Raw genomic sequence first — 144,179 nt, 5'->3', positions numbered from 1 at the left:
GGCTTTCATCACAAGGCCAAACTTGACGCACCAACAAGGTAAAGTTACTCATTAGAATTTTGGAGCAGGTCAGGCTCCATTCAAACCAACCTGCTTGGGGGGGACGGGACTGCTTTGATAAATCAAAATTGTAGCCTTCCCTTTTGCCTGTGGCCTGATGCCATCAGTCCTGGAGTTATTGACCTGGGTGATGCTTTCCTAATAGGCACTCAGCATCACGTACACAAGTGCATGAGCATGTTTCCCTGAATGCCTCAAAATAAAAAAAAGCTATCAGGCAACAAGGCAATAAGTGGACTATCAAGGCTGGTCCACTTATTGATTATTTTCAGGCAACTGATTATAAAGATTATAAAGACAACTGGAATGCTTGTTTTATAAACAATGTATTCCATTTGTCATATGCCCATACTACCTATGTGAGCAATCAGTTCCACTAGGTCACTTTCGCTTTATACTCATGTACATTTAAATTACTCTAAAAAGCTTTTAACTATCAGAGGAAAAGGTTTGTGTCTCTCTTTACCAATAAGAGCGGTTTTAAATCAACATTCCACCAGGGACCCAAAGAAGACACAAAGAGGTCGCTTTGGAGGGAATAGCGGCAGTTCTTTCATGACAGGACTGTTGATGAGCAACACAAAAAATGCAGGTATGTTGCCTCCTGTAGGATGCTTTCACATGTCACATTTATTTCATATATACTAGCAAACTGGTGCCATTAATGGTGCAGATTTGAGAACAGTTCCTCTTTCTCAGCCTTACCTACCTGTAGGTAATACTTCTTTACAGATATTGTCTTTCTGTGGAGAATTTTCTAGATAGGTTGGAGTGTTTCCCAACAAAACTGGGAGGTAATGTAGAGCCCAATCCTATCCTTCCCTCTTGCCAAAGCAGCCATGCCAAAAATGAGTCAGCTGTATCAGGCAGTGGGAGGTGGGGATGGAGAGCAGATTGGGAGGCTTTGGAGGGGAAAGGGGAATTATTTCCTATGTTTTGTAGCCTGGAGGTTGTAGTATGAGACTGTAGTTTGAGAAAACTTTAGATTCAGCTTCAGCATTTCAATCGGTGTCAGGCAAAGACTGAAGCTTAGAGTCAGTACTTCATAGAAAAGGTGCAATTTGAAAAAAAGGAGGGGTGGCACCACATAGATTTTCTGGGAGGGAGTTGTAGATTTTCACTATTTGAACTTTACAGCATTCCTAAGGTGTTGAGTAACAAAACAATTACAAGCACTGAAGACCCACAGCCCTGTTGTATCCTGTAAGTTAGGTACAGGTGCCCATTTTTCCATCACCATCTCCTCTAAATGAAGAACAAATGGCAAATTGAAGAAGCACTGCAACGGCAAACCCAGCAATATGAGTGCTGTAGAATGCGCAGTTCTGTGGCTAATGAGTGATGTGCTGGTGATCTGAAACACTCCAGCCTGGGCTCCTGCTTTTTATCATCTTGCCAGAAAGCTGAGAAAAGAACGTCAAAAGCAAGATTCCATTATAGCTGAGAGCTTGTTGCTAGAAAGTGAAATGTGTGCAATTACTTTCCTTCCCTACCGCAAAGTTCTACTAATGAGACATACATACACACAGCAGAGGGAAGAGAGGGAGAACAGCTCCCCTGAGCAATGTTTGTAAAGATAAACAAACCAACCTGTACATTGTTCCCATTTCAACATGTCTGCTTTGGACTGAGATCCATTTTCTAGCCATACATCACACAGACTTCCATCCCCTCTGTCAAGTGCCAAACACAAGTCAAGTGATGTTAGACCACTGATGTTTTTGTTGTGGTTTTTTTAAGCATGTAATTCTTTTCACAATGGAACATGCCAAATCTTTTCACCGTAATACATTTTCTAAAACTGTGCTGGATAAACCCAGTTATGGTAGCAATTAGAAACAAATAAGTGCATATAATACGGTAGGTCACCTGTGCGCATAAAACTTCGCAAGATGCAGCTCAGAGTACCTATTTATTTGCCTTTGGGCAGTGCTTTTTTTGTTAAAAAAAAAAAAAGGTGCAAGAACTCACAACTTGTTGATCTTTTATTTATTTATTTATTTATTTTTATATTACCAGAATTTTATAATACCAGAATATAATCTATTTTACAACTCATCTTGAACCAATAGAGGGTGTGTGACCACATGATTTTTGATTCATAATTTCATAACTTAATCAATCCATTAACCCATCTTTTGTGGTTTCCTCCCCCTCTCCCCTGTGTACTATATCCCATTATTATTCCGATCAATCTATTAAAATCATTGGGCTTAGGGGTGCATAACTATGGGTTTGGTTGTAGGCTCAACATACAATCTACTGAGTCTACTCACAATTCCATATAGTGCATGTCTACTCAAAATTAAGTACACTGAGTTCAATGGGCCTTGCTCTGGACTAAGCATGTGTAGGACTACACTTTTAAGCTTTTAGAACCCAGGCATTCTTAATGATGACTTTAGCAAACATCTTTGAATTTCTTATCTGCCAGATAATGGGTTTGCCATATATTGGATTTTGGTTAGAAAATGCATCTGGAACCTCACTGTGCAAAGAGAGGAGGGGTGAGAATCAATGTCTTAAGAGAAAAATGTTTTAATAGTACCGTATTTATCGGCGTATAACACGCACTTTTTCCCCCTGAAAATAGGGGGCAAATGATGTATGCGTGTTATACGCCGATGTCCAGGGAACGGAATCCTCTTTAAGGGATCCCGTTCCCAATAGTGCCTAGCGGCGGCGCAGCGTCGTGACGTGATGTCAGCGCTGCGCCCGCCGCATATTATCACAGCCGCTGGCAGCTGATGAATATGGTAAGTGGAGACCCTTTCTTTGGGGAGGGGAGGGGGAGGGATTGAGGTGAGGTGGCATAAGTAATGCTTTGGATGGTGAAGAAGATGAGCTGATTTATGAAGATAGTAGCAGTGAAAGCAGCAGTGTTCATTGCGATTTTGAAGATAGCAGTGAAGATGAAGAGTTTCTTGGTTTCCCAGATAGTGATTTCTGAGTAAACTTTTGTAAAAACAAAATATCCAAGTTTCTTTTGTTAAAACAGTTGCTTTTACTGTCCTTTTACATTATTTACCTTATATGTGGTAATAATATTAATAAAAAAAAGTTCTGAGCTACCCTTATTTTTTTCCTGAAATTTCCCTCTTAAAATGAAGATGCGTGTTATACGCCTGTGCGTGTTATACGCCGATAAATACGGTAGTTCTTGAAATAAATTTGCACCTTTGCCAAGACAACATCCCTCCCTCCTGCTCTTCTTCAGTTTCTCTGACTTGCCAGATGCACACCAGGTCTCACACTTCCTAAAACGGGATACATTGCTCAGTCCAGGCATAAGATTAGTCCCTCTGTTAGCAAGCATATGGCTACTCTAGGCACCACACATGAACTCATGTAGCTGCCTGGCCGTCACCTGATGTCTTAACTAGAGCCGAAACTAGCCTCTCTCTCTCTCTCTCTCTCTCTCTCTGATGGCACAAGCCATTTTACATATTGTTTTGCAGACCCCTTTGCAGACCCCTGCAGAGTTCTTCTCATTGATCTGGTGCATCACATCAATTTAAACTTAATAGAGGAAAGAAAATAACGGTGTGGGGAGGGGAATGAGATGGTTCTTTGGTTCTCAGCACAATCTCATTATTGCTCCCTTATTGAGGGGCAAGACTGGGAGAGATGGTGGTGTGTCTATGGACTTTGTATTGGAATCACGGAAGATTTGGAGAGGAGGTAGATGTGGTGTCAGCAGTGGCCCCTTTAAGGGTCAGGCCTGGGCATCCAGCAGAGTGTGCTGCACAGCTGCAGCCACTTGAAGGCAATAGGGCCCTCAGGGATATAAGGAGCACCTGAGGCAGGAAGGGTTTGTGGGTTGTAGAAGGAGTGCAGGTTGGAGGCAGGATGGACTTTGCACTGGATACTCTGGCTGACTTTGTGACTAACGGAGTGCTGGAACAGACTGTTGGAGACACTGGAGTTTGGTGTGTGGCTGCTGTGCCCAAGACCTGCTGAGGACCAAGGGTCTGAACTGAATGCTTTCCACATGTGCTGCCTCTGATGCATTCTTGGCATCACCTGGCAGGACAAAGTTCCAAACAACACAGTCCTGGAATGTGCTGGAATCCCTAGCATGTATGCACTGCTGGAACAGAGATGCCTGTGTTGGCTCGGTCATGTTGTGAGAATGGATGATGGCTGGATCCCAAAGGATCTCTTCTATGGAGAACTCTTGCAAGGAAAGCGCCCTACAGGTAGACCACAGCTGTGATACAAGGACATCTGCAAGAGGGCTCTGAAGGCCTTAGGAGTGGACCTCAACAAGTGGGAAACCCTGGCCTCTGAGCGGCCTGCTTGGAGGCAGGCTGTGCAGCATGGCCTTTCCCAGTTTGAAGAGACACTTGGCCAGCAGCCTGAGGCTAAGAGGCAAAGAAGGAAGGCCCATAGCCAGGGAGACAGGCCAGGGACAGACTGTACTTGCTCCCAGTGTGGAAGAGATTGTCACTCCCGAATTGGCCTTTTCAGCCACACTAGATGCTGTTCCAGAACCACCTTTCAGAGCGAAATACCATAACCTTTTGAGACTGAAGGTTGCCAACCTAGTGGTGGGAGGCTGCTGCCAGGAGAGAGGACCTCTGCAGGTTGAACAGGTGAGCTACCCTGGAGGTGGGGTCCAGCAGGACTGCAGGGCAGAACCAGGGTCATTTGTTAGGGAAAGAAGGGGAGCTAATTTGCTTAAAGTGGGCATAATTCTCCAGGCAGAGCTTGGATTGGGATTTGGCAGAATAGATGTCTGCTGTAGTTCAGTCTTCTAATGACTATACTACATGGACTGTCAGCTGCTGGGGAATTGAAGTGAAAAAGGAGGAAGTGGGCTGGGAAGCAGATGGGGAAGATGCATGGGCATGATCCATGATCTGAGAGGGCACATGATGAGGCAGGCACCTTGCTGAAGCTGAGCAGGCAGGTCTAGGTAAGTGTCTGGCTGGATGCCCTCCTGGAGACCTCATGGGCTCATAGATGCCTCCTTGGGTTCCATAATGGAACACAATCTCTCAAGCTCTTGGGGGGGTAGAGAGACTTGCCCACTAGTCAGAATCGTCATTCCTGTCAACGGGATTGTCTCCAGTGCAGACGGTGGCAGTCTGCACCTATGCATGTTTACTCCAAAGTAAGCCCCACGGTGTGCCTTAGAATCTGTCCCAAGTTTGGATAGGACTGCAGCATCCTTTCCTCCTTTTTTTAAACAGCAAAGGAAGGAAGCATCTCATCCTCCTCTCTGATGTTTTGATCTTATCCACACTTTCCTGGGAGTAAGCCCCATTGAACACAATGGGGCTTACCTCTGAGTAGACACGCATAGGCTTGTGCTGCCAATCAGAAGGCAAAGGAAGCATCCCATGCTCCTCTCTGAGGCTGCCCTCCTGGCAGCTTATCCACACTTTCCTGGGAGTAAGCCCCATTGAACACAATGGAACTTACCTCTGGGTAGGCACTGAGCACAATCCTAACCAGGTCTACTCAGAAGTAACTCCCATTTTGTCCAATGGGGCTTACTCTCAGGAAAGTGTGGTTAGGATTGTAGCCACTGTCAATCAGAAGGCGAAGGAAGGAAGCATGTCATCCTCCTCTCTGAGTTTGCCACACTTTCCTGGGAGTAAGCCCCATTGAATACAGTGGAACTTACCTCTGAGTAGACACTGTCAATCAGAAGGCGAAGAAGGAAGCATCTCATCCTCCTCACTGAGGCTGCAATCCTATCCATACTTTCCTGGGAGTAAGCCCATTGAACACAATGGGGCTTACTTCTGAGTAGACATGCCTAGCATTGCATTGTCAGTCTGGAGGAGAATGAAATGCAGCCCTGGGACCTCCAAGGGGCACCTCCTCCTTCCAGCTCCAAACTGCAGAAGTTTTTGGAGCTCCCCCTCCACCTTTGATCCAGGCAAGTGGGTCAGTCTCCCAGTGTCTCACCCCACCGGTGGCTCTCCCCAGAAGACTTTTTGCCCCTAAGGGAGATCAACCCCCCCATCTCTCACACAGGAAGGGACTGAAGATCACTTACGTCTCCCCGAACACTTCTCCAGCTTGGGTGGGCTCGAAGGGCTCGAGGTCCCCAGTGAGAGGAGCCAAGAGAAGACTTGCCTTCCCCTGTGAAGTGCAGGGGCAGCTCTGCAGCTGCGCGCCTCCTACTGCTGCCACTCTGGGATGAGCCTTTGGAGAGCCTCTGGGTAGCAGCAGGGCACAGCGGGCAGCAGGAGGCGGGAGGGGTGCATAAAAAATGTGCCGGAACACATTGTGTTCCGGTGCGTTCCTTTAGAAAAAATCCCTGCCTTTGGGGATGTTTATGTAGTGGGGAAATCTCAGTTAATTGACCTAGCTGAGGAGCAGGCATTCGAGAACAGAACTGAAGAAAGAACCAAAGGGTAGGGGCCTGCTTATTTCTCACCCCAAGACAAGACAGGTGAAGTTTGCCATAACAGGGGAATAGAAAAGCGACAGCGCCAAGCTGTAGGCAGTGAGCATGCAGGGGAGAGGAGCAGGTGGAATTAGCACCAGAGGTGGCCGCACACTGAAGTAGATCCACAGGAGGATCAATCCAGGGACAGGTTCACATGCAAACTAGAATCTGAGCTGAGAAGTCCAGAAGAGAACTGAACAAGTGTACAGAAAGGAAGCAAGGAGAAAGGGAGGTAGGTGTTTGTCTTGATCACGCTCAATATTTTTATACAAAACTGCCACAGCAATCCTATGCATGCTTACTCAGGAGTCAGCCCCACTGTGTTCAGCAGGGCTTACTCTCAGATAAGTGTGTGTCAGATTGCAACCTTAATCTCCCAGACCCAGTTCTAAAACTTTCCCACTCACATAATTTGTGCAGTTCACATTAATACATGCCCAGGAGACAGGACTGTCTCTCTACTTCAATTGTCATTCTGAATGGGGCTTGGCAGCAGCAGGAAATATTAAAATCCCTGGTGCTTTTTTGTGCTTTTTTCATGAGGGACCATCGCTTCCAGCAATCCCTCCCCCCCAAATATCTTCCAAAGAAAAAGCCTAGGGAAAAACTCTCACTCATCATATGTTTCAGACTAGGCACTTAAGACAGCTTATGCCAGCGTATCATCAGATCTTAAAACCATATTTGCATAATTAAACATCCCTTCACCTCCTATATATCTGTCATTCCTTTCTATGAGAGATGCCAATCAATCCTATATTTGTGGTCTGGACTCGTATTTTAGCAACAGTGCTCATCTAAGGATAACTGATCTCATGGAATTACATTTATTTAGCTCCATTTGATAAACGAAGGAAGAAATGGATGGGAATTAGAGTGCACAGGCAGGGACATACAAGGTAACAAAATGTGTGTGTGCATGTTTATGTAGACATACAAAATATTCCCTACCTGTCCCATTACCTTCCCCTGACCTCCTCACTTAGCTCAAGCTAAGAAATTACTGCTCTAGTTAAAACTGGGCTCTCCATGGAAATTGAGCAATAGAGACCTCAGATGACAGGAGCAGAGAGGAGGTGGCATCTGAGGTACAGGCAGAAGTGGTAGCTTCTAGGAGCTGCTGCAGACAAACCAGGAAATGAGTGACAAGTTTACCAAGTCCCTTAACCACCTCTGGGACAGAGATGGCAGTGTGGGGTTCATGTCTGGAGAGGGTAGAGACCAGCCAGGAACAAGTCTTGGACAATGTGACCTCCAGGCTTGAGGCACTGAGGCAGCCAAGGTTCCAGAACATTAGATGCACTTGTTGAAGTGCTTCCGCACATGATGAGTCCCTCCACAGAGAGCAAGACCATTGTGGTGGAGGCTTACCTGTGAGATATGAACCTCCACAAGCTGGGGGGAGGGGAAATCACTCAAAGTGCTGCATGATCCTTCTTTCTGTGGACCCAGTGGCCAGCATTTGTGTTTTCTGCATTTCTAAGTAGTTTTAGTTGTGATTACCTGCTGGAATCCCACCTGTTGGAGGAACACAGCACTTGATTTGTATGCATGTGTGTTGTTGCACTGGAATGTGGAATGTATTTTGTGTGCATTTGTAATTACTTATTCTTGCATTGGAACACAGTAAACAAATGATTTACCATTTATTTTGGAATGTCTATTAACAATTAGGCAACACATACCAGTTAGCTATTTTAAAAATAAAGCCTTGCTTGTTCCAAAAGACCCCAACTCATCTCTTTACTTGAGCCACTGATTTATCTAACTCCTCACTGCTCCTTTAGTGCAGAGACTGTTCCTGACATTTTTGGAAGAGAGTGAGTGGATCCAGCAGCACCACCTATCCTGCCGGTCCCACCAGCTCCCTTCCTTGTTTCCGTCCAGGGTTGGCCATCATATGTGACCCCCAACCAACGGGTTTGGGGGGGGCCCTGCTTTCTTGACCAAAGAATAGAACATGAGAAAACTTCCCTATTAAACTTGGAATGGCCAAGCACAACCACGTGTTATGTCGGCAGGCATGTCTGCTACTTGTTTAAGTGAAGCCAGGCAATGGTAGTAGTTTCCAGCCAATGACACAATGGTTGCCGGGGAGGACATTACCCACCCAGGAGTTAGTCACCCAATAAGATATTTTAATCACTGGATTATAAAAATGTTTTTTGCAAGGCATCTTGGGGCATAGCTCTTCCTTCGAATCATTAATTTTTTTAAGTCTCAAACGTGGAATGTGCACTGCTTTCCCCATATTCCTTCCTTTGCCTGAGATCACAGGAAGTCTGTCAAAGGATGATTGTTAGTGTGGGACTGGCAAAGCTTTTGCCCTGAAGAAACCCCCAGATTGCAATGAACATGCGATCGCAAATCCCATTTGGGTTAACACACAAGGACATGACTCAAGGTTGCATTTTGCCAGGGAATAACTTCTGGACCTAAGATTACAGTGTGGAATTTCTGTATTTCTTATGACTTTAAAATATTTGTCTTATGGGCAAGCTTTTTACCACAACTTGATTACAATTTGGCAGGGCCACTAGGGACCAAACATTGCTCCAAAGGCAAAACATAGCCTATGCGCTACCTGGTAGCCATCTGGCTCTGGTCTCTGAGCCACAACACACAGACTTGCACCTGCTGTTGTGGATAACTTCTCCAATTGCTGATGAAAATCCAGTGTGAAACTTTACACGTAAGGAATATGTTCTATCTAATCAACTCTGTTAATTTCATTCCAGCCCATGCAAATTATTTTTGACATATACATGAGGTGCTCTAGGGAGTGCACCAAAACCCTCTCTGTTAAGTGGATCAGATGACAAGAACAAAACAGCATAGCTTTCAGGGACATCTGGCAGCCTGCTACCAAATCAGGCAAGAGGTTTCCTGAGGCTCCTGTCCCCCATACCGGAGACTATTTATCATTTTCATTTGAATATAGGAACAACAAAGCATACATATGTCAATTATTCACAACCAGTTTGTTCTCCCCCCCCCCTCCGCCCCCGGTTATTTTGAAATGTTTTGTCACAGGATAGTCCAAACTTCTCCTTTGGGAAGGGGCCCAGAAGAAACTTTGTACCCCCCTATGACTGAATAACAGCCTTCATTCCACTTGAGGCTGCCTCTGAACTTTAAGGTAGCCCTTTTTCCCAGTCCCAGGCTTCAGAGAGACCAGGCCATCACTTTCCATTATTGCCGCCTTTGACACTTTAGCTTCCTTTGCTCACCTTCCTTTCGTTCAGCTCACTGCGCTCCCCCCTCCCCCACTATCACCTTTTGCTTCTCTCTGATGCTAACGTTCTCTATCGCCTTCGCTCTACTTTGGTTCTTCTTCTAAAACACTCCTTCAGGCCTAAACATTTCTCTTATTTCACTTTCTTTAATGTTTTTCTGGGAATTTTTTCCCTATAAATTCAAGAAGTGTGAACAAACAAAGCTTCCTTCAGCTTTACCATGGATTACAACTGACATATTTTTTGCATATTATTTCCCTTTCTGTTCTTCTCACCTCCTTTCATGAATATCTTCCTAATATTCTTAAGTCTTTAGCTAATCATCGCCATCATTTCAAAAATAGACCAATCTGCCAGGCTGCATAGCTCACAGGATTGCCAAACATTTCTCGAGTATAAGAAGCTATGACATTGGGCAGCTCAGCTGCCCGTTGCACCGGGACTGCCACAGCATCCTGGACACAACAGGGCAGGCACTAGCAGCTCCTCGGGGGAATGGGACATTCGCCCCCTTCCCCCAGGTAAAGCAAGTAGCCCCACAATGGGGCTGCTAGATTCTGCAGCATCCCGTGGGCTGCATAGAATCAAGAGCTTCCATGTCAGGACTAGGGCTCAACACGCAGGCTCTGGATGCGGAGGAGCAGAGGTTCTCTGGTCCCACCTCCCTCCCGCCCCACTCCCTCCCCCTTGCACACCTCCTCCCCACCCTGGAATGCCTCTTCTCCGCTTCTCCCCATGCCCCTACCTACCTCTCCGCTGCCTGGCAGTTCAGGCAACTGCAGATTGGCAGAGCAGTGGTAGTCTACTGGTGCTAGTCCAACAGCAACTGGTGCTGAGGACTGCAGATGTGCCTTACGGCACATTTGCGACACTCAGAGCCGGCACTGAGCTCCGTTTTGGGCTCCTAGTCTGCAATCTCAATAGTACAAAAGAAAGATACTGATCAAGAAAAGAGGACAAAAGAAGGGGTCATGCAAGGAGAGGCACAAAGTGAACTAGATTTGGCAGTCTTGATTAGTTTTAACAAAAAGTTTGTTTTATTGCAGTATGGTTTCCAATTGACTGAAAAATGGGAATATATATGTAGTTAAAGGATTAAGACTGACAGTGCAATTCAACTGATTTAAGTCCAAGCACTCTAATTTTACTAGGTTGTTGTTTGAGCAGAGAGTAGTTAAGATTGCTACAAAACAGTAAATAAGCAAAGTGTAAAAAACAATGACATGAAACCACATGCAGAATCAGCAGCTGGTCCAATAAAGCACATTATGCTTTCTATTTTACAAATGTCTTGTATGCCACATGTCTACCAACATACTGGATGAGAAGTGGAAGTTTTGCTTGGGAGCGTAGGCTGCACTTTTTGTTTGGGTCTATGCTGTAAAGGTCAGTGCACATCACACTTCATCTGACAACTAATTATGCCAGTAAAACTGTTTGAACAAATAAATGTCACCATATTTAAATAGCATACAACAAGTACTTGTCCCCAGTGCTAGTGAACCAGACACCCAAAGGCAAAACTAGGCCAGCAGTGTAATTCATCAACTAAGATGATACATATTTACTTTCAATTTTTTGCAATATCCTTGATTTTGAAAGACCATTCTCATTTTTTTTTGTTAATGTTATCTTTGTTCACTACTTTATGGCTAGCTATTTAGGGATTTGCAACCGTGCAATCGATATTTTACACAACAAAAACCGTATTTTGTTTTAAAGGACAGAAAATGTATTTTCTTTAACATGTTCAGAACACTTGTTTTTCACTGTATTTCATGCCCTTGACCAAGAGACAAACACAGAAGGCAGGATAATTGTCTCTTTTCCAGATTTCTGCCCCACATTACTACTATTACTAGTACAATGTTTACCAAGCTCCATCCTCAGGTAGGTTTGTTGTTTCCAGTCTCTGAGAATTCTTGAGAATTCAGCAAAGTAATTTCTATTGCACCTGGAGCCTGGAAAAAGCAGAGTTTAATTGTCTTCATGGCTGATCTTATTGTTATTTTACAGTTGATTTTTGCATTAATAACACAGGCCTACAAAATTGAGGGTCAGAAAAGTTATTCCCAAACTTAATGGTGGTTTGATATGAATTTGGGGTACTGATTCCAAAAATGGCATCCGTTTTGCCCTATCACGTCTAGTTTTGGAGATATAGTATAGCCTCATTAGTGAATGGTTGAAGCAACTTTCTCATGAGGAAGCTGCTTGAACCATTCACTAAAGAGGCTATGCTGTGTCTCCCAAACTAGACGTGATAGGGCAAAACGGATGCCATTTTTGGAATCGGCACCCCAAATATACCCAGGAATTGGTGTAACGTTTAAGGAAGCAAAATGTGCGTTGGCCTGTGTAATTACTATTTTCCAGACTTCTTTTCTTTAAAGTGTTATGAAATCCACCACGAAATCTCATTCAGTTAGACATATTTAAAAATGCACTAAAAAAATCAATACATAATATTTTCATATATTTAATGCTAGTGAATGCCAAACAGAAAACTGAAGTACCAATTCCTGGCTGGGGGAACTATATCCTCATTAGATAAACTAAGGGTCCAGAATTGTTTCTTTCCCTCCTCTATAGTACAAGATTGTCAGAGACTTCAGAGATTGAACATACTATAAGACTGGGATGCAGCCTGGTGATCTAATTGGGACTACATTATGTGGATTTAGGTTTCAGATCCCTCTAGAGGCATAGAAGGAAATAGGGCTATATAAATCAGGCCCTGCAACTGGCAAGCTATCTGAAGCTTCTGGATTTTATAAGGACAAGCATACATAATATTAGGAATCTGACCTTCTGTCCTTGTGCATTCAGCTGACCATTTTAGGTTCCTAAACGTCAGGATACAGCTCAAATCTTCACTTTGAGTCTCCAGCTATAGCTCAAACTCTATAGTTCAAGCCCTATCCAGGAATGGCCCAAGACAATCCATTGCCCAAAATAATGGCAAATTTCGCCGCACCTTGTGACACTTCCTCAAAAGGTGCACCCAGTTCACCTGTCCACTAGAGAACCTGAGAATGATGTTACTTGAGAGAGTTCTAGAACTGGGTGCCCTTACACAAATCCAGTGTAGCATAAGGATGCCCAAGGACTAGGAAGAAGCACTACTGAGCTAGGCTCTAAAATAGACCACAGTGGTGGTGATCCAGCTCAGGCACAAGCAGGCAAGAAGCAGAGTAAGAGGTAGACAGAAGTTGTCCAATACGGAGGACAGTGTTGGGTACCAATTCAGACAGAGAAAAGCAAAGCACTTGATGTGTCTTAATTTGATCACTCAGCAAAGTACCACTTCTAGGCTAGGTATCAGTTAACTGTGCTAAGTCTAGCACTGCAATCTACAAGGTGCCCTTGCACCATGAATTCTTAAGAACATAAGAACAGTCCCGCTGGATCAGGCCATAGGCCCATCTAGTCCAGCTTCCTGTATCTCACAGCGGCCCACCAAATGCCCCAGGGAGCACACCAGATAACAAGAGACCTCATCCTAGTGCCCTCCCTTGCATCTGGCATTCTGACATAGCCCATTTCTAAAATCAGGAGGTTGCACATACACATCATGGCTTGCAACCCGTAATGGATTTTTCCTCCAGAAACTTGTTCAATCTCCTTTTAAAGGCGTCCAGGCCAGATGCCATCACCACATCCTGTGGCAAGGAGTTCCACAGACCAACCACATGCTGAGTAAAGAAATATTTTCTTTTGTCTGTTCTAACTCTCCCAACACTCAATTTTAGTGGATGTCCCCTGGTTCTGGTGTTAAGTGAGAGTGTAAGGAGCATCTCGCTATCCACTCTGTCCATCCCCTGCATAATTTTGTATGTCCCCCCTCAGGCGCCTCTTTTCTAGGCTAAAGAGGCCCAAACGCAGTAGCCTTTCCTCATAAGAAACGTGCCCCAGCCTAGTAATCATCTTAGTCGCTCTCTTTTGCACCTTTTCCATTTCCACTATGCCTTTTTTGAGATGCGGCGACCAGAACTGGACACTATACTCCAGGTGTGGCCTTACCATCGATTTGTACAATGGCATTATAATATTAGCCATTTTGTTCTCAATACCTTTTGTAATGATCCCAAGCGTAGAATTGGCCTTCTTCACTGCCGCTGCACATTGGGTCGACACTTTCATCGACCTGTCCACCACCACCCCAAGATCTCTCTCCTGATCTGTCACAGACAGCTCAGAACCCATCAGCCTATATATAAAGTTTTGATTTTTTGCCCCAATGTGCATGACCTTACACTTACTGACATTGAAGCGCATCTGCCATTTTGCTGCCCATTCTGCCAGTCTGGAGAGATCTTTCTGGAGCTCCTCACAATCATTTCTGGTCTTCAATACTCGGAAAACTTTGGTGTCGTCTGCAAAATTTGCCACCTCACTGCTCACCCCTGTCTTAATCCACCTGGCTTGCAGAACAGCCAGGAAATGGGAGGTGTAGGAAATCAGGTGCCAGAGACTGGCTTCTGGAAGTCCAAGTTCAAGGCACACATGCACACATTCCCCTATCTTACCAACAGGAAGGGTAAAGCTTGACAATTAGTCAAACCTCACAGAGCCAGATCTAGTGAGCATGGGCAAAGCAAATCATGCCTTTGTTTCCTTGGTCTCCAACTGTGTCATAAATAAATGTTTTCGCTCCTGGCACTCAAAGTCACTCCCCAGGTAGATATCCCAGAAGACAAACCCCCTAAACAGCCTCTCCCTCTTGAGGGCAGGACCATAACCAAACCAAGAGAGACAGGGAGAGAAGAACCATCTGAAAGGAGTTAAGCTTCCAGTGAATCTGTTCCATGCAACTCCGTGGCATATACCCAAATTGCCCCAGTTCTTATTATACCGTTTTGAGAGTCACTGAAACTATACTTATCTGTGCTTATCTCACAGATAAGAACATAAGAAGAGCTCCGCTGGATCAGGCTGAAGGCCCATCTACACCAGCTTCCTGTATTGCACAGTGCCCTACCAGATGCCTCAAGGAGCAAGCAAGACAACAAGGCACCTGCATTCTGGTGCCAGTCCCTTGCACTTGGCATTCTGAGGTAGCCTCCTTCTAATTGCCAGAACCTCTACCATCTATCATACAGAAGAAGCTCAAGCACTAAGTTGCTTCCAAGGCAAATGAATAGTAAATGTGATTTATAAGGAAGAAATGGCAACAGATACACAAATCATCAATGGACAGCCTTAGTTACTTTCCTAGCTGGGTGAAGCCAAGGAAACATTTTCCACAAAATAGCAGGAAACTCCTCTAGAAATATCCTCTAGAAATTCCATACATGAGAAGCCAACTTTTAATTCCATAGGCATCTACACCAGGGGTGGCCAAACATGCTCAACATAAGAGCCACAGACAATAAACGTTTGAGAGCCACAATATTTAGGAAGCATTTAAATTCTTCAATATATTTTACTCACCATGAACATTAAACTTATGTTTTGATCCAGTGGACTCTCAGTTTAAACCTGGTAAATAATTATAAAAGCTTGAAAATTTATTACTTACCTTTTAATATAATACCTTTTTGATGCAAAAAGGAGCTTAGCCAACATATTTCAGAGAGCCTCAGCTGCATGTGTCTCACAAGCCATGGTTTGGCCACCGCTGCTCTATGCTTTTCACTCTCATGCCAACCTTCTTGTCCCCATCAGCTTAACTGCCACATCACAGCCCAGTTGAACGGCCTTCTGTGAGGTTTGGCTCATTGTCCAAGGTTGCCCCTGATTGGCCAGAAGGAGCATTCCAATATGGAAGGCTCAGCAAAACAATGACCTAAGAAACAGATGCACTGCTGACCATTAACCTCACCTTGGTGCCAAACTCCAGTCTGGCCTGGATAATTAGCAAAAGCAAAATAAAAAAGCATCAACTTTTTTCATAGCCTGTGATCATCAGGGGCAATAAGAGGTCGGTTCCAGCATCGAGTGAGTTGAACACAGATGGCATTACTTCTGTGGTATCAAGTCAGGCCTTTAAACTGTGCACAGAGAGTTGCAATGGGGTACTTAAAAAGGACAAAAGATGACTTTCATTTGATCTGAGGTCCTTTTCTCAGACACTGGATTATAATGCATAGCTTCAGTATCCGGAGATATATTTACTGTGAAAGATTTTATGTTGGTGCTGTGAGAGTATTTCTCTGTTTTGGTTTAAGGAAAATGCTTTGTTATCCTTGTGCACTTCAAATTTTATTCCTTTTTTCATATTTATGTGGCATGACATTGTATGTCTTATATAACATTATGGCCACATTTTTTTTTTCCAGATAACCTGTTAAGATTATTCAGAATTGTGTTAAATGTACCTCCGTGTAAACCCTTAAAAATGACGTTCATTTAATGCACTCTGAAGGCAGTTCCCTCAGAGATAGAAATGGCCTCACTGGCTTTCCTCAGTGCTTGTCTGCTGGTGAACTTTGCCTTCAGCTCCCAGCCCACATTTTCTAAGAGAGATCTAAAAATGGTAAAAGCATTTAATAGCCACCTGACAAGTCAGGCATAAGATCAGCATTTACTAAGCCCTTATGCGCTGAGGCCAAGAACAACTTGCCCTCCTTAAAGTATTTTGTCTTGACAGGCAGAGACTGAAAAATTGTTCTTAATATTATCCCAGTTAGCTGACACCTGAGCCATCAAGCAGACTGGCTGCTGTTGCATTGATGTCACAATGCACCTTCTGAAGAGGACGCTGTGAAAGAATCTAGAGTGACCTCACACTCCACAGTAACACACAGTGTACTGGTGTAGCAACCAGACCTGACTGACCTATTGTCCAAGGACTTTATTATTTCCGTTTCAGACCCTGCCAGAGACTTACTGAGAGGACATCTCCTGCTGGGTTTCAGTCACACAGGGAAACATGCTCAGAGGGAAACCCAAAAGCCAGAAACAATCTGAAATTCAGAGCTGGATTATGTGGATGCGTGGTGGTGATGAAGTCTTTGGACGTGACTGATTCCCAAGGGGTTGGGCAGTCAAAGAATGTTTGACTACTACTGGTCGAGCCATTCCAATCTTAAGGGTCCTGTCTATGATCCTAGAGCAGGGCTGCCCAACCCCTGACCCCAGGCCACTTGCGGCCCCGTGGAGGGCCCCAATCTGCCCCCCAGGGAGCCCCCCATCTCCAATGGGCACTCGGCCCGCTGGAGACCCGCCGGAGCCCTCGTTGCCCTGACACGACCGCAGCGAGGAAAAGGCTAAACGCTCACAGGAGAGCAGGAGCCCTGCCCATCCGCAACCCTCCCATTAGGTTGGGGAGGCTGCAGGTGAGTGCAGGCGTGGGATGGGGGTGAGAAGTCCTGGGTTTGTTTGTCCTGCTTGAGTTTGGCTTGGGGGGGCAGGCACTGAGGAGGGAGGGGAAACTGTGTATTTGTGCTGCTTGTGTGTGCTGGGGGGCAGGCGCTGCAAGGGAGAAATCGTGGGATGTTTGAATGCAGCTGGAGAACATGTCTACTCAGCAGTAAATCCCATCAGACTCAGTGGGGTTTACTCCCAGGAAAGTGTGAATCCAATTGGGCTGTGAGTTCTTGATTGTGTTCCTTTGCTGCTGCTTGTTGCCAGGATTGGGGCGGGGGGTGGGGGAGAGCCCACTCTGACTCCTCTTAAGTTTGTTCTGTACTTTTCCCTAGGAAGAGGTGTGTTATATGTGTCAGGAATTATTTTAACAACCCCCGTTTTCTGGATCTCATGTGTATTACAAAAAAACTTAGTAAAATGCATTCATTCATATAAGTTCGGTCTCTAATATATTCATTTATGTAAATTTATTCAAATTTGAAATGTAAATTTCCTCCGGCCCCCAACACAGTGTCAGAGAGATGATGTGGCCCTCTTGCCAAAAAGTTTGGACATCCCTGTCCTAGAGGAACAGGACAAGCATAAAGTAGCAGGCCAATGACCATGGGATGTGCCAATGTAATTTGGATGTCACTTGAACGCCAGCACAACTCCATTGGATGTCGGGGCATGGCATGGAAGGAGAGCACAAGGAGGAATCAGCATATGCCGTATCCTAACCCCCCTTCAGACAATGGAAAAGCCACAGGAGCCAGAAAAATGCCATGCCAATGAAAGGGTTAGGCAGGTAGGAGTAACCCCATAAGAAAAAATAGGAAAAGGGAAATAAAATTGCGTCTCCTGTCACCTCCCCTGCCCTGCCCTGCCCACTTTTCTGTGATGGAGTGCTAGATACAGAGCAGCCAATCACAGCACACCAACCCCAGTACTAATGCCCCTGGCTAAATAGACAACAGGTCAGATAAGAAGATGTGCAGCATGGGACTATATACTTCTTGTCTCTTTGTTAGCAAATATGGATCCCTTCTTCCCACACTAGTTGTTCCTTACCTCAGCAGATAATATCCAAATATCATACTTCCATTATGATATTTTAGAATTAATAAGCTTCCTGCACTTCTGGGTAATATGCAACTATTAAAGTTGCAAATACAACCCCAAACACCTGAATCCTAATCCATGATAATGCAAGCAAGAACAAAAGGAAATAATTCTCCACCTGCAGCTCAAATAAAGGCTGAAAGGACCAAAAAATCTTGCCTTTTTCCCCTAATATCTGTGTTATTTTTTTCTGAGCCCACTGAAGATTGCTGTGGGACTCTCTTATTACAACAGATTGCTACACACCTGCTGGGATAAAAGTGTTTGAATCAAATCTCAGCCAGTCAATTACATTAAAGAATGAAAAAAACAGCCTTTCTTACTCTGAATACAGAGCTTTCATCCAGAAATATATAGAACTTAGTTAAAATTTCAAAAAAAATCACAGTGGCATGATTTTACTACATAGATCATCACATGATAGCCTGTGCACTCATCATTTTTTTCCCTTAGAATCCCAGTAGTCATGTTTAAAAATAGAGAGAGCAAGAGACAGGAGCTTTTCATCTTTCATGGTTGTGGAGATGGGCTTTAAAGACAAAGGCAGTTTCTGCAAAAGCAGGCTTGCATACCTGGTGACCCAGAAAACCAGCAATGACCCCCACGCCCACCAAACAGAGAGCTCTATGTACGGCCACATGCTGTGTCCTGCTGGTACTTGACTCATGTTCTCACATTTGCAACCCCAGGCAGGCAGAAAACAAACACACAGTTCAAGCCCCTGGTGGGCTGCCATACATGACTGATGGGCTACGTTAAGCTTGGTGGGTTACCAGCCAAATATGTTTGTGAGAAATGGGAAGAGTTTCCTATGTCAGGGTAAGAGAGCATTGGTATTTCTCAGGATGGCTCAGCTACACAGGCAGAATAGGATAGGCTGCACAATTTAAAGCTATATCCCACAGGCCAAATACTGCATGCAAATCTGCTCTCTTGGCTAGGGTGGAGTCTCTAGGTGGAGTCTCTGGGTAACTCCCAAAACAATGCTGGAGATTTTAACAAGGCTTCCATGACTTAAAGACATTCTCAACATCCTCATTACAACAAAATTCTTCAGGAGCAGCTTCTGCCCTAGCTGAAAAACCTCTCTCTTGCATTGCCCCCCAGCACAATGCAAGTATGAACTCTTCTGTGATGCTGCAGGGTGTTCTGGGGTACCCTGTCAGGTCAAAATAGGGTCCCCTTAGGTCTGCGGTTTTCAAACTCTCAGGGAGTTTGAAACCCGCTGTAAGTCTTTGCAGGGGGTGGGGGGAGGCAGCAGGGGCAGGGGGGAGGCAGGGACTGGGGTGCACCCTCCAGTCCCTGCAGCAGCCGTCTCTGGGTGCGGGGAGCCATGCGCGAACGCCTGCAGGGCTCCCCAGGTCAGGGAAAGTGAGAGTGGAGAGAATGTGCTCCACTTCTGGTTTTGCTGAGCTTCGCTTCTCTCCACTCTCACTTTCCCTGACCTGGGGAGGGTGCACCCCAGTCCCTGCGGCCCCGTCAGAAGGGGAAATGGAGCTATCGCACTCCACTTCCAGTTTAGCGGAGGTGAGGCGCAGTCGCCCCACTCTCACTTTCCCTGACCTGGGGAGCCCTGCTGAACAACAACAACAACAACTTTATTTTTACCCTGCCTTTCTCTGCGAAGGGACTCAAGGCGGCTTACAACAGGTTAAAACAGATTAAAAAACATAATTTAAAAACGGATAAAAGCATATTAACACATCATAAAAACAGTAGTCAGATAAAAAGTAGTCAGGTAAAAAGAGCATAGAGCAGCAAATCATAAAAGAATCAGACCTGTAACCAAGTATTTAAAAAATATTAAAAGATGTTGAAGAGATGTTAAAAAGGCCGAGAACTCAGAAGTCTTGTTTAAACAGAAGGGTCTTCAGGCCTCACCAAAAAGTCTCAAGAGAGGGAGCCATTCTTAAGTCAAGGGGAAGGGAATTCCATAGCGTTGGTGCCACTACTGAGAAGGCCCTATTTCTTGCCGCTGCCCCACGTACCTCCCTAGGCAGCGGCACTTGTAAAAAGGCCTTATCTGATGACCTAAGAGGACGAGCCGGATTGTATGGGAGTAGGCGATCTCTAAGTTACCCTGGGCCACAGCAGTATAGGGCTTTAAAGGTCAAAATCAGCACCTTGAATTGGGCCCGGAAACGAATGGGCAGCCAATGCAGCTGCTGGAGAAGCGGACTGAGAGAGTCGAACCACCTACCTCCAGTAACTACACGGGCCGCCGCATTCTGCACTAGTTGCAGTTTCCGAACCATCTTCAAGAGCAGCCCCACACAGAGCACGTTACAATAATCTAACCTCGATGTCACCATGGCATGGATCACCGTGGCCAGGTCTGCACGATCCAAGTACGGCCGCAGCTGGCGCACCAGCCAAAGCTGAGCGAAGGCCCCCCTAGCCACAGTCTCCACCTAGGAATCCAGGAGCAGCTGCGAGTCCAGGTGGACCCCCAAGCTGTGGACCTGCTCCTTCAGGGGGAGTGCAGCCCCATTCAGCACAAGCCGATAGTCCAGCACCTGCATCGAGGATTTCCGAACCAGGAGAGCCTCTGTCTTATCCAGATTTAATTTCAGCTTGTTAGCCCCCATCCAGATCCTCACTGCCTCCAGACAGCACTCCAGGCCCTCAACCACCGCCCTGGAGTCTGGAGGAAAGGAGAGATAGAGCTGGGTGTCATCGGCATATTGAAGGTTGCACAGGGTCCCTGCACCCCCAGAAGGCTGCAGGAGGCTTGGGCAAGTGTACCCAAGCCCCTGCAGCCCCCGAGCAATGCGATTCTGGGGATTGCGCCGCTGCCTCCTCCCTGCCTCCTGGCTGCCCCGCCCCTTAAGGGGAAAGAGACCAGGACCCTCAGGCTGGGGCATCGTGACACCCCAATTTGAATACCACTGCCTTAGGTGGACTGTCCCACTTAAGCAGCAAAAACACTTGAGACAGTGCTTTGTGAGTGCTTTTTCTCTCTTCTGAACCTCTTGTCCCCTCTTTGGGAAATCCCAAACTTCCTGCCCCTTTTCTCCATCCATAAGTACAGGTTAGGTTCCAGGATCCAGCACTTAAGTCAAAACATACATACTTAAGTTGAAACATCCAGTTCTTGCCAGCCCCGCACTCCTGCACTCCTGCACTCCTGCAGGTCACTCCTGCACCTCCAAAAGTTGTACCGTGTCTGTATGAAAGTGCCAATGCAGCCATCCACAACTCGGATGTCTGTAACTCGGGGAAACAGTGCCATTTCTAAGACTTGCCTGTAAGTATGACTCTTGGGTGTCCACTGGACCAAAGCAATTGCAACACCGATGGGTGCTGTCAAAGGAATGGTCCTTTAGTCTTAATTTTTAGTCACATTTTTCAAAAATTAAATACTAAGATTTAGATTGTAAGATTTTCTTTGAGTTTGTTTTCTAAAGGGAGTAGATGGCAGCTGAGTTGATCAAATTCAGCTTTACCCCTCCCTTCTTTTCTGCTTGGTCGTGGTAAAAGGTGGCTTCCTTTTGTTATTCTGTTGTTGGAGTCACCTCCTTTCAGGACCCACTTTTTTCTCATATACTATTATTGCTCCCCTGGGCCTCATAATAGCTCAGCTCAGCCTGAGCCAAATCAGCCTTGGTCATGCTCACTTCATCCTCTCTCTCCCTTCTCCCTCTGGGATCCCTAGACTGTCAATGTATCCAATTTTTTGGATGCTCAATGTTATTGAGCTGTTTGCTCTGTTGCCACAGCAAGAGGTCACTATTTTCAAAGTTACAGTATTAAGCTGTTCCAATTGCCTCCAGTTGCTCATGTCTTCACAGCTTCATCTGGTTCAAAGCCCCGACTGAGCCTGTTTGCAAGTCAGATGTTCATAATTGTAAGTCAGGAATCTTTTATGTACAGGTCAAAGTATTCAGTGTTTCCTTGTGTAGAATGCTGATGGCCATCTCCCCCCTCAAAAATTGGTTTAATCTGGCAGCTACAGATTAACACCCTGGTCACATTGCACTTTTAAACAGGAAAGAGATTACAAACACTTACATAGCATTTGGTCCTTATGCTCCTTTGGGAAGCAGAAGCAGTGACATGTAGGCAGAGTAGGCAGAACCTCACTTGACTCAACAAGAAAAAAAAGAACCCAATGAGTTTTTTAAAAAAGGACCTCTTGCCTTTCCCAAGCTGCTTCTCTCTATTGCAGCACACAGTTCATTTAAAGCAGGGGTGTCCAAACTTTTTGACAGGAGGGCCACATCATCTCTCTATGTCAGGGGCCGGGGGGGGGGGAATTAATTTACATTTCAAATTCAAATAAATTTACATAAATGAATATATTAGAGATGGAACTTATATGAATGAATGAAGGTCTTGCAATAGCTCAAGGCCTATAAAAGGCCTTGCACAAAGCAAGGCCAACCTTTCCTTCGTTGCTGCTGCTGCATCACAGACATGAAACAGCAAGCAGTGGAGGGAGCCCTCATTCCACAGCTCGCGTGAGGTTGAACAGTTGGCTGAGATCTGAGAACAATTGCATCAGTCCAGCGCAGGCTCCAGCAAGTCTCTAGAGGGCCAGAGGGTCATTGGAGACTGGGGGCTCCCTGAGGGCCGTATTGGGAGGGCTGCAAGTGGCCCCAGGGCCGGGGTTTCGGCACCCCTGATTTAAAGCAACACACACACACAGGGAATAAGGAGAGCTGCCAATCATCTCATTTGCTGCAAGGTAGCTTGCAAGGGACAAAACAGGCAGGAATGCCCGCGCAACCAGGGAGACCTACCTCAGTTTGCCCAATAACAAAAAAGACAGTGCTTGTTTCATCAGTCTCTGGGAAGGCATCAGAACAAGTTGCCTCCAGCAGGTTGGGCTGTATTCATAACTAGCTACAAAAAAAAAAGGGCAGGACAGCTGGCTAGCCAATCAAAAAATAGCAGGATGCCTGTATTAGCAAGCTCTGGGGAGGCAGCTGGAAGAGTTGCTTCTCTTCTGTTTAAAAAGAAACCATCAAAAAGCAGGGAGGAGCCTGCACAATGAACGGGCTTTCTAATGCACGAGGAGCAGCCATTTTCTAGTTGCTCCAGGAAGCCCAACCTTTCCTCAGCTCCAAGTGGGGGAAGAAGAGGTGAGTTAAAAAAAAAATATTGGTGTGGAGGAGAGAGTGTGTGTTGCAGAGACTGTGCTTGGGGGGGGGGGGAGAGTGAGTATGTGTTGCCTCCCCTGGCCTGAATCTCACTGCACATCACTGAGCAGCAGTGTTATTTTCATCGATTCACTGACTTTGCTAGTGAAGATCTGCAAACTTCAAAGACCTATCAGAGGAAGCACACACTTTCCAGAGCATGTGAACTGCACAGCAAAAATGAACGGGTTTAAAACCCACTGATGAGCCATTCCAAAATTCAGCCTATCTGCAGTCACTTTAAACATATCTGAAAAATGGTAAACAAATGCAATTAGCCTTGAGAAGTGTTTAATTCCAAGCAATACATTTAAGTACTTTTCTATGGCATTTTAATTGGTAAACACTCTTCCAATTACATTTATTGCACATTGGAAGCCAAACCTACCAGAATAAAATATTAAAGCATGTCACCTTGGGAACTACTTTCTTGCAATGCCAAAGAGACAAGGATCAGAAATTTTGTCCCCTGCAACCTGTCTGCTAAATGATACAGGTGCCCACCTAACCAAGGGGTTATCTGTGCCTATATCCCCCAACCATTTTCATAATCAAACTTTACATTTGGTATCAATCCATCCAGAAGATCCTGTGATATTTTCCATGTTCCTTTCTATTCCACACACGTTTGCAGTTATCCTGGCTGTTGTTCTGTTCAGCATAAAGAGAGGAGAAACTGGCATGGATTTTAACAAAAGGCCTGCACCTGGTGAGGGGATAGCAGTCAGATGTCTGCATCATTAGATGACTAATGCATCAGCATTTGCAATCATTTTCCCAGGCTTGCTCTTGAATTTAGTGTATTCAGTGTGGTTCTCCAGTGCTGCAGAAAGGGAGATAAAATAGGATGCATCCATTTGTCTGTAGTGAACATCCCACTGTAGCCCATTTGGAGATCAAAGCTACCACCCCATGCAATATCTACATAAAGCCACTGGGAGAGGTAGTCTGAAGATCTTGGCTGCAGTATCATCAGTATGCTGATGACACCAAGCTCTACCTCTGCTTTTACATATGAGTCAAGCAGAGTGGTGAAAGTGCTGAGTCAATGTCTGGAGTGAGGAATGGACTGGATGAGGGCCAACAAACTGAAGGTCAATCACGACAAGGCAGAAGTACTGAGGGTTGCTGGTTCATTTGTTCAGGATGATAGTCCCTTCTGTTCTGGACAGGGTTGCTCTACCCTTAAGGGAGTAAGTTCACAGTTTTGAGGGTGCTCCTAGATCAAGCTTTGTCACTCGAGGCCCATGTGGTGTCAGTGACACCAAGTGCTTTCCACCAACTGTGGCCAGTATGTCTCTTGCAGCCTTTCCTGGACAGAGGTAGCCTGACTGCAATTATCTGCACCCAGGTAACTTCCAGAATTACCCACTGTAGTACACTGTACATGAAGCCTGCCCTTAGAGACTATTTGGAAATTGGAAATACAGGGTAAAATTCCCAAGTCCTGAGTCAGTACCTGAGTTTTTAACATGTGTGACTTGAGTTACCATGAGTCACAAAAAACACACATTTAGGCAACAAGTCCAAGTTGTCCAGGTCGTGGCCCATTCCTGCCACCTTCCAGTAAGGACTCTGTGGGCCCTTTCAAATAAATATTTAGTGGCAACAGATGGTAGCCTTCCAATGTGAATTACTATAGGAGCCTCCACATCTTCGGTCTTGCAAGCAGACTTTGCAGGAGAAGCCAGGCTCAGAATTGGTAAAACAGAAGGAATGTTCAGGCCTAATTTTAAAAAGCAGTTTACTAATGTTTTACTTTGTATCGTTTTGGGTGATGCGTGTATGAAAATAGTAGCGCCACATGAAAAGTTTTGCTGGCTTTAATTTCTCATGAACCATTCTGGGGATAGAGAGACTTCAGGATCAGAGAGTCGTCGTCCCCCCTCCCATTGTTCAAAAGTTGACAGGAATGGGCTGCCTTATCCCTTGGAATGAAATAGTTTTGGGCTCCATTTACTTGTGTCTTAAAGGTTACAAATGGCAATCCTAGTTAGAGCAGAAAATTCCACCAGCTTAATGTTCAAATCCCCAGGTACAACACAGACAGCCAAAGGTAGCATGGCTGAACAGCAGCATATCACCTCTTCAGTAGTATAAAGAGCAGGCTAGCAAATGAATGGCACAGCTCCCTGATATATTTCAGATCATGACATTCCCTTGTCCATTGTGTGTTGATACAAAAGGATGCCTTCCTGTCGACTGGAAATTACACCCTCTTTCTTGTATCCTGATTTTTGCCTGTGCTGTTCTAACAATTGCGTTGTTTCTTCCTTGGGTTTTTGATCAGGCTCCATGCATCAGTCTAGAATATAAATGTCTTCTTTACCATAAGTTACTCCCAGATAACAGTACATAGAATTGCAATCCAGGTCAGTTTCTTTTTTCATAAACTGCACACAACCAAACCACCTCTTGTATTGCTCAGTGCATCAAACATCAAAGTGACTGGATAAGGATTTTGACTGAGAGATTATATTCCAATATTTTTTTACATCTACCCCATAGGTTACATTAGGAACTGACTACATTCAAGAAATACTGTTGACATTGTGTTAGAAGTATAAACATTGACTAAGAGGGAAAGAAAAAAAGGGAGAAACGCTACTGCAGAAATAAGCAATGGCGCCAAAGTCATTTAAATTGGAAACATATTACTCTATTCCTGCCAAGATGACGCCTTTAAAGATGAAAACTGGTTGCCAGGCTAAAAAGAAAGTGCTATGCAGGGATTACAAATTTTGCAATATGCAGGTCCATCAAGAAGAACCAGCCTTTTCCTTAATATTTTATTCCTTACTGCCACCTGCAGGTCTTACAGGAAACTTCCATTTTGGAGTCCACCGCAGGTTTGCCATGGCAATTGTCCACAAAAGCTGAGCAATCAGTCTCCAGTGCATCACCAAATGATTTTTGGTGGGTCACTAGAATGTAGGGCGTGACCCTGCAAAGTGGAAAAGGATCAAATCGATCAGGTGACAAGCAGATCTCAAACAAAGACAAAGGGTACAATTCACTCAGAAGTTCTTCTCCAAAAATCCCTTTGCAAAAAAATCTGCTTCAATGAGGCTTGTGCAGGAAAAGTTCCAGATGGATCTTGCCCACAATTCATACTGAGTTTCTGTGGTGTTAGGCTCCGAAACCATTGTCCCAAGAGACAATGCCTGAACAACCAATCTGATTTTTGCAGCCAGAAACCACTCTCTAATGTGTATGACTATCAACATTCACTTAAAGCACATGGTACTTCCCAAATGTTTTACATCTTTCCTAAAGGTAATAAAACCATTCTCAATTCAACAGTAAATAACCTTCTCCATAACCTAGTTTGTTCTACCATTTTGTTTCTTTCAGTCTGTGCTACAGAGCAGAAAACACATGAAAAATCTCCTGGGCTTGATTGTCATTACATTTCATTTTGCCCTCTAATACTGTCCATTTTCAGAGAAATGGGGCCAGTTCATAGACTACTTCTAACAGCTGTATGTCAATGCCTTGCTTTGACCTTTCCAAAATTATAGAAGGAAAAAAGGAAGGGAAAACAGGAGGAGAAGAGGGAGAAATGGGCAGCCAGCTCTAGTGATCACACTCTTTATTCAGTGTTTTCATTGTAGGCAGATGGTTCACTACACACTGGCTCCAAGTTTCAGAATCTCTCTGCAAACTGCCTTCCATAAACCCCTTCCTACTTGGCCCTCCACATTAAGTTCATGGTAGGACTTGACAGATGGAATGGCAGGGAAGAGTCAACAATGGAGCAATTCTCTTGGGAGTCAGAGTCATACTGTCATTTCACAGAGGCTAGCATTGCTGCCTTCTAGGATTTGGCCTGTAGTCCACAGAAATCAACATCAGTCTCCAGTCAACCACTAAGAGAATCCTGGAGATTTTAACAGGGCCTTCAGGAATTTCCAACATTGCATCATGATGGGGGAAAAGATTTCCAAAAACAGCTTCAGTCAGAGTTTTAAAACCATAGCAAAGGCTATGAACACTCGGATATTAAGAGTGGGCCCTTCCAGGGGCTCTCAGATCTTGCCAACTGCCTTAGGATACTGATCTCTGATGCAGTCCCTGTATGCATCAGGGCAGGGCTGGTTTTAAGCCAACTGAAGAAATTGTTCCCAACTGGGCCCCATGCCTAAGGGGGCTCTGTGCTGCTGTAACAATACAAAGCAAAATTTTATTTTTACTTACAGTCGAATCCTGAGCTGCCTGGCCTGCGGGGCTGTAGTGACACAGAAAATAACTGCCACTGCATCCAGCACGCTTCAGGCAGACTTTCATCCCCTTCGCCCAGATAAGGCAAGTAGCCCCTCAATGGGACTGCTTGATTCTACAGCAACCCAAGGGTTGGCATAGAATTTAGAGCCTCTGAGTCAGGTGGGTGGCCTGACATGGAGACTCAGGAAGTCGTGGAGCAAAGCTCCACCAGTTCCACCTCACTATCTCTCCTGACACACCTCCTGCCTGCCCTCTCCCTGCCTCCACCCACCCTGTAATGCCTCCTCCCCTGGGCTAGCACCGGCGCTCCACCGGCACTGAGGGCCACAAACGTGCCTTATAGCACCTTTCTGACAGCGTGCACTGCATAGGATTGGGCCCTAAGTCACTTTACAGTCGCTAAGATAAGTGGTTTTGTAACCATTTACTTTTCAAAGGCAACTTAAACATTTTGTTTGTTTACTTGTAGGCTTCCATGTATGCAATGTTGTATTAAAATGTGCTTAGATCCATTTGGTCCATTAACTCACATGCACTTTTGAAGCACACATTTCAATTGGTTTCCATTCTAAAATAGAGGTATAGTGTCTAAAATTTTATGTGTATCTCTAAGATTCTAAAGGCCTCAGCTGTGAACTTGGGGCTCTGCAAAAAATGTTTCCAATTGGGCCCTGCAGCTCTTAAGGCCAGCCCTGCACACAAACCCTGCCCGATACATTTCTCATCTGTAGAATCTGAGCATTTGCAAAACTCGAAATGCAACAGCAGCATTAGCATCGGTTTTGCTTGCTGTAATCACAAAACTCAAATCACGGGAATCCAACTCAAGCAGAAGACTTTAAAACAAATCAGCAGTACATTTATATCTCCACAGTGTCAGTTTTGCATGACATGTTCTATCAAGAAAGTTGATTTTGCAAGTGGAAACTAGATCTTTAGATATTTCCTGCCATCTAGAGCCCAGAAATGGGTACTGCACAAAGTACAGTATATTCATTAAAAGATGCTATTTTGATAGATAATTCCCACCCAAGCATTACTATACTTCACGCTCTAATTACTAAGTAAGTAATCAGAACCTTTATTGGCATAATACTAAGCAATTCCAATTCTGACAAAATCATGTCTTTTCAAATCAAAACACTATGTAAGCTTCCTGGCATCCAGTAGGTAGCCTGAGAGTGAAACAATATAGTTTATATTTATAAGGGGGAATATTTATAAGGGGGAATTATGGGCTTCAAAGTGAACAACTATTCATTGAGATATTGAAGAGGATTACTTAATGGTAGCAAAAGCTGTTTTTTGCCCATTTTGCCCAGCCTACAGGTGTACATATTTGGTCCCTTTTGTGTATATGCAACGTTGGGCAGAAATGGCTTACAGTAGAGAGAAGAAAATGGCAGCCACCTTTGTTATGTTATCCAAGTGAAACTGACATTGTGAGGTTCCACAAAGAAGAGTCAGAGAGACAGACAGACACACACGCACACACACACACACAAGAGATTGGACCGGACCAGACCGGACCGGACCGGACCATCAAATCTTCCTTTCCCGTTAAAGGAACAATCTGTTTTAAAACAGATAAACCCACAATATATCATTCTAATTATCTAAAACCAGGAAATTAACCAGAAACATTAAGAGTTGCTTAGCCCTCTGTATTCAGAGAGGACTTCACTGGATTTCAACAGTGATTTTGCTGAAGTTCAGCAGAACATGTTCCATTCACAAATATGAATTCCCCCTGAAGTTCTTCTCTGATTTGGAATGCAATTGGAATGCAATTGGGCCCAAGAAGAGTCAACATTCAGCAGCCAAAGTGCCTTGAAGAAAGTTGCTTTAGAATCACCTGCTCAGAAGTTCTTCAGTATTAACCCCTTACTCTCTACTAAACTTTTGTGGATTGTGATGAACCATACCAGCAGTTTTCAAACTGTGGGTCCAAGTCCCACCAGTGGGTCATGACCCAATTTTTGTTGTTCATGAAACTGACAAGGTAGATTAGGCTATCAAAGGTTAAACAAGCTGCTACTTTGGTGGGGGGGGGGCACTACTGTCCAATCACCTCTTGGTGATTATAACTACACCTCTTGGCATTTATAAATCAGGCAGCAGCTTCCAGGGCTTCTAAAAAGTTTGGGAACCGCTAAACTTTGCAGTAGGTTCACGTCACTAAGCACCCTTTTGTTGGACAAAAACAATACCTGATCTCTTTCGGTCACTTCTCTTGATTTCGCCTTCGGGGAGAAAGGCGGGGTAGAAATAAAGTTATTATTATTATTATTATTATTATTATTATTATTATTATTATTATTATTCAAATGTTCTGTGTGTTTGAGGTTCTCCATCTAGATCTAAAACCTTTGCCTCAAAGCGCATTTATCAAGAGGATTGGGTAGTTGGATTTTCAAACAGTTTTCCCCCAAGGCTGGAGGAGTGTGTTGTAGGGCATATGAAACCAAAAAACAATTCATATGGGGCACTGTGGGAATATGCATGTATACAGTATCATCAGCACACATTCATCATTGCAAACTGGGAGAGAACTCTAAGAAAATTATTCTTTTTTGTTTTCTAATTGATTATTTTATGATGTTTTGATTACATGTTAACAGAATGTGAGTCATCCTGAAGGCTTCTTAGGAGGTGAAAAGGTAAGATAAAAATCCCAGATACATAAAATAACCACTCACCAAGAAGATATGCTAAGCAGATTCTAAATCCCAGAGATGGGAGCTCAACCATCACAAGTTTCCACAATACCACTGTTGCAGTGACCCTTGGGGGAGCAACCAAGCCCCCAGGCTAGGTTGCTGAATAAGTGCAGGAAAGAATCAAGGAGCCAAGGAAGAGACGAGAGACAGACTTTTAGATTCAAAGCAGAGAGAGAAAAGCTGATTCTACTAGCCTCCTCCTGCGTTTTTATTGTACTTGCAACATTGACGGCTACATTCAGTTCTCAGATAAAGCCACATTAGAATCTCATACAGGGGTGAGAACAATGGGTGCTTCTTCACAGAGTGCTGTATCAGCTATTGTCACACTTCAGCCTGGAAACTAGCATTCCTTGTCGGTTTGCCAATAACAAGGGGGGTTTGCCCGCAATTGCCATACCAAGGCTTTCTGTGTGCTTCTGCTTAAGCACTTGAAAATACCACATTGTCCCCCTTTTTATTTTTATTTTTAATTTTGAGATAGCATTTGGCATTGTGGGGTCATTTGACACCATGCAAAATGGACATTGGGATTTCACCATGAATTACATTTACATTATAAGATCATGAGCTATGCAAACATTGGGAAAATTTAAAAACTTGGTTACATACTATGCACTCCCTTAAGGGGGGTGCTAAATGACTATCTTTTAACACAATTATAAAAAGCAAAAACAAACATAAGAACAACAACATTGAACTTTGTATTAGGGGTTCTTGGTTCACTGGATGTCTTCAGGAAACTTTAGTGCCACGCATCTTCACGCACTGTGCTGACACTTAAAACATTTCTGTGAAAATAAACAGAATAGCAGAATCTTGCTGCTAAGTTATTAATGAAGCTTGCCCTTTTACTCTGGGTCCGGCAATTATCTGTAAAAGCACATGGGGGGTAAAAGCACATTATATTTAAGCATTGAGAGAGTGTTAGAGTTAGAAGTGAGAGTGAGTGAAGTTACATCAACATCTTAAGGGATTTATGTCTAAGCATTGAGTATGTGTGTGAGATTTAGAAGTGAGAAGAAGAGAAAAGCTTGTATGTGTGTTATTACAATGTGGGGTTCTCTCTTTGAAACACATACATTTTTTACTGGAAACAATTTTGTTTCATCTTACACATATAATTCACATACTCTCTGCAGTCAGCAAATGGCATTGCACTTTTAATCACAATGACTTCATTTTTCATAACCATTGTATGACTTACTCTGGCCTTTGAAATGCAACATAACTGTTGCTAAACTGCTATCTTTTGCACTCTCTGTGAGAATCTGAACTTTGAACTGGAAATAACTTTGTGTAAACCTTTCTGATATAATTAAACCACTACAACTAATTTAAAATATTACTATCTGCTAGTCACTTATATATGAAAACAAAAAGGCCTTAAGGGCTTGATTAAAACTATAGGATTCTGATGGAACAGGATAGAATCAGTCAAAGCTATGGGAACAGGGAGACTTTTTAAAAGCCTGAATAGCTTTGTTATTACCGTTACATAAACATCTTAATAAAAAGAGGTGTAGCTCTGACTAATGACAGAATAAGGTTTAGTTTGACTTTAAAGCTGTAATAACTGCTGCTGGTGGACAAAATGGCTGATGGTTGCCGTTCTGAAAGGTGTGTGGAATGAGAGACACTGAAAAGTTAGGGAACTACTACAAACTAAACTGAAAGGGAGGGGTGAGTTTAGCTTGTTAGTAGCAGTTTGAGGATCAGAACTGGAGCCAAGCTGTTTAAAGCTCTCTTGTACAATTTGCTCTTGTTATAAAGTGTGGTTTTTTTTCTGACCTTCCCTTTGGTATGTAACTACCCCCCTGGTTGGAAACCCATCAGTGAACACTGTGATTGCTTTAGGGATGGGAGTTGGGCGTCTGACTGCTGCAAGGCTGCTGCAAGGAGACTAGCTTTGTGACTGTGGGTGCCTATATTCTGGCAAGTTCTAATCATGTCTGCCAGAGTTAAGTTCCGGACTGCTGATAAGGGTTGAAGTGCCTTTCTGCAGTCCTCATTGGCATTGTCTATAGCAAGTTTCATTAACAGCTCTTCTGCTGCTTCATTATTGTCCACTTGCTTGCTAATGGCTTCCTGGAGGCGGTTCACAAAATCCACGTAGGATTCTGCCGCCCCCTGCCTAATTGTTGCAAAAGACTTTCCAGGCAGCCCTGTTACAGGGACTTTATGTAAAGCCCGTAGTGCACAATTGGCTGTTTCACTTAAATACTGGTCCCCTAGTTGTACCTGCATGTCTGTAGTGCTGAATTGGCCTTCTCCCGCTAGCTGTTCCCAAATTACGTTGTTTTGTGGATTTTGTGCGCGCAGGCGTGCAGCGTGGATTTCACAAGTTTGGCGAAACTCATTAAGCCACACTGCATTTTGTGCAGGAGTTAAAACCATGCGCATGAGAGATTTCCAATCATAAGGAACTAGACGGTATGCATTGGCAATTCCTTCTAGCAACCCTCTGGAATAGGTGCTTGTGATGCCAAAATCCTTGAGTGCAACCCTTACCTCCTTCAGTGCTGAATAAGGAAGAGTTTGCCACACTCTAGTAACCTGTCCTTGTGCATCGTGACCCTGCACCACAGGACAGAGCAAGGATAGCTCGAGGGATTCTTCTGCTGTTAAATTCTCTGACTTCATGGCCTGGCGAGCCATGGCTTCCATGAAGGAGGGTTGTCTAATGTTTGGTGGTTCTTTTTGCTCTAACAGAGCTGGTGCAGAAGGGGGAGGAGGAAAAATACAAGGGCTTTTAGAAGGAGCATTGTTACTCTCCTGCCCTGGTGGCTCTGACTTTGGAGTGCAGCTTTTGACAGCATTTAAACAAAGATGCCATAAATGAAGAACTTGAATAGAAGCCCGGGGTGCTTTATGTAAAGTTTCTCCTATACGTTCCCAATCGTGTACCCTAAAAGTGCCTGCCTCCGGATACCATGGGCATTGTTCTCCAATTATGCGCACTAAGTCTGTGACCTCCTGTGAGGAAACAGAATGCTGTGCTTTTCGGAGGAGGAACCGTAAGTCATTGCGATGATGCTCTTGTTCAGCCGAAAGGCTGGAACCCATACTCACCTGGGATCCCGAAGGATGATTGACGCGTCTGTAACCTGTGCAAGGCGAGGTGAGCGGGCTGTAGTCTGCGTGGCCCCTGTTTCAGGGTCAGATGAAGCAATGACTGGGAAGCAACCCGAAACAGGCTACTTGATATAGAAAAGAGCAAAGAAGCTTGTTTCCTATACTTAGCTGGCCCCACGTCTGGGCGCCTGGTATAGCTACAATAGCGTTGAGAAGCAACTTGACTTCAGAGACAGGATGCTTATAAGAACAGATGCAGTGAAAAGTCAGAGAGGCAGAATAAACCCGAATGTAGCAACGCAAGGCTGCCTGGGAGACACACAAGACTGTATCTTGTTGCCTGAGGGAGAGTGCTAAAGCAGAAGCACTCTGAGGGTTTGAAAACTGGAGCAACAGAAAGTCAAAGCAATGAATGGGAGGTAGCCAGAGGACAAGCAGCCTGTCTACTGTACCTGATTGTTGCAGAGGGTTCCTGTTCTAGGATTAGAGGTTCCTGTTCTGAGACTAGAAGTCCCTGTTCTAGGATTAGATGTCCCTGCTCGGGCGCCAGATGTTGCAGTGACCCTTGGGGGAGCAACCAAGCCCCCAGGCTAGGTTGCTGAATAAGTGCAGGAAAGAATCAAGGAGCCAAGGAAGAGACGAGAGACAGACTTTTAGATTCAAAGCAGAGAGAGAAAAGCTGATTCTACTAGCCTCCTCCTGCGTTTTTATTGTACTTGCAACATTGACGGCTACATTCAGTTCTCAGATAAAGCCACATTAGAATCTCATACAGGGGTGAGAACAATGGGTGCTTCTTCACAGAGTGCTGTATCAGCTATTGTCACACTTCAGCCTGGAAACTAGCATTCCTTGTCGGTTTGCCAATAACAAGGGGGGTTTGCCCGCAATTGCCATACCAAGGCTTTCTGTGTGCTTCTGCTTAAGCACTTGAAAATACCACAACCACATTTCCAGATTAAAGACCCTCCAACCACTCCTAGTTTACTGGCAGTGAAGGCTTAATTGCTCTTGGTGTAGCCATTGATTCAAATTCAAACCAACACTGCATTACTGAATGTAGATCTGAGTCTGAATTTCAAAAGCAGTGGAAGAATTTTCTCTCAGATGGAGCGGCTTCCCCTGATGGGAAGAGAGAAAAGGGGAATCCAGATGAACTATGATGAAGAGTACAAATCAAAGTGCCTCACATGAAGGAGCCTGCAACTTATTACATCTCTGTGCTGCGCAACAGCTATGGCTGCTAGCAAGGAACTGAGAGTGATGAGAACGTGCACCACCGGTTCATCTTGGAGGAAGAACAAGGCCAAATTCAAAAGAAGGAAACTTTCTAGAGCAAAAGGTAATCTCTCTGGAGGGTTATGGCAGCCTCATCTAGCACTGCATTACCACTAATCGGCTTCAGAACACTGCCATCCCCATATAAACGGCAGGGCAGGGCTGGCCTTGCTGTAGATAGGAGGACCACATTGCTGCACATGAAGAAAACCTCTGGAAAAAGAATGTAGGACATGCTCTAACAGATTCATTCTCCCATCTCATGTTCACTCCATGGCACATATTCGGTGAGCAGAATGGCAGGGCACTATTTAAACTGTTGGATTATTTTTCTCTCTCAGACACCGAGCACTTATACTTGAATTCACACAACTCAATGTATGAATGCAACCTACCTGTACATGCAATTTGAAGCCTGCTAGTGATCAATGAAAAGTTGATAAGAGTTCTGTCACTTTGCAGCATTAATGCTCAGGCAGCATTAACAACCTGGCAGGCCATGGCTCTTATCAAATTTTATTCAAGATGAAAACATTTTTGTTCAGTTTTCTTTGTATGGACAGAAGTAATTAGTCTGCCTGTGTATTTTACTGGTAACTTGTCACTTGAGAGGATCTTTTGGAAATCACATTAATTCCACTTCCTTCTTGGCAAATCACACCACCTGAGCATGTTTGTTCTGTATCTTTGTGATGTCCTTACAACTAGGTGGTGCCAACCTCATGGTACTGCTTGACAGGTCAACTGGTTTGGTTTCAGACTCTAGATGAGTGCCTGGTTGGCCAGTTCTACAGCTACTGCAAAGCTAGCAGAAGCATTCAACGAAACATATAAGCATTGCCAAGGATGACAGCTCTGCTCAGAAAACAGATCTCATGAAGACAATTGCAAATGAAATGCTCCATAGCCCCTTGTCAGCTCTGCTGTCTTGCAAATACTAACATAACAGGAGAACAGAAGTAACTTTCTTGGGAGGTTCAATTGAACTATCAAGTTGCTTAAACAAAAATCACACACTCTCTGTGGCACTCTGCTCTTTAAACTGCATTGCCAACCAAACTATGAGATGAGATTTGAAAACCAAACAGTGCTTAATTTTATTTCACTGACCCCCCCCACCCCAGAACTATCTCCCTATCATGCTAGATTTTCCATAAAGCATGGTTTTTGTTTTTAAATGTGGGAGAGCATTACAGTGTTTTATTCCCTCCACTTGAAGTTTGAACTGTTGCAGCCCAGCAACAGACCCATCACATAGAGCTTCTGTTCCTCTGCTTTCTTTAAATTCTTCATTTCACCAGATTTCTTTGCTTACATTTTATAAACCCAACTTCAAAAAGCCTTAAATTATTAAGCACACTGGTGACAGAGAAACTTCTGCCCCAGTCCTCCATGGGGAGGTTAGGAAGCGAACTCACCCCCAACTACACCTCATCATCAATGCTATCTCTGAGAAGAGATCAGGAACTAGGGTTCACTGCTTCTCCAGCTCTTCACTCAATGGCAGTAGTTTCTTTGGTGGCCATATTTTGTAGACTGATGCACATCACGGAGACGATAGTAGTGCTCCTTTGCTTCTATGCCCCTTTGTGGCCAACCTGCCTCTCAGAAGACAAGCCAGGCAAAAACAAAGGGAAACGGCTTATCCCTGATGTGCAACCCAACCTACATGTGGCGGAGTTGCAGTGGCACACTGAGAGCATCACTAGGGCCCATGGTGTTGTCATATAAGAACTTGAATGAGATGAAATGGCAGTCACCAGGGATTCCCAGGGGATGGAGGGAGCATTGGCATCTGGCATCTGGAGGCACAAAAATTTTTTACACCTCCCCATACAACAAAATCCAGAAACTGCGGTGATGTGAAAACATTACAACTACTTCCAGGTTACAGTATGCTCACCACACTGCTCTGAGTGGCCGACAGCTTTTTTTTTGCCTTTTATTTTTTTAAAGGGGGGGAATACAGTTCACCCAACAAATCAAAAACCAACAAAAAACCAGTGTCCAACTTGATGGCACTTGCACAACTGAATAGGAGTTCTAGTATTAGCTATGATGATGATGATGGTTAAGAATATCTATGGACCGCTTTTCAACAAAAAAAGTTCACAAAGTGGGTTACAGAGAAAATCAAATGGCTCCCTGTCCCAAAAGTGCTCACTATCTAAAAAGATGCAGAAGAACACCAACAAACACCTACGGGAAAAAACACTGTGCTGAGATGAAGAGGGAGTTACTCTTCCCCAGCAACTGTCCAGCAACTCTCCCCCCCCCCAGCAACTCTCCCCCCCTCCCCCAGAGGAGCACTACTTTAAAAAGTGCCTCTTTACCCAGTAAGCAGGGTGAACTGTATTATGATACATGGAAATGAGAGCCGACTCATAACAACACATTATTGGTTCTAGGAACAATCGGTCTCATTCTCATTGGTCAGTTTTGAGTTAAGGAAATCCACTTTTGTTACATAAGGCAGTTTTCCTTTTTTGGTTATTTGGCTATAACATTTGATAAAATACAGATAATTCAATGAGGTTTTTTATTGCACTCTGCATTAAATTACCTGTCAAATGATGTATAACATGATGGCATTATTCATAGATAATAAGATTTCCATAATTTTGGCCACTAGCATCAAGGTCCCCCTACACCCACCCTCAAGGTCTGTACACAGGGCAATGTACCCCCCCTTCCCGCCTTCGCTATGCCACTGGGAAGGAGATATAACCTGGTGCGTCCACCTGACACAACCTTGTCTATCATGAGCCAAGGAAAGAGTGAGGTCAACTCAGCTCTTGCCAGAAGTGTGAATTTATCCCTCCCATGTTACCAGCCTCTCCTTCCTAGCCACCCTGTCAAGATACTGGGCAAGCAGTTTGCATTAAAATCAAGTAGTTGAGAATTTGCCCCAGCTTTGCCAGAGATCTGACAGCACTCTGAAAAAATGATAAGCAGAGATATGATGAAGAATTCATTTTGTCACAGGCCCATTATATAGATCATTTTAATGGAAATTTAAGAGAAAGGAAAATCCATAAATCCATCATACAATGATGCAGACAATTATAATGACAGAGATGACCCATGAGCAGTTATAATGGCGATCGGTCCCTTGAGTGATATCTGCAGTTTCATGGAAGTTATTCATCATTACTGGAGAATCAATCCAGATGGCATAGAGGGCCCTCTTTTCTCTTGGCTCAAGAGTTCCACAAAGGAGTTATTAATGTGCTCGAGATGAGCTGCATTCTTACCATTTCACCTGTCACTCATGTGCCTAATATAAAGTGCTGAGGTTACCGATCTGCATTTTTAGTGCTCACTTGTATTAGGACCAATTACATGTTCAAGCCTTTGTGTGATGCCTGGGTTAGGTAGGAGGTTTTAACTGAGGAGGAAAAGATGAAGAGGAGAAGGCCCAATAAATACAGTGCAGAATCATTCTGCAGCCAGGCACAGCTCATCCAGGCTCCATTTTTGTTCTTCTCTTGTTGCTTCTCTTTAGCCCTCAGCCAACATCTTTTAGAACCCAATCTTAAGGGATGTGGTGCCAGTGCTTGGCACTGGGTGTTACAAATGTGCCGTAAAGCACGTTTACAGCATCTGGAGAGGAGGAAACATTGGCACTGGACCTCAGCGTTGCGAGGATGATAAGGAGCTGCCAATAGTAAGTAGTACTGCCGGGCCGCAGTGTAGCTTTTCAGGGTGGGGGGAAGTGTTCCAGGGTGGGGGCAGGGCAGGGGATTGGACCAGCCCAGGAGGGGGTGGGTCAGGTGGAGGCCTCCTCTGCCAGTTCCTATCCCTTGCGTTGGGGCGCAAAGCCCAACATGGGGCTTGTCTCATCTGCACTGGCAAAATAGCTGGTGTAGACGTATCACAAGAAATGATGATTCGAGAGTTCGGAAGAAAGAACAGCCCTTTTCCCTTTAAGAGAACTTGGTTTGTTAGGGGGATAAGGAGCGGCTCAGTTATATTCCTTTAGCCTGAGTTTGCTGTAAGAATGGGTTCTGTGAGTCAGTTGGGAGTCCTCTGCTTCCTGAGGTTAACTATCCGTCCTTTGGAAAGGAGTCTGGTCTAAGAGGAAGTCAGGTTATGATTAAATGTTTTAAGATAGTGGTGGAATTTTTCCCTGTTAAAACGCACATTACTGGAGCAAATATTTTTGGTTGTATGAGCTTTGGTTATTTAATAACTTCTTGGTCTAGTCTCTGGATTGGGAAGAGTGCTCTGGGAACAACTGGGTTGCTGGTTTCTTAGTTGGTCCATTGGTTTATTTTATTGAGAACGGGGGGGGGGGCCTTTGGATCCAGTCTCTTTCACAGTGATTCCATTGCAGGGCCTGGGGCTTCGCCTGAGGAGACCTCTGCTGGCTCCCTGGATGCAGCAGTAGACGTTTTGGTGCTGTTGTACCCAGTGGAGCGAGGGAGCTTAGGATTGGGCTGCCCAACTGCGGATCTCTTCAACAACCGCCTCCCTAGACCCCTTATCAAACCATGTAGAAGCCGGGGAAACCTCTGCCGTCACTCCCATCATTTACATGAAGGGGGTAGGAGTTCCCCCTCGACTACCCCACAGTGCTAGCCAGCAGTTCTGACTAGGGAACCACTGACCCCCCCCCTGACTATTTTTGTATTCCAGAACTGACCAGCTTTGTGTCTTTTTCCTACCTTCTCTTTGTTACGCTCTATTCCTTTAGCAAGTTCTGTTGTTTTCTACCATGAATGCTGTTCCTCTCTGGCTGCCCAGCTGGGCTGTGGTTGCTTGGTGCTAATGCTGTCCCAACACCACCTTTCTTTAGAAGATGCTAAGCAGGTTTGCTTTCAAAGGATGTTCTGGGACTGCTCCCCTGATGCAAAGTTGCCACCTCCATTTGAAATATTCCTGACATAAATATTACAAGCATTAAAGGGCTTTACTACACTTGACTCCATTTTCTAAAGGGAACAAAAAATGCTATCTGGCAGTCTGCCATGTAACAGTCTGTGCTATGTCTAAAATAAATGTGCTCACAGGTTCATACTGAAAAGCCTTTAAAAATACAGCCAATACTTGTTTTCCATTAGGGTTAGGTTCCTGGGAAACCTAGTAGATACCAGATTAACAGATACTGAATCATTGAGCCTCTGAGGGAAATGGGGTTAGGTTCCAGGGGACCCTTCACCATACACTCTATGAACTTATGTTATGCTGGATCCCAATCCCTGTTCCTGGGAAGAATGGAGTGGCTTCAAGCCGCTCAAGAGGTGGTGCAAGTCCGAGGAGACCAATAGGGGCCAGCAGCCCTTACCGGGAGGTAAGGGGAAATGTTTCCCCTTGCCTCTGGCTGAGCCACTTATGGCCACTATCCTGCGCTGGATACAGCATGAGTCTCTTCGCTTGCCTGGTCCAGCGCAGAATAGGATTGTGCCCTTACTCAGAAATCTTGTTTTCCAAAAACCCAAATGCTGTGCATTTTTGAGGAAAAGAGAGCTTTCCTGTCTGCTGCTAGGCTGAGGGAGGGGATACCTGTATCTAGTGTAACTGTACATCAAAGAGCTGTTGGTCCCTGAGGTAATCCGTGTATCTCCTGCTTGCTCAAACAACTCTGTCTTCTCTCTTACATTTGGAACTGCCTCCTGAAATGCCTGCAGCCTGCTTCCTCACTCACAACAAGTCCCCAACAATTCTCTCCCACCTTTTTCACATGCCTTTATCCTCTCCCCCACCAAAACTAAGCTACATACATGTATCTGAAAGAATCATGTAGGCTTTGCATTTCCCCTGCCTCCATCCCCTTTCCTCCCTCTGTTGCCTCCTTTGCGTTAGCATGAAGACTGTAAGCCCCTCAGGGCAAGGGTCTGTCTTCATAATACTTCAGACCATCCTAAACTGACTCAGCAGATTCTTTCCAATAAGACTGGTGATGAAAGGGAAGCAACTCATTTGCCCATGGAGTTTGCACTGAAAGGAACTGAGGTTGAATCATTAGAATCAAAAATGAATTGTCAAGTAAACAAGTCAGAAGCAATTGCTAAAAGGACAAAAATGAAAGCTCATCCAATTCTGCCAACCTAGCTGAAAAGCTTCAGGCATTCCATTTAAAAATAAAAAACTCATCATTTTAAAAAATGTGTTAATGTTCAAGGACTGGGTTGCTACTTTTTGGTCCAGGAAGATGCTCCCTCCAACTTACACAATATCAAGGTAAGACAGGCTGGAGAAAGAATATGCTCCCCTGAGTAACGGTATACTGAATTTTTGCCTGTAAGATTGTGTTTTCCCCTTTAAAATGATCTTATCCTGCAGGACATTTTCTTCCCAGTGAAAGCAAGGCAGGGCAGAAGTAGGTTTTAGCAAAGCTCAGTGGGCCATAATGCTCTAGATCAGGGGTCTCCAAACCCCGGCCCAGGGACCAGATGCGGCCTGCAGGAAGCCTCTTTCTAGCCTGTGGCCAACCTCTTGTCCCCTGAGAGCCTCTGGCCCACTCAGCCAAACATGACTAAAACTGTGCTCTGATTGTGCCTGGAGGGTGTTCTGAGGGCCAGAGAGGTTGAATGAATGAGCCTATTCATTCATTTATTCACTCATCTAAGTTCCATCTCTAATTTATTTATTTAAATTTTTTTTCCCGGCCCTCCACACCATGCCAGATATTTGATGTGGCCCTCAGGCCAAAAAGTTTGGAGACCCCTGCTCTAGATCAGTGGTTTTAGCGCGGGGACCCACTTTTTAGAATGAGAATCTGTCAGGACCCACCGGAAGTGACATCATCAAGCAGGAATGTTTAACAATTCTAGGTTGAAATCCTACCCACACTTACCCAGGAGTAAGTCCCATTTACTATCATTGTTAAAAGCATATACATAGTAGCCTGTTAAAGTACAGAAATGCAACACTTCCCCAGTAGCAGTCACATAACCATGGTAGCATCCAGTCTAATATATTAAGAACAAAATATTGAAATGAATGGGGATCCACCTGAAACTGGCTCATGACCCACCTAGTGGGTCCCAACCCACAGTTTGAGAAACACCAGTCTAAATAGAACAGAATTACAAAGCACCAGTTTGAAGGTCAGGAGGACTAGACCTGGGGTTAATATAGGTTTCACAAAAATCTATCTTGTATTCCAGTTGCTCTATCTGCCAAATGATGACTGAGGAACAAAGTTCTTTCCTGTTCTTCTATTCCTGCCTCATCATTGCAGGCATGTTTAAATGGATTAATAACACGGGGCAATACAAAACTTTCTTAGATAGAAAGTTTCCAAAGAACCCCAGAAGTCCCTAGAATACAGCTTGCAAACCTCTGCTAACTAATAGGAACTGCAGTTAGAAGGAACAAGTGGAACTTGCATACAGTGTTGACACCAGGTTTTCAGGGGTTCATGTCCTTGAATGTGCATATGCTCATCAGCATGCACACCTCTCTCTAAAATCCTCGTTCTGAGACTTGTTTCTAACTCACACCTCAACATTTCCAATATTTTGGGAAGCCCTGTTTGCTTCCAAGTTGACAAGTAGCTGACCATGTGCATTTGCCATTATTAGAAGGCATCAGCAGCACAGCTGGGCTGGCCAGCCCCCAGCACCTCATGTCATCGCAGCAGGAAAGGCTACATCATTTGCAGCTCTTCAGTCTAGAAAAGAGACGCCTGACGGGGACATGATTGAGACATACAAAATTATGCAGGGGATGGATAGAATGGATAGAGAGGTGCTCTTTTCCCTCTCACATAACACCAGAACCAAGGGACATCCACTAAAATTGAGTGTTGGGAGAGTTAGGACAGACAAAAGAAAATATTTCTTTACCCAGTGTGTAATTAGTCTTTGGAACTCCTTGCCACAGGAAGTGGTGATGGCATCTTGCCTGGATGTCTTTAAAAGGGATTGGACACATTTCTGGAGGAAAAGTCCATCACGGGTTACAAGTCATGATAGGTATGTGCAAGCTCCTGATTTTAGAAGCAGGCTACCTCAGAATCCCAGATGCATGGGAGGGCACCAGGATGCAGGTTGTGTCTTGTCTTGTGTGCTCCCTGAAACATTTGATGGGCCACTGTGAGATACAAGAAGCTGAACTAGATGGACCTTTGGCCTGATCCAGCAGGGCTCTTCTTATGTTCTTATGCTCATCACTCCCCCTACATCAGCACATCTCTCCCTCTCCCTCTCTCTCTCTCTCTCTCTCTCACACACACACTGTCTGGAATGGCTCCAATTTGGAGCCAAATGGACATGGTCAGGAGGGCCCATCTGCACTCTGCTCGGTGCTCAGAGTACTTGGGCAGAAAGCACTGCATGCACCCTCCATGAAGAGCACTGTACATCCCAGTGCAGATAGCATGACCTGTCCCCCCTCACTGGGCTTCCTATGCTACTGGGAGGCATTATGAAGGTGAGGGGCATACTATTGGCAGGTAAGATTAATCCTCCTGGGTCTACCCTTTGCCAACTGCATTTCAGGCTTCAGCTCTCATCCACCAGCACTTGAGCCCCCAAACCTATTCCTAGTTTGGTTTTGGGTACAGCTACCCATAGCCCCATCTTTCTATACACGGCACTCTGAAAGGGAGCACTGAGGGCAAAAATGACCAATTTTTTGAAACCAGAGCAAGACAGAAAAAGTCCAGTCTGCTCTCCTTCCTTCAAAATCTAACAGTCTCATATAAATGGCGAAATACATCATCTCAGGGACATGGACCATTAATTTCACTGTTAGCAAGTTAACTTACAAGGAAACCAGAAGGAGAACTTCGCTTTTACAACCAGCTTCCTCTTACACTTTAATTGGGTAAATTATGTCCTGCACATGATTTACTCCTCCTCCTGGTACTTGTTCTGCAGCCTGCTAGGATTGCCTTCTCAGGGATTAATGTACAATTGTTGCAAGGTATTAAAAAGCAAGACTCAGTACTCAAGGGTGATCGTTTGCAAGCTTTATTTCATTGCCAGCAACGGGCATCTCATGGGACTAATGTCCAAAGCATTGAGAGCCAGTATCAATGTTAACCGGACTCTTTATAACATTCTGGGTTCTTTGTTTGAAGATTTGAACTTCCCATTGGCTGAAGTTTGACATCATAGATGGGGCTAACTCTTAATAGGCTGTAGATAGCCTTAGAGACATTTGATAGGTGAGCTTCAAGTTACAGGTTTCCAAATAAGGTAAAATTAAACAATTAAACATATTGTATTACAAAGTTTTCAAGAACCAGCAGGGGATGCTATAACATTATTTTATCCAGGACTGTCCCTCTTGGCAGAACTTCAAACCCATTTCTTGGCATACATTCCCTTCAGACTCTTGGGATGGCCTTGCTTGAGCCACCTATCTTATCTTTCCTGCATTCCTTCTCCTGTTTTTAGCAAAACACTGTTGGGCCCTCTGCCAACCTCTGCGAGGCAAAGTCCTTTAAACTTCCTTTAACTGTGTCACTAAAATTATTTCTATATGACTATTGTGACCAGTTACCTATTAAGGGGTATAGTGGTGTGCATCTTTGCCGAGAAGTGACCTCTTCCCTTTTAGTGGTTGCCTAGCACCCTCTAAAGTGTAAGGCTTCAGCCAACTTCTTATGATTCTCTTAAACTTTTCAAGTAACTTTGGTTCCCTATGGTTTGCCTCCATTTCTATTGCAATTCAAACAAAGAGACTAAAAGCAGAAGTTTTCTGATTCTCAGGAAGGCTCTTGTTTATCCAATTAAAATGTGTACTGTCGTCTAAATTCATCTCTTGCAGGTGTCTATGGTTAGCTAGCTAGACGCTATATTAGTTTGCCAAGAAGCATTGCCAACTGATAAGCCAGCAGCTAAAACTTACTTCTAATGACTACAATTGTTGCATATATATGTTTTCTCAGTGTTGTGATGTCCTTGGCGAGTCGTGTACTTCTGCCAATGATGAAGCCTATCTATCCTTGCCTTAGATAAGACTCCCTTTTCTAAATTCCAAAGTGTATAGCGCAGGCTTTGAAGCCCCAATGTCTCAGCTTCTGTGAAACTAGCAAAACAGTTTTCTAAAATGAGTCTTTCAAGCAGCTTTTTTTGTGAGACTAACTGATTTTTCTAAATAAAAACAGCCTTTCTATTCTGTATGCCTTTATGCTTTAGCAGTGTGGCCTTTAATCTTTTGCCCCAATGGCATATCACCCTGGTTATTCTGCCACCCTCCATCACAATAACCAAAACAATTCCAAGTCATTTTTCAAGCTATACTATAAGCAGTAAAGTGGTTCCTAGTTACTTAGGGCACAATTCTAACCAACTTTCCAGCACTGCGGTAAGGGCAATGCAGCTCCAACATACGGGAACAAACATTTCCTTAGCTTGAGGAGGCCTCCATGTCTGCCTCCCAACTGCAGGATGCAGCATATGCCCCACTGGCCCAGGTATGCCAGTGCTGGAAAGTGGGTTAGAATTTGGGCCTTAGTAATTACCCTCCTTGCTCCCCTTTCCTAAGCCCTCACTAGGATATTGTCTCTAAAAACAAGCAAAGTCCTTAATATAGTTTTCAAACTGCCTCTTCTTGTTTCTCCACTTTTCTCCTCTCTCAGCTTAATCAGAAAATTCCTGGAGGTCCTTGGAAATTTTTGAGGTCCTCAGTGAGAAGATCATGAATGACATATAGGCACCTGTGGTAAACAGGAGCTCAGCACTCTAATACAAAGGGCACAATCCTAACTCACTTTCCAGCACCAACATAAGGGTAATGCAACTTCGAGGTAAGGGAACAAACATTGCTCTACCTTAAGGAGGTCTCTGTGCCTGCCCCCCAACTGCAGAATGCAGCACATGCCCCATTAGCACAGCTATGCCAGTGCTGGAAAGTTGGTTAGGATTGCACCCAAAGACTCTTTGCCCGTTTGCTAGCTTCCTAGATTGCTCTTCTGATATCCAGTGTGGAGGCTTCCCCAGGCAGGAGGTGGGGTGAGGATGGGCACAACTTTTTTGGTCTTTCCTGGAGGCAACGTCTCCCCTTTCTCAGACAGCTCCTAGCCAGCCAGGCTGTTCCTGAGGATGTGTGGAAAGGCCAGTGGCAAGGACTATGTGCCTTGCTGCACCTATCACCACACAATGGGTCACAGCAACCTCTCTGGATCACCACAGCTTACCTGTAAAACAACTTGCTTGCTGCTCCTGATTTTCCTTCTGTTATGAAGCCATAAAGTATATACCCAGTCAGTTCACACATTGCACCCCAAACTCCTGGCTAGTGCCATGTGAAAACCAAGTGCGCATTCTAGAGCTGGGGTGTCAAACATAAGGCCCGGGGGCCGGATGTGGCCTGCGGAAGCTTTTTATCTGGCCCTCAGGCTCTCCTCTGCTGAGCAGTGCTAAGGTGTTACTTCTGAAAGGGCAGCCCACATGAAAATTGGGCTCTCCCATATTTTGAAATATGATCAAGATTTGCATATTTTCTCTTCTGTCATTTGCAGCTGAGTTCCTAAGTGAGAAAAAGTGCTTATTTTTGGTTATGACCTATTTAATGACATCATTTCCTGCCTAATGACATAACTTCTGGCCCTCAGCAGGCATCATGAATGTTACTCAGCCCTTGGTTTGAAATGAGTTTGACAGCCCTGCTCTAGAGCATGCCCCAAAATGCAAAACAGAGGTATTCTCTGACAGATGTTTAGCTATCCTCTTGGAAGACAAGTCAAAGTGAAAAGATTCCCTAGAGAAAATCTATAAGCTACTGTCTGAAACAATTAAATTCTGCACAGTAGAAGGAAGATAACATACCAACATACAGGAAAGTTTTCTGCCCAAGATGTATGTACTCCCTAAGATGTATGTGCTCAACCTGCCAAGGAAGTCAGGCAGTGGTCATAGGCCTGCACTCACCAGATGGCTCACTTGGCCAGTTAGCCCTTGGTACCAGTACTGTTACCAGCAGTGCATTTTAAACACATGTAACATGCACTCACGGGGGGGGGGGAGGATCATGTGCAGAGACTGAATGTAATGGCCCATGGCACATCTGTGTTATTCATTGGTGCACAGAAGTTTGCTATAGTGCTCAAGAACCAAAAAATGGGTTCAAACTGGGCCTAACTGAAATACAGTAGCTCACATACACTTAATCTAGAGAGAGGGAAAGAATTCTACAACTACCAGTCATAAAAATGCTTCATACACACACACAGGTAACAGTCAATGTGTTAAACAGTCAAAGCAGTCAATGTGACTTGCATGAGACAGTGAGGATTTGGTGGGTCTTTGGTGAGACTCCACTGCAGTTCTGGGTTATCCTGTTTTTGTGAGGCTTGAGCGCTTTGAGCTGCAGGGGTTGTAACAGCAAAGAACCAGCCATGCATTTTCCCTGGGCAGAGAGGGGTCTCAAAGGTGGAAGAAGAGCCATGAAGCAAGCCCTTAAAATGTAATGGGGTGGGGTGACTCAATCAGAAAGTCTCCTGCTGATAGGAGGAGAACCCTGCTGGGTTCTGCCTTTGTTTTGCTAACAATTGTGGGTGTGGTATCTAGTTGGATGGCCCTTGAATCATATTCCTAGATTGATCTTAATCTTGAAGTTGGGAAGGAGTGTTGGAGTTGTGAAACTTTTCCTTTGTTTTATAAGAGTTCTTTTTTCTCCACTTCAGGAGTCCAGGGAAGTGGCTAGGGTCCTATACAATAAAATATACTGTTCCAGCAAACATCATCACGCTGTACAAGAACAAAGGTGACAGGGGTGACTGCAACAACTACCGCGGCATCTCTCTCCTTAGCGTTGTAGGAAAGCTGTTTGCCCGAGTTGTACTAAAGAGGCTCCAGGTACTTGCAGAGAGCGTCTATCCGGAATCGCAGTGTGGATTCCGAGCCAACAGGTCCACCACTGATATGGTATTCTCCCTTAGACAACTGCAGGAGAAATGCAGGGAACAACAACAGCCACTCTTTATAGCCTTCATAGATCTCACAAAGGCTTTCGACCTGGTCAGCAGAGACGGCCTCTTCAAGATTCTCCCCAAGATTGGATGTCCATCCAGGCTCCTCAGCATCATCAGATCTTTCCACAAGGACATGAAGGGCACTGTTGTCTTCGATGGCTCCACATCAGACCCTTTTGACATCCGAAGCGGAGTGAAGCAGGGCTGTGTTCTTGCGCCAACCTTGTTTGGGATTTTCTTCACTGTCCTGCTGAAGCAGGCCTTTGGAACTGCAACAGAAGGCATCTATCTCCGGACCAGATCAGACGGAAAGCTCTTCAACCTCTCCAGACTGAGAGCAAAATCCAAAGTCCAGCTGAAATGTCTGCGTGACTTCCTCTTTGCCGACGATGCAGCTGTCACTACCCACTCTGCCAAAGATCTCCAGCAGCTCATGGATCGTTTTAGCAAGGCCTGCCAAGATTTTGGACTGACAATCAGCCTGAAGAAAACACAGGTCATGGTTCAGGATGTGGACTCACCTCCCTGCATTACAATCTCTGAGCATGAACTGGAGGTTGTCCATGACTTTGTGTACCTTGGCTCAACAATCTCCGACACTCATTCTCTCGATACCGAGCTAAACAAGCGCATCGGTAAAGCAGCTACCACGTTTTCCAGACTCACAAAGAGAGTCTGGTCCAACAAGAAGCTGACGGAACATACCAAGATCCAGGTCTACAGAGCTTGCGTCCTGAGTACACTTCTGTACTGCAGCGAGTCATGGACTCTTCGCTCACAACAGGAGAGGAAACTGAGCGCTTTCCACATGCGCTGCCTCCGACGCATCCTCGGCATCACCTGGCAGGACAAAGTTCCAAACAACACAGTCCTGGAACGTGCTGGAATCCCTAGCATGTATTCACTGCTGAAACAGAGACGCCTGCGTTGGCTTGGTCATGTCGTGAGAATGGATGATGGCCGGATCCCAAAGGATCTCCTCTATGGAGAACTCGTGCAAGGAAAGCGCCCTACAGGTAGACCACAGCTGCGATACAAGGACATCTGCAAGAGGGATCTGAAGGCCTTAGGGATGGACCTCAACAAGTGGGAAACCCTGGCCTCTGAGCGGCCCGCTTGGAGGCAGGCTGTGCAGCATGGCCTTTCCCAGTTTGAAGAGATACTTGGCCAACAGTCTGAGGCTAAGAGGCAAAGAAGGAAGGCCCATAGCCAGAGAGACAGACCAGGGACAGACTGCACTTGCTCCCGGTGTGGAAGGGATTGTCACTCCCGGATTGGCCTTTTCAGCCACACTAGACGCTGTTCCAGAACCACCTTTCAGAGCGCGATACCATAGTCTTTCGAGACTGAAGGTTGCCAATACAATACTGTTCCAGCAGAATTTAGAACTGGATTGTTTCATCTCCATTTTGGAGACATGAGAAGTCTATTAACATTTAAGCAGTTGGCAAGCTCTGTTCAGTTTTGGCGTCTTCGTTCTCATGGAACGGAGAGATTGATTACATGATGCAACAACTAGTGTGGCCTTCCTGATCTGGGAATGGCCTCTTGCCATCAGCCCTACAAAATAAGCACATTACTGGTCAGGCCTTTGCTCTACAGGTAGGCACCTAACACCAAGTATGTGAGTTTGAGGCTGCATTCTTTTTTTACCTAGAAAAAAAGTGGAACTGATGTTTCCAGCATGCTGCTAGCATGGTTCCAGCGCAGTTATTTTAAAAACAGGAAAATGGTGTCCCCTCATTGCAATTTATTGTATGGAGATCACCATGTTGTAACCATACCCTGCACACACTGTTGAGGCTGTCATGTTTTTGAAAGGTTCCTGCATTTGTTTTGATAGAAAAGAGGCAGAAGTGAGGTAGGAATAGTGGTGGCCATCTTCTCTAGCTCCAAGCTCCCTCAGATAAATTCTAGCATGGCTAGAATGCTAGAACCTTTAAAAAAAAAAAACCCAAGTGCAATGGAAATAAAAAAAAAAACAGCTCTCTGGTGCTTCTAAGTGCTAGAAGGTTAAAAAAGATCACAACCCAAGTGTGTCTCCTGCACACCTTCAATTAAAATATTTCAGTAAAAAATACTTCAACAAAATATTTACCATGTAAATTATACAATAGTGTTCTCGCACGCTGTGATTAAAATATCCAAGTGTCAAGTCTATTCCACTTAAAATACTGTGGTCCCTTTTAACATGGTCCCCATGTTTGACTCAGGCCAAGAAAATCCAGATTCAAATTCCCACTGGGCCATGAAAACTGGTTGGTGATCACAGGTTGCCATTTTGTCATATCCCACTTGCATGAGGTCCTTCTGAAGATGGGTGGGGGTGGTGTATGCTTTGCACATCTTTTGGGAGGATTAAAATACAAAAAACATGCAATACGAGTTCTTACCAAATCCAAAAGCTCATATCAACCTTTAAATGGAGGTTTAAACCCCCCAGTTTAAAGTGTTTAACATCACTTGTAGAAATGGGAGCAATATAAAAGTACTGCATGATTTAAAGATATAAAACTGTCTCAAACAGTTGATCACTGCTGTCAGCTTACTGTCAAATTTAGAATGGAATTCAGTTCTCTCAAGTTACCAGCAGCCAATTTACAGCTTTCAGGAAAGAACAGCTTAATCAATTACATATGCAAATTAGCTTCATTGCATTTTCTGAGTTACTATACATCAATTTTCATGCTTTCTGGATTCATCTATTCCAATATTCCAATTTGCAAGTTCTGTAAACTTGATTAACTACAAAAATCCTTGCTTTGATACTGGTGCGTTATTGTAGATAAAAAGGTAGTGCAGCCACTTGGGAGACAATTTTAAAATGATAAATACTTGATGATGTATGGTCTATAAGCTGCAGAAAAGTAATTGCTTATAGTCAGATCTGTTTGTAAACTCAACATTATTTAATCAGATTCTTTGTAATTGAAACATTTGATAGTTTAATATTGTCCTATTAAACTGATTAAGAACACCTGCAACGTATAATTAATTCTTCCAACACCAAACTTAGTGTTAACTCTTAAATACATCCTGCCAATTATATTCTATCCTTCCTGGTTGATTACCAATATTTTTGGTAATCTAAAAGTAAGTTTATAAGGAATTTTATGCACTACAATACAGAAAGCAGAGAAGGAGTTTGTCTTATAGAAATGAACTATCACGTACAGGAAAACCAAAGAGTTTTCTCTTTAAGTAAGTCTGCCACTGGAGATATGGAAAAACAGTGCCATGGGTGAATGAAAACTCAATTTCCCTGGAAGGTGAAATCTTAGTTTTGTCACCCTCTGCAAACCCTGCATATCAAAAGTAGATTCAACAGAGAGAAAAAAATATATATCAACATCATGTTTAGTAGAAGAGTCAGAGTGCTTTTATAACTGCTCTCAAGTTTTCTTCACAAAGATCATTGCCCCCAGAAGTATATATAGTTAATCACTCAAGCAGAATAAAATCTTTGCCCTGAAACCTCAAGACCAGTGATTTTCACCTTTTTTATCTCACAGCACACTGACAAGGTACTAAAATTGTCAAGGCACACCAGCTGTCTTTTGACAATTGACAAGGCATACCATGGTGTCGAAGGGGGGCTCACATCCCCCAATGGCCCTACTAATAAATGACCTTCCCCCAAACTTCCGTGGCACACCTGCAGACCATTCCACACTACAATGGTTGAAAATGGCTGTTCTAGACCAAATACTTTTAGTTCCATAGCAATTAAACTCATTTCCACCAGCTAGCTAGAGCAGTGAGAGACAGCAAGTCACAATGACCATCAGAAAGTTACTTCCTAGTTGTTCTATTCTTGTTCTTTGGGATCACGAAGAGGGCTCATGCAGTATGTCCAACTTCCTGTCAGTAAGACTGACTAGGCTCAGTGGGGCTTAATTCAGAGCACCACAGATACTCAGCTATAAGTCAATATCATAGATAAGTCAAGGCAGGTTTTGAATAAAAAATCATGGAATTTTCTATGATCCTTGGATAAATTGGGAGGGTTAAACTTAGGCAGTGTCTGACTATAGTTTTGTCTAATTTTACCCAAGGCCAGATCCTGAAAAATAACCAGCAGTAATCGTTACCTAAGAACTGTACAGTCTAATATATTAAAAATTTAGTAAAAGATCCTAAGATAAATTTTTGTTCTTTAACTTTTTAAATTCTGGTCTTCACAACCTTTTGGTAAACACTATCAGAGTAAGTGCCTGTAAACAACATACCAGTAGAACAGGGGTGCCCAAACCCCGGCCCTGGGGCCACTTGCAGCCCTCAAGGACTCCCAATCCAGCCCACAGGGAACCCCAGCCTCCAATGAGCTCTGGCCCTCCAGAGACTTGCTGGAGCCTGTGCTGGCCCAATGCAACTGCTCTCAGTGTAAAGGCCAACTGTTCAACCTCTTGTGTGAACTGTGAGATGAGGGCTCCCTCCACTGCTTGTTGTTTCACGTCTGTGATGCAGCAAAGGCCAGCCTTGCTTTGTGCAAGGCCTATTATAGGCCATGAGCTAATGCAAGACCTTCATTCATTCATACAAGTTCCATCTCTAGTGTATTCATTTATGTAAATTGTTTTCAAATTTGAAATGTAAATTAACTCTTTTTCCTGGCCCCCAACACAGTGTCAGAGAGATGATGTGGCCCTCTTGCCAAAAAGTTTGGACACCCCGTAGTAGAACCATGAATCAGATCCTTCTTTAAGGTGACTGGTGTGTTAAGCTAGAGGCTCTACATACAACATATAACACATAACTAGGAGTGTGCAATTCAATTCACAGCAGAGCAACAATCAACAAGGACTGAGCATGAGCTACACATAGTTACAATCTGTTTTACTCAGAAGTAGACACATTGCTTTCCATGGGTGTTATTCTTAAGCAATGGTGTACTGAATTGTAGCCTGGGACTTTGTTTCAGATGGAAATGACGATGACATCCTGTGTTTTAAAAACCAGACCCCTAAACTTAAAGGGGTATGAAATTCTTTAAAAATGAATCGCCAGGAACTGTTCTGAGGCTGCAGGAAAAAGAAAAGAAAAAAAGGAAGCATTTTACCTTCTTCTCCAAACTGGAATGGAGTTGAATATGCTTATGGGACCTTCATAGCCTTTGTGAAGAGCAAGTGTTGCACTTCTGTAGCACCAACCCTCATATAAACTACAATACCCATAACTGCCTTCACTTCACTTCCTGTTTGGAGAAGCTAAAATACCTGCCTCTGAATACCATAATTACTAGAAAAAATTCTCCTTTTTCCCTCCATGCTTGTGTCCTGCCTCTCAGCGCAATCCCACCCACCAGGCAGCTGCTAAGCTTTCCAGAAGCTGCTGCCTCGACCTGTGTATAAGTCAACCCAGGTTTTCAGGCTTTTAGGCATAAATTTTTTTAACTTCTAGGCAAGCATAGATGGTAAGCATGGCCTGAATGACAGACTTGGCTTCCAAAGGCTGGATAGGACCATCCAGATCTGAGCAGGCAGTCTTACCTTTCTCTTGTTGCTTCAGATCTGCCTCCCATTTTTTCCTCTCTATATTTTTCAGTCTCTTTGCCCTCTCTCTATCTTTTTCACGATTAGCCAAGAAAAGCTCTTCCAAATTTGGTTGTAACAGCAAAATTGAAATTGAACATCCTGCCCTGACCCCTTAGTCAGAACTAAGGGATAGCAATGTCCCTGCGGGAATTCAGATTTTCTCTCTGTAACTCTTAGCCTGGGAAAAGTGACTGAGGAAGAAGAGGTGGAGGAGGATAGAGAAACTCCATAGAAGGAGAAGGGGGAGAGCAAAATGGAGGGAAAGGTGGTGGGGGGAGGACATAGGGAGAATAGGTGGGCTTCCCAGAGAAACCTGGGGGAAGGACATGGAGATTTTGCAGTACAGTGGGCCCTCAGTATCTGTGGGGAATCCATTCCTCACTGTCATCCTTTTTTTCTCTGACATGTGTAGCAAATATTGGTGCTTGGCATTGCTGGGGGTATTATTCTGTGGTAGCTGCCACAAGTTCATGCTCCTGTTGTCTCTGTTGGGTCCTGCTGGCATTTGCATCATCTCGGTGATGTGGTGCTAGCATTTGGGCATAGTAGGTGTGCCATTCCTCCTTCCTGGCAGGGCGTTGCTGGCCACTTATCTAGTGGATGTACTGCTGCAGGGCTGTGTGGGTACCCTGGCCTGGGAACTGCAACAAGAAGCAAATCACCGTGGTTAACATCATCATCCCCTTTGAGAACAGAAGCCACGACAAAGGCCAGGGAATGCAAGCACCAGAAGAACACACTCCTGGCAGATGCCCTGAGGCAGAGAGGTACAAGGTCTCCATCCATGCCTTCCTTGTTGGGGCCCTCAGTGGCTGGAGCACCAAGAACAAGCCCATGCTGAGTGTTTATGGTGTGGGTAAATGCTATGCCAAGCTCACGCACAAGCTGATGGTGTCTGACACCATCTGGTAGTCCTAAAACATCTACACTGAACATATCTCAGGCCACTGCCAGTAAGCGTTGTCACAGAAAAGGCAAAATTAGGTAAAAGCAAAGTATAGGCCTCTGCCTGGAGCTATGTTAGCGAGGCACAGCTGTGAGAAAGTTGCTCATTAGGGCATTCCAGAGGAACTAGCTTCTGGGGGAGATGTGGGAGCAGCCAGCCCTCATCTCTAAGGGACAGCAGTTCCCAGAGTGGTTGATTAGCCAAGGACATCTTGATTATGAATCCATTCCAGCTGCAGGTTTCAGGTTGGGAGGGGCAACCCTCCACAAGTGAGTTGCCTGACAGCACCACTAGAACCTTCAGCTGGTTCTGAGTTCCAATTGGCTGTTGAATTCAAGTTTGGTATAAGAGTCACCTGTTAGGAACATCTTTTGTCTTAGTCCTTCTCTGGCCTGTGGGGCCTGAGCTTTGACCACTGTATTCCAAGATGGATGACCCTGACCACAGCAGGGCCAACTATGGACTGAGATTTATTGATGCAAGACTTTTAGTGAGTGATAGTGTTATGAGTTAGTTTTTATTATTTTAATTTTGGTGCATATTGTATGCTCTCTTGAAATTCCTAAATCTATGCCTAAGTAAAGTGCCTGTCTTATGTTATTCTCTGTCCTTTTAATAAATCCTATTTACAGCTGTGTGGATTATTGGAATCACGGAAGGAAGAAACAGGTGGTAAATGGGACTGGGTTCCAGTGACTTGGTCTTGTGCTACCCTGATGCCCATTAAGTATGCCTGACACCCTGTTGCAAGCTGAGTGGGGACTCTGGCTGGGAAGTCAAGGCTTTGGAGGGCAATTAACCTGCCTATATGGTCTGTGAGCTCCTCAAGTTGAGAAAGCAATTGGCAGTAATCAGAAGCCAGTTGGGTAACTGGGTTATTGCCCTGCTAATTGCCTGACTTGTAAAGAGCTTCTTCTCGCATTCCTGTGAGAAGAGGAACCAGTTTGCTCCCTAAACTTGAGAAGGGGGGAACCACAACTAGCCTTTTCCCATATCCCCAGAGGGGAGGGGCCACCAAGCACAATGGAAGGGGGCCACCCACAGTTTGCCCTATGTTCTTGAACATCCTAATTCCAATACCAATGACTCAAATTGGTCAGCAAAACAGCAAAAGTTCAAGGCATACAAAAGCCTCATTCCACAGAATAGAAGTTACCAAACACAGTGTAATACTTCCATGATTCCTCAATTTAGCTGTATTTACTAGTCTTCTTACATTAGTGAAACACATCTTTGTTGTGGCCCGCGATGTAATTCTCCTCTATGCTCACAGGCAACATCTGAGGTAGGACATTAGCCCAATAGACTGCATTTTAGACACAGTTTAAGGATGTCACAGGAGGATCATTTCAGAAATTAAGAAAATACAGCACTACCACATTTAAGATTCAAACAAGCGTTGTTTATTATCCATTTTCTACAATGGGCAAAACAGCCTCAAGGTTATATTAAATATCAGACATGAGAACCATTTCATTTGGCAAATAAGTTCACAGAGAATTATCTTAGCAACTTGCTTTCACATGTGCAGTATTTTTTATAATTTTATGTTGCATTTTTATTACAAAAATATAGTTTTATAAAGTATTCAACAGAAAGGAAAATGTCCAATAAAAATGGTATTCATCTTTTATTTCCCTGCTATTTAAACATGATCTCTAAAGGAAAGTAATGAAGTATCAGATAACACCTAGGAATATTTCTGTCAACTGTTCACAAAAACAGAATACATGAAAGGGCCCTGTAGTTTGTCTAATTGACTACTGCTAAATCAGGATATTAAAATACATTCATTTTAGATATTTTAGCAACAGCTAGAACAGATATTTCAGCTAGAAATCTTGGAGGGGTTGCTATGATTACAGCTTGCTTTTAAAACATGACCTTGAAATCACAGACTGAAAATGTACATCTCTGTCAGCTGAATCTCTGCTAGGCAACAAGTGATTTGACAGGTTGACAGCAATCTGCCTGAATGCTGTAAACTGCAGGTTGGTAGCCTCTAAAAGCAGCATTTTGACAAATACTATTTTAGCCCTCAGGGTTCTGTCTATAAATAACAGGGCCAAATGAAACACCCTTAGCATGGTGATGTCATTTTGTGCAAAGTACTTTTGTCCCCTAGGGATGGATTCAAAGGACCATGAGCAAAAGGAAAATGTTTGCTAGTACAGTTTTGCAAACACTTGTGCAAGAGGTTGCAGAAGAGTTCATGCAGTACTATACAAAGTAGATTCTACAGCAATTCTCACACATTGTAAGAGATTGCAAGAACTCTAGCACAAGTGGGAGAACATTGGATTTTGGATTATGTTTCATTTCTGCAACTTGTGCTAGAGCAGTTAATATATAACAGCCCTTCCATGAGTGGCACACATCTTTCACAAACAGAAAGCTGCTTTCAGATCCAATCCATAACCTTACACAACACTGATTTTACTATCATTCATGACAACAATATCTATTTCAACTAAAACCTATAATTGCATACTTACTTATTTCCTACAGCACATGTGTACTGCAACAAATTTCTTCATACCTCAAATAAAACTATATTATAACAATAGTCAGTAGAAACACCAGCAAAAAGCATCTTTGGTCTTTATAAATATTGTGGAATGTTCAAAAGATGAATATAAAAATATTGGCATCATGCAGCATCTGTAGAAATTACAAAACATAGCACCCCACAACGGTCCCAATCTGGCCTGTTGACTCTATTTAAATAAGTCAACATAGTTGTGTTTCAATTAACCTTTATACTTTGTTTGCTTAGGTGTTGACAGAGATTAAAATCAAAACCTTCAATAATTAAACACTTATATCAAGATATCAACTAAACATTACAGAATTGTTCCTTGCGTTACTACAAAAATTTCAGAGCTGGGTAATTTAAATATGCTAGAATGTTGAAAGTAGGATTTTAAGACATATTTAGCCCCTTCATTTTTCTTCATGACTTTTTACATCTTTTTCATTTTCTTATTTTAAAAAAATTAATCCAGCATATGGAAAACCCCGAAATACTTCTGAGTGTTTCAGTGCAGTAATCTTGATGCCGCCCCATCTTAACAGAAGCACTATTTCAAAAGACACTTCATTTTTCAACCAGGATATGCTTTTTGCAACGTTAACCGTTTTCTTCTAACTGATTTACCTATTAAACAAATGGGAAAAAATTATTAGAATGGTTTAATGACTTATTCATCCAATGACCTATTTCATAGGCTTATGGAAAATAAGGAGTTGATTTTGATCTTGGTTTTTACAAACAACCTGTGAGTAAGTCAAAACTACAACTTCTAATTTCAGACAAGTACAGCTGTTGCCAGTGCTCTTTTAAATGATTTAAGGCTTTTTAGAAGCTATTGGACTGTTTTTGCCACAACTAATAGAGGTAGTTTTCTAACAATTATTATGTCCACTGTCACACTTCTACACTGACCATCTCCTTTAAAAATTATGGCTTACATAATATAATCTTCTACATGCTCTTCACAAAGATGACAGTCTTCACATTCAATTATTTGAGAGAAACTATTGACAGAAGTTCATTTGACACTTGCCTAAATACTCCAAAACATTCTGGGGAAAATTTAAATCATTTACAACGGGTATATAATTACCAAATGCCAGTTTAGAAGGTAAATCTTTTTTTAATTGACCATAATGAATTCGCTGAAACCAATCTATGAAAACCATGGAAAATAGATAGACAAATTAAGCCACTTGACAATTTCAAAAGTTTCATTTGCCATACATCTGCTATAGGAAAGTTTTCCAGATGGCTTCTAACAAAGTTGAATAAGAAATCAGAAACCAAGAGCTTTTTCTAGGATCACAAACAGGGGCAGTCCAAGCTGATCTACTACCCCAAACAGTGACTGATCTGCTGCACCACCACTCTAGCAGTATGTACACACAAACCAGCAGATCTTGATATGCCAGCCAGTAGGTGTACACAAACCACACCAGTATGTACTTCCTGCTCCTCCAAAACAGCTTCTTCTTGGGAGGATCTTGGGAATGGAAACGGAACTTCTCATCTCCCAGCATCCTCCCACCTGGTCACTTTGCAAGAAGCAGTGGGGGAGCTGCAAGAGAAGGTAAATGGCCGCTACCCCTTCTCATATACTCTTTGAGCACATGAGAAGATGGGGGCAGCAGTTGGGCAGATGGTGAGCAGGGCTCAGGTTGCTGGGCATCCCCCATCAGCTTGGCATCTCCCAATGCATCACTCAAAGTGGCCATTTCAAACACCCACATAGCTGGGCTGCCCCTGATAACAAAAAGTTGTATGTCACTAACAGAATTGGGTACATAAAAGCAAATAAGAATGAATGAGATAAGAATGCCACCAAGCACATCTGTGCTCCCTGCTAATACATAAAGATTTGAACATGCTTTCTTTTTAAACACTGACCACAATGACCAAATAAATGTATTTCAGAATGAAGGAAAAAGAACTTTATTGCAAAAAGATTTCAAATGAATGAAAAATCTTTCTTGCACATTAATAGCTACAGAAATTGTTTGTAAAAATAAAAAAATCATTTTTACTCTGCCTTTTTGTTTTTAAGCATTTGATAGACAGGAGTCTGCAGGTCTTCAATTGTCTCTTCAATTGGCTTGTTTAGAGTTTCTGGAAGTAGAAGAGTCAGGAAACCACCCGATAACCCACTGAGTCCAAAGACCACAAATGGTACAGATGGACTAAGAGATTTCTAGAATAACAAAAACAAAACTGTTACTAATTGATAGCCAAACACAAAATAATGCACTACTCAATTCATATACAAGTTCAGTAGTTGGAGGAAAAATGTGTATTTATTTGACTTTGGCCCGCCTTTCTCCCTGAAGGACACCCAAGGCAGCTACAATTAAAATACATAAACTATAAAATAGACATTAAAAACCAGCCTGTGATAAGCAGCAGCAATAAAAACCATCAATTAAAACATTAAATAAATTACCAAAAAGTAGCCATCATACCCTCTTACAGAGTAAGTAACTAAGGGTGCAATCCTAACCCCTTTTGTCAGTGATTTCCAGCACTGGCATAGCGCTGCCAATGGGACGTATGCTGCATCCTGCAGTTGGGTGTCACTCACAGAGGCCTCCTCAAAGTCAGGGAATGTTTGTTCCCTTACCTCGGAGCTGCATTGCCCTTATGTCAGTGCTGGAAAACACTGACATAAGGAGTTGGAATTGCGCCCTAAGTATGGGTAACTGGGGATGTAACTCATTATAGAAATGAGTCCCAAAATGCTTATGCAGGCAAAAAGAGTAAATGCTGAAATGTCTACCTACGAAACCTCCCCCCACCCCAGCAACACACCTGTATATTCTTATTAATTTTCTTCAGCAGCTGCTTCCAAGTGTCTCACCACACCAACCAGCCAGGTGGGGGTGGGGAATATGTGAGTGGATTATTAACAAACGAACAGTGCAATCATATGCTTACCTTCTGCTACTGCAGCAGCTGCTGCGTTAGCCTAGGGTGTTGCAAATGTGCCTTAAAGCATGCTTGTGGCCTCCTGTGAACAGGCTGCGCTGACGGGAAGGCCCACACTATCCTGCCAGCTCCAGATCCAAAGCAGTGTTCGATGGAGCAGGCAGAAGGTGTTCCAAGCAGTGCAGGGACGGGGGTGGATCAAGCCTGGGATTAGTGGTGCTGGCTTACACTGTAGCTGATTCCTTATTCCAAGTCTCTTCCCCCAACACAGGGCTTCTCGGACTTGTGCCAGCAATTTCGCTGGTGCAGATCCAAGTAGCCACACTGGGGCAGGCTGGGGCTCTACCCCTAGGAGACCTAACCTAACCCTTACCCCTAAGAGACCCCCAGTCTGCTCCTAACCAGTGCTGGATACAGTGTGAGCCATGTGGTCCTGCTGCACCGGCAATGGATAGGATTGAGCTGTAAAACTATAAAAGCAGCATTAAAACAAAGGTTCAAACCAGTGACTAAAGAAACAGGGCCCTAGGGCAGTGTTTCTCAACCAGTGGTATGAGGTACCAGCAGTAATACTTGGAGTTGTACTCGCAGGACCCCTAGACACCTGCCACCCAGCAGTGAGACCAGTAACATGACACAAAAAACAGCAGTAGGAGGCTCCAAAGCCTGCTTTTCTGCACTCAGAAAAGCCCTCCCATCCACCCCAAGCCTCTTACTGGTGTTTGTTGCGACGCATCTGGCCTCCCAACCCAGAAGTAACTGGCAATAATGTCACCACCAGCTATGTCCGGTACTTCGAATATGTGGTGCACATGAAGTAGTGCGGTGGAGGACAAACATTAAAAAACACTGTCCTAGGGCATCATCCCTTCTCAAAGGCTAAGCAAAACAGATGTGCTTTAAAACCCATCTGGAAAGTATCTAAAAGGGGGGCTGTTGTAAGATTTTTCTGGAAACTAGTTCCACAGACATGGTGCAACAACAGAGAAGGTGCTGGATCTTGCTGCCATCCCCTTGGCCTCAGATGGCAGCACTGTCCTAAGCAGGGTCCTCCCTGCCGATATTAGGGGCCAGGCAGGATGACGGGGGAGAAGGTGGTCCTTCAGATATCCTAGTCCTTAAAGAAGTGAAACTGGGTATGAAACTCTTTTCCTAGTGCCATTTTCCCCAACTGAAACTTCTGTCTGGGCTGCTACCTCACATCTCCCTCAAATAAGGTTGTGACACCTATTCCAGCTGCTGAACAACAATAGACGAGTTCTGTCTTAGGCCTAGTGCTTCGTTAGCTAAAGAAATATCTATACTAACATAGTTTCTGGACAGTATCCTAAGACACTTGTAGAAGTAAGGTGAAACATTACTTTGCACTCTTCTACATGCAGTTGTGCAAGCACATGTGGAAGAAATTATACAATGAGGTGCTTATAATTCTGTGAGTGACACCTCCTGCAGTATCTTGTGAAACATGCTGCATAACACAGAACAAGCATAAAGCCAAATCAAGAACCATTAAGATTTCTGTGTGCAAGAACTTCACGTTATCACTTCCACAGGTGCAAGCCCCTTTACATGAGCAGAATGATAACTCTCAACATAACCCTATGTGTGTCTCCTTGAAAGAAGCCCCTCCGGGTCCAATGGAACTTTCTTTCAAGTACGTGTGCATAGGATCGCAGAATACAATCTTCTGTCTATACAACGCAAACCACGTTTTGTGAGGATGATCAAATCACATCAAATACGGTCACAAAAAACTATAATTACCTCCTAGAAGCATTTATTTTAAGGTGATGCCACCATTATTTAGATATTAGACCAGTGATTTTCAACCTTTTTCATCTCATAGTACACTGACAAGATGGTAAAATTGTCAAGGCACACCATCAGTTTTTGGACAACTGACAAGGCGCACCACACTGCTGGTAAGGGGCTCATATCCCCCAATGGACCCATTAATACACGACCCTCCCCTAAACGCCCACAGATTACCTGTGAACCATTCACAGCAAACCAGTGTACCATGACATGACTATAACTCATATTAAGTGTGAGGTGTTTTTTTTTTAAGCAAAACAAGAGAAAAACACTTACCAAAGAAGGAACAAATGGAGCAAAAATACCACCAAATCTGCAAATCATTGAACAAACACCTAAGCCGGCATTTCTGTTTTAAAAGGAGACACTGTTTTACATTTTTCCAAATACTCATACAACAGAAAAAAAAGACAGCAATGTATGTTTCACCAAACACACCAATTAGTTTCATTGGAAAATACACCCACTACTAGTTTTCAGTGAATTCAGGCTTTATTCAGAGACTCTACACACAGGCTGCAATCCTATACACCAGTGGTTCTCAAACTCTCAGAGAGTGTTTGAGAGCCACTAAGTCTTTGTGTCAGAAGGCAGGAGGTGGAGGGAAGGCAGAGATGCGATGCGCAGCATCGTGGCTCTGATTGGGGTGCAGGGGCATGCTGCCACTCACCGCCACCTGCAGGAGCCTCCTGGGGGTTGGGGGAGCCCGGCGCCAGCCTCAGCAAGGCTCCCGATGCAACGCAGAGCCCTCCAGGAGGTGATCATGACCACTTCCTGTTTATCTCAAAACCAGAAGTGGTTGCAATCGCTTTCTGGAGGGCTCTGCGCTGTGTGGGGAGCCCTACTGAGGCTGGCGCCAGGCTCCTCCAACCACCACAAGGGTCCTGCAGGTGACGGTGAATGGCAGCCCACCCCCTCACCTGATCAGAGGCATGATGCTGGGCATTGTGCCTCTGCCTTCCCCCTTCCCCTTAAAGGAAAACAGCACAGGCTGGGGTGTTGCAACACCCCAGTTTGAAAAACACTGCTTTACACATTTTCCTAGGAGCAAGCCCCAATGAACTCAGTGGAACTTACTTCCAAGTAGATATGCATAGGATTGGGCTGTCAATCTCATCCCCTGAATTGGATGTCATCTCTACTTCATAATTCATACCATTCATTTGCAGAAAACTGACAATCAGCTATGAGGTTCCAAAGCAGTCAGTGCCAAATCATCACTGGAAACCACTATTCCAAGCTATATTATATGAATGAAATGAAATATATTCTTTGTTTCAGGAGAATCCAATTCGGCCATAAAACAAAACCAACAATAAATTTTGTTACAAATTCTGCCTCTGAACTTCTTGCTTTGGAGGAAAGACTGAATATTAATGTAATAAATAATATAGTTAAGTCTAGTCAATAGTTCCTGCTGAAATTATTTATCCATGGAAAAATGCAATGTAAACTGGAGAAGACATAGAAAATTCTGCAAAACAGCATACCACCACTAGGTGGTGATACAATACTATTCTTAAACTATTCCAAACTTGGTTCTCAATCTTTGCTTCTTTATTAATATTGATGTAGTGCTTTTCTTTTTTCTTTGTTTTGTGCAAAGTTTATTTATTTATTACAGATACAGGTAAGGAAAATGGGTTAAACTTAGGGCTGGGACTACATAGGTTACATATGAGGATATTGGCCATAGATTACAACATGTCTTAATCCAAAAAAGAAATCAACAACGACTGGGGAAAAAAATCATTGATACAAAGATTATCCTATTTGTCATTATACTAATTAATGATTTAACTAAACAATCACTATTGTTTAACTAAAATTATTTATCCAATCATAAAAAGGCTTCAAATTTTGCACATAGAATATTCTTGCTGCTATACTGATATGTACAATGAAATGTTTCTTATATTGGTCTTCAATTTCTGATATCAAATTTAAAAGGAATATTTCCGGTTTAAATGGTACTACACAATTCAATATCTCTTGTAACAATATATATCATTTTCCAATATTTCTTTACTTTCCACATAATCACCACATATAATAAAGAATTCCCTCATTCTCTTTGCATATCTAACAATTATTTGATGATCCAGGGTACATTTTTGCTACTTCCTCTGGCATTAAATATCCTCTATAAATCAATTTATATAAATTCTCTTTAGAAGATACCGCTTTAATTATCTTAATACCACTTTAATTATCTTAATATTTGTGTTCCAACTTTGTTTTCATTTACATCTACTTGATTTGACATAATTAATGGAATACTTTCATTTTCCCAAACTTTATGGTGGTTTGATATGAATTTGGGGTGCCAATTCTAAAAATGCCATCCGTTTTGCCCTATCAGGTCTAATTTTGGAGATACAGTATAGCCTCATTAGTGAATGGTTCAAGCAGCTTCGTCATGAGGAAGCCATGGTGTAGGCTTCCTCATGAGGAAGCTGCTTGAACTATTCACTGAAGAGGCTATACTGTATCTCCAAAACTAGACGTGATAGGGCACAACAGATGCCATTTTTGGAATCAGCACCCCAAATATACCCAGGGATTGGTGTAACGTTTAAGGAAGCAAAATGTGTGTTGGTCTGTGTTATCATTTCAAATGAACTAAACACTAAAATTTAAATCACAATATGGAAAAAAATACCAACACAGTCTTCCTTGAAAAGCAGTATACTGTACAATATTTTTGTTTCCTAAATATTCATTTAAATTTTCAAGCCTTATTTTTCAACTGTTTATCACTGGCAGAAAAATTGCACGCCATAACTCAATACAATTCCTAAAGACAAGAGATGTTAGTCTTTCCAATTAGGGAGATACAATCTGCATTACTATAGCTCAGCAATTCTCAACTTCCTACCTTCACAACCCACCAGTGTCCTTGGTCGGTGTTGGGCCTGCCACAACCAGGAAGCTACAAGATACAAACCAGAAGCTGCTTCCAGGTTGTGCCAACCTGCAACCTACACCATTGGCTGCATCGCGCTGTTTCACACCCCAGAATGCCTTGCAAGCAGCTTCAAGGGCGCAATGCAGTGCAACCAATGACATGGGTCAAGGGACTAGGGTGACCTGGAAGTGGCTTCCAATTGCAGCAGGCCCCATGACCCACCAAAAATGGGGTTGTGACCCACTCGTGGGCCGTGACCCAGTTTGAGAAACGCTGCTATAGCTCATGCTGGGACAGCCCAAACAGTTTTCAGAGTTTTGCAAGAGGATTGAGATTTACTCTATTACTACTACTATAAAAGAGTGGTAGAGGATAGCACAACTTTACCCAATAGTTCTTTGGCCAATTAATGGCCAACAGAGTTGCATAAGAGGCTCTTTAATACCAGCCCACACCCTTCTGTTCCTCTGACAAAGCTGCTCACATCTTAAATGAGCCACTCTTCAGCAGAACACTGGCACAACTGTAAATCCTGATAAGGATTAATCTGGCTTAACTGTATTGGGCTTTACAGCTGTTAGTATTTGAGAATCTTATGTGATTGGAGTGAAGCATACAAGCTACCATTTACCTCACTACTGTTGGGTAGAGTTCTGAAGAGTAAATATATATGATGTTGAAGGCAGCACTTACAGTCAATTTTCCATATAAGGCTAAGAGACTAGGACTGAGGAAAAATCCTAAAAAATAGAGCACAGAAGAAAAAAGTAAACAACCACTTGCAAATAATTAAAAATAATGACAAAGTCACCCTCCTCTGAGCAAAGTCCTCCCAAGCAGCTCCCTTAAAAACCCCTGGAAGTTTATTTTAGACATTCTTGTGTGTGTTCCTACTGTGATTGAGAAAACTCCCCTGGAATGGCGGAGAGATGCCAAGATGTGCACATATCGCAAGTGCACGCCTCTTTCTTCATATGGGGCTGGGTTGGGCACTAGCAGCATTATCTGACCCAGCCCCTTAAAGCACTACAAACATTATCTTCTCATAATGCAACTTGTGTGTAAACAGAAAAGGCTGCATTTCCTTAGAAAAAACATAATACTCACCACCAGTATTTTCTGGTAAAAACACGGTCAATAGACAGGCAATGCCTGCAAATATCAAAAAAACAGTTGTACTTTTTCGTCTTCCTGACCTAAAAAAAAAAAAGTAGCAAAGCACAGACTAAAACTTTTGCAAATGTGTTTATTTTTAAAATTATTTTACTTTTGTATCATTGTTAAGGGCCAAACAAATAAGTAGTGGAGAGCCATATGGGCACAATGGAAGGAAAATCCATCAAGAGCATAAGGAATGCCGAAGTGCTACAAATCTCCTATTTCTCGCCATGTCTCAAGAGATGAGCAAATCAGTTTTAAACAAAATATTAGCCTTCCATGAGTGAAGATGACAATCTTACATTTACTCAGCTGCATATGGTAACAAAGGTGCTATCCATTAAGGAGTGCTCAGATGTGGTGTTACAGTCTCCCCAAACTTAAGGTTTTGGAGAAATTCAACATTCATGCCCACACTTCAAAGGCAGATTTAGAAACTCTCATTACAGAGAACATAAGAACAGCCCCACTGGATCAGGCCATAGGCCCATCTAGTCCAGCTTCCCGCATCTCACAGTGGCCCGCCAAATGCCCCAGAGAGCACACCAGATAACAAGAGACCTGCAACCTGGTGCCCTCCCTTGCAGCTCACATAGCCCATTTCTAAAATCAGGAGGTTGCACATACACATCATGGCTTGTAACCCATAATGGATTTTTCCTCCAGAAACTTGTCCAATCCCCTTTTAAAGGCAACCAGGCCAGATGCCGTCACCACATCCTGCGGCAAGGAGTTCCACAGACTGACCACATGCTGAGTAAAGAAATATTTTCTTTTGTCTGTCCTAATCCTCCCAACACTCAATTTTAGTGGATGTCCCCTGGTTCTGGTGTTATGTGAGAGTGTAAAGAGCATCTCTCTATCCACTTTATCCTTCCCATGCATAATTTTGTATGTCTCAATCATGTCCCCCCTCAGGCATCTCTTTTCTAGGCTGAAGAGGCCCGAACGCCATAGCCTTTCCTCATAAGGAAGGTGCCCCAGCCCAGTAATCATCTTAGTCGCTCTCTTTTGCACCTTTTCCATTTCCACTATGTCTTTTTTGAGATGTTGCGACCAGAACTGGACGCAACACTCCAGGTGTGGCCTTACCATCAATTTGTACAACGGCATTATAATATTAGCCGTTTTGTTCTCAATACCTTTTCTAATGATCCCAAGCATAGAATTGGCCTTCGTTACTGCCACCGCACATTGGGTCAACACTTTCATCGACCTGTCCACCACCACCCCAAGATCTCTCTCCAGATCTGTCACAGATAGCTCAGAACCCATTAGCCTATATGTGAAGTTTTGATTTTTTATGCACCAACTTGAGGCAAAGTTTTTCAGCAATGTTATCTATCACAGAACAGTATACACACAGAGAACTGGAAAGCCTTACCATGATCTCCCAATAAAGAACATACAGAGTGGAAATGCTGGAACTTCTACAAGGCCATAAAGAGCCACATTTAGATACAAATTCCCTCCTAATTCACCAGCATTCAATGTTAAGCCATAGTACACAAAACTGCACACGAACCTGAAAATTTCAATGAAAGGTTAATCAACCTGTGGTTATCAGAATCAGCCAGGGGTTTATGTAATGTTAAGAACACTTTCACAAACAAAAGATACATTTAGAACACTGCAAGGATCACAAGAGAATTCCACCAAAGATGTTGCTTAGTTACTAGATTCCTTCAGAAGGGAGGGGCAGAATCTTCAGGTTCACCAACTTCCCTTTCTATTTGAGGTTCAGTTCCTGTGGAAAACTGGCACTCAAATATATTTGTGCCATAAATAATGGCTCTACACATCTGGTAAGGATTCTGTTGAAGCCATTACAGGCCTGATTGTACTGGTTTTTATTTCAACTAGATGCTGAAGATTCAGACTCATTCCTGAGCATGAACAACTCAACTCCCTCCAACACTGGTCTCTTCCTAACAACCCTGAGGTCCTGGAATTGGAAAAACCTTGGCATGCTGTGTTCCCCAGCAGAGGAAAACAGGTATGATGGATGACTGGGACTCCACATCAGAGCTCAGTCCACTCTCCTCCCAGATGAAGAAAGGATATAGGGAAGGAAATGGTTTAGCCTGCTGGGTCCCCAGAAAAACAGGAGTTCATCCCCTTTTTCTCAATTACAGTAGAAAGGACAGGCAGAAAAAAATACATGGTGCCAAAATTCGAAGTGGAAGATCCTTGTCCTCTGGCTCTCATTCATATATATATGAAGCTCTTTTATATATGCATGCCTTAGGAGTGCAGGAAGAAGTCTAAAAGGAAGCAATAACAGTGTGCTTCTCACAAGCATAATCTATTTTGCCCTTGTGTCATGTGTGTGGTACTATGGTTTGTGTAACACACAGACACTCACTCACACCCTCTCCTAAAAGTTTAAGAAAATCCAGGACAATCCTTCAGTAAGAAAAGGTGATCAAGGAAGCAAGCTCTCTCAAAATATTTATTATTCTTTTGAATACCAGGTTATATTGGATTGTACGTATCTTAAGAAAGGTCATTATGACAAAGGACCACTGAAATCAACACGACAAGTTAATCATAACTAACTGAAGTCCTGTCCATTTCAAAACGACTGAAGAATCTTAACTTTCTTAGAAGACAACCCACTAAAACTGTTGTTCCAGTGGAGCATCAGCATAACAAAACCCGAGAACTTCCAATCAGAGCCTGCCTCTCTCATGCATGAGTAACTCATGCACTCTCAGAAACGCTTTTTATTAATTACCAGATATAAACCAAGATGACGGTGCGCCACCGAAGAACTGGGTTTTTAACTAGGTTTAGGACACCAGGTGCAGAATCATCCTTTTTTATTGCTCCAGTATGCTGTTTCAGCTTCACAGACACTCTCTCTTTTCCATTACCAAGGGCTATGTACTGTAGAACTTTCTCAGCTTCACCAGTTCTGCCTTGGGAGTATAACCACCTTGGTGATTCTGGAAGCATACTGTAATCCAAACAGTAGAAAAGACACACCTATGCTTATCCACATACGGTATCAATCCTTTTTGTAATCTGCATATTAATGCAAACATATTTTCTAGGTGATCATACGTTATATCTTTTTCAAAGCTTAGCAAAAGCTATCTACCTAGAAAGCAGGTAAAAATACAGAGCACTTTCTAGAGATGTTCAAAGATTCCACAAACCACTGTGAGAAAATGATCTCATTTATCTAAAAGTTATTGTGTATTACCATCATGGAACACAAAGGGCATGTCCAGCTCCCTGATCTCTAAATCCCCAAAGTAACAATACTGTTCATACCCACCCTTACGGTCATATTTCCTTATCATGTCATTGATTATAATTTCTATTCACAATTATACGAAACTATAAAAGTACATAAAATCATGTCATGTTCTAATAATCTTTTCTAATAAAGCTGTATTATGGAAGCATAGAATCAGGGTTGGATCGTATCCAATCTAATTTTTCTTCTTATTTCATTATTCCATGTTGTCAGCATGGTGTGTACAAAGCTAACTAGAGCATATCACACTTCCAAATGGCAAATGAGGTATCCCACAATACTATTCACTTTAAATTACCATTAACTGGTGTAAAAGACAGACTAAACAAGCTGTTTCATTCAATATGACAAGAGAGACAAACCTACCGGAACCAACACATCATAATTGCTCATTACATTAGAGCCATAACCAATTTAACTATAAAAGTAGTATTATTTCATGAAATATATGTCATTGACACACAGCAAAATGCAAGAGGGAAACATCTAATTAATTTTTTCCTGTAGATTTCTCTTCTCAAACCCATTATTATTCCATCTGCTACTCTGTTACAAACCATGCCTTTTACACATGGCTTCCACTAATGCAGATAATCTTGATGCTCTTATTGGGCTAAATAAGCAAGAGCAGACATTTAAGAGATTGGGACTGGGCCACAGCATACATGCCCACCCACCCTCCCATTCCCTTTTCAGTGTTGAATCGTAGGTGTCACTTTACATCTGCAGTCAGTTCTCTGACTAACAAAGAGTTTATATCAGAGTTCAAATCTCTACTTTTCAGAGATATACAGTCATGTGTCACTTAGCGACAGGAATGCAGATCAGCACCCACATCATCAAGCAAGGCTTGACGCTTGCAAAGCCTCTGAAAGGCGAGGGGAGCTGTGCTCCCCTCATCTCCAGTGGCTTTTCTGAGAGGCATCCAGCGCATTCATGCGCTGCCTCTTCTAGGCTCAGAACGCCCATTTCAGGCAAAAACACAAGACTTCTGGTTTCCCAGGAAACTGGAAGTCACATGTTTTTGGCCGAAACAGCCAGTCTGAGCCTTGGAGAGGCAGTGCACATCTGCTCAGGAAAGTCTCCAGAGGCAAGGGGATGATGGGGGGGGTGAACAGGGACCAGCGGCGGACGTCAAATATGTGGGCCATCACTGACCGGAGTGTCGCTAAGCAATGCTCACCTGTAGTACAATATGGCAAGCATAACTCCTGAAGCCAAATCCCTCAATCTATACACCAACACAAATTTACCAGACCTTCAAAGATCTGGTCTACCTTTAATGTTCTCCCCTCCAGTAATAGTAACACATTTTTGGCTGAAAAGTTTTATGTGTAAAATAGTTACTTACAAAGACAGAAGAAAAAAGAAAACTCCTGGAGAATTTGATATGAAGGCAAGGAAGCGCCATTCCCTTATGAAGTATCCCAGTAAGGCATACACTGCTATGCCAACTGCAAATGTCACATTTGTTAATGAGCCTGAAAAGAGAATTTTTTTAAGCTGGCATATAGCATCTCTCAGTATTTTACAACCATAATTCTAAAACCCAGACCCTTTTAAACTATAGTCAATAAGCTTCCAAAAGACCTGAAACATCTTTTTGGAATTTGTCAATTGGCAACAAATTTGAAACAACTTACACAAAGCACTTTATCTATAGTGCTTTAATCATATTCTAGCCCAATGGGAAGCCAAGGTTTCCTCCTGTGTAAATGAGCCTCTATTAGCTATGGGCTCTTGAAGGTCCCCTTGCTTTTCCCAAGACAAGGAAAAGGCGAGGGAAAGCATTACTTCCACTCTGAAGTAAAGCAGTCAGGGAACAAACCAGCATCTGAAAACTCAGTTTGATCATGGATCCCCCCCCCCCCCACTGCAGTAAAAGTTTTTCCTCACTTTTCTTTCCTGTGTGAAAGATGTACAGGGGAAGAAGTACACAAATCCACCATTCAAAAAGACTTATGCCAGCAGTGGTGTAACCTGGAATGCCACCTGATGCCATTCGAGACCACCACTGCTGCTACACAGTTTTAAAAAATAGCAGCCACTTACCATGCCCTCATGCAGTTTCCTCAGTTACAGAAGTGCAGGACTTCCACATGTGACTTAAAGCACTGGTTCCCAACCCATGGTCCAGGGACCACAGGTGGTCTGCGAGACCCTGAGAAGTGGTCCAGGAGGTCTTAAGCAAAAAACAACAACAAACTTTTGATCACTTCCAGTGTCTCTCTGAGCAAGCAGTCCCCATGGACCACCAGAGAGAGCAGAGAAAGGACCACCTGCAGCTAGTAGCAAGAGCAGCAAACCACAGATTTTCTCTATAAATAATAAATATCTAAAAAACCTTTTCTAATTACCGACAGCCCGCATTATCTGAAGGTTTGGTACCTGCAGATTTCTTCATCTTCATGTCCCCAAACCCCTGATGCGGGCCAATCGGAAGCCTCTGGAGGTGAGGGGAGCTGTGCTCCTCTCTGGAAGCTCTTCTGAAGCCCACAGAAGCTGTGCATATCTGCCTGCAGCATCTGTGGGCTTCAGAAGAGTCTCTGAAATGACTGGAGCTCAGCTCCTGTGGGATTTGGGAACGGGGACGAAAGCTGCAGGTTTTGAATACCTGCAGTTTTCCTTATCTGAGGAGAGTCTGGATAATTATCTATGATCTTATCCATGGATAATGTGGGCTGCCTGTATTACAAATTTAAATGTATTTTTTGTGTGCAAGGGTGGGGGATTGCGTTTGGTCCATGACAATTCCAATTTTTGCCTCAGTGGTCCGCGGTCTCCTAAAGGTTGAGAACCACTGATTTAAAGGAACTGCACAAATGAAAGAGCTACAGCAAACCAGACATCTTACACTTCCATGCCTGAAGAAACTGCATGGGGAGCATGGCAAGGAGGCAGGTGATCCACTTCCTGCTTGCTTTTAACAGGTGGAAAGCAAATCAGTGTGGGCTGCATTTGAAGCAAACTAGAGGGAAGCTGTGGTGGCGGCAGGGTGAAGGATACCCCAAATCTGCCACCCCCTCAACCCCCCACAATCTGCTGCTGATGCACCCCATATCACCCCAATGGATAGGCCACCCCTGGCTTACTCACATAGCAGGAAACTTTTATTTCCCATTAAGTCTGAATTGGGTCACTATTTCAAACTATTCTGTTTCATGTCCTAATCTTGAAGAGTCAATATAGTGTAATAAGCTAGTTAAGAAATGTATTGAATTCCCATTGTTTAAGAGTACTGGGGTTTTTTTAAGTTTAAATAAAAGAAAAAACATGTCAGACATGAAACAGACAAACATAGATGAAGCAACAAAGGTTATAACTAATGTATCTTTGAGTATATCAACAGTAATGTAGATCAGGGAGGGGAGTTCAGAACTTCAAGAAAGCACTGAGCAGAATACCCTTTTCAAAACTTGCACTTCAACCCCACATGCATTTATTTGGAAGAAAATTCCACTATAACTTTAAAGTCAATATTCATAGGACTGCAACATTAAATGTTTCTTAAGAGATACTGGGTCAGACTAGCACAAGTCACCTGCGAGGAGCCAAGGGTGTCGCAAACATGCCTTACTCAGAAGTCAGTGACTTTATGGCATTTGCCCAACCGCACATGAAGTGGACATGACTGGAGCAGTAGTGCACCACTGAGGAAGATGTGGCTGTATAGGTACCTGGCCCTTTAAAAAAATTAAAAGCACAATGTGGGGAAGGAGATTGTAGGAAAGAGGGTGTAGAGCAAAACTCCAACTGTGGGGCAAGCCACCCACTCCTATGCACAGCTGCCATCTCAAAAATTTCATATTTTGCCTTTGCAGCAAAAAAGTAGTATTTGAAAGGAAAAACAAAAAAACTTGAGTTAAATTACATTAGCAGTGGTTTATGAGGCCTCTGTCACCAGTATCATGACTAAAAATACATCAACATTTCATTCTGAAAGTTAACAGGGCATGGTTCCCTGTTCCTGCTAAGTGTTACTCTACTGCCTCAGCCTACTCAAAGGCTGAGAAATACCAAACAACACAGCACCTGAAATGGCAGCAGCAAGGAGTGGAGCATCTCTTCAATCTTTCAAGGGCCAGCTCTGCCAGAAAACAATACAGACACTGAACAGGAAAGACAAACCATAAAGGGGAAGTAGACAGAGCAGCAAGTTGGGGAAGCAGCAACAGACAAACAGGAAGGAGTATTTAGGGAGAAGAAAAATCAACAAGAGAATGAGAACATGGGACTACTCATTCAATTTCCTAAAAAGTAAAAAGAAGCACACACACACAGGAAAAGGAGGTCAGAACTGAAAAAATAGGACAATTTTGAAATACCACTTTAGTTCATGTTTCATTTACAGTTAATGTAAAATCACATAACTGAAAGCTCCCGCAAACCAAATGGCCAACCCACCCTGTGTGTAACATATATGAACTGCCACTGCTTAATTTCTCAATAGTTTATGACTCACAGCTGAACTGTGTAAACTCCACTGACAAAGCATACTTCATATTGCAAGTTCTGTCTGGAGTGTTTGATCCAGGATGGCTCATCCACAAGTTGTCACTTAATGAAGTAAACAGTGATGAATATGCATCAGTAAACCAGCCCTCTGATCATCTGTTTGCTCAGCAGTGACCACTTGGGGGACACAAGTTTAGCCTGTAAGTCTTCAGACCAGGGCAAAGTTAAATTCTAGGAAATGTCCAGTTAAAGATGAAAGAAAAAAAAATCATGTAGGTTTCCTGCATACATCTACAGAAACTTGGGAAAAACTGAGTGTTGTTCAGTCACCCAGGAGGCCAATGACAAAACTTTTCACCAGACTTTTCACACTGTGCTGATCAGAAAAGGTAAAACAAGCTGGGAAGGGAGGGCTCCTTCAGAATTTGAGAACAAGTATTTTAAAAGGGGAAGAACAAAGGACAAGAAGAAACTGTGGTAGAACATTCAGTTGTTAGGAGTGGGCCCAGTCATTTTCTAAACTTGCTGAGCATAGAATTAAGGATGACTTTCAGGAACAAAGAAGTGCAAAGTAAGGCACACATTTTCACAAAAAAAACTGGCAAATTATTGAAAAGGCACCAAAAGGCTGTGAAAAGGCCGTGAAACCTAGAATGAAAATAGTGACTCATTTGAAACTTAATACCTACTAAACATAAAAAACTCTAAATTTGCAAAACTGTTAGGAGTTACATTTACTTTACAGATTTGTGCTACATTCTCATAACTTACCTGTCAATGCCCAGAATGACTTTCCCACATATTCTTGGGTCAAAACAAAAGACACCAAAGACATACCACCATTTGTCATCCCCACAAAAAAGCGGGACATTGCAAAAATTTCATAATTTGGTGCAAATGCCGAGACATAGCCAAAAATGACATCAAAGAAGAGACCTACGAAAAACAGAGTGAGTGAAAACAGAATACATTAATCTCAAGTAAGGAAAAAAAGTTACAGGGAAGGGAAACGTTACAGGGAAAATTACAGGGAAATGTACTACCTGTACATTGTACCTTGGGTGAAACCTTAGCTCTACTGAAGTAAATCATCATATAATACTTTTAATACCTTCAAGACAAAAGCATGTTAGGTGTTTAACACCATTCAAGTAAAAAACCTAGGAGTAAAGTGTACTTTATAATTTTGTTAGTCTTCGTTTATTCTAAAAGCAGCCATTTTCCTGGAGCTATAAATATCAGGCCTGCTTCAGAAGCCTTCAGCCACCAGGCTGGGCTGAGCTAAAGACTCTTGCCAAGTCATCTCCTTAGCCCTTGCTGTGCCTTAACACATGCTGCGGGAAAGAAAAGGTAGTAGCCAGGGGTAGCTCCAACAACTGACAACATAATACTTGGTTGCTTTTAATTGTCTGCGGACCTCTTTGGATGGCCTTGGCCTGAAAGGCAGTATACAAATAAATAATCAAAACACACACTGCAAAATGCTAATGATGTGATCAAGATGACTTGAGTGTCATACGTCTATGAAGGCACAACTCCCCCAAAAATGAGATTGGCCGGCTACAAGTTATTAAACATGTCACATTTACAACAGGATGTACATTACCTAATTTAAACCACAGGTGGTAGTCCTAAGTTATATTAAAAGAAACCAGATATCAATTAGTTGGAGGAAAACCATTCCTAACGCTAAAATGTTAAGTGATTCCAAAAGCAATCAACGAATGCAACTTCTTTAATAGTTTGTCAGAGTTTTCCAAACTGTGGGACAGGAGTCTATTTTTGATGGGTTGCGAAGCTTCTGAAATATTAAAAAAATATTTGCTAACATCCTTGCCCAGTTTACAGAAGAAAATTACAGCAGCAGGCAATCTGGATGGAGAGACCACCCTTTTGAATGGAATGCTAACCTGTGGTATAGCGTAATTTCATACCCCCAAATTAAAATGTCACATTTTCTGATTTTCTGTAGTAATTGGCATGGCATAGATCATGTGTAAACCCAGTTTAAACTTTTGTCTAGACTGGAAGTTCATGACTGCACATCCTGCTCTCCAGTTCAGCCTTCTGGAATGACTGTAAAGCAGTGATTCCCAAACTGTGGGTTGGGACCCAAATTTTAGTGGGTCACAAAATTGACAGGGTAGATTAGGCTATGTGCATCAAAGGTTAATAAAAGCTGCTACTTGGTGGGGGGAGCACTGCTGCCCAATTACTATTATAGCCACACTCCTTGGCATTCATATGTCAGGCAGCAACAGCCTTTTAGGGCTCATAAAGATAGGTGGGTTCCAACAGAGAGTAATTTTAAAAAGTGGGTCCCAGTGCTAAAAAGTTTGGGAACCACTGTTTTAAGTTATAATATAGAGCTAAACTGGTTCCAGAGGGGAGATGTATTAGTCTGTAGCAGCAAGCGCTGTAGCAGGAAGCCCAAGAAGCAGTCCTGTAGACCTTAAAGACTTTATGAAGCGGACAAATCATATGCATAGCAAACAAATGTTCTTAATGATGGTTTTCTTCTATATGGGGTTCACTCATAAGATATATGGTAACCTGCTATAGCCTGAAGTATATTTGCTGTAAAAGCTATAACTGTATTGCAAAATTAACTTTTAACAACATTTTTAGCTGAAGTTACTCTGACTATATATAATGTTGCAACTTTGTGGCGTAATTAGGGAATTTTCAGTTTTGTAATTCCATAAGGTTCATCCAAACATCTGTAGATGCGAATACTGACTGGATAGTTTTAACCCTAATTTTTTTTTGAAGTATTCATAAATTGTCAAGATGGAAGCATGAGGAAAACTTCCCCAATGTTCTATATTTTCCATAAAATCTTACCTGATAAATACACAGGCTTCCTGCCCAGTTTATCAGACAATTGGCCAAATGTGATATTTCCAATAAGTAACCCTGCAAAGTACAAGGATGAGGCCAGGCTCACCTTGTATGCTTCATGCATAATTAAATACCACTGTTGAAAACACAAAGTAGTTAAATTTTAACATTTAATACACAGTAACAAAACCCAGTGACAACTTATGTAATCTCAACAGTTTGAAGGGCAAACCAGCTATGTTACTTTATTCATTAGAATCAGACTGCTAGCAATTTCCTATTCAACAAATTGGGAAGGTGGGTGGGAAGGAAATGTTGAACTCTAAATGGCCTATATTTCCTTCCTACACCCGAAATCTGCTTCTCCCAAGTTTTTTTCTTCCCAACGTGGCTCCAAAATCAGCCCCCACCAGGAAGGTATTAGCTGGTGAGAAAAAAAATTGAGGGACAGGAAGCAGACTGAGCAGCAGAAGGTTCCTGTCCTCCCCTCCTGCCCACACATGTTGCATTTTAAGTTATCCCTCACTTTTAAGAAATAGGTATGACCCATATTCTGACAGTTGTGCCCCTATAACAAAAAACTGCGTACAACACCTTTCTGAATTCTTGAAGTAATACTAGTAAAACATTATGTTTCTCAGAAACTTGATTTAAATGTTTCTTATGCTATGTCTTCCTCTGTTGGATAAATCTCCTCTGCCTGTTCCTCCTGGAACTATTTTGGTTTTTCTATGGTACACTAGTTGGGTAAGACCCAAAACACACAAAATGGAAAAAGATCTGGCTGTGAATGAAAGCAGGCTATCCTAAATATCACAGAAAAGGAGTTGTGTCACCACATCTCATTTTCTACAGCCCCCAAAGTAAGAAGTCATCTCAAGAGAGGAGGCACCAGAAAAGCATGCTTATCTCAGAACATCAGGGACAGAGAAAAGCTGTCTGGTCTGGAATACATTTTGGAGTTTTGCGTAGGTAACAACTGCACTGACATTGGTTACTATGGTAACTAGCAAAATGTCAAGCTGAATTCATAACAGCTACATGTTTAAACAGCTGGACCTCATATTTCACTCTAGTTCTCGGAAGCTCCAGATTTGGAACCTCTGATGAAGTCCTTGATATGTAGGTTAATCATCAGTACAAAAAACAAACAATGCTACATTAATTTCGACAAATTTGGTCACATGTATTTTTGAAGCAGCTTTGAGATAAGTTTATAATGCAAAAGCAACTAAACCACAATATAATTTTTTACATGTTTGATGAACTCATTGTACCTTCAGGTCTTTGGTGAGTTCTTGGACTGTATATAACTAATGTTTTGACATGTCCCAGATAATTTAGTTTATGAATAATGAATTTGTAAATGTTAGTGTCATGTGCATAACATTACATGATTTTCCAGCAGGGATTTTCACTAAAAACACAGAGCTGCAATGTTCCAAATAATCCTAAACACTTCCATGCATACATCTGCAGAAGCAGAAATTTTATTATGCTGTAAATCACTAAGCAACCTCTTACTCCCACCATCCCACAGCTCCAGAATACAGAATAGTACATTAAATACAAGCTATACCTAAAAAGCACAGACAAATTACACTAGTAACAGTAGAGTATATTGGAAAGGAAAGCAGAAAAGGACCAAACTTTGCTTGTATCTGCTCATAGTTCAGTCTAAGTCAGGGGTGCTCAATAGGTGGATCGCGATCTACCGGTAGATCGCGAGGCAAAATGAGTAGATCACGGAGTGCCAACCCCCCCTTCAGGTGCCTCTGGGAGGAAACGCCGGGAGTAAGGCCCATTGTACTCAATGGGGCTTACTCCCAGGTAAGTGTGGCTAGGATTGCAGCCTCACAGCCTAATCCTAGGCATGTCTACCCAGGAGTAAGTCCTGTTATACTCAGTGGGGCTCAAGGTACACCAACATACATTGTACATATAAATGTTATATGTTATGATGGCACGAACATTGTAAAAAAAAAACTCTGGTAGACCTCTGGTAGGGCCTTGCTGGGTTTCAAAGTAGCTCTCGAGCCAAAAAAGTGTGAGCACCCCTGGTCTAAGTGCTCATGCTAGAAGGTGAACCTGCTAGATTTGAAAATGCTAACAGTTCTATATTTCTTTTAACGCTAGCTTTGGCCCAATTTAAACAAAATGCTGGGGACCTATAAAGGATTTTCCCTGTGAAGGAGCCCACAAAGCCTCACACGATTTTCAATAGGCTCATAACGTGTACTGACCCATATAGATGCAGCAAGAACCACATCACCTCTGGGACACCGTTAATTGATATGAGGCCAAACCATGGGAAAGGGCCAGAATATTCATTCATTTATTAGAGAATCCTACAGATGCAACATCAGGCACATGGAATCCTTTATGAGTAAATACTTTACAAATGCCCAGCTTGTATGCTAGGTATTCTATGCAACAAAAGCCTAGAACATTTGGGTTCCAACTGCTATCCCTATCACTCTTGAACATAAACAAAACGCAGGGTCAAATTATTGCTTTCATATAACATACAATTTAGCCCTTGGTCTAAAAAAAGTATTGCTAAAATAATGAGACCTCTTTAGACTACAGATGAGAGTACTAGCAACTTTTCCTTTATCAGCAAATTTCATGACCTCATTTAAAGAACTGCAAAATACACAAGTCCAACGTAAGCATTTTTTGTTCCAAGATTTTAAGAGGAAGCCTCCTACATTAAAGCCATATGGGTGAAAGAAGAAATATGAAATGCAGGAAAACAGCAAGAAACATAAAAACTGTAAAAGCAACATGAAGTACTTGCCTCTGTTGCTATGGATGTGAAGTTACTGGAAAACTTGACATGTTTTGCAAAATCTTCCCTACTAGTTGGAATCTCTTCTTGATCAAGGTAATATTCTGGCACAGCTCCCACTAGCACAACAAGCATAGACTGAAAGGCCACAAACACCTTGAAAGGTACAGCAAAAAGAGAACGCATTTAGAACATACAAACATAACTATATTAACAAAAATCTTTTTATATTTCTTTTCCATAAAAATGTTTTTTCATCACGTGATGTGTGTGTGTCTTTCAACTCTAACAAAGATCCTTACAAAAAATGAAGTTACTTTCCATTCCAAAAACTTTTTTTCATTACAATAGTGCAGAACTTTTCATACTGGGGCATCACGATGCTCCAGCCAGAGGGCTCTGGCCTCTTTCTCTTTAAGGGGCGGGAGTAGGTGGGGAGACAGCAATGAGATTCCCAGGATCACATTGCTAAGGGGGCTGTACTCACCAGTCCCTGCAGCGGCCTCCCTAGGGTGTGGGGAGCCCTGCACAAGCATCTGCAGGCCTCCCCAAAGTTTAAAAAGTGAAAGTGCAGCAATTGCGCCCCACCTCTACAAAACCGGAAGTGAAGCACAATCACTGCGCTTTCACTTTTTAAGCTTCTGGGAGATCTGCAGACGCTCACACAGGGACGCTGCTGCAGGGACTGGTGAGTACATGCCAGTCCCTGCATCCCCCATAGTGAGGTGATCCTGGGGATTGCCTTCCCCCCACCCCCACTGCCTCCCCTCTCCCCTGCAAGGACTTACTGAGGTCCTCAAACTCCCTGCGAGTTTGAGAACCACAGCAATAGTGTGATGTGTGTGTGTCTTTCAACTTTAACAAAGATCCATACAAAAAATGGAGAGACTTTCCATTGCCCCTGCATAAGGCTGCAATCCTCTACAGATTTACTAGGAAACAAGCCCCATGGAATTCAGAAGAACCTATTTTAAATAAGGATGCTTAACATAAAAGCTCTGGTGGATCAGGACAAGGGCACACCTAGACCAGCTTCCTGTATCTCACAGTGGCCCACTAGATGCGTCTGGGAGTACACAAGACAATAATGTGCCTGTATCCTGCTGTCACTTGCTTGCATTCAGATAAGACTACCTCTAAAACCCTTAAGATTCACATAGTCATCATGAATTGTAACATGTGATGGGCTTTTTCTCAATAAATCTGTCCAATTCTCTTTTAAGGCCTTAAGACATAGGCAAGGTTCCATCACAACTTATGTGGCAAGGAGTTCCAGAGATTAATTACACACAGGTTAAAGAAATATTTGTTTGTCAGTTCTAACTCTCCTGTAAGTCAAATTTTAGTGAATGTCCCTGGTTTCAGTGTTGTGCAAGAGGGAAAAGAACTCCCCTCTGTCCACTCTATCCACCCCATGAATAAGTTTATATTTCAATCATGTCCCTACTTAGGCACCTTCTTTCTAGATTGAAGAGCTCCAAACCTCATAAGGTTTCCTTATAAGGAAAACACCCCAGCCCACTAATAATTTTAGTTGTCCTTTTCTCCACCTTTTACAGTTCAGCATTATCCTTCTTAAGATGCGGCAACCAGAACTGGACACAATACTTCAGATGTGTCCTTACCATTGATGGAAAGATACGGCCCCCTTCACCATCTTTGCAGAGTACTATCAATGCTCAGCATCATGTTGTTCACAACATGACTGGCCCTTAAAATCTGTATAGCAAGACAAAATCTCCCATGCCAACCTTTCCTATTGGAAAGCCCCAACCATGGAAACAGAAAGCAGAAATCTAAAGTCACAATAGCAATACCATAGTTGCACCTCTACTTCCATTTCAAAATCATATTTCATCTCCTCAAAAATGATTTTTTGTAAGCTTGATCAACTGTGGAAGCCAAACTGATCTGACTATGATAATGACTCATTTGTCTGATGCGATGGAATCCTAAAGGTCTGCAAATGTCTTCAGACATTCTCCAAACTAAGGAGAAGTAACAGCAATGTTGATGGCATTCAGAGAGGTTATTGGTGTTCTGATGTTACAGATAAGATTAGTGGATGAACAAGCAACGTTGTTGTCATGGACACTTCAATTCCTCCTCCTTCAGGCTAGCTGGGATAGCTTCCCAAACCTCTAAAGCCCTCCTTTTCCCTGAGATGACCAGCTGAAGGAAGCCATCAGCTTCAATTCCTTGCTGGTGTCATCAGCCAGCTGCAAGGTTTTTAAAACCTGCCAGCTGGTGCACATGTCCCCTCGGTTCCCCTCCATCCCTCCTACCTCTGCGAAGTCTGGGACCAGTGTCCCAGCTGTCATGGCAACAGCGGCACTATGCTGGGCAACTGCAAGCCACAAAGATTGTTCCTGTGAAACTCCCACAAGTTCCCCTGCCAATGCAGGATTTATTATCATTTGGCCAAAACAGGGCCAAAGAGAGCCAACTGCTCCCCCTCAGCTGAGTCTAGTCATGGACACCATCAATGTCATAACTGTGGTCTGCGGCACTATAACTGGTGCTGTTGATGGGAGTCAAAACATGTGTTAATGTCAAGGTGGTTGTTTACGCACGCAGCAAGGACCACACAGTTGATGATGACCCCCATCATGACTGCAAGGATGCTCTGTGGGGCTGGGCACAGTGAGTATCTGCAGTGGTGATGTGTATGACAGTGTATTTGGAATAACTCAAGCTCAATTCTCAATAAGAGCCAAGATTTCTCAGACTCCTGAACAACTTCTGCATGACAACAGAAGTCAGGATCTGTGGCCTGACAGGGAGGGTGATCATCCCAGTGTTTCTACACCTTTTCCCTTTATAGGATGTCCAGTCAAAGGGGAGGAGCCCAATGACTGCACCCTGGAGACTGATTTTGAAAGTAAGCAAGATTTCTTCCCAGCCTGCTCACCAGTACTTGCAATCTCCAAGTCTAGAGGATGCATTGGTGTCAGAGTTCCAACACTGAGGTGATCTGTGTTGGTGCAAAGGTCCCAGAACGCTCTTGCAATAGCTGATGTTTTCCCATCTTTTTAGGGGGATTCCCGGGACCAGCTACCTGCCTTGAGTGAGACTTCTGGCACTTGCTATATGCCTTTTGGGCATTCCCTCAGTTTCAACAGTTCTTCAAAGATAATGTATGCACCATATGTTCCATCTGTTTTGAGGAAGATGATGGTGGTGGTGGGGATTAAGTAGACATGATGAAAAGTGGCACTGACAGAAGCATTGCAGGAGTAAGGGTAATATCCCACAAAGCAAACCTGAGGTGGAGTTCTCGGTTCTTGCTTTTCTCCCTGGAAACCTTTCTACAGTGGATGCAGGTGTCTGCAAGGTGAACCAACCACAGACAGGAAAACAGATGTCATGCCCACTAGTGGAGGGGAATTTTGCCCCACAGAAACAATACTTGTAAAGCTGCCCCTGCTTGCCATTTGATGAAACAGGCAGGATTAACTAATCTATTAACTATTCTAAGAAATAAGACTTTTTTTTAAGCACAGTTTTGTAAAAACCAACCTTCTTGAAAGATGAGAGCCAACAGAAGTGTTCCTAATGTTGCTTCTTTGATGATAGTTGAAAAGGAACTGACTGGGTGTTCTGCTTATGTTCAAGGCACACAACCATGCATACAGTTTCCCCACTCAATTGCTGGGCAGAAAACTTGATAAAGCTCAGCAGAGTTCCAAGGTCAGCTCTGCACATGTGCAGAACTCCACTATGCATGACTTCACAGAGACCATAAAGAGGAATAGAAAAAATACAATAGCCAGTTAACCATCCCAAGACCTTTCCTCAAAATTAATTTTTGCTGACTTTAGTAACAACAAGCTCACAAAGAGTCCAGGCATATGCAGAAGTTATCTGTATATATAGTTTCAAGAGCAAAACCTCAATATCTTACTTACTACATTGCTGTCCAGTTCTTCAAGAAGCTGAAGGAGGCATATGGGAAAACTGTACATGCCTTTTTCACTGTGCATACCCATGCTGTGAAGCAATGATTGCTTTCAGCTTTCCAGAGTAAGTATATTGCACACACATGCAGACAAACACATATTTGAAGTGTTTCACATCAAACACATATGTGTTGATCTACAAGCATTTTTCCACACCTTTTTCCTACATGAAAGTGGATGTATATACTCACTGATATACAATTCAAAGTTCTGGCTCTTAATTTTTGAAATTTCATGGTGGCTAAAATAATAAAAGCATAGCCATCACCGTGGCAACAAAAAGCTCAAGAATCTAAACAGTGGCAGCATATCCAATAAAGACTCATAAAGTAGGAGGAAATAAGAACCTTCTCTCCCCATCTACAAAAACAACCATATTTTTACTAGATACCCAATTGTGTTTGTCAGACACATATTTTGAAATTCTGAGGTTGATAGCACCATCTCTGCCCTTCATGGCATAGTAAACAAAGCGTCTTTGGCAGAGTGGGCAGTGACAGCTGCATCATTGGCAAAGAGGAAGTCAGGCAGACATTTCAGCTGGACTTTGGACTTTACTCTCAGTCTGGAGAGGTTGAAGAGCTTTCTGTCTGATCTGGTCCGGAGATAGATGCTTCTGTTGCAGTTCCAAAGGCATGCTTCAGCAGGACAGCGAAGAAAATCCCAAACAAGGTTGGCACAAGAACACAGCCCTGCTTCACTCAGTTTCAGATGTCAAAGGGGTCTGATGTGGAGCCATCAAAGACTACAGTGCCCTTCATGTCCTTCATGTGCCTAAGCAAGTGGGCCACGAACTGTGATCAGCACCAACTCTAGCACTGAAGTCGCCGAGGATGAACAGTGGCGATTTTGGGGGGATTTTCTTGATAGTGGTGGCCAGGTATGGTGGTGGTGCGCCCTTAGTATGCAATGGCTATTGCGCTAGCCAGCAAAGTTGGCTATGCACCATCAAAAATCAAGAAAAAATGTGACCCTCTCCTATGGAACTACTGCTTCATTCATATGCTAATCTGTATCACTTAAAGTACGCTATTGATAAATTACCTCTAAGTCTGTGTTTCTCACACTATGGGTTGGACCCACTAGGTGGGTCATGCACCAATTTCAGGTGGGTTCCCAATCATTTCAATATTTTATTTTTAATATGTTAGACTTGATGCCACCATGGCATATGACTGCACTGAAGAAATGTTACAGAGCTGTACTTTTAACAAGCTACTTTGTATATGCTTTTAACAGTAACAGTCAATGAGACTTCCTACTGGGTAAGTGTGGGTAGGACTGCAGCCTAGGATTGTTAAAAATGTTCCTGCTTGATGAGGTCACTTCCAGTCATGACATCACTTCTGATGGGTCCCAATTCTAAAAAGTGGGTCCTGGTGCTAAAAGTTTGAAAACCAGTGCTTTAAGCCATTTCTGCCCAATGTTGCATATACACAACAGGGATCAAATGTGTACACCTGTGGGCTGGGCAGAAATGGGTTTAAGGAGAGGCCAGCTCTCAAAACAGGGAGGAACCCCAAGTCCTCTGCCCTGCATTCTCTGAAGAAAAGGCAGTGAAGGAAGGAGAGCCTGGCATCTCTGACAGGCAACAGCAGGGCGTACGCAGACCACTAGATCCACGTGAGGACATCGCAGCCCTTCCTCCCCAGGCCTCTCTGGCAAACAGAAGTTCCACAGGGGAAGCTCCTTCTCCCCACAGGGGGGAGGCGGGGGAGCTCGCAGCTGCTAGATTCCCGCTGCTTCAGCCCTTCCAAGTGGTGCTGATCACAACCACCTGGCTTGCTTTCCCCGCTCTTCCTCCCAGGCTGCGACACCGAGGGCACGCCTAAACCACCGCCCGCTCTCTCCTCCAACCACCACATGGCCGCCCTAGCCTGGCCCCGCCCCTTCAGTCCACGTAACGCCCGGGCTGTTGCCCTGGCGACGCCCGCTCCGTTCTCCAGCCCCCCCCGGCTCGCGCGCCAACTTTAGCCTAGCAACCGTTGAGGGGACGGTTGGAAGCGGGGGGGGGGAAGAGAAGGGGCTGGACGGTCCCACCTGCAGCAGCACCAGGAACGCGGTGAGGCGCTTCTGCCCGGGGCCGAACTCCCCGACCAAGCCGAAGGCTTCATCCATGTCCATGGCTCTGCCGGGCCTCCCCGCAGCATCCCCGTCAGTCGGCGAGCACCAGCGCCAGGGCCTTGGATGCTCCTCGCCGTCGCCTCCAGGTGCTGAGTTGGGCGGGAGGGGGGAGCCCCAAACCGTTATGAACGCGCCCTCTGGCGGTTGCGGGTAAAACGCTAGGAAGGGTGCGTGGGCGGGGCTTGGCCGCTGCCACTCAAAAAACCTTCGCTGCTTGGCTGCCAACTCCACTGAGCAGGTTGCAAGGGCTCATGGGACAAAAGGACTGGGGTCGCAGAGCGCACGCGCAGCACCTCACCGCTGTTTGCTGTGCCTTGCTGCCCTGCGCGGGTTCACTCTGAAGAGATGATGACTGCTGTCTGCGAAGCCCTGTGCAGAACGCAGGCTCATGCTGAGATGGTTACAGTCTGATGCACACACACAAAGCCCCAGTTTAGCATTTCTGGATTAGATTATCAAACTGTGGGTCGGGACCCTCTAGGTGGGTCTCGAGCCAGGTCCAGGTGGGTCCCCATTCATTTCAATATTTTATTTCTAATATATCAGACTTGATGCTACCCTGATATGTGACTGCCTTTCAGAAATGCTACAGATCTGTGCTTTTCACAGGCTACTCTGTATATGCTTTTAACAATGATAGTCAGTGGGACTTCCTCCTGGGTAAGTGTGGGTAGGACTGCAGCCTGGGATTGTTAAAAAAAATTCCTGCTTGATGATGTCACTTCTGGTCATGACATCACTTCCAGTAGGTCCTGACAGATTCTCATTCTAAAAAGTGGGTCTTGGTGCTAAAAGTTTGAGAACCACTGGGTTAGAAAATTGCTCAGGTTGCAGTCCTTAGCACCTTGAACGGTGTCCTAAAGGTGTAAGCTTATGCATTGAAAGTAAAGCTGCAATCCTATCCACACTTCCCTGGGAGTAAACTCCATTGATTATAATGGGGTTTACTTCTGAGTAGACATGCATAGGATTGGGCTTTAAGTCTCGTCAGGAATGATATGTATTAGAGCAGTGGTTCCCAAGCTGGGGTACCTGCCAGGATTTTTGGGGTACTAAGAATTGAATAATGGTGGAAAGAGGCAGGTCTGTATTAAATACTTTATGGGGCTGGCAAGGCACGAAGGAAGGCATCTAGTTGGCTGTGAAAGCCCCAGCAACTGCTGGTTTCTGGTCATCAGTTTATGTATTATCAGATATAGATCAGTAGCTGAAAACATACAAATTTGAAATAATAGCAACTATGTTAATTACAAACATGTAAGGGACACTAATTAATTACAATGGGAGGGATACAATTTATGCAAATAGGCTACTACAGGGTATGCAAGTGGAAAAACATTGGGAACCACTATAGTAGAGGTACAGTGGATCTAACTGCAAGGCTGTTCACTTCAAAGTTTCACTGAGTTCTGCAGGAAAAACTCAGTTAAATGTATTCAGGCTTGCATCATACTTGAGAGCAACTCCCATTATACTCAATAGGATTTCTGAGTGAACATGTTCCGGATCCAGCTGCACAGCTAGATTTGCTACTGACTGCATCAGTGATTGCTTTTTAGTTGAGAAGTCATGAAAACTTTTTTTCAATATTAAAATAGTTTACAGTAAAATGTATTAGAAGTATAATCTCTGCTGTATCCTTAGGTAATATAAGGGCTGGGGGTCAGGAAGAGAGGAGCAGTCAGGCCTCTTTTAGAGCTGGAAGGGATGGGAAAGGCTGGAGTTACTCATAAGATGTGGCCTGTCACCAAGGGGGAAAATTGCTGGTGTAGTCTAGGCCAGGGGTGCCCAAACCCTGGCCCTGGGGCCACTTGCAGCCCTCAAGGACTCCCAATGCGGCCCTCAAGGAGCCCCCAGTCTCCAATGAGCCTCTGGCAATCTGGAGATTTGTTGGAGCCCTCACTGGCCGGACGCAACTGCTGTCAGCGTGAGGGCGACTGTTTGACCTCTCGTGTGAGCTGTGGGATGAGGGCTCCCTCCATTGCTTGCTGTTTCACGTCTGTGATGCGGCAGCAAAGGAAAGGCCATCCTTGCTTTGTGTAAGGCCTTTTATAAGCCTTGAGCTATTGCAAGACCTTCATTCATTCATATAAGTTCATCTTTAATATATTCATTTAAGTAAACTTATGTAATTTTTTTCAAATTTTAAATGTAAATTAATTCTTTTTTCCTTGCCCCCCCCCCAACACAGTGTCAGAGAGATGATGTGGCCCTCCTGCCAAAAACTTTGGACACCCCTGGTCTAGGATATTGATAAGAAGAGAGGAAATACTCCCCCCTCACTGCCAGGCAGTGTTGAAGTTGAAGTGCCAAGTTGAAGCTATTGACATTCCAGACAGCTGGAAAAAAGGAGGCTGCTAGAAGTACATGTGTGTGCACACCCTTGTGTTGCTACATTTGGATGGGCAAGCAGAGCAACTGCATCAGGCTGCAGCTTATGACACAACAGCAACACTCTTATGAGAGGAGATAATAGAAAACAGGGTAGATGCATGGAGAGGAGCTGTGTGTGGGGGGGATGGAAGGAAAAACTGTGATGGGTGGATGTTTGATAAAGAGGAGATAAAGGGACAGAAAGAGGAGAAAACAGATTTGTGACCCCAGGGAGTGGAGAATTGTTTACTTCATTTGATTAGAGAAGTTGAGAGCAACACTACCAGCCCTCCCCCCATCTCCAAGCCAGCTGTCAGGGATGCTATCTGTACTGACCAGAGTTTGGGCTAGATGATCTCCACATCCCTTCCAACTCTAATATTCTATGATAAACTCAGGCCTAATTCTCTCCTATTCTTCACTCTGCTTGCTGTGGGAGGAAGATTTTGTTCCAGCAACAGCAAAAGCCCATGAAGACTACAAGGTCTCTCTTTCCTGGTAATCAATTGCCCTGAGATGTGTGTTGGTTCATGCTTCCAGCACCTTCCCCCCTCCCCCACCCAACGTGAGAGGTATTTATCCCCTTTTAAACAGTAATTTTTGTTTAAAAGTATGCTGAATGGCTTCACTCAGCATAGCAATCAAGAAAATCATCCAGCATAGGAGTCCAGATGTACATCTCTTTTTGCTCCCTCCAAGACTGTGTCTAGAGCAGCAATTTTCAACCTTTTGCATCTCATAGCACAGTGACAAGGCACTAGAATTATCAAGGCACACCATCTGTCTTTTGACAATTGACAAGGCACATCATGCTGATGGGGAGATTCACATCCCTCAATGACCCTATTAATGATATTTATTAAATTCACCAAACTCCCACAGCCCACCTGTGGACCACTCACTGCACACCAATGTACCATAGCACACTGGTTGAAAATCACTGCTCTAGCTGCAAGTGTGAAGTTGGTCAGTTTCCAGATTGTGTTCCCACCTTTGACATAGGTTTGTTTATTGGTGAAAGCACTTTTTTCATTTCATATGTCATCAGAACGTTTTCCTCTCTTGCCACTTACTTTACTTTAAAACTTATACATTCAACGTATGGATGAAAAGTTATAGATGTCAGTCATACTTTAATCTCAAATTCTTAGAGTACATAATGTTTTAAAATGGATAAAAATGAAAGCTAGGATCACAAAAAATTCAAAATATTCCACATATATATCAAAGGTATATTATTTCTATGCATTTTTACTTTGTAGTGTTCAATGGAACGTACTGTTAAGTGTTCAGGACTACAACTTTAGGCAATTAAACCTGACATATTAAGAACTCATTCTCAGTCTGCCTGATAATTTTTGATAAGAATTCCAAAACATTGTTTTGGAGAGTGTGTTGAAGTGAATTTTGCCTCACAGAAGTTGTGGGAAAGGTTTTTGTTCCCTGTAAATTGTTTGTTTGCACTCTCTGACTATGCTCTGGAGTTGGTTTTTCTCAATACTAGTCTTCACATTTAGATTTTAAAAACTCGGATTCAGGTGACTTTATCTCAGCCAGGATTTGGAACACTTCTGGAATCCCTGCTCTTCTACCTATGGCCCTGCATGGAGTAGAAACCAGTATTAAGCAGCAAGGGTTAGTGCTAAAAACCACCAAATTAAAAATTGTACCTAACAGGAGAGACGGTGGTAATCAATGCAGTGCATAGTAGCTGCACATGCTGATTATCTCTTCTCTCTTGCATGTAGAGGGAAGGGACATGAAAGAAATTGGGGGCTGGAATTCATCACCTGAGCCCCAGACAAGTCTCTGCGATGGCATTTTGGAGATGAAAGGGGAGGTATAAACAGGCTTACTGCCCACTCTTTGGGCCCCACACCAATTGGAGGGACTAGGATTGGAGGAAACTCTCAGCAGATGGGCTCCCATTCATGGGAGCCTTCATGGGCTCCCCTTGCCCACTGATGAAGGACCTTGCAGAGGGAAAAGGAAAGAAATCTCTTTTCTCATACCTCTTCATCACAAGTTTCTTGTGGCCCCCAGTTGGTTTTATTAAGCTTGCCATTTTTCTTATAAAAACCTCCTTCTCCTGAGGAGCCTCTGGTGCTGCCCACTGTGTGTGTATAATGCAGCGGCAGCCATTTTGTGGGTTGTTAATCATTTAGTCTTAAAATTATACACTGATATAAAGGAACACATTTTTGTAAAAATTTCATTTCATCTGATGTCACAGATTTTTAAGAGTAAACAAGATATTTCAGCAAGAACTACCAAATATTTTATCAAGCTTACATTTTAAAATCTGAGACATTCCATTTGGATTTGTAACCCTAAATGACCTCTTTTGTTGATTAATTCAAATAAAAAGTCAAAATATTCATTGGAAAGTTTCAACAGAATTCATCCATCTAAGTTTTTTTTTAATGAATTTAAAACATGAACATTTCTAATTCTTGAGTTTTAAACTTGTGCATAAGAAAAACTGAGTAATCAAGACCAAAAAGGCAAATAATGGGGGCTCTTGGAATTCATGACATATTATGCTGTCAACAGAAATAAGGAGACTGAACATTCTCTCCAGTACTGGACTACGTGTGCTTTGAAGATTATTGTTTGATCCCTTCCCAATAATCCTCTTTAGAGCACTGTTGCAGATTTTGTTATTTTTATACATGAGTTCTGATAATGAATCAGGATGGTGTATTATATTAGACAGAAGACCTGCTATAAAAGAAGAGGCTAAGAGTGCTATCTGATTGAATACCACTGGCATATAATTAGGCAAAGCAAAAATAATTTGCACAGCTTTCCCAGATTCTTTTAATGGGAAACATAAGCCCATAGGCATTTATAAGCACAGCAAGGTAATCAATACATTAGAAATTTTTTTCCTCCTCATGCAAACTTATTTTTTCATACCTAATGTAGGCAAGATTGCACAGTGGGTGGGTGGGGGAGGACAATAGTTTATGAGGACAATACTCACTAGCTGATCACTTACTGTGACAAATGTCTGGCTTATACTAACAAAAGTCAGGAAATGGCTGGATAGCATTAAAGCTGTTTTTCATTTAGCCTAGCATGACTGTGTCTCAAGGCACATATGGTAGAAAAACAGTATCTTTCTGTATCATCTGGCTTGCCTGATAAGAGGCTAAGCTAGCAGTAAACCAGCAGGTGGTGCTTAGGTATTAACAGGAAGGGTTTCAGCAAATTTGTGCATATATTACTTTCTTTAATTTGACTAAATATTTGTAAACATTTGAAATTAATTTTAGAACATTGCATAGATGAAATGCACGCAAGCCCTTCGACTGCCCCACTTCCCTTTTTTCTTTGGACAACCTCCTGGAAGTACCCTATTAAGAGCTTAGATACTACATCAAAGATGCTTACAGTAGAATCCCTGTTTGGATTTGTGACCTGGTGAATTTTTCCAAGCTGTTCTAGGGCCTCTAACATTTCCCTTCTCATCCTCTAGGGGGGGAAAAGTGAATAGCATCAGGACAGCGAATATCGTTTCTTGCATATAATGACTGTGTTTTGAGTTTCTGATCATGGTGCAGGATGAATCATTATTTTCAACATAAAAGCAGTTCTACTAAGGTGAAATACCTGCCACACAAGACAAGAGTTGCGTGTTAATACAATTTCTTGTCCATTTATAAAAGGGAATGAATTCAAAGGCACCTGAAGAAATAAGTTTGTCTGGCAAATATTTTAATAAAAAAGAAAATGGTTTTTTTGTATGAATGCAAGATTTGTACAGGCCATTTCACACAGGAAGCCAGCGTTGCCACCAAGTATATGGTAAACAGGAGACTGCAGCCAGTAAATTCCTTGATGCGTGTACCTGAAACACCAAGGCTGCAAATGTCATATACTTTGGCATTGCAGCCACCAACATACCACAAAAGAAAAATGTCAGAACTATACCTTCATTGAGAGAGCTCTTATAGCTCCTTCAGACACTATACTGTATTTTTAACATTAACATTATTTCCATGATGAAATTAGCCAACAACCCACATTGATCTTAACAAAAAGCAATCATACTTGAGTTTAGTTGTATGACACAGCAGAACACACTCATCAGAACTTGTCACAAGTACCGTAATGATCTACATGAACTTACATGAAAATACTTCCATGTAGGAACTGTATAGTCATTACATTTTAATGTTGAAAGCAGTCCTTGGTGTACGGGGTGAACACTGGCAGTGAGACAGGACTTAGTTTGAGATTTGGTTCAATCTTAATGTTTAGATATAGACAGATTTTTATTTTTATGTGGTTTTTAATATATTGTGTCTTAAGCCTTTGGGACAGGGTGCGGTAAAACTCATAAGTAAAATGAGTTCTGGTTGTAAAGAAATAGACTCCACTTTTTTAGTGGCTGCTCAGTTGGAATATTTCCACTGTTTTTCTTGGTTCTTATAAAACAGGATCTGAAAATTGTTTCCATGAGGCAACCCCCTACTTTGAAAAACAACACTTTGGCTGGAGCGTTTGGGATTGTTGTCCTTTAGTGACTGCTTTGTGGAAGTTCTCATGTGTCTTACTCTACTTGGGTTTTCACAAGACATTCCAACATGTATTCCACCCCATCAATATGCACACAGAGAATGAGCACTACATAACTGTTTCTCTTGGCATCCATTATTAAGAGAAAGTTCACATTAAGAATGTTTGTGCCAAAATAAATTCAATTTGTTCTTAAGCAAAAAAAATTGCAAGAATATCTTCTTGGTAGGCCAGCCACTAAGTTACATTCTCAAAAGCTGTTTGGCCTCCAGCCATGGAGTATGGCCTAGGATAAAGCATGAGTCAGAGTTTAAGCAGTGAGTTCAGTGCAGGAGATTGATCCTCATAGTCAAGAAGGAAGCAGAAAAGGACCATCTACAGTAAGGACTACCTGGAGCTGGGGGCTCCAGGTCCACAGTTTCCATTGTAAAGACAGAAAGGGAACTGGTATACTGTATGTGGTAACAGAACTTTCCAGTAGGTCTTTTTTTGCATTTTTATATCCCAGACTTTGTCCAAGGAGCTTCCCCCTTTTCATTTTTATAACCCTGTGATGGAAATAAAGCTGAGTAATAGTGACTGACTCAAGGTCACCACTTAGTTTCATCACTGAGGGGGGATTTGAACCTGGGCATCCTAGTCCAACCCTCTCATAGAAACAGTACTCTCTCCCTGGTAAATATAAGAGGAACATCATTTGGAAAAAAAAAGTTCCTCTTTGCCCAGGGGTAATGTAGCATAATACAAGTACACACAGTAATATGCACAACTCCTTACTTGCCACCACGTAATGCCAGAAGCAGCCTTAAAGCAGGGTCAGAATTAAACATGCAGAGGAGCCAAGAGACCAAAAATTGACAAATGTCCTTCTTGGGCTTGCAGCCAGCCCTAATAAATTGCAATGTGGTTGTTTTTATTGCACGAAAACACCCGGATGCAGCCTTGGGGGCTTTAATCTTTAATACCCAATTACAGCAGCTCCCCAACATACAATTCAGGGGCACTTACTGGGCCATGTTCTCCACAAGGCTCAACCTACACAACTTTCATTGTTAGCCTATAATTTACTTGGCTCAAGTCATTCTCACCTGACAGGGAGAAGGAATGTACATATGTGCATGGGGTACAAAATACTGGTTTGATGGCAAAGAATCTCTTAGAAATCTTTTTCTCTGTGCCGATTGGACTTTTGGATGCTGACTGATGTTGCGAGGCCGTTACAAAAGCTTATGCTGCTACAATATCTTCTTATCCTGTACAATCAGAAACGAAATAATTTCTGCTGTACTTTTCTAAACTCTGGAAATCCAAAGGTAGTAGAGGCTTGTTGTAAACTGTGAAGAAATAGTCTGTTGCAAGAATATGAGGTGGTGAACTAAGCAGTTTGGTATACTAGAATGCACCTCCCCAGTGCTATGGTGCTCAACATCTTTAACAAAAAGATGTGTGTCAGTCTTTTCTTTCTAAGCCATAACTGGCTACATAGCCAATGTTTTATTAAAGGGGACATTTCCTTACAGATTGGCAACATGTGTGGTGCAGAGTGTCAAGACCATGAGGACTGCAGAGCCTGGACAGTGGGATAACAGTGAGGGAGAAAACTGGTTAGATCTGCTCAACTATGCAAATCAATACTTTAAAAGTTTATAGTTAGCCATATGAACCAGTGTGCAAAACTACAGAATTGTCAAGTCGATCTTTACTGGCCTAAACAATGAAAAGGAGGGAGGGCAGGTACCACTGCAAAAGCCATAGTCGAGGGGAAACCTCAACAGTTCAGTTAAAATGTTTGTTAGCCAGAAAGCCATTTCAATTAAGATGCAGAGGAAAAGAGTACCCATTTGAAACACACCGAAAACATTTCTAGTGCACCTTTCGAGTTTCTTCGACTTTTCTTTGAGAGCTCCGAGTTAAAACTGGATACAATGTCAAATCAGAAACCAAACCCAAACACTCTGAATCAGAGCTAAATCCCCACAGCAACCTGGAATACACCCAGCATCTACTTGAATGGAAACTTCCTTTCCATTTTTCTCTCGTGCTTTCAGTCCAGTTATGGTGAATCCCAGTCTAGGTTAGACGAGCTCAGAATTTGTGATGATTTAGTCTTTTACTGCTATTCTGTGTAACTTTACCTTGAGTTAAGTTAGCAATACATATCTATTCACTAAACTAAAATAGTTTATATTCCATTTAGGGTTTTATTAAATAGCTTTAATTAAACTCAGTTCACAGCTATAAACCAGCTTCTTTAGAATAAATTCCCCACTGTCAAAAGTCTATTTATAGCAAGGCAAGACACACATTAGTAGAAGTTAAACATTTACTAATCTCTGGCAAAATATACAGACCACCTAAAGTTTAAAGTGTTGCACATGGAGAATTGAGAGAAGTGGAGTGAGCAGCCAACTCACTCAGCCAATTCAAAGACATTTAGTCTTCAGCAAAATTGCACGTTTTGCATCCCAGCAGAGAAAAGAATCTGAAAGAGTTGTCACACAAGTGTTTCCAATCAAAAACTCTTACCCAATATTATCAGCAGTGCTTACACTTGAAAGAACTTGGATGGGCAGAAAACAGCAGCAGCAGCAAAAAAAGACAAATACAGAACAGTGAATCTTGCCTTTTAGGTTTTCTAGGCAGTTTATCCTACAGTTTGGCAAGTGATAATTGAAAATCAGAAAGAAACTCTGGATATGCATATCTGGCTTTAAATATTAGCTTAGGTGAGTAAGGCCTCCAGACAGGAACATTTAGTCATTGCTACTCTCTCTAGCCAATACTTAAAGTGACATCTCCTCACCTCCAATTTCAAGTTCAGGCTCAAATCCTTTATTGGCATACATAATACAAATATAGTACAAATGAAAAGAGTCAAAAAGAAAAATCAAACCTTTACCTAGCACTACACGCCCAGAGCATCTGAGTTAGATACACTCAGTTTACATCGCCTCAGGATAATTAAATAAATATATTTAGCAACCTTTTTGGTTAACTCCTTATTTACTTCCCTCAACAGATAACAAGTTTTATCCTCCTCCGTCCAACCCCAAAAATTAGAAAGGATCGGATCTAAATGATGTATAACAAAGATCCTGTAATAACATGTGATACAAAGATTCAGCAGCACCTACATTACATATACACACTCTGACTTTGCCAGCTGATCCACTGAACCTACCCAGCAAAACAGAGAGGAGAACATTACATTTAGCCAGTGTAAATGCCCAGCGATCTTGAGGATGCTCAAGGAAGCATAAATAGTCTGGCCTCCTACCAAAGAAAATGGGAGCTGGAAATAAAGAGGGGGAACAAACCTTATGGGCAGCTTCACATAAAACTTGTCTCTATATCCAGAACTCAAGTTTTCAAAATTCTAAACACCTGGACGAAGGGTAAGAAGCACAGCAGATCCACCAAGAGCCCCAATGTCTGAATTTTCCTAAAAAAGAGTGATAATCTCAGCAAAAGTAACCTCCAATTTATACGTCACCAGTTTACAACCAGGATCTGAAAGGACCATGAAAATAGTTAAGCTAAGGAGGCTTGATACTTGGTTTTTCTTGGAGAGGAGACCCTGTGCTTGAAGGAAATGACTTTTCAGGGGAGTCAAAAGGAGGACATCAGAGCTGAATTTTTAAAAGTCAAGATTTCCACAGGGATAGCACAAGGCTAGGGTTCAGGCTATATGAAAGACTGCCTCCTTCCATATATTTCAGCCCGTCCTCTTAGATCACCTGTGGGGGGTCTTCTACAAGTGTCACCCTTGTCCCAAGTGAGAGGGGTGGCAGCTCAGGGGCAAGCCTTCTCTGTAGTGGCACCACAACTATGGAATTCCCTCCCAGGAGAATTGAGGACTACTTCCTCTCTCATGGCTTTTCAGTGAGGGCTTAAAACACACTTGTTTTGTCTGGCATTTGACTGCTGAGTGGATATTTGCCCTCTATGGCTCTGAATACTACTGTGACTTGACTGCCTCCCTGGACTTACTTGTTCCCATTGACCCAATGATAATTGTTAGTTTTTGCTGTTTTTGGTTACATTTGCTCAGTTTTTGGTTATGTTCCACTTTGTAATGTGAAAATTAATTTTATTAATGCCTTATTTGATGTTTTTACCTTTTGCTATACTTTGTACTTGATTATAAAGCTTGGTTAGCCACCTTGGGCATTTGCTTTGGCATGGAAAGGCAGGATCTAAATTTATCAAACAAACAAACAACTTGGCAAGCTTAAGTACCTCTTGGGATTCCAGCGAATCCTGCAGCTATCCTTGTTAGTTTGGTTTCGAAAAGAGCCCAAGTGTGTCACTTAATGCTCTTAATGGTGAGCTGGTTTCCTGAGCAGCAACCAGGGGCCCACTTAGCCTAACTCAGTTCAGCGTTTTTCAAGTATGAAAGCTGAAGTTAGCACAAGTGAAACTGCCTGAGAAGAAAACCCAGATAATGGTTTCTTGAACAACAGAACCACTAAAGAAAGTAGCACGTTGATATCATGAGACCAAGCAATCATGAACAAAATGGTCCAACTTTGCTGATGAGACTTGGAGAAAACTAGGTATAATTGATACTTTTAAAATGATACTGAAAATGGGACTAAATTATGGGGAAATGGTGTCCAAAAAAGCCCACGTGCTGTAACTGGTCAACACAAACAGATAATATGGAATTTATAGACTCTAAATATGAGGCACACAGGAAATGGTGTGAAGTTAAATGGAAAGAGGCACAAAAGTGGTACACCCACAGACAGAAAATTGGTGGTGTTTGTTTTTGGGTTTTTTCTCCCATTCTTGTTTTTAAGATTTAGGACAGCTCTATTCATGTTACTTCCTATCATACAGGTCCAACCTTGTTATACACGGATTTGACTCAACACAAATGGCCACTGCAAATGAGGAGGAATGTGCTGATCCCTGGAGAAGGGGAAAATGCATCCCTTTAAAATCACAGTTTAAAAAACTGCTTTTTACTGTTGTAGAGAGACAGTCATGCAAGTGATTAAAGGTATAATCTTATTATCCACAGATTTTTCGATCTCAACCCGATGAGCTAATTAAAGGAAAATAGCCTTTTAACAATAGCCTCATTAGTGGGAGAGAGGGCAGCTGGCTGACAATCCATCAGTCATTCTCTCTCCAGGCACAAGGCAAACCCCTCCCTTCCCCCTGAGCAAGTGAAGGAAGGCTAAATGGCAGTGATTATCACCTTCTCCATTCTTTCCTCCTCACTGTTGCTCCTGGTGAAGGGAGGGATTGCTTCCTCCATGTAAAGCCTAAGCACCTGGAGAGAGACTGATTACCTCTGTGTGCATTTCAAAAGGTAAGCAAGGCTGTTTTTAATCACCCGAGCAAAGGGACTTCATTTTTTAAACTGATTTGCTTTAGTGCATTTTTTGACATCCACATAAGTTCTGGGAACAGAACCCTCGTGAATAATGAGACTAAGGACCAAATCCTATCCAATTTTGCAGTGGTGCCAATGGGCCATGCACTGCATCCTGCGGTAGGCAGAGGCCTCCTCAAGGTATGGGAACATTTGTTCCCTTACTTCAGGGCTGCATTGCAGTTGCACTGGTGCTGAAAAGTTAGATAGGATTGGGCCCTCAACCTGTATTTTCAAATTCCCCCAATATTAAAGCTGCATTGTATTTGAATGAGAAAAGACAAAAGATAGTGAGGTTATTAATTTTATTATGCATTACTTTTAAAAAGTATACAAAAAAGTAAAGAAATATCAGTACAAAATGCTAGAAAGAATACCCTCTGTACTACAAATATGTAAACAAGTTGACAGATTAAAAACAGGAAAAGGTAAAACTTACAGGGTAACATCGAGAATATATAGTTACTCAAGTTAAATGAGCATAAGCCACCTTCCTTACACCCTCTCAACTTCCAAGCCTTCCAAACGCCACTGATGAGAGCCTGTGCTAGGAGCCTCCGCTAGTGGTTCCCCTCACATCTTTTAGGTATTCCCCCACAGCCCACCCCATGAAGCAGATGAGGGTTTTTCAACTCTAAATAATGACCACCTTTTGGGGCTCAAGGACTTCAGTAAGAAGGGATGGGGAAGGTGGCTTCCATTCATGCACCTTGAATAGTTGTAAACTCTGGATGCTACCCATTCTTTCAAAGCAACTACTTTAGTCCAAATCTTGAAACTAATTGTAAGAACTGGCAAGCAAAAGTGGCCCATGAAATCAGTTAAAATATGTTCCCTTTGCATATGCTTCCCTTTAAAAAAAAAAATACTTTGTAGAATAATTGAGCTAGTGGAAGCCCTATTTCTTTGTCAGAAATAAGATGTGCTGATAAAACTGTCACATTTTCTGGCATTTACCTTGCAATTGCTCAAACCTGAGAAACTAAAACATTTAATGAAGTTGGGGTAGAGCGACTGCCTTTCATTTAGTTCACTTAAGGAAATCCACATCAAGTATCTGAGCAGTGTGCCACTTGTGGTTTCCTGTGAAGCAGCCTTCCATTACAGATAACCTGCTCTGGGAAGATTCAGCTAATCAGAAACTCCCTCTGGAATATGTCCATATAAAACATGCATTTTAGCTCTTCATGTTACATTTGTTGCAGATATAGGTTGATAATACCTTGATTTCTGAGGACAAGTTTCTAATTGTTTGATGAAAGGCTTGGATAAATTTCGAAACAAATGAGCCTGTCAACAGCTGAAATGTAACAAAGAATGCATCATTTTAAAACAGTTTCTTATATAATTACTTTGAAATTACCAGTTTCATCAGTTGCAGAAAGGAAGGATACCAAATTGAAAGGTTTGATCCAGTATGTGGAAAATTTATGCAAAAATCATCCCAAAACTAAAATGGAACACTAGGGTGTGTTATTTTAAGACTGCACTCTGTCAATATGCAGAAGAATGTGATGGGAAAAACATTCCTTGATTTATTGTACTTGCTGAGAGTTTTCAGACCAGGAAGGCTTGTGGAAGATGACAGTAGGACCATAAATCATGAAAGTCCACTGATCCATATGTCATATGCTTCTGACCCTGCACTCAGCACAACCACAATAGTAGAACCTACAAAGTAATATAGAAGCAGGCATTTTTTTCCTAAGCTTTAGTCCTACGTCTGAAGTGCAGGAGTAGAGAAAAGGTATTTTGTTCCTCAAACTGGGCAGGCTACAAATAAAATGTAAGTGTTCAATCTTCTCCAGTAGAAAAGACTGACCTCTCTACAAAGAGACATTCCTATATGGCATGAAGAGTTCTGTTCAACTTTTATACATGTTGTCCAAACTACCTGAAACTTCCTTTGCAGCAAGAAGTTTATATTCCTTTGGAATTACCTCAGGTTAAAGCTTAGTACCAACTCATATAACAGCAGCAATGTTTTCAAGTGTTCAGCTTAAAAGGTTCCAGCACTTACAGGTGTGAAAAATCAGCTTTAAAATGTGAATTTCATTTCATGATTTCTTGAATACCATTTAATGACTGACTGACAGCCTGACATAAATTATTACACCCAGAGTTCAGAATACTAAAGTCCTGAGTGTGCCAGCAGAATGGAGACTCTTGACCAGAAAAGGCAAGTTACCCTTCAGAAATCTAGCAAGCAGTAGTGTTCTTGTGAGCTAACATTTAACTAATTAACACTTAAGTATCCTTCAGAATTTGAACACATCCGAGCGCTGCTCTGAATCTAAGGACATCACAGAAATGCATCATGTTAATACAAGCTCAACAGATTATGCTGGTTTTACATAAATAAGATATGTATATTAGTCCAACAATCCAGTTACTCTGCATTCCTAATATGGCTTTCAGTTTTGAGCACTGCTTCAACACAACACTTTCAGCAACAGTGTACAATTTTAAAAAGGGAAACAAAAAAAACACACAACACACACAGACTCAAATTATTTTAAAATCAACATCAGAAACTGGCAGGACTCTAAAACATGGGAAAAGCAAGCAAGTTAAGCGTGTGCATGTGTTTGGACCTCAGCTTCTACTTTAATTTCTTTATATGCATGCTAGACAGAAAATGATTTGTAATCAAAGCCAAAAGCACCTGGCCCAACTTACTTAATTGTATCCTTTCACATACACTAGTTTGCCCACAGGAAAATATAAAAAAAGACAACACAAAGATGGCAGTCATTCCTTGGTGAATACTGCACTGAAAAAAGCCACCAGAACCTATCATAGTACTACTAATGAATACATCTGTGTGTACAAAAAGAGATGGCAAGGTATTGAGTCATCAGTTGGGCTGTGTGCCCAGGCCACAGTCAAAACATTAGTTACAGGACAGCAATATACAGGCCAGGATCCAAAGAACTAAACATCTAGTTTTGCAAGTCTAAGAGGTCTTTACACTTCTTTTGTTTGAGCAGCAGCTTCCTCCTATCACATGAGGAGAGTTTTAAAAACCAATCATCATATGCCACAAGGATCCAGCTGCTTGGTGGGGTAGAAGGGAAGTTCCACAAATTTCTCTGGTTAGCAGAAACTCTTTGCATGATTCAAAGTAGCTCTTTGGATCCAAGCCAATGTTTAAAAAAGCAAGTTAAGAGGATAAGCTGCAAACTCCTCCTGTTTCTTTCACACTTACCTCTCTTACATTGATCATTTTAGGAATCGAGAATTAAAATTAATTCAAGTATAAGCTTTCCAAATATAGTAAGGAAATGCTGGAGGTATGCAGTTTTCATTAAGAGTTGGACACCAACCAACCACTAAAAATGCTCATCCATGAGAGCCACAATTAAGAACCTTTAAGAGTCAGTCATTAAATTCTTTCATTTATACAAAGTACAAAAGCCCAAAGTGCTACCTACCTATATTCAGCAATTAGTTTAAAGAAACTCAAACACTAAAAATATTGTACTCCACTCTTTAAAGCAATAAATTCTCACCACCATGTCTGAGTGTTTGGTATATATATATATATCCTGAACACAGTGGCTGGTAACGTATGCATGCAGTGCTATGTGCATGCGAGGTTTCTCATTCTCCTCAATGAGCAAAGCTCTGCATTGGCAATGGATAATCCACATGTATGCCATTTCTCCTCAGAGAATGGGAAAGCCCTGCACACAAGGACTAGGTCCACGGTGGGCCTGCAGGAAGCAACTACTACAGCAGTTTGATTTAAATCAGGTTCTGAAGGTCACTTAGAAGTACACTTGCGGTCTTCTCTTCACCTTATACTTTAGTGAGCCATACCGCACCTGAAATGGGGAAAAAAAATGTGGAAAATTTTAGAATCTCCTTAACAAAATGCTCTCTAATCCCATGGCCCTGAATTGGTTATTTTCTACTACAGACAGGTCTAACATCCAGCACAGGCACAGATAACTCCAAATATTGTGCAGTGAAAAGCAGCTTGAGACCATTAACAACTAAAAATAGTCATTTTATATAATTACACAAAATTCATCCCAAATGTTTACTATGTATACACAAGTGCTGGAAGGCCAATACAAAACATAGGCAGCTTTATTTAACTCATGTAAGCTGCTCCCTGATTTGAAACAATACAGAATAGGACCAGCAGAACAGAAGCAGAGCAACTGCCATGCTAATGTTCTCCTGCCCATAGCAAAGAGATCAGGGACTAGCTGTTACATTTGCTCCTCTGTCCTCCTACACTTCACTTTAGGAAATCACACAATCAACTACACTTCACTTTAGGGAAAAGTGAAAAATGAACACTAAGAGATACAATGTAGACCATAACCTTCCTATGCAAAAAGATGCCTCAAGCAAAACACAACCCTTCTCTTCTTAATCATATCTAGTTCAGAAGCAGTGTGATAATTTGGCACGCAACTTTTTTAAAAAAGAAATGCAATATAGGAATGGCATTTCTTCAAACACAAATACTCATTTTTCCTTCAAAAAACTTGTGCCAAGTTTTCAAGATTCCTTTTGTATAAGGGAGAGGATATCTACAGGATTATGGAAGGAGTCAGCAATATGAAAGCTAAGAACATTCTTCAAGATGACTAATCCCACTTTAGTATACTGTTATTAGTAATTATTATTAAGAATTTATATACATTGCTTTTCAACAAGAAGTAGTTCACAGGTTGCTTAACATAGCAAAATAAATCAGTAATGCAACTTCACACTAAAAACACTGCTGTTTTCCAAATAGATATCAAACATCTAAGCATGTTTCTAGATGCAGCACTAAACCATGGTTTGGTGTTACATGAACAAAAGATGCAGCACTAAACCATGGTTTGGTGTTACATGAACAAATGCCAAGGAGCCTTGAGTGTGTACGCTTCCTCTTCTCCAGGCATACTGGGATTTGTTTCTTCAGGCAGTGGTTTACAGAGAAGCACAAATCATAGTTTGCTTTTCCAAATGAAATGGCATACTATGGTTTCCTGTAACCAAAGATTCAAAGAAAGGAATCTTGGAAAACAGCAGGAGAAGGTGGAGAGAATTTGTGAATCTGAAGCCCCATAGCAATTACTGAGAAAATAGCAAACCCTGGTGTGGCATATTTGGACAGACACTACAACTTTTGAATTATTCATTCCATAACTGCTTATTAAAATAGAAGAAAGGCTCTAAATGAAAGCTTCCACCTGTAACCATATAGTCCATAACACTACAATAGAGAATGGCATGCTAATTACCTTTCTACAGAACTTTACACTATCAAGAGAAAGGTTTACTTGCCTCTTTGCGGCCTCTGATAGTTTTTACAGATTTCATGCTTTGTGTTCGTCGGAGACCTCTCTGAGCAAACATCTCATCTTCTGAGTAGGTCCCTTCCCTCTCTTCATCTGTTTTATCATCTTCAGAGTCCTTTTTTATTGGAATACCATAACCTAACAAAGTACAATATCAAAATTCTACAAGCTGCTATTTGTATCAACTATTTACAATGATCTGTCACTATCAAGGCAGAAAATGCAAGTAGATAAGGTATCTGGAAAATGGCTTCTGCAACTTAACAGGCCTTCTAAACAGAGTCACAGGGGAATGGAAGAATAACTCAGCTCAATAAGGAAACGGTGTAAATCTGCATTATCACACAAAAAGTAAAAGACCATAATGCCAGCCATGCATCAACATACAAAAGGCCATAAAGCCAGACAGACCACAGACCATTAAAAAAAAAGTGGTAAGCTTTCTCCTACTACACATTGGAAGAAAAATAAAACCAAAGCCAGTTGGACTTGCATGTAGGATGAGGCAGATCTGAGAATGTCAGTTAAATACTGGACTCTTTATGTAGATTACATAAATACAGTAGACTCCCGCATTACAATACTAATCCAGTCTGGGCTCTCCATCATGTTATGAAAATATCATAATGTGAACCCAACAATACACTTGATTTTTGATAATTGGTTCCAAGACCTCAGAAGCCATTCAACCTCAAATGACTTCTACACTGAGCTGCGAATCCTAGCCTGTTCCCTCACCTCCAAACACAAACTCCTTTCTCAAATCCCTGTTGATCTCAAATCAACAGACCCAGCCATCCTCATCTTGCCCAGCTGCCACCATTGCTGTTTTACCAGAGAGATGCTACAAGCTCTTTTGGGTTATTTGCTGGTTTTCTGCACTACAAAATGCATGAGAAAGGGAAATGAGAGGAGCTGCCTCATCCCTTCCTTCCCTCACATCTCATCCTAATGAGAATGCAAAGCTGCCTGCAATGCACAGCCAACCACTGCCACTCACGCAGCCTGTCTCTCCTCAGCTCCTTTGAGTGTCCACCATGGCCCCACCACAGCCACCCCAGAATGGGAGAATCTATCACTGGCTCCGAAGTTTCTGTTTTGTGGAGTGGTGCTGTTGCCAGATGAGGGACAAAGGTGCGAAGAGCTCTTGGTACTTCTCTGCTCAGTCATATACTAACTGGCCACCCATTACTTGTTCCCACTTCTCTTTCTCTCCACAGACATGGCAGCGCATACTTATCATAAAGCGCATAACTTAACGTATAGTGAACCTTATGTTATTAAGGAGAGCTCGTCGTAAAGTGATTTCATAGTATGCTGAACAAACTGTAAAGCAGGGGTCCACTGTACAGATGAAAGTGGAGGAGATGACCATCTTTTTGGAAGACAGGGTGGCAGGAGCAGATAACACAAACTATTCAGAAATGCAATGACTGCATCAGTTCCAGGAAACACCAGACTATAGCTATCCTGATCAAATTTGCAGAAATAAAGGTGTCTCACTATTCAAGGAAATAAAGCATTTAGCTTTATACCACTCCTTGCTTTATACAAAGCGTAACACAGCAAAAACAGAAACAGGTCAATTGTTTTAGTGATGTACAAACCTAATGATTCATTGGTGGAGCCTTTGCCTCTCTTTTTGGTATCAGGTAAAGTTTGGTAGTGTCTCTGACCCACTGGTTCATCACCTTGAATAGCTGTTAAATCATGCATGCTGAAACTCCGCAACTTTTCTGTTATTGCTCCTTGACTCTGTAAAATTAGAAGTGGAGGAAAAAATCCTTCAAGTGGAGCAGTACATTTGGGACCATTTTCTTCCACATTGATCTGTAATCGCTAGATGCATAATTGTACCTTTACAAGGTTCTGCATGCAGCACCTGCATTTGTTTCCAACAATTACATTTCCATATTTTTGGAGTAGTACAGTACTCAGTCTTAATCTTTTAACTCTGCAAAACCCCAAAGTGAATGCACAAGAGTCACAACAGAACATGTCAATAGGGTAATGAGAGAATTTAATCTGTGAGAGGAAAGTTAAGCGCTATTTACTTATCCACTTAAAATAGTCTCATAACAAATTCTAAGAGTAATCTGAAAAGGAAGACTCAAGTTAAAAACACTACAGATATTAAGCTCTGTGTAGGTTAGTTATATATTTAGTCTACAGCGGTAGGATTTTATTTTCTGTCAAAACCAGGCATTAATAAAGCTCAGACTCCAAAACAAAGTTTAAAATGCTTAAAGCTTAATCAAAAGCTATGGAGGGTATGGGGTCCTGTGCCTCAAAACAGCTCCCTGACATAATTGTAACTCACTTCTGGTTTTCATCTGAGGTTTTACAGGCCTCTAGTTTTTAGGGAACAGCATTTCTGCCCTAAGTAGTGTCTCTAATATGCTGTGCGGCCACACAGCTTGAAGCTGAGCTCCACGCAGCTCAGAGCTCTTCTGAACGGGAAGTTGACAATAACATATGATGTAACTTCAAGTTCAAATTTATTAGGTTGATCAGCACATAGGCCATACACCTATTTATCTAAAATCTTAAAACCAGAGTTTAAAACCACATAGAAACAGAATTTGGCTACAACCACAACACACTCTTTGCAAAGACTACTTAACAGTAATTTCAATCTCAGAGTTCGAAAACAGAAAATATATGTATCCATTTCTTAAGAATCAATCTCTCCCTGTTGTATATTTTGGGCCATAATGTGCGTGTTCTCCTCCGTTCTCAGCAGCTAAGCAGGGTCAGGCCTAGTTATTACTTGGATAGGAAACCGCCTGAGAATACTGGATGCTGTAGGCTATGATGTAACTGCTGAATGCTGGAATATGTTGTTGCGCCACTCTGTAGCAACTGAAGGTCCATAGCATGGACCCTTTACCACAGGGGAATATAGGTCTGAACCTGCTTTCTTACCCTGTGGCTCTTGATATTGTATACTTCAACTCAGGCACCTATAACCATTTTGTCTACTACTATGGCTCCTAACTAAAGAATTCCACATTTTATTAACTCATTTCTGCTTAGTCCACAGGTGTACACCTTTGATTCCTGTTGTGTATACGTAACAATGAGCAGAAATAGCTTAAAAGGCAAAGACTGAATTTAGCGTGCAAGTTGATGTTTATTCAAGTTACATTTGCCAAATTTATTCTGAGCATGTATAACTGAATTTTCTTGCCATATTGTGCCATATTATAAATGCTATTCTCATGAAATAACTTGCTTATTGTACTAGTTGTCTTCTCAACCACTTTTAGGAAGACACTTGATTTAACAAAGAGCAGTTGTTATGGCTAAATAGGTAGCTTTATATCAGACACTCGAAAGCTAGAACATGTCAACAAAGCACTACTAACATTCTCTTGGAATACTGTATACAATGAATAGCCCAAACAAGTCTGTGCCAGGGTACAAATAGCCTGAATGTTTTACACAAATGGTGGTCACCAAGCAAACAGCTATACAAGTTAACATTAGCCAAAGGCCATCATAAGCCTTTGTAGATAAACTAGTAGAGGAAACCTATCAAATACATTATTTGGAAATGTAATGGTTTTTACTAACAGTTCTTAAGGATAAGAACATGGTAAACAAAGTATTGCAGAATATGTGATACTATGCAAGAAATAAGAAGAAAAGCTGTTTTGGATGCATACTTTAGGAGTTTGTATTGTTTGAAATGGAGGAAATTATATATTGGACAGGGCATGCAGAGCAATACTGGAAGCCATGAACAAGTCACACAGTGTAGAAGCATAGCCCCCACCCCATCAAGATGCAAGACTTGCATAAATAGTCTGCCTTTGTTATGAGCATGGATAGGCTCCTTGCCTGGGCCCTAGATATGTGGCTTGTGTTTATTTCTAACAACACTGTGGTAATGCCACCTTAACTGTGCCATCTGTAGGCAGCGTAGTACCACCTGTCTTAAAAAGAGCACTGCAAAGATAGCACAGCATAAAAAGCTTGACACACAATGAGATTAATGAAGCATTAGCCAAGCTGAACATCACAGCCAGCATTTCTACACCTTGTAAATATTTCAGAAGTTAACAAATTATCCTGTGGTCTAGCGGAACAGGATTCTAAATCACAGTTAGGTGCAACTTAGAAAACAGATATGGCTCAGCTTCCTCCCTGGAAGGGAGGGCTTGAGCCCTATGAAAGGATTTAAGGCCCAAGACTGGAAAAGAAAGAGATAGGTGTTCAATGGTCAGTAATGGGAAATTGTAGGAAAGTCATGCCAGGGTCAGTATTCATCAACAGAACACTCATAGGAGATGCCAACGGTAGGCTTGTTTATAACCAATCAGGCATGATTTGGCTCAACTACAGCCATTCTTTAGGAGAAAGGCTGCAAATCATAGCACGGCACATATTTTGGATACAGAAGATCCCATGTTCAATCTTGGACATTTCTATGTAGACCTGGGAAAGACCCCGTCTGAAATCCTCAAGAGCCACTACCAATCAGTAAACACAATACTGAAAATGGAACTATTGTTTATACTGAATCAGATAGCTTCATATGGTCACTAAAGCAACTTCATACATTCATTAAGGAAGGCAAAGTTTCTATATCACTGCCAGGAATGAATTACTCCTCCTCTGCTACTTTCCCCAGTCGCTAACTGCTTTAGCAATAGCAGTTTCTAGAATAAATAAATAAGCGCATGCAATTTGAGCAACTCTTGTTTACAAGAATAGCTGATGACAAAAGTTCCCTCTAATTCCCCCCCCCCCACTGTGCAGAGCAGTTAATGACCCAACCTGTATACAACTACTGTGATCTTCAAATGGGCAATGGACAGATAATATAGAGTGAACACCGCCTTATCTGCAGGTCTGGCATCTATTGATTTTACTATCCACAGATGATGGAGTCCGTGTTTAAGAGTGTTTTAAAAAGTCAAAGAAAAAAAGTCAAAGAAAATTTCCTATCATAGTGCTGCAACACTGTGCCATTTGCAGAGCTGCAGGGCACTCAATGGTGCCCCTAGAGCCACTTATGGGTTGTGTTGGGGTGAGCCAGGGTCGATGGAGGGGGTTGTCTGAACTGTAAGTGGCTTCTGGAGCACCAATGAGTGCCCTGCAAAAGATGAAGTTTTGCAGCAGTGTGGCAGGAAAGGCTAATTTCTGACTTATTTTGACTTTTAAAAACACTTTAAAAAGTGGGCCCCATTATCTGTGGATCTCAGTATCTGCAGGGACATGGAACTGATCCCCCTGCAGATACTGAGGGCTGACTGTATAACATATCCAGTCATATACGAAGAATGTGTTCACCAGAAGTGATTATTTTTGTACAACTGCAGATGCTTGTGCAGATGCTTATGAAACACAGGACAGCAGTACAGCCCACAGCATGATGGAACAAGCATTTTGAGGAGTTCAGATAGAAATCTAGTAATTCAAAAAAAACTTTCTGTCTTACCCCTAACCCCTAGGTTAATACAATTTAACAACTTTAGAAGGATTTTGATACCAACAGTTATTGCTGCAGTGACTTGGCACTGTGCTTATCTTATATACATTATCTTATATACATTTAACCTTTACTTACAATTGCCAGACATGACATACAATATTTCATGAGTATTTGGCTCCACTACTTACATTTTTTAATCTACACCTGTGTAAATGAGGGAGTGAATAATACAAACTGACTAAAAATGTCCTCCAGCTACTGAATGCTAGGTATTCTGCTTAAAATGGTAACAGACCTTCTGAAAACACAGATTTACAGCACAATCCTTTGCATGTCTACTCAGAAGTTCCACTGTATTCAATGAGATTTACAGCCCAATCCTATCCTCCCCCACCACCAATGCAGTGGTGCCAAAATGGCTACCACTGCCTCCAATGGTGGGGGGCAGCTGTGGGTTTCTCCACTGGGTAAGGGAACAATCTTTCCCTTACCCAGGAGTAAGCCTTTGCAGCATGGAGGGGTCTACTCGGACCTGCACTAGCTAAATAGCTGGTGCAGGTCCATGTGTATCTTCTGTGCTGCGGAGGCTTACTTCCAAGTAAGGAAAGATTAAGCATGATCAGGTATGGGAAGGGGATTAGGATCCGGCAGATCTCGCTGCTGAAGAAACATACAAGGCCCCTTCTCAGAGAAACTTGTATGTTTCTATCTTGCCCCATCAATTCTCATCAATATATGTGCTCAGAAATACAGGTTCTCTTTCTACATTGTTATAATTATAAATGACTTCAATAGTGTCCATTACCTACGTGACTCAGTTACAGTGATGGTTGACCCACCCGTTACTTTTAGACAGAAAGCCAAAAGTACCTTCAAGTCTAAATGAAACAGCACAGCTAAATGAATGCTTTCTAGCATTATACAAACTTCAAGCAAGAGCAGTAATGGTTCAAGTAAGAGGTAATTAATGTTTTATTCTAAAAACTGAAGAGTTTAGTAGGGATTCGTGTTCATTTCCCACTCATATGTACAGCAGCACTATTTCATGCCTTATTTTCCATGGGCAATTACCTCAACTTGATTGAAGGAATACAGCAGAAAGAGGCCAGAAATCCTATGGAGTGTGATTACCAGCAAGAAAAGGCAACAAGAGAGAAAGAAAGGGTCATCTTCACTATTAAAACAGTCATAATGCAACCACTGTTAATGAGATAACATACTTTTAGAAAGAGTTATCCAGTTCCTTTGAGCATAGGCATTAAAATGAACTTTATTTTTACACTGAATGGCTAATAATAAATATTATTTACCTTTACAGCCGCAGTCACTGCAGCAGTAGCAGCGAAATTTAAGCCTTGTTTTCCAAAGTTAACCATTGTTTCATAGCCACGTTCTTTGGCTTGCACAATATATTCATCAATCTCCTAAATGGAGGCAAGGAGCAGAGAAAAAGCACACACACCATAGTACAAACATTAGTGTAATTTGACATCTACAATCTGTGTTTTCCTTTTTTAGTGTTATACACTAATTTATGTTACCAATGAAAGTTCCTCTCTCCCCCCTTTCACCACCACAAACACCTGATGCATGCATATTTAAATGTTTTTCCATATTAGAATAAATGATCATTTTAAAGCCAATACTGAGGAAAAGTCTTACCCTTTCTTTTGAAGAAAGGAGAGGATGAAGGAACTTCCTATATATTAAACTTGCCCCTCTAGTATAAGGAGAGAGCAACCAGATAACAAATGCAATCTTCAATTCATAGTACAGTGGAAACCTGCAAAACATGAATTCGTCCAAAACTGAGCTATGCTTTTAGAAATAAGTATGTCCCTTCTAATTCACTTACTTCTGAATGACATTCTCCAATAACGTCATTAAAATATAACTTTTTCCAGTTCAAAGATCTTGTGGAAAATAATTCTAAGTTTTATAGAAGTTCATTTTTTATAAGCAGTTTTTATGAAGTAGTAAGTACATAAATAGACAAGGAGATATGGTAAAATATTGACTGAAAATATCCATTCTAATCTAAAAAGTCTTAATTGCTACATAATATAAATTCAGCAGCCTAACTTGAATTGACAAAACTTTTAATGTAGCCTTCTACTTTCAATAGGCTATGTCAAACCCCCCAAAAGAAAACTCTTGTCACATTTTCAATACACTCATTTTTTCTTTTCCTTATCTACATGAGGTGACTAAGGTTGAAACATGTTAAAGACCAACATTTCCCACAATCAACAAAATTTTTTCCTTTTTCACAATGGTGCAATTAATATTCTTTTTAGGGTACAATCTTCTGCAGAAGTAGCAGCACGCACCAGAGAAAGTATGTTCTGCACTGATCAGTGCAGAGGTGGATCAGACCTGGGTGGGATTGGTGGCACTGACACATGTCACATCCTATCTACCTTCCTGGGCCTGATCCGCCGAACACAGGGCAATGAGGGTTTGCACCAGCAAGTGAGCTTGTGCAGGTCTGACTGGCCCCACTGCGGCTGATGGGGCTTAAGGGGACAAATGTCCCCTTACCCCAAGGAAACCTCCAGCAGCCTAAATTCCCATGCAGGATGCAGAACAGGTCGTATCCGGGAACTTGTGCTGCTCACTGAGTATCAAGTGGCTTTTGAATGCCTATTTTCTGTTGTGTAACAAAGTGAAATCCTATGCATTTAGTTTTTGTTCTATAGATATTATGTGCCAAAACTACTACTCCTCCATTAATGATACCCTGTTGAGACAAACAGATATACTGGCCTTTTCCAAAGACCAGGTTGGGTATCAACATATATTATTTCACCTCTATTTGAATTATTTCTGTACTATTTTTACGGATACCTAGAAATCAAATAACTGCATAATATTTTATATCCCCACCCTTGGCAGAACTGATATAGAATAATTTTCTCAATTATCTATTTAGTACTTAATATATCAAAACACAGTTGCAATAATCTTGTGCCACTGTTCTTACCAAGAGATCATTAGATCCGTTATTGTTTCAGTAGCAGTATACAGGGCAAACACAATCCAATACATCATCCACCGCACCTGAAAATGAAATCTTTGAGCATTAAAGACAACCATTTAAATGCAAATAAATAATGAAACACAAGGCTTAACAACTTGCTTTGGGCTGGCTAAATTTTGATCCAAAATTTAGTAGGCAAACTAATTTTTCAACTTTCAGAGTTCTTCATTTTAACACTGGTCCAAAAATCTCACAGGCTACCAGTGAATGGTATAAATTAGATATTACATATAAAAAAGCTTTAAGAAGCATGCCCCCAATCCCTGTGGCTGTAGGAAAAGCTGACAAATGTGAATGCTACAGCAAGAGGATCAAAAAGCTTTAATCCAAATGTAAACAGCATTGTTACATGAAGAAGAAATGGAGCATTCTGTGAGTTCCTCTTATAGAACAAATACTGTAAAAACCTCATTGAAAAATGGTGGTTTAAGCTTCACCTGCTTATGTAAAGTACCTTGAATGCTGTATTTAAAAAAAGAGAAAGGGTTCTATGAAATACATAAACGTTTTGTTTTAATGTTAAAATTCATGACACTAAGGGCCCAATCCCATCTAACTTTCCAGTGCCAAGGAAGCCTCCATGACTGCTCCCACTCAGCATGATGCAGCATATGTCCCATTGGCACAGCTGCATTGGTGCAGGCAAGTTGGATAGTACTGGGCCCTCTGGCTGTAATCTTATAATACAGACTTAACTAAGAGTAAGTCCTACTGAACTCAATGGACTTACTCCTAAGTAAACACATCTCTCCTTTCCTTTCCAGATTGGTATGACACACACACACACTCATTTAAGTGACCTATTTGAAGGTGAGGGTGTATGCTGTACGTGGAACCCTCCCCCAAGGAGGTGTGCAACAGAGATTCCCTAAAGATGTAAGGTATTCTGAACATGTTTAAGCCATGGGGGGAAAATGGTTTTTTCCCCTATTTTTTTGCCCCAAAAAATGGAAATTAGGGAGAAAATTGGAATAAATGCCAGTTATTTTCCTATTAAGTCTAAACTTATTTATTACTTTAGTAGCATAAAATACATCATTTATAACATTCAGCATATAAACCGCAGTATTTGGTATATATAAGAAATTTAAAATTATAAAAATCTCAGTTTTTTCTACATGTATAATTGGAAATATACCCACAAGAGAGGTGCAGACTGTTGTATCCTATGCTGCCTAAGCAGATGAATCTGTTTTTGCCATATGAGAAATAAGAAAAAATATCCACCTGTGGAAGGGTCACACAATCCATAAAGGATTGTACTAAGTGCTATTTTTCCTATGAAATGGCTCCAAAAAGCAACAAAAGAGCAAACTCAAAATTAGAAATCACAAACTCAGCACCACCATTATTTTAAGTCGCTGAAATACGAAGTGGTCATCATAAATGAAACATGGCACTGTACCATTGCTTTACATTATCTAAGCACTATTACTACTGTTCCTGGGAGACTGGAATTTAAATCAGAACAGCAAAAATAATTTTCTGTTTATTAAAAACAGTATGCAGGGCAGAAGTTGGTTAACTGACCCATTTTAAGGCTGCTTCAACCTAAGGGTTGAAGGCAAGTGGGTCTTCAAGCAAGCAGCATGGGCTAGATGGAATGCCATGAGAAGCCTACTAGAATGGGCTTCTGAAGAGAGCACAGATTCTAAAGCATGTCTCTGGTGAATAAGAAGAGTCTTCTGCTTGTAGTCACATCTGAGTAACCATCCATGGCATTTGCCAGATGAAAAATGGATGCACTATTAAGTTTAAGGATTAACTCCTTTAAGATATTTAATCTGTCTATTCTATAATTCCTACAACACACTGATGTCAAATTTCATACTTTACAGAAGAAACCATTCCTATCCACACTAACATAAAAATAACGAGATGCTATTTTGTCTTAAGAAGTAAAAAAAAAAAAAAAAGAAGGTGGGATCTGAAGTTATTCATGTAAAAGAAAAACTTTTTATAACAAAGATTCTTATAAGTTTGCAGCAGAAAAACAACACAGGCCATTAAAACATCACATCCAATTAGCCTGCTACCAAATCAAAGTAGTAATATTCAGACCTTCAACACATTTTCCAACATTTTGTTAGCCAGGCATTTTAAATTCCAGTTCTATTATTGCAGACAACATTTCAACATTTCAATGCCAGACAACATTTCAAAAAAAAAAACAACTACTGAAATTTGATGCAACAGTAGTTTACAATGTTAAAAAACCACTTTCACACTTAAAGGTTGCAAAGCTATAATTCGGGGGGGGGGAGCCTTGTGGCACCTTAAAGGCAAACAGATTTATGATAACATAAGTGCAAATGATTTCAATCAACTAAAGCTCTGACTATTGGTGGGGAAATTTTACTTAGCAACATCAAGCTTTAATAGTTGAGGGGCAAGTTAAGAGAACATTTGTATATTTCTGAGCTAATCTGAATGTGAAAGAAATATTACTTTTCCTTCAAACAATGAATCACAGCTTTTCTCTAGCTAAATTTCCTTCACCATTTCAAGAACGCATTCATATTGAAGATTTGGCAATATGCATGTTTATTTGCTTAATTTGGTCAATATACATATGATCATTTAAAATTATCTGATCTGTTGACCGCTTAACCTCTTAAATCAATTTTAAAACAGCAGCATTGTAACTCATAGCTGCACATTATGTCTTAAAATATGCCTCCCTCACTCAACTACTTGAAATTCTTCAGGTTTAGACAGACATCTTAGTATTTCAGATTGAATAGAAAGCTAGTCATGTGATGATATCCTAAGCTTAACTCTCAAAGGAATTAAAGGGTATTTTAAGCTTAAGTGAACAGAGTTAAATTAGTGTACACGCCAGCTAAAGTTACTACACTGATGGGTTGTCTTATCTGAAAAAGTGACCTTCATGTGAACTTTCACAGACTGAACACAAGGCTTTAATGCCAAGGGAAAGAGGGCAGGAAAAAGAGAATTAGCTTTGTTTTTAGACACAAGTATAGTTTCTCCAGCAAATATGCACATCAATTGCTTAGAGGGCAAGAAATCATACTTAGTGGGATACAAATATTAAAGTTAAAATAATATAAAATTGTTTTTAACAATGCTGAAGTCGTATTTAAGAGAGATGTGAGGAGGGAGGAAAAATCAGTATTTGGCCATTTGGGGTAACAAACGGATGTTAACTTAGTAGTACAATTAACACACATCTTATATGAGGATTAGGTTCTGAAGTGAGTGCATAAGAGGAAAACCACATACAGTTGAAACTATCTTAAATCTGAAAAATATGTACTGTCACTTTAAAGCTTAAAGTTGGCAGCCCTTCAGTCTTGAAAGACTATGGTATCGCACTCTGAATGGTGGTTCTGGAACAGCGTGTAGTGTGGCTGAAAAGGCCAATTCGGGAGTGACAGTCCCTTCCACACTGGGAGCAAGTGCAGTCTGTCCCTGGTCTGTCTCCCTGGCTATGGGCCTTCCTTCTTTGCCTCAGTCTGCAATTGTCTAAGGGAGAATACCATATCAGTGGTGGACCTGTTTAAAGGTCCACTTTAAAGGAGGGCTCTCCAAACCCTGTCCCATGGGTCAGATCTGGAGTTTGGAAAAAGCCCCCCCCCCCCCGAATAGGCAGCACTTACCATTCTGCATCCCCAGTGACCAGATCAGCTTGAAAGAAATGCAGCACTGCAGCAGAATGGTAAGCACCGCTCGGGATGGGGACTGCTTTTTTGGGACACAGTGGTTTCCAGTTAAAGAACTAAAATTACACTATGAGATACATCTGAGACCTGAGATGACTGAAGGAACAGCAGATTAATTCTCCCATCTCACACTGATTCCAGAGCATATACTTAGTTAAGAGAAAAGGTAGGTGAAATTGCCCATATTATTTAAACAGTTCTCTCTCTTTTGCTGAATGCATATACTAGCGATTCTCAAACTCGCAGGGAGTTTGTGAACTGCAGTAAGACCTTGTGGGGCAGCAGGAAAGGCAGCAATGTGATCCCCAGGATTGCGTTGCTAAGGGGACTGCAGGAACTGGCATGCACTTACCAGTTCCTGCAGCAACCTCCCAGGGGTGTGGGGAGCCTTGCAGAGCGTTGCACTTCAGAAAAAGTGAAACCTTCAGAAAGTGAAAGCGGAGCGATTGCGCTCCGCCTCCGGTTTGCAATTGCAAACCGGAAGTGGAGCACAATCAATCCGCTTTCACTTTCTAAGACATGGGGAGCCCTGCAGAGGGTCGTGCAGGGCTCCCCACACTCCCAGGTGGCTGTTGCAGAAACTGGTAAATGCATGCCAGTACCTGCAGCTCCCTTACGAACACAATCCTAGGGATCGCGTTGCTGCCTTCCCCCTGCCCCTTAAAGGGGGCAAAGTCCAGAGCCCACAGGCTAGGGAGTCATGATGCCCCAGTGAGACAAGTCCTGGCATATCCTGTACTTGAATTTGTAAGATGTGGACCAACTCTACATGATACCCATAAAAAAGTCTATACAACAAGCTTGTTCATTTTTGATGCTTCCCACCTCTGCCAACAATCCACTTAAAAATGCTGCCAGCAACCATTCCCAAATCTACTACACACGAAGGCATTTCAGAAAAAGGAAAATTTTGCCAGACAAATCCCAGAGGAGCAAAGAAAGGACAATCTAGCTCAGCTAGTCTGCATATTTTTTAAGAGTAGCAACAGTGCCAAGAGCCTTACCCAACTCAAATTCATTCACAGATGCAGCCAATTTCAACATTTAAGGAATGTATATCTCTGTATATCTTTTACTCAACTTTCTAGGTGTAAAATATACTCTGAAAACTGATTGTGTGTATAAAAGGAATGGGAGGGTGTCTGAGAATGATACATGAGAAGTTACCTTAATATTCAGGCTATAGCTGTTTAAACACAACATAGCTACTAGGGGAAGAGGGGATTTCTGGAGGAGACATCTATTTTCAACACAGACATGTTTTCTTAAAGGAGCACTAGTTTAATAATTCACTATTCCAAGAGTGGCTGCTTGAGGCATTTAGAAGCCCAGCATTCTGGATAACAAGCTTGCTAATTTAGTCTTGAGGAACTAAAGTTCACCTAGCAAGTAAATGATAATTCATTGTGACTTAAGGCCCAATCCTATGCAAATTTCCAGCATTGGTGCAGCTGCGCCACAAGATTTGAACTGTATCAGGGGCAGTCACGGCATCTTCCTTAAGGTAAAGGAACATTTGTTCCCTTACCTTGGGGCTGCATCAGCACTGGAAAGTTGGATAGGATTGGGCCCTCATACTTAACCAGACAGGTCCAGGTGCTAGATGCATAGGAGTGGCAAAAGGATACAGGCATCTTGTCTTGTATGCTTCCAGAGGCATCTGGTGGGCCACTGTAAGATACAAGAAGCTGGACTAGATGGGCCCTTGGCCTGATCCATCAGGGCTCTTATGAGCACATCTCATTATGAAAGCTGCTGCAATCATACACTGTTACCAGTTCATAGAATAGTAGGGTAGTTAGTTTCACAGAAAATGCTCAGAAAAAATGCATAATTGTCCAGTCCACATTATGTTACTCATTCAGTCACAATAAGAGTATCAATAACATTTCTAAATCAAGACTATTCGTTGGTGATTCAAGTCTTTCCTAAAATGTAGTTGCAAACAATACTCCCAACACACTCTTGTCTATTTCCCAAGTCCAGCCATCTTTAACTATGCTGGCTGTTTTCTGTTCTCCTCTGTTCCTTCTTCTCTCCATTTTTGAACATGTCTGAACTACTTCCGTGTTTGTGTTTCAATATCAACCACTATTTGATGTGCCAAAATGTGTAGTCTGCATTCTTGCCAATTCTCAGTATGTTATGCAGACAGTATGAAATACAAAACAATTTCAGGTTAGATAAGTGCTCGGGCTCAACCAGGATCTTATTTCATATGTGGAGGCCTCTGACATGGAAATATTAGCTGGAAATTAAATATACCACAGAGAAGATTTGTTGTTTAGATTAGCTTTAGAATCATTGTTCTCTTATGCAAGCATGTTCCAAGGGAATAAACTCAATATCATAACTGCACCTCAAATTTGTAATGAAAAGGTTAAGAACAAGACTACAGAAATGAATTGGGATAAAAAAAGATTTTGAATATGCTTTAATATTTAAAAAAAAGTTACTAGTTGCATAAGTACAAGAAGACAAGCAAAATAAATTTACAGGGAACTGGTCTCCTTTTGTTAAATTTTTAAGGAATAAGCCTCATATATCCCCCAATGTAGATTTTTCCTTTAATATGTTTTAAAGAGCTTTGGTTCCTAAGTTTAGTTATATTTTTAAAAATTACATAAATCAAACAATTTGATATAATATAGTACTGAACTAAAAAAATTAAGTTATGCCTCCTAACTTCCACTAATCTCATTATTAATTATTATACTATTAATCTCATTATTAAGAGACCAAGTGGTCTCCTAGGCACATACCAAATATACAAAGACTCATACGGAAATAGGCATTTCCCATGGAATGAACTGCATGTTTAGATGCAAAACCCATGTGAGTTTCCTTATCCATGAAGTGTTTGCCTCAAAATATCCAAGTATCTATTTTTACTTTTTATTCCTTGGGTTCTGAATAAACCCAAGGGTTTATTCCACAAGGGTTTTGAACATATGATTGCAAGATTAATGTAGTTGTTGATATCTGATAGTTTCAAGGAGGTGAGACAGCACCATAGACTGGCTCCTGGCAGAACCCTCCTTCACCACAGCTCATTCTCTTCTTGTTTTTGGTTTTAAAGGGTAGTCATCTGTTCCCCCTCACTTGTGGCGAGTAGAAGAGAATGGCATGAAAGTGGACCTAGCTTTGAATTGTGACTCAGAACAAGCAAAAATAGTGATTGCAAACCGGAAGTGGGTCACAAATGTTATTTTTAATTGTTCCATGATGCGAGGAGCCCAGCAAAGGGGTTCACAGGCTTCCCGTGCCCTTTGGAGGGCTGGTGCTGCCACCAGTGAATTTAAAAAACCACCTTTTTGTCTCAGGCACCTGCAGGATCATGGCAATTGTGTTGCTGCCATCACTCCTTTCCCACGAGCCTCTCCCCCACAAGCGGCCCAAACACTTCCAGGTAGTTTAGGAACTGCTGCCTTAAGCTGACTAAGGAATATGCTCACAAGGACCTGTGGAAAATACAACTCTGGGGCCCTAAGTAACTCACCGAAGTCAAGAGTCTTTGGGGCTAATTATAGTATTCAGCAGCCAGTTGAGCAACTTTAGGGACTGAGGCTATTCTCTTCCATCTCAATCCTAACCTCTGAAGTTCCAGTCTTCCTACCACCACCATACAGTGCAGCACACTTAAACTTCATGAAAGAGCAGTTTTAAAATATTTTAAGAAAATATACCAAAAAGTGCAATTTTATGCATCGGGTTATACACAAAACATTCCTGAAGTAATGAGATAAAATTAAGTTTAATAAGAAATAAGTACTAAGTACTGCATATATTTTTATTTTGCCCCACAAGATGTGTTGTTCCTCAACTTCAAAAATGTTCGGTATTTTTCTTTGTTTATGTTCTCTTACTGTATCAACATTACCAATTTATCCAAGTTAAATACAACTCCATTTCCACTCTTTTCCAGAATGTGTGTTCTTTTATATTGCAATACAGACTTATCATTGCAACGACTGTCTCAAGACTGAAAAAGGTATGTTACTAAATAGTTTTAGTCTTAAGAACAACAGCCAGAGATGAAGGCATCATCAATTATATGCACATCCCATATCTAATCTTCAATCCTTTTACAATGGACAGGAACACAAAGTGAGTGATTGCCTCACCTATCAGATTCCTATCTTCTAGGGCATATAAAGACCAATAGTTGAACTTCTATTAGTAATTAACAGATTAAGTTCTCAAAAGGCAATAACAACATTCCCCTTTTAGAAAACACTGATATTTTAAAAAACACATTGGTATTGGAGAAAAGCTCAAATGAAATGCTGAGCAGAGGTTTTTTTATTTTTAAGTGAGAACACTCACAATTCTGTAAGTTTTATGGTTCCAATCCTTGAAAGACTCAAAGCAGGTCACAAGAACCAGTAATCTAATCTCTATAGGCTGAAGATTTGTCTGCTACCTTGGATAAAGCTGACCATGTGTTGACTCTCCTATACATAATAGACAAGGGCTGAAAAGGGCAGCTCCAGGGTCAATCCTGTGAAACCACATTGTAGGAACACAGGAAGCTGCCTTGGTATAAGACACACCATTGATCCACCTAATTCAATATTGTCTATGCTGACTGGAAACAGCTAGTGTTTATGGCAGTGACTGAACTTGAGACCTTCTGCATGCAAACAAATGTGTGTTACCACTAAGCTATGGCAAACTATCTAGTAGTTCCAAGGACATAATCAGCTACACCCTGAATTCCAGGTGAAATGGTAGTCATTTACTTGGACTCCACAAAGTTATTTGGACAAGATTATATCTAAAGAGCCATTTTTTACTATACCTCATATCTTTCAAAATGTTTTCAATTTTTCTTCACCCAAGAAGGAATAAAGAGCTGCGGTTCTGCTAACAGGTCAGACTTGTAAATAACCACTGCCTGCCTGCCTGCCACAGGTATAAAGTTCCCTCCTATCTGGCATGAAAGTTACTGTAAAATGAAACAGCTTTTTCCAGGCCACTGATATGCTACAAGTGACTACAATCTGAAAATGGATCTGTTGGCAGGCTAGTAACTTTAAAGGAATTACCTGCAAGGCTGCAACAGGCATTACATGCAAGATTATTAGTCTAATTTTACTTAAATCTGAGTTAGCAGTAATTTTGCGGACTAATAACCATGTTGTACAATTTCATGCTGAACAGCATGGACCTGAGGAAGGAGAAAAAGAGAAACAACCATAGCCCTTAAGGTCAATGAAAAACTTAAGTGTGCTAAATGTGCCTTCTCTTCCACCTGGCATGGGTGGATGGACTGAGCTGCACAGGAGAAATACTCAAACATTGAGGGACCCAAACTACCGTAACAGCACAATCCTATGCATGGCTATTCTGAAGCAAGTCCCAATGTAAGTCACACTGACTTACTTTCACGGAGGAATACACGGTCAGCTGCTGTGACGTGTTTGCGCAACATTTTGCAGATAAAATCGATCGCATTTGTTACTACTGGATGCCACACTGACAATATCTGATGATGTCCCCCTGGCAACTGCTTGTCCAGTGTTGTGGGATTCTTTTCAGCTTGTGCAGCCTGAGGATGTGGACAGACTCCTTTGGAGTGTGAGGCCGTCTGCCTGCCTGTTTGACCCTTGCCCAGCTTGGCTGATAAGAGCTGCCCGGGGTGGACTGGCTGAGTGGACAGGGAGGGTGGTCAACTCTTCTTTGGGGGAGGGGATGTTGCCACCTGCTTTGAAGCGGGCGGTGGTTCACCCCCTCCTGAAGAAGCCCTCCCTGGATTCCACTGTGTTGAACAACTATCGGCCAGTCTCCAACATCCCATTTCTGGGCAAGGTAATTGAGCGGGTGGTGGCGGCCCAACTCCAGAGGGTCTTGGATGAAGCGGATTATCTGGATCCTTTTCAATCTGGTTTCAGGCCGGGCTTTGGGACAGAAACTGCCTTGGTCGCCTTGGTGGATGACCTACGCCGGGGACTGGACAGGGGGAGTGCGTCCCTGTTGGTCCTGCTGGACCTCTCAGCGGCTTTCGATACCATCGACCATGGTATCCTTCTGGGCCGATTGGCCGAGCTGGGAGTTGGAGACACTGTTTTGCGGTGGTTCCGCTCCTACTTGAAAGGTCGGTCCCAGATGGTGGTGCTGGGGGATGCCTGTTCGACACCCTGGCCCTTGAAGTGCGGGGTGCCGCAGGGTTCAATTCTGTCCCCCATGCTATTTAATATCTACATGAAACCGCTGGGAGAGGTCATCCGGGGGTTTGGAGTGGGGTGTCATCAATACGCTGATGACACCCAGCTTTATCTCTCCTTTCCTCCAGACTCCAGGGTGGCAGTTGAGGGCCTGGAGCGCTGTCTGGAAGCAGTGAGGATCTGGATGGGGGCTAACAAGCTGAAATTAAATCCAGATAAGACAGAGACTCTCCTGGTTCGGAAATCCTCGATGCAGGTGCTGGATTATCGGCTTGCTCTGAATGGGGTTGCGCTCCCTCTGAAGGAGCAGGTTTGCAGCTTGGGGGTCCACCTGGACTCGCAGCTGCTCCTGGATTCCCAGGTGGCGGCTGTGGCTAGGGGGGCCTTTGCTCAGCTTCGGCTGGTGCGCCAGCTGCGTCCATACTTGGATCGTGCAGACCTGGCCACGGTGATCCATGCTACGGTGACATCGAGGTTAGATTATTGTAACGCGCTTTATGTGGGGCTGCCCCTGAAGACGGTTCGGAAACTGCAATTAGTGCAGAATGCGGCGGTCCGTGTGGTCACTGGAGCTAGGCGGTTTGACTCTGTCAGTCCGCTTCTCCGGGGGCTACATTGGCTGCCCATTCGTTTCCAGGCCCAATTCAAGGTGCTGGTTTTGACCTTTAAAGCCCTATACTGCTCTGGGCCAGGCTATCTTAGAGATCGCCTACTCCCGTACAATCCAGCTCGTCCTTTCAGGTCATCAGAGAAGGCCTTTTTACAAGTGCCGCCGCCTAAGGAGGTACGTGGGGCGGCGGCAAGAAAAAGGGCCTTCTCAGTAGTGGCACCAACATTGTGGAACTCTCTTCCCCTTGACTTGAGAATGGCTCCCTCTCTGGAGACTTTTCGGCGAGGCCTGAAGACCTTGTTGTTTAATCAAGCCTTCTGACTTCATGGCCTTTTTAACATCTTTTATGCATCTTTTAGTTGCTTTCTACAGGCTTGATTCCTCTAAGTACTGCTGTTTTATGCTCTTTTATTCTGACTTTTATCTGACTACTGTTTTTATGGGTTCTGCTAATGTGTTTTTTAATGTGTTTTTATCTGTTTGTGAAATTATGTTTTAATCTGTTTAATATGTTGTTAGCCACCCTGGGTCCCTTTGGGGAGAAGGGCGGGATAGAAATAAAGTTTTATTATTTATTATTATTACTTTCCTGGGAGTAAGTCAATGCAGCTTACTCCCAGAAAAGTGTGTACAGGACTACATGATAAGTGTACATGATAAATTCTTTTCCAGTCAATTCATGCACTTCCTCCTTCTTCCATTACTTGTGTCTTGTTTAGACCATAGGCTTTTGGGACAAGATTTGGGTCTCCACTCTATGTAAAGTGTCAAGTACATAGATGGCATAATAGTAATAACAGAAGAAGCAGCATTACCATGGGCAGAAAGGGGTAAGTATGTTCAAGAATGTCTCTCAATTTATTAGCCAAAATTAATAGGGAGCCATTTTACATCTATACCAGCCCATTCATGTATAGAGAACTTTGTGCAAAAACCAGGTTTAGGTTCCCAGTATAAAATCCTTCTGTGCACAAACTGGAGTTCACATGGCTTTTGATTATGTGGTGTGACAGCTCCCACCAAATGTTATATTCAACTCAGAACTGTAATAACATTAAAAATAAACTTACATATTCCTTCACGTTTTTTGTCTTTACTGCTTTGTATGAATAATAAGCAGGATACAGCATCCCAAACACCAACCTGTTAGAAAAATAAATGTATTTAAGCTTCACAAAAATGCACAATAAGCAAGCAATGACTGTATAAACAAGATGGGAAGACAAAGGGAAGGAAAGGTTTTTCCAACTACCGTAATAACCTTTTCAGCAATAGGGTCAAAATGCTGTCACAACCCTTCTTCCTAGGTGGACATGCTTCTACTACCATTGCCAGCATCACCATTAAAGAAGCTGGAGGACTGGCAGAGAGGAGAGAATTGCTCCAAGTTCTCAGAGCTCAGAAGAATTTTTGGGGTTTGGGAAAGTAGTATCTGGGGAAGGGGTTTTTTCCCCAATAATTCACTTTTAAATCCAAGCCTAGCAAAATTCTCCAACAGAGAAAAAGTACGTGTTTGAGATATAGGCCATGACCCAGTCACAAGTCATTTCATGAATGCTCTCTTGGAAGACAATATAGCAATATATCAAAGTAAACAAAACCTTTTTGTTTATCACTTAACATATTGGGCAAAGCAAAAGGACTTAGGCCACAATGCCACTTCTCTATCTGCCCTCATGTCCTCAGAGATTCTTACAAGGAGTGAGTGAAGTGGCAGATTCTACTACACTACTGAATTCAGCAGCACACACATTCCTCAATTATCCAAACAGTTCTCAGATTTTATCTTCACAGAACAGAACAATTTATTATTTTTATCTTTGTATCATGCTTTATCTCATGGGTTCAAAGTAGCTCATGGTACTTTTTTCTATACTTTAGTAGTCCTGTCCCCAAGTGGCTCACAATCTCACCAAATTATTCGGGAGAATCAAAAGAGGCCAAAGGAACTCAGTGACATTGTAAACATCTTAACATTTTGGTCCCTACTTGGATAAATAGCAACACAATCCTATGCATAGCTACTCAGAAGCCCCACTGTGTTTAACAGCACATACTCCCAGGTAAGTGTGGATAGGACTGTAGCCTAATACAGCCATATAATGTATACAAGAATAATACAAGCATAAATATTATAGTCATACTAGGAGTAACTACTGAGATTAACATACTAGGAGTAACTACTGGGATTAAGTAACACAATTCTGGGATGATTTCTGAAATCAGGTCCACTCAGGCCAACAGCACTGTAAATAACTAAGAAGTTACAAAAAAAAAATGCATGTTCTGTTGCAACACACCAAAGGTCACTTGTCTTTAGCATTCTCTCATAGTTCAATGAGTTCAATAAAGGTTGCCCAAGGGAAAAACCAGCTTGCTTCTTGTGTTTCAGGCCAAACTACACATGACATTGCCAACACACTTTTTCTTTAGTTAACAGCAGGCAGATCACCCCCCCACCCCCACCCCATCACAACCCTGGTCAAGGTAAAGCCTCCACTGCCCCTATCAGTAGGCTGCCTAATCCAATCAGGCAAAACAACTGACTGAAGAACAAACAAACAAACTGTTAGGGCTAATGACAGTTTGTATGTTGAGTGGTATGACTCTAAAATGTATTCTGAATCAGCAGTTTTTACTGGCACACTAGTCAGATGGGGAGGAGAACCATGTTGCCAGTCAAATTAGTTACAGCCAATTCTGATTTTATTCCTCCCTGCTTTCTTATGAATAGCCTTATTTACTAATGCACTTTATTATTATCTGAGTGGATGGTTGATTCAGATTTATAAAACACTGCATTTTTTTGTAAAATGGAGATCGACTTCTAAAGAAGCCTATGCATTCATCATACACAAGTTACATTTTACTTAGGTGTGGCAAGGCGGAAGGCGCTCATCTCCGGCCCACCCGGCACCTGATGTTGCTGAAATCCTCCAAGGCCAGCCACATCAGTGCTCAGTAGAGTGTGCTTTGCGCTGTACCCGCTGGTGCCCAGCCCACTCAGACACGGTTGGGCCTGGGCTCAACCACTGTGGTGGATCAGTTTCTAGGTCATGAATGGGGGCCTTAGAATGCTCTTCAGAGAGGTCACGCGGATATGTCAGCCCAGATTTCCTGGGTAAATTTTAAGATTCAAGTATCTCGCCTTATGTACGAGTGCCTAAAGTAGACACAAACAACTTTTTACAACTGAAATTATGAAGCTTTCAGTTCTTTATTTGGGAAAAGCTACTTAGCCAGCCATCATGTAGCACAATAGTTCATATACCTGCATTACTATTCACAATATTTATAGAGGCGTGCCCCAGTATCTGTGGGGGTTCCTTTCCGGAACCCCCGTGGTTACATGAAACTGCAGATACAGGAAAATGCCTCCCCCCACCCTCCAAAGCTGAGGGGAAACCTGCTCCCCTCACCTCTGGAGAGTGAGCCCAGCAAAGGCTGTGGACTGTCAGGCTCAGACTGAGCCTTTCTGCGAGTTTCTCAGTGAAACCGGAAGTAATGTTTTTAATGCCTTAGAAGGCATTAGAAGGAGCCGGGAAGCCCTCAGAGGAACCTCTGGAGGCAAGGGGAGCAGAGCTCCCGTCAGCTCTGGAGGGGGAGCATGCAGGGGGCCTGCAGACCCAAGCCACAGATAAGTGAAGCCGTGGATACAGGGGCCTCCCTGTACTGAATTTCAGTTTAAAAGTTCTCAAAGTGGTTACAAAGCAAAAGAATTAGAAGACGCCCACTTACCCGCAAGGGCTTGATAATGAACTGGCAAGTACACACAGGTGTCATCTACAAAACCACTGGGCAGAAGGGAGTGACTTGCCTAAGATTACCTAGTCAGTTCATGGCAGGTGAGACTCAAACCAGGAAAGTTCCAATTCTTAGCTCAGTCTTTGAGCCACTACATTATGGTACTTCTCTAGGTATATGTTAGGAGGCTGTCCCTGAATGCACTCCAAAGTTCAGCTCAATGTCATAAATAAGTCACATACACCTCAAGTGCACATGCTTGTATCTTGTGGTAGGTTTGATGACAATCAGACAATTTAGGAAACTATTATGGTCACACAAAATTTGTGGGCCCCTACATATGATGCTATGCTGAAGTGGTTCTACATGGGATCATATTTGCCCATTTAGAAGATTTTAGCAGAACATTTTAATGTTTTATCCTTCAAATGCATGATTTCAGCTCTTCCCTCCTTCCCTTTTCAAATAAAAAGATAACCATCCCATGTCTTTGTGGACAAGGCAATTTATGAATCTAGGCAACTAAACACCCACTCTTGCTCTAAAACAGAGTTCTCAAAGTGTGAGTCGTGAGCCAATTTCAGGTAGGTCCCCAATCATTTCAATGTGTATTTTATTTTTTATAGATTAGATTTTATGCTACCATGGTATGACTGCATTTGGAGAAAGGTTACAGATCTGTTCCTTTAACAGGCTACTATATACATGCTTTTAACAATGATGTTCAGTGGGGCTTACTCTCAGGTTAAGTCTGGATGGGACTGCAGCCTTTAGGATGTTTGGGGAATTTTTAAAAACAGATCAGCAACTGCTTGGGAGGGTGGTTCATTTTAAATAAAATTTTAAACTACTTCATTTTTTTATTTGATTTTGTTGTTTGGGGGGGGGGGTACTAAAAATTTCCCTGCTTGATCATGTCACTTGCAGCCAAGACATGACTTCCAGGTTAATGACATCATTTCTGGTGGGTCCCAACAGATTGAGGGAAGACACAAAAACCTATGTGAAAGTGTAAAATCCTAAAATGTACTCTGCAGTCCTAAAAAGGAAAGTAATATCCAGGCAACAGTTCACGATACTCCATGGAGTGGGTTCCAACAATTTGGAGACGATTTTGCTAGTAATATTATTTTAGTTTGTGCACTTCACCAGCATGTTCAGAATTATGGAGAGTCACATTCTTTCAATGAGGATTTTGTTTTTCTAAACTCAAATAGCTAGCTTCTATTTAATACTTGGTTGCCATGGCAGCCTGGTGAACCATGCTTTAAATCACCAGATGGCTGTTCTCAATTCAGAACAGGTACTGGCAGCATGCCAGTTCTTTCAAGTCTTTTCTAAGGTCTCCATGTCTGCAGAGAATAGGTTTATTGCAAAATATATGCAATTGTTTGCTAGAGGAAAATTGCACATAATGAAGCATACACACAGTACATTTACATTCATTTCAGACATGTTCCAACAACTGGCCCCACCCACACTATCCACCTAAAAGTACTACAAGGGTGCCAAACAGCTTACGTAGATAAGGCAATTTACTATGTCAACAGAATGCATCGTCCAGAGCAGCTTCCATTCTCCCCAGGGGATTAGAGGGCCCAAAGACCCCAAAATTTTACCATCTGTGGGTCTTGTTGTCTGCAGGAGGTCCTGAAACAGAATCCCCGTGGATAGCACAGGATGCCCTTATTAACCAAGTATTCTGGATGTAAGTGTATAACCTTAAGCATTCACTGTTAAACTGGAAACACAAGTCAGTCTAGTATTAGTTAGCTCTTCTAATATATTGTCAGAGATTCAAGGGTCTGAAACAGGAATCGCAGGTCCTGAGGCAAGAGCCTAGCTTAGTGACCTATCTGAGATTGCTTGCACTTACATCCCACATATGTCTTCAGGAAGAGAAGGGAATAGCGGCATGGACCATCAGTCCTCCAAAGCACAGAAAGAATGAAATCTCGGGAATGACCACGAACATAAGTACTACGAGACTTGATTTGCTGATTCTACTTGTTTTCTTTACCTGAATTAGTCATACGTATTTCTTTCTTATGAGCTTATGCAACAGTACAAACCAATATAATACTCAATTAGGAATGACTAAGGAGGAAGAGGTCTGAAAATCCTAGTTAATCATAAGACAAACCAAGCCACTAGTATTATTCATCTGCCAAAAAAAATTTCCAGTATGAACTGTAATAAGGATTATTCATAGGCTTGTACAAAACTGGCAAGACTTCATTTGAAATATTGTGCCCAGTTTTGGTCACCCATTTCTTAACATGAACAGTTTAGAGTGCCATCTTTTAAAGCAATTTATATTAAGAAAATATTTTCTTTTCCCAATATCCTTTCCATGTTCTATGCCAGAGGTGCCAAACTCATCTCATACAGTGGACTGAATTTATTCATGGCACCTACTGAGGGCCAGAAGTGACACTGTTAAGCAGCCGATGGCCAAAAATAAGCAATTGTTCTCACGTAGGAATTCAATAGCTGAAAATGACAGGAGAGAAAATATGCAAAACCTAATCATACTTTCAAGATATGGGAGAACTCAATTATCTTGCTGGAAGAGTCCAATTATCACCTAGGTTGTCTTTTCAGCAGCAGTGCTTCAGCCACGGTGTCACTTTGCAGCTCAGCAACCAATAAGAGCTGCCCACATGATAACTGGGCTCTCCCAAAACCTCCTTCTCTCACCCCTCTTGGTTTGTACCATCCCTTGCCTTCTAAGGCCTCTTTTTGTCACTCACTTCCAGAGCCTTGGCAGACGTGGCGCTGCTGAAAGAGCAGCATGGGAGGGCCCAATTAGTAGGTGAACCGGATAAAGAGCTTCCAAAGGCTGCACCCAGCCCACTGGCCTTATGTTTGACACTCCTATGTGTCCTCCAGGCCCCAAAACAAAATACTTTGAGCTCGATTTGTCACTTCCAAAGTGATGCTTTATTTTAAAAAAGGGGGGGGGGTGTACAAGGGCTTTTCCAGAGTGATGCTTTATTTAAAAAAGGGGGGTACAAGGGCTATGGTATACTTCCAAAATGATACCAATACCATCAGCTGCATTTTTATTGCTAAATTTTACCACATCTGCTCAGATGCACCACAACTGGTTTTGATGGATAAATTGAGTGTCATGGATATGTACAGTTCAGGCCTAGTAGCATTGCAAGGCCTGAATCAAGCTAAAACAGTAACACAGAAGTGGCTTGCATTTCCTAGCTACTAGGATTTATAACTCAATGGAAGGTGATTGTGTAGCACCCAGGCAGCCAGAAAGACGCCCATCAAGGATGGAATGCAGCTGCAGATCTCCAGGGGGGAGGGAAGAGCTGAGAGGTCAGGGTCTTTGTTCCTTGTCTCTTGGTGAGAGGTGGTGGGTGCACATCCTGCCCCGCCAGGACCATGTGGCCATAGGTAACTGGCCTGAGGATCTACAAAAGAAGCTGACCCGGGTGAGGGTTAGGAAATAATAGAGTTAGCCAGTTAGCTTTGTTGTTTTATGCTGTTATGTTTCCTAGAAGTTTTTATGCCTCTAGCATTTGCTGCCTTTTGTAACCTTTTGTAACCCTATGTATTTAATAAAGTAGAAAATCTTTTTACCATGTTGGCTCATTGACTGTTGGGGACAAAGGTTCAGAATCCTGCCTAGCCATTCAGCAAGCTACCAAAAATCCTCATTGTGGACTAGAAACTTGAGGACTGAGACTTTAAGTAAAGAAAGTGCTCAGTGCCTACAAGGGATATAGTTAAGCCTAGAGGGTCTCAGTTTCCCTGGATTGAGGCACTGGCTCTTACAGGGTGGTGGCAGTACTACCGAACAGGGATCTTTGAGGGCTCTAGGGTTCAGAACCAACAACTCTGAGCACCCCAAAACCCTGGGAGTGAGACCAAGTATACAACATTGAGCCAGCGTTGTAACAGTAGCCAATCAATTTTTTTTTTTACAGAGAATTATTAGTACAGGCGTGCGTCACTTAATGACAGGGATGCGTTCCCGCACCCCCACCGTCAATTGATGCCTGACGTTAAACGATGTCACCCATTCTAAGTATCTGTAGCCAAGGTGCTCCTCTCACCTTTGGGGGCTTTTCTGAGCCCCGCAGAGGCCACAAGTGGACACATACAGTCTCTGCAAAGCTCAGACTAGCCTTTTCAGCTGAAAAATCACAACTTCTGGTTTTGCCTTGTAAGGTGTTCTAAGGCCCAAGGAAGCCCTTGGAACGCTACAAAAAGCCCGCAGAGGCTTGGGGGGCAGTGATGCACAACAAGCCAAAAAGACCATCACATATGAGGCCCATTGCTGTTTGGAACATTGCTAAGCGACATTTGCCTGTATTAGAGGCCAGATGTTACAACTCAAATAATGGTGAGCAACTATCACAAAATTAAAAAAGGGTTGTTTCCATTCATACCTGAAGGCATTCATCGCTATCCCACTGACCTCAGAAAGACAATGGCAGAAGAGTAAAGAGGTGGCTGTGTGTGGCCAAAGTATACCAAGATTAGATATCTACTTACTCTCAAAAAGCGCAATTCATACAAACCTTTTGCATAGTCTGCAAGGAAGGGAAAAAAACCCTTTTGCTGTTCTTCACTAATCAACTTCCTCCCATTTAAGCTATAATGTTAAGAACTAAAGAATTTTTTTTTTTTGCTTTTGCCCATTGGCCTCTTTACATCAACCTCCCACCCCTCTTCTTGGAAGGTTCCATTATACTGCCTGCTCATTTTATCACGGCACTGTGTATAAAACATAAAAGAGAAATCCCAAGCATCATATTGAAGAGATTTCCTATTTTGAACACATCTCTAGAGGAAGGTCCCCAATTTGCACATGCAAAGAATATCTCCAAAGCATTGGGGGGGGGGGACAAGCTCTCAAAAGTGTGGAGAAACTGCTTCCTTTACCTAAATATTGCTTCTATGGCAGGAAAATTAAGCAAGGACAACAAACCTGGGGGCAAACAAATTGGCTGCATCTCCAGGCAGAGGGAAAAGACATCCATGAGATGGGGAAAAAAATTGCAAAGCTCAAGGAAAACACTACTTTTTCACAGGTTTGACTTGAAATCAGAGAACACATTAAACAATTTCCTTCCAGATCAGTACAGATCCAAAGTATATGCTTCAGCTTGTTGCACAAGCTACAATCATTTATCCCCTCTTCCTGCAATATGGAAGACATTATCTTGTGCACCTTAGAGCTAAAGATCTGCTCTTTATTCCCAACCAATGCATGAAGGTTTCTTTTAAATAGCATCCCCACCCCCAATATTAGAAAAAGCAGATGTGCCATTGTCCAGACAACATTCTCTGCCTGGCACTTTTGAACAATCCTTTGACCAGCAGCCAAAGTCATTATCTAACAGCCTCTATAACAAAGTGCAACTGTAAACAACTTCACAGTCAAAAAGATAAAATCCAGTGTTGTAATAATCAGGAGATTAACATTTTAAAGCATACAGAACAACAATGAAGGGCTGGTGACAAGACCCACTTGCTATTCCTTGTTACTCTGTGCCACCCAGACAGCAAACAGAAGTGTAATATTACCCTCAGCAATACAAATAGGACATTGTTATGTTACTCAAAGGAGATTGGATAAGCATCAATTTGAAGAAACAGAAGGGCAAAATCTCCTTCTGGGGCCTCTCTTGTTGCCCCCAGGAGATTCTCTGAATCCATTTTTCTGTATAGCATTTGAGCTCAAGAATGCACACACACAATAAGCACCTCTGTACACTGCACAACACAAATGAATCTGCTGCATAGAAAGTGTAAATTAGCCTTCAGTTTGAGGATAAGACTGTTGTAGCTTGATGTGTAAATGCAAGTAGATTCTGGTCTAAGTGGACTAATGTTAATAAGAATGTTTTTCCTCTATATTTTCCAAAGAACAGTAGTTACTTCTATATCAGCTTCAGCAGAAAATTACTTTGTGCCTGTACTGTCCTCGCCATCACTTCAGTGTAGAATGGGCTGCTACCGTTTACTTCTGCCTTGTCCTGTCTGAGAAGCAAAGTACACCTATTAATCCATATTTCCTTGCACTTCAACTACTACTGCCTAGGAGGACAGAAGTTGTTAAATTCTATTGTCTACACTGTCTCTTTCAAGCATCCCAAAGCAAAGAGCAGTAGACTACTCTGCTGAACCCAGAAACCAACACCAATAGTTAACTGCAAATATTACAGAAGTAGGAGAATTTCCAGTGGTGGATCTAGCAGTAGAATGCCCATGCGACTGCACCCACAGTTGTATTCCTAGATAGTAATATCTAGGTTATCTTACTTATGCAAAAGCTTGCCTTTGACCAACAATGTCAGAAATTACAGGTACTGTATCTGAAACTGAGATGGCACAAAGCTGGTAGTAAGACACATATGTGCAAGAGTCATCATCCTGATACTGGAAAAAATTAGAATGCCCCTCTGGTATCTCCAATATCTGTGACAATATAAAGTATTCTATATCTGTACACCAGCATGGCTCAACCCCAACTTTTGTTGTAATCTGGGAAGAGTTTGCTTGCTCATCTTGAAAATAAGAAGTTCAATCTTTTTACTATCTTTGGAAATAACTTTAAAACCGTGTTCTACAAGGTAGTGGCACAGTAAAAGCAACTGAATCACAATGAAAACAACTATCACTAGAAGCATCGCCAACGTCTGGGTCCCTGTTCAGAAACAAATGTGAGGAGTTCTAAATTTCCACCACAAATACACATGCATCAAGGACAGGTGAACTCCCAATATTCAACTTCCAAACTGGAGTTTGAAGAATCTCACTCCCATATCACCAGCTGCCAATACACCCTTTAAGTATCCCAGTGATAGTGGGGAGCTCCTTTTGACAAAGGAAGCATCACATTTTTTTAACTGTGCAACACAAGGCTTTTTCTTTTTCTTTTCACTGAACATAGGGGATATAGGGGAAGGGGTTTACAGGAGCTGTAGTTTTGTGAAGATTATCTCCACTTTAATATCCTTCACAAAGACAACAACCTCTTTACCTTTCTTTCTGTTTGGAGAAAGGGAACCTTGCATCCCATAGCTTAAAATCACTGCTGCCTCTGTCACTAGGGTAGGATACGAGGAGCCCCCAGTGCTGCCTAGTACATAAAGAGTGTGTTAGGGAGTGGAAGGCTGGTGGGGAGGGTGCTTGAGGGATGGGAGAAATGGCAAAGATGTTTACTAAATCTCAAAATGACTTGGTATGATCCAATCTTTTCACAATTTTTTGAATAATTTAGAAGTGAACCTCAACTAGCTCATGCATCTCCAAGAGTCATACACTGCTGAATACAAAAAAAGAAAAATGAAAAAAAACTAACAGAGTAGAAGAACTCATGATGTCCCCAATGATACCTTGACATGGCATATCCCCAAGCTATGTAGATTTTAAAGAGTGATAGTATAATGCAACATTTCCCTATGTTTTCTTCCAATTTAGTACTGAGGAAGATTCATTTAATATTTTGAAACCCTCCTCACACTGAAGTTGGTTACTCTGAACATTTCCTTCTCTAATCTAGATGATCAAACAAGACTAGCATCTTTGAACACATCTGCAACTCAAAGCTTTTTACTGTCAACAGGGAGTCCCAAGTCCATTCATTACATGTATTTTTGCCTTTAAATAAGAGGGGTCAATATGATTTGCACACAGCACAAAACCCATTAATAATTTCTTCATTTATAAATTGATGAAAGCAGACATTGTCAAGAGTGCACATAAAGACTCCATAGCCTTTATAGCAGCAGAGAAAAACTTTCCAAGAGTGGTCGACATGCCAGAATCCTGCAGGGATTTAGCAAAAAGTTTTCCTGAGACATGCCAGAAAACTTGCAGCGTTTGACAGAATAAAGTCAAAGGAGCTAAACTAGCATCCATTTAGTACACAACAGAGCCCTTCAATGGCCTGAAATCATATTACACGGACAACTAGGGGACAACATATTCACACAGATACCACAGTCTTCTGTCCAAACTGCTATGTTTTTCATCACTTCTGGCAGAAGTGCAACTTGTCACATGAGGAAAAACTGATGGCTGAAGTAACCAAAGCTATTCATCCACTCCCTTTGCTCAGTAGGAATTTGCTTGCAAGTTTTGTTGGCAAAAATGTTATTCAGAGCATCCCTTGAAATTTCAAGACCACAACACATTCACCTACCAATCTCATTCACCTACCAAGACTTGGAATATTTTTCATGGCTCAGTGGCATAATTTGCTTTGGCAACAGAAGATGGTTTACCTTTAAAGACATAAACACGGAGGCTGTTTTTAAAGGTTAACTTTAGAGGGAGTCCTCTTTTTACCATGGAGTTACTTATCTGGAATTTTAAAAAAAAAACACCTTACACACTTTTTTGAATATTACTTTTGTTTCAGTAATTCAAGCTACAGAATACATACTGTACAAACATGCTGTCCCTTATTAAATAAAGGTGCAAAAGAAAAAATGTTATTAGTTTAAGAGCAATTCTAAAATATTCCTTCATTAAACAGGACTTTAAAAAGCTGGATGTGCATGAGTGCCTTTTTGTACTGGAAATAACATTTTGCTGCCAAGGAACACTTACTGAAAACATTACACCATTTGAAATACAGAATAGATGTGTCTTTAATCCAGTCTACATGCAGTTCTCCAAAGGCCACCCACTCTACCACTGAAACTAAAAACAAGAAAAGCTCCATCTGGTTATTATACACAGCCTTTCCATCTCTCATTCCACCAACACTTTATTTGCATTCATTTTTTAGACATTCTTGTGCACAAGTTATTCCTGGTTCCTTCCTCAAGTCCTCTTTCCTTCAGGCTTATGCTTATTCCATAGAACCTTTCCTTGGGTTCCTTGTTATCACATCATTGTCTACTGTCCCCTCCTGGCCACCATTTCCTGGAGGCATCTGCCTCCCAAAAGGAAGAGACCTTCATAAGAAGAGGTCTCTTAGATCAAGCCAGCCCACCTCGTCCAGCATACTGTTCTGGACAGTAAATACAGTAGCCAGTCACATGCCCCCCAAAAGTTGTCAACCAAGTATGACAAGTATGAAGGCAAACCTATTCCCATGCTTATCACCAGCATCTCATATTCAGATGCATAAGATCACTACTCTACATTCCACACCCCATTGCCTACCTGTGTGGGTAGTTATACAGTTACTGAGGATTCAAACTGGGGTTAAAATTCTTCCCAAAGTTCAAATTCATCTGGGTAAGTTTGGGTCCAACGTGAATCTCACTCAGTCATAATGGGCCAGTGACCCTCTTATTCTAATTTATCTCAAAGTGTTTACAAGGATAAAGTGGGGCAACCCCATATATGCTGCCAAGTTCCTTATGAGGGGACAGGATAAAAATCTGATTGCTTATGGGCCGCCATAACATCATAGTATCAAAACATAAGCAAGTTGTATTAAATGCAAGAGCAAGTTTAATGGGGGGGGGAGGAAGAGAGAGAAATGGCTGCTGATCTTGTTAATTGTACATTACATGTTTATTGTAATATCTAGTCATTTCTTGATATCCAACTTTTTGTCCTGATCAGTTAGAATGTTGCTTGTGTTATATGGAAACGATAGCTCAATGGTAGGCTGTTTTGAACCAAGGACAACACTGGGAGCCCAATTCTGGGCTCAGTGCACCAGCTCACCACCGGCGAACAATGTTGAAAATGTGTCATAAAATGCTGGTTTTCTACCCCAGCACACAACAACTCCAGTTCATAGGCCCCGTGAATGTTTTACCTAAACAAACTGACTTTTCATAATCTGCATTGTTTGCTAACATTATGCTGTTGACAGTTCCTCATTCAGCAGTTTTGAAAGTAAGCATCTCAAGAAATCACAGCACTTTAGCCACTAACTGGTCTGATGGGTGCACAATCACAAAAATATGTTTTTAGCCTATTTTAACATTATAAATGTTTTATATTAATATCAGGCACCATCTATCTGCCAACACCAAAAGCCACTTGAGGTTACCCTCTGTGTAGAACAATGCAGCCCTCAGATACAATTCACCAGTAATAATCATAAATAGAGCTTGTGGACTCCAACATTTTGGAATATTGCTGAAAATATTGTTTCAATTTATGTTTGGAACAGGATCACACTGAGAAGTCTCCAGACTGTGGAGAAATTAATATTTTTAAAGGTGTATAATAGCTAGCAACACCTGTAGTACATTTATCTTCTTAATAGGTCTTTTTAAAAGTAACCATGCTTGGGAACACGTTCGGTAAAGCATTTGGACACAATGAGATTATACAATCGGATCCACTGGACCATCCAGCCACTATTGTCAACACTAACTGGCAGTGACTCTCCAGTGATACAGTCAAGAATCTCTCTGTACCCTATCTAAAGATGTCAGGAACTGAACCCTGAAAAGCATATGCTCTGCGGACCACTTTGGTTACACAGTTACTAGGGGTTCAAATTCTGGTGTAAAATTCTCACCAAGTTTCCAATACACCAAATTCAAGCAAGGACATGTACTGAAAGGAGCATGTGCAGATGGAAGCACACAGAAGCTCCCTTGTTCAAGGCCAGTGTTCACACTACATATACATGGATGGCATGCTACACTCTATTATTATTAGAATATTTACATACCACTTTTCAAAAGGAGTAGAAGATATTGGTATTAGAACTAGTCCATGTTGAGGTTACATAATTTTCTCACCCCTTGCTTCCCAGACTTGAGTGCCATGACTGCCAAAATAAGACTCGCTCAGCTCCAATAAGTGATGTGACTCACAAAATTGGAGGGAAATATCACTATAATACTTTCTTAGTTACATTTTCCATTTCTAAAGATGTATTCTTTCACAAAAATTAACTAACTCAACCCCATTCAAACCAAGCAGTTTTAAAATTGGAGCTGTAGTTTACTTTCTGAGGTGACAATACCTAGGAAACATAAATATCTACTTATGTGCATCTACCTACACTAAAATTACTAGGTCAGTTTTCAATTTTTCTTAAAGGGAAGGGAAATATATGTGACTGAGTTTTTAGGATCTTAACATATTTACAAGTATTCCAGTAACAATTTCTGAATCAAGTTTGCATCTGTATGAGTGAAGAAGCAAAAGTGCATTATACTGATTTTTTCCAGCATACATTAAAACGCTCACTTGACTACTTTTGTCTACTGGACAAACTTTTAAGGCATTTATATAGCAAGTAATGTTAACAATTGATTTAAGGAATTATTATAAAATGTTTGCAATCAACATTTCTTAAAAAAACATCATTGACGCCAACCCTTATATCTTGCTTGCTGTTTAACCCGAGAGCCTGAGAAGCTCTGCCTCTGGCCCCTTAAGGGTGGGGGAAGAAAGAAGGCAACAACAGGATCCCCAGGATCACACTGCTGCCAGGGCTAATTGGGGGTTTCTTACCTTACAAATTGCTGCAGCAGCCTGGGGGGGGGGGCTGCGGGGAGCCCCACAGAGCCCTCCACAGGTCTCTCCAAGCCTCTGTTATACTAAAAAAAGCCAATCAGAAACCACTTCCAGATTCACGACAGCAAAACAGCATCATCTCTGACAAAATGCAGCCACAGAGGATATCTTGATCAGTGTGAACCTTCTCCCTTCACACTCTTTTCCTATCAAAAACAGTTCCTTGAGTAGCAAATAACTATTTCAGGGATAAATACTAACTTCTGAGAGCAACATTTTTGGGCAGGCAAACAATGTCAGGTTATCCAGTTACTACTACCTTCCTTTGTGTCATCCAATCAGGATTGGGAACCTCAAAGTTATTATTCTAGAAAGGAACAGACACTTTCAGTTTTAAGTTTGTCTTTGAAAGACGTATTTACTAGTAGGTAAACTTGTAGTTTGGCCCAGAGTTGCACTTTCAAATATCGATCCCTTTAATAGTGTATTACTACCGCAGGAACTAACAGCTAAATACTATCCTAGCATACACAAGCATATGTCCACTGTCACCACTGCAGCAACACACCTGCTAGTGGAGAAGTCCAAGTACCACCATTGCTGGCACAATGCCAGGAAAAAAAACCCCCACCAAAATGGCTCAAATGTTGAAAAAGCTCCACTGGTGAAGAGACCACATCAGGGAAGAGATTGGGGCATAACTTGAGAGGAATCTACGTATGTACACCATATCCTAACCTCCCTTCACATGATAATACACACACCTCCACACCAAAAAACCACTACACTGACAAGAGAGTTGGCATAGGTAGGAGCAAACCTACAGGGAACAATAGGAAGGGGAAAACACTAGAAAAAAAATTGAAGCACTGTTCAAGTGCTCCTGAACCACCCACTTTCCTACAGTGGTGCATAGGCTGAAGTGTGTGTTAAGACAGGATTACAGCCTTCCCGAACACAATGGGTTTACTTCAGAATAAAACAAAAACACTGTTTACAAACTCTATGCATAGAATATAAAATATATGACACACCACACCAGTATATAAGCCCCTGCCAGGGAGACTACATCTCACATAAGATATGTGGCACAGGGTTATACCTCTCTGGCTCTCAAAGGAGAATTTTGGTGATAGGAACAATGGCAAAATGGCATTTAGCTCATAAAGAAAACACTTTGCACAAGCAACCTCTTGTCCTTGAAAACATAAAGGCAAGATATTTGGTTAACTCTTTTCTTCTCAGAATTCTTATTGCAGGTATTCTGCCCCCAAGAGGACCTCACATTCAAATACCCAACCGGAACCTCTACTTCACCACCCTAAGGGGGGAAGTAAGCACAACGCACCCCACACAGATAGGTAGGGGGAGGAGTCCACGCTGCAATGTACTGATGCTGCATCTCTATCTCATGTGTTTACCTCCGCCTCCTCAGAATTATCACATATGTCTCTATCAACTGTGTTAATAGTTAACCCTTATCCATCCCCTCCTTTTGCAGCAGCTGGGAGCAGAGAGCACCTATTCCTTCTGGATGAATGCCAGGGTCGCCAACCATTGCTGGCCAAACATTCAGTTGAATCTCTTTTGTTTTTCAGGACTGTACCATTGCCACAAGAGGCTGAACAGTTATTTATCCCAGAGTTCCACTGCAGCATCCCTCCGAGGAAGAAAAGGTATACTCCAAATCAACTTGCTCTCTCCCCCTATACACATACACTCTGGTGGCACCACTCTCCATCATAAATACCTACCATGCACCGCAACCAGAGAACATGGTTGGATGATGGATGTTGTCAAGTCCTTGTTACTCTTCTTTTGTTTCAACTTGATTCCCATAGGCAGCTGTCCCTCAGGCAAAGACATTATGCAGACCCCAAAGAAAGCCTCAACCTGCCCATGTGCAGGGGCCACAGTGAGCCCTATTGCTTGGAGTGGCTGCTGACCTACTTCTTCTAGTCAGGCCCCTATGGATTTAAAAAAATTCCATGGCAGACAATAAACCAAATGGCACAGCGTGATCTCACTGACACCTGTTATTTGGCTGGCTGTTGACTAACTTGCAATGGCATGATGTTCCAGATGCAAAAAGATGGTTGGCAACCCCACCTGTATGTTCTCATTCAGATGCTGCTCTATTTCTGACACAGTTCAATAAACACTGACTGGATCACATTTGTCTTTTTGTTAGCAAATAGGGATCCTTCATCCAGTGGTTTTCAAACTGGGGTGTCGCAGCTTGAAGGCCCTGGCCTGTGCCCCCTTAAGGGGCAGGGGCAGTGAGGAGGCAGGGAGCAGGCTAGGGCTGCAGGGGATTGGCTGGACTTACCAGAGCCTCCTGGAGATGCAGGGTACCTTCGCAAGCATCTGCAGGGCTCCCCAGGTCTTTTAAAGTGAAAATGGAGCGATCACGCTCGACATCCGGTTTTGTGGCAAAGGGGCATGATCACTCCACTTTCACTTTTGAAGACCTGGGGAGCCCTGCAGATGCTCACACAGGGTTCCCTGCACCCCTGGGAGGCTGCAGGAGGCTCTGGTAAGTCCAGCCAAGCCCCTGCAGCCCCCTTAGCGATGTGATCCTGGGGGTCGCATCGCTACCTTCCCCCTGCCCCCACCAAGACTTAGTGAGGTTCAAACTCTCACTGAGAGTTTGAAAACCACTGCCTTCATCCCACACTAGTTGTGAGATTCTGCAACAGGAGGAGCATCTCTGTCCTCAGAGAGGGTGCAGCACCCTCACTCCGCAACTCTTTGGGCTCCAAAGGGAAAGGAAATGCTCCTCTGTGGTCATGAGCCCCTTGTTTTTTGCTACCACGGTAGTGGCAGGGCAGGGCAGCATATTGACATCCATGCTGGTGGGTTCCACAAATGAAGCAAAAGGCATATAGTATGTGTGGGTATGCTTATATAGGCAGGCAGCCTGTGTTACATGCCAGCCCAATTACATCTATTCAGCACTTTAGTGGTTCCCAAACTCCTACAGGGGAGTTGGGAACCAGAATAGTATTTGTGGGGGTGGGAAGGGAGGCAAGGAGGGGGGCAGCAACGGTGCCACAGCGATAGTTTTTATCAGAAAATGGAAGTAGCTGCTGATCAGAGATAATGATTGTTTACAGGCATCTCGGAGGAGATCTGAGAGGGATGAAAGCCTCCAGGACCATGCAGAAGATCAGCTTTAACCCCAAGGTAAGAAATAAGCCCTCTGGCAGCGGCATCAGTGCAATCCCTGCAGCACTGCCGCTGCCATCGGAGCAGGGCCACTCCCCTTAAGGGGAAATATCCTGCTTCCGGTTCCCCTGGTGGGTCACAACCCAGCAGTTTGGGAATCACTGCTCTAGAAAGTCCATGTGCTACAACTTCCCAAGTATGAGTGTTTGCAGTAATGGAAGGGGTTAAATGCTGGATGAGGTGCTCTAACCCTGTTTCCTATTGTGGCTGAGACAGCAGTTCTGTAGAGCAGCTGGTGTGTGTTCTAAACCTGCCACCCTCTCTTTTTTTTCCCATGCCATGGGCGTTTCTGGCCAGTCATGCAAAAGTTGAGAGCCTTCCTGGTTCAGGGAAGTCCCTTGGTTGGGCTCAAATCCACCTTACCTGGCTCCCTGCCTACCTCTTTGTGCAGTGAGCTATGAGCACTTTGCTTTGTCCAAGTACTGCTGAGGCTCCCCTTGCAACTTGTCCCAGTCCAAAATCTCTGAAAAAGGTTTCCCTCTAGAGAGCTGTGTTTATTTCATATGGCTGTTAACTTCTGATAGCACTATTCTACGACCCTTGCTCTGCTCAAAAATGTATTAGAACTATTGTAATTGTCAACTATTGTAGATGATCTTATAAAAAATGCATTTTGAGGGCACAAACGGCAAATACAATGGTATTTTAAAATCCTGCCTTAGAAAAACATTTCGCAAACCACTCAAAAACAAGAACATATTTTAACTGACACTTTTCTTCTGGAAAAATTGAAATGAGTCAAAAATATTTTTTGCCCCCAAATACTACCTCTGTAGACCCAAGTATCTGATCACGTTGATTCTCAGATCAACATGATCAAAAGAAATTCATCAAAAAAATGTTTTAAGCTTATCAACAGTACTTACTTACTACTTATCAACTTACTTATCAACAGTACAACTACTTACTAGATCACACTTAAGTGATCATTTGAGATTTCATTTAGTGAAGTCCAGTGCAGCGAGTCTTAAGTTAAAAGCCTGGTTTGGAATAATTTTAAATAGAACAGGTTCTGCAATGCAACCCCCCCTTTTAGCATTCTCTTATTAAAAAACACATTTAGTAATCTTGAATACAAGTAGCATTGCCAATGTTTTTAGAATATCCGAACTAGCTAGCTACTTAAAAAACAAAAACTCCAAAGCTGCAGACATTTAAATTTAGTTCCTCGGTTGCCAAGTACAGTATGTTACAGAAAATGCAAATATATGCGTTATATAATTTGGACATATGCTGGTTTCAAAAGATATTGTTATGTGACAAACAGTTTCATTGCTCAAACAAAGTGCCACCCATAAAATCTGACTATATGTAAAAATAAACTTGAAGAGTAAGACAGCGTCTAACAAGAATATAACCATAGAAAGGTATTCAAACCATAGAAAGATGTAGAATAAAAAAGTATATTTCACATGCACATTAAAATGTAAATCATATTAAAAGCTGTCCCAATCCTATAAAACTAGGTACATGCATAAAACACATCAAATTTTATTCATTTTTTGCATCCAGTCCGCAAATAAATCTAAGCAGCAACATCAGCCATACAACTAAGACTAAGAATCAATATCTGCCTTGAGCAAACAACTTGCCATATCCATCATTCACTGCCTCGTGACAAATGTGGATATGCAATGAGTGGGTCAGGTTATCTGCAGGCTACTAAATTTGTAGTATACAACAAACACAGCCTTATGTATTATATGTAGTTCATCAATACCAGCTGAAGTGATATCTTTAGCACTTTGCTAACACATACCCATACCACTGCCAGTCAAAGTTATGACTGCTGCTTTTTTCAGAAAAAGCTAGGCCAGCTCAGAAATTTTTAGAACTGTCTCTTGGACAGCTATGTGATTTCCACCACACTCATCGTTAGAGAATACAAAACAACTTAAACATGCCTGCTGCTTGACGAAGTGTTTTTAAAGAATAGTTTTTGAGTACTTAATTGCTTGCTCACGCGGCACAGACATGCGGAATGCTTTGCTCACCCCACAATAAGTTACCTCACTTGAAGGATAGGTCCCTTAGTGCCAACTCAGGCTTCATCCTATAAACTTGGGTAAAAAGTACCAGAGTTTAAGAGGCACCCACATCTGATGACTGTAAATGAAGTACTTATCCAACAACTTAAATGGTCAAGTTTTTTTGTGATAAACACAGGGCCTTTCCATCCAAGCATTTGTGTGTCATTCATAGTTGATAGCTTGATGGATGTTTTGCATTGGTGAAGGGAGGGGCTGAGTGAAGTGCTGATGAATTTTCTTCTTAATGACTCTTATCTTAGAGTCAAAAGGTCAGCAAGGCTGTTTTTCAATCACTGGAGCAAAGAAACTTGTTTTTAAAATTGATCAAAAAATCACATTTTTTTTATCCACGTGAGTGCTTGGAAAGGAACCCACGCGAATAATTAGTCTCAACCTGTATTTCTACACAAGAAGTTAAGGAGAGCTACAAGCTCAGAGTTGGAGCATTCATTCAGAGAACGCAAGACAAAGCACTACAGGGGTCTCAATGAACTAGTTATTAATATACTGTACTAATAAATCCCTTAATTGTCAAAAAGCTGAGAATTCCAGAAGGTACTGTGCTTCTAGAGCAGTGTTTCTCAATGCTTATCCCTGCCGAACCACTTCATATTATTCATCTGTTAGAAGTACCACTAGAAGTATCTGGTGATGATGTCGTTGTCAGTTACTTCTGGGTTGAAAGGCCAGATGCAATGTGACAAACGCCAGTAAGAGGCTCAGGCTGAACATGAGGGCATTTTACAGTGTGTGAAAAGCATGCTGGGGAGCTCTGCCCACCAAGCCAAGACTCCTACCAATGTTTGTCATGTCACATCACTTGTCTTGTTGCCAGGTAGCAAATGCCCAATGTCCAGGGGTCCTGCAAGTACCACCAGATATCACCTCAAGTATCACTGGTTGAGAAACACTGTTTTAGAGATTCTCACTTGCAGCGTTTCACTGGACAATGCTTACTTATGCTCCAATGTTCAGAACATCCCACAGGAAAAGCTTAATTGGAGGCTGGACTTGTTAGAATGGCTCTCAATGCCACAGGCATTGTTGGCTAGAACAATAAGGTGGCACAGGACTTAGTCAAGGCTGAATGGTAAAGGAACAATTTCCCAAGTCACAAGGCTACCTAAGCCGTGACATGGACCGTTTCTCATATAGGGCGTTATGGACCACATGTGGACAGCGCTGACCACCTGCAGTACATCCTTTTCTTTGGCGCCATCCTACAGAACCGGGCTACAATTCTGTCCACACTTTTCTGATAGTAAGCTCTTTGACTATAATGGGACTTATGACTGATTGGGCTCCCAGTTCCATACAGTGGTCGCCAGTTAAGACCTTTCCCCACAATACACCAGGCAATCCCAGATTGCCACCCTACACTCAACAGGCATTGATCTGGTCAAGCCTGGCAGCCCCCCCCCCCCAGATACGTACAGTTATAATGCTTGTAAACACACAATCACCACTCACACAACTTCCAATCTCAAGGTCCACAAAAAGCCCATTTTAGGCACATACCTAGAATCATACAGATGAAGAGGCCCAGAAGGGAGCCTGAAGGAGCTCCTTTCTCAGAACTCTGCAATCCTATCCACACTTTCCTGGGAGTAAGCGCACTGACTATAATGGGACTGACTTCTGAATAGACAGGTATAAGACTGGGCTCTAAAGCGCTTCAGGACTGCAGAAAGGAAACTAAGGATCTCAGAGCCCAAGCCCATGCATGTCTACTCAGAAGTAAGCTCCATCAGAGTCAATGGGCTTACTCCCAGGAAAGTGTGGACAGGACTGGGCTGCCAGGCTGCAATCCTATCCTCACTTACACGGGAGTAAGCCCCACTAACTATAATGGGACTTAGTTCTGAGTAGACATGCAAAGGATTGTAGCCCTAGTGAAGACTATAAAGGGTATGAGCCCACACCCGGCCACTGATGCGCACGCGCGCGCACACACACACACTCAGCCAGGTAAACACAGCAGGAGGCCCCACCGGGACGGCTCTGTGCGCACGCGCAGTAGCCCCCATTCCCCTCAAAGGAATGGGGGGGGAAGGAGAGCAACGGTCACGGGGGGACTGTTAAGGCGTTGGCTGTAGCGCCTTAGGTGCCGCGCCCTCCCTTCCCCCCACTCACACAACGGCTCGAGAGATGATACAGGATACCATGTCGCTTCTCTGGCCGTGCTGTCTCCTTCCGCCGCCGCTGCTAATCCCGGGCAGGCCAGGTCACTCCCTTCCCTCCTCGCCGGCGAGTCTCCTCACGAGTGGAGCTCAGAACGTCTCCAGCCGCCTCACCGAGAACTGTATGGCTCCGCCTGCTGTTCCCTCCGTCCTCACAATAGGCGCAAGCCACGCCCCCGAACTCAGCGGCTCGCACCGCCCAAACTCCTTCCTCGGCCGCCTTCACTCTTCACACTGCGCTCTAACGCGCAGGCGTTTCCCGTCAGGGCTGTGAGGCGTGGAGGAAGCCTCGCGTCTGCGCATGCGCAGTGCTCTGCCCTGGCTGGCTCTGGCTGCTGCTTGTATGGGCATGAATTCCCCTCACTGTAGAAATGCTGGC

General features: G+C 42.4%; 2 protein-coding genes across 3 annotated transcripts; both read right to left on the bottom strand.

Annotated features, from left to right (window-relative positions):
- Nucleotides 1-55,317: 55,317 nt before the first annotated feature.
- LOC136644603 (solute carrier family 22 member 15-like) lies at nucleotides 55,318-84,819 on the bottom strand. Its single transcript, XM_066620620.1, has 11 exons — nucleotides 84,591-84,819; nucleotides 78,601-78,747; nucleotides 75,804-75,936; nucleotides 73,731-73,895; nucleotides 69,856-69,985; nucleotides 67,977-68,198; nucleotides 66,624-66,764; nucleotides 65,189-65,277; nucleotides 64,713-64,821; nucleotides 61,450-61,522; nucleotides 55,318-58,627 (listed from the first exon to the last, which is right to left on the bottom strand). Exons 1-11 carry the CDS (start codon nucleotides 84,672-84,674, stop codon nucleotides 58,460-58,462), a joined length of 1,461 nt encoding a protein of 486 aa, XP_066476717.1. The 5' UTR covers nucleotides 84,675-84,819; the 3' UTR covers nucleotides 55,318-58,459.
- Nucleotides 84,820-97,263: 12,444 nt separating this feature from the next.
- On the bottom strand, nucleotides 97,264-143,941 carry REEP3 (receptor accessory protein 3). 2 transcript variants are annotated; one of them, XM_066619671.1, is made up of 8 exons: nucleotides 143,754-143,941; nucleotides 122,271-122,343; nucleotides 110,684-110,760; nucleotides 109,363-109,483; nucleotides 109,011-109,124; nucleotides 103,868-104,015; nucleotides 102,247-102,398; nucleotides 97,264-100,781 (listed from the first exon to the last, which is right to left on the bottom strand). In XM_066619671.1, the coding sequence occupies exons 1-8, from the start codon at nucleotides 143,783-143,785 to the stop codon at nucleotides 100,725-100,727; spliced, it is 774 nt and encodes a 257-aa protein (XP_066475768.1). In that variant the 5' UTR covers nucleotides 143,786-143,941; the 3' UTR covers nucleotides 97,264-100,724. The 2 variants fall into 2 exon arrangements, with proteins under 2 accessions (XP_066475768.1, XP_066475769.1); XM_066619672.1 differs by having other exon boundaries at nucleotides 143,783-143,941.
- Between the last annotated feature and the right edge of the window lie 238 nt (nucleotides 143,942-144,179).

Source organism: Tiliqua scincoides, chromosome 3, assembly GCF_035046505.1.
Source record: "Tiliqua scincoides isolate rTilSci1 chromosome 3, rTilSci1.hap2, whole genome shotgun sequence".
NCBI lineage: Eukaryota > Metazoa > Chordata > Lepidosauria > Squamata > Scincidae > Tiliqua > Tiliqua scincoides.
Note: the sequence above shows the minus strand (reverse complement) of the source record. Positions and strands in the feature narration are given on the sequence as shown.

What these genes read in the sequence shown, in the direction of transcription:
- LOC136644603 (XM_066620620.1), bottom strand. Translation starts at nt 84,674, where the DNA reads ATGGACATGGATGAAGCCTTCGGCTTGGTCGGGGAGTTCGGCCCCGGG. An exon ending in TCACATCCATAGCAACAGAG is followed by an intron (nt 75,937 to 78,600) that starts GCAAGTACTTCA and finishes TGTTTTCAACAG; the next exon opens with TGGTATTTAATTATGCATGA. An exon ending in CTCCATTTGTTCCTTCTTTG is followed by an intron (nt 58,628 to 61,449) that starts GTAAGTGTTTTT and finishes TTGTTATTCTAG; the next exon opens with AAATCTCTTAGTCCATCTGT.
- REEP3 (XM_066619671.1), bottom strand. Translation starts at nt 143,785, where the DNA reads ATGGTATCCTGTATCATCTCTCGAGCCGTTGT. An exon ending in ACGGATCTAATGATCTCTTG is followed by an intron (nt 109,484 to 110,683) that starts GTAAGAACAGTG and finishes CATGTTTTGCAG; the next exon opens with GTTTCCACTGTACTATGAAT. An exon ending in CTATCAGAGGCCGCAAAGAG is followed by an intron (nt 100,782 to 102,246) that starts GCAAGTAAACCT and finishes TCCCCATTTCAG; the next exon opens with GTGCGGTATGGCTCACTAAA.